Below are 144179 nucleotides of genomic sequence, written 5' to 3' on the forward strand. Positions count from 1 at the left end.
GAATTGTCTCTGACATGTATCCCTTGGACCTGAGTAGAGAAAATACCCGGAAAATGTTGAAACGACAGGCGTATTGTAAATCACTGCGTAGCCACTGCATAGTGACATTATTAATTTTGTTTTTATTGAGTCTTTTAATAATTATTACAAGTATGTTGTTGCACATATATTACCCTATTTCTAGACATGTTTATAATGTTGCTGCTGAACATTCTTTTAGTGACTTACCTCCACATGAATTGTCTTACAGACTTGCGCTGCGCAATAACACTTTCATTAGTATGTTACATCATTCCCATCAGACTAGTAATGCCACCAATTGTTGGGTGTGTGGCCGACTCCCTCCCTATCAGAATTATGAAGGAGTCCTGCCTTTCTTTCCACATCCATTTACACATAATGGCTCCTGTGGAGCATGGTTTAGTTTAATCAATTCCATAGACTCAGACACAGCAGTTTACCAAGATCATTGGGTATGGGGAAACCTGAACCTAGTTTTACTCAAGGTCTGCTACCCTGACAAGGAGGGTCGCCCCAAAAGAACAGGAACTGATCTAGAAAATGAAGTATATGGATTAGGAAATTTTACACCTAATCTCATGATTCTAAATGTCGTATCCGAAATTGAACTAGTCTTACCCACCATGTCAGTATTCCCAGCGAAGGGTGAATTGTGTGTAAGAAAGGTTGGTTCCATACATATGGGCCATAGTAAATGCACTACTATAGTAGAATTCAGTGATCAAGGCAAATCTTCATTTAGAGCTTCTCGCCATTCCTACTTTGTATGTGGTCAGACTGCATATATGCGTTTACCTCTAGATTGGGATGGTACCTGCTACATTGCATTCCTTTTGCCACCTGTTTTCCTAGCTCCTCCTGATTATTACAGAAATATTCATTTAGTACACAACAGAGAGCGGAGAGATCTCCCCATTGTCGATTACACTGAGACAGCATGGGACAAGTATGTAGATTTTAATAAAGGCATCTTTCCCTATATAGGTACCGTTACTAATAGTAAGCTGATACGTAGATTAACTAGAACCCTTGAAGCAGTAGTGAATGAGACCATTTCCGCCTTAGGCAATTTAACAGAAGAGCAGTCTGCTATGCGGATTGTTGTGCTTCAAAATCGTCTTGTCCTTGACGTCATCCTGGCTGATAGGGGCGGAGCTTGTAGGGTCATCGGATCAAGCTGCTGCGTATTCATACCAGAAAATTCGCCATCTGTATATAAAGCCATCACTCGCCTTCATAAGATTGTAAGCCAGATACACCAGAACCCAGGCACTTGGACTTGGTCCAGTTGGTTTTGGAATGTGATATCAGCCTGGGGATGGAGAGTTTTATCCTTCCTAGGTATTGGCCTTCTCATACTATTCAGTTGCTGTCTATGTCTACAATGTGGACCAGCGATCTGTGGTCTGTGTGCCACATCGTGTATTCCACCACCACGATTTCATTCGTCACGGAAGAAGAAAGAAGAACAAATGATGCTATATGAACAGATCAATGGATTGATGAAGATTGATATCTCTTGAAGGGCAAGTAGGGGACAAGGAGGGAATGTGGAAATATGGATTTTTCTGGTCAGTTATGTCCCCTATCTTGGACCCCAACGGTTCTATGTGCATGTCACAAGTACATGTATGTTCCCTCCAGTTCCAGTTATGAAGACGCAAATACATGTGCGTCCACCGTCAACATGTCCTCTGTCAGATCCGCCATGAACAGGCCGGATATTCCATTCCTAAATATGAAAGGCCACCGGCTTTATATGGTTCACTTATGCCATTTTACAGTCCAGGCAAGTAGGCCCTGATTCTGTCATCAAAACTCCTCTTGCCTTCTGCCTCTGAAAGCTCCAGTCTGAGCCTGCATCTGTGACCATGAACTTTGTTTCATTCTCTGCGCGACTCCCGAAGTCTGACATCAGCCTATTCTCTGCCAAGAACTGTATTTCACCTTCGAATTATCTGCTTCCCCCTCAGCCGATGCATTCCTGCCTAGTAGTTTAAGTAAACATTCTTCCAGTTACCGAGCAAAAGGCCCGGCTTCTCTGTCCTCATGCAAGTAATTCATAGCCCTGTTACCATGGAATATTCCTACCCCCTCGCATTCAGTGTAGACACTTAGACGCTTGTACACGCACGCACAGTCAGTATAGAATAGATTCTGTCCGAGAGTCCTTCTTTCTTGGATAACATAGTTCTTTAAACATAGGATGTTAGATATGATTTGGGATTAGGTTGACTTGACCCCCCAGACTTTTTGTCTCCACATGTAGAGCTAAATGTCAAAGTCCCCTTCACCCCCTAGTTACACGTCAATTACACGTCATACTGCTGCGCGCGCATCTAGGCCAAGTATTATCTTATAGATCCACCTATATATGACATCATAACCAATTATGTTCCTTTTTACTCTTTATTACACCCATTTTTGGTTACGCGGACAAATCGTCAATTTCCTTATCAAATGTTACGCCTACTGTATTCGCTTCATTGTAATGTATGTACTATAAAAGTTACTTCTTGTCAATAAAGTATGTACTTCACTTCCTGAACCCCCGTGGTGATGGAACTTGGAGCATCCGATTATAATCGATCACTGGAATAAAGCCCATTCCGAACCTCTAATATCACGGATTCTGCCTCTCATTTACTGAGCTATTTTATAATGTTTCTGTATCAAATTCAGTCCCGGTAAAGGAATTTTATTTACCACAGTGCCACCGTCGGAGCTGTTGTCGGAGCATCTCGTAAAGTGTGTCGCCGCTGCAGCATCGCATCGAGCAGAAGCGTCTCGCATCCTCCAAGAACTGTCTCGCAGCGCCGAAGAAGCGTGTCGCCATCGCAGCCTTCGTAGCTGACGCATCGCACCGCATCAAGAGAAGAGTCTCGCATCGAGGAAGAAGCGTGTCGCCATCGCAGCCATCGTAGCTGTCGCATTGCACCGCATCAAGAAAAGAGCCTCGCATCCACGGAGAAGCGTGCCGCCGTCGGAGCTGCTGTCGTCGCATCGCGTAAAGGGGTGTCGCCGCTGCAACATCGCATCGAGCAGAAGCGTCTCACAAACGTCGGAGAAGAGTGCCGCTGCCAAGGCCGCTGTTGTCGCATCGCGTAAAGGGTGACGCCGCTGTAGCTGATGCATCAAGTCGGGTCTTCTCGCAACATCGGAGAAGCGTAACACATCTGGAAGATCTTCACGTCTTTATTTCTTTGCACCAAAAACTTAATCGCATCAACAACGTTGCAACACTTTCGTTGCCCTGCGTGTCGCATCTAAAAGGTACATTGACTTAAAGTGTTGCATTTAAGAACTTAAGAGAGCTAAGCAAACTTCTACCATCTAAAGTAACAGTATTGTGTATTTTTGTCGTTTAATGGTCTTGTGGTAACTCTATATAAAGAATCCTTATTTTTAATATAAAACCTGTGTGGTGTCCATTTGTAGTGTTGTCACTTGGTTACTGTATGTGTTCCCAAATGCTTAACCTATCACGCTCTGAGATAAGCCTTGTCTGCTCGCGCCAAGCTACCTAGAGGGTGAGCAGGGGTTATTTTAGGAGTATACCCCCTTATCCTGACTAGAGGAAAGGTTCCCTGCTTGTCACAAGTACCTACCTGTGCCAACCAGAGAACCCGGATTCTAACACAAACTCTCTGATCACTCAACACAGAATTATTCATTACTTTAAAAATGTCCATGGGTTCATAGAACTGGCTTTCCGCTTTCAGGACCTTCCCATCATTTTTAACTCTAACCTGCTGGCTAACTCTGACAACCGAAGGCAGAGTACTATGTTTCTTATCATGGGAACGTTTATACTTGTCATGAGTTTGTTTGATGTTCCTTATGACAGTCACAGGCCAATGTATAACCTCCGCTCCACACATATATTCATAATTCCATTTGGTTCTGGGAATACTTTCCTTCATGATCTCAAACGGAAAGTACCACGCGATACAATGTTTTATAACTCTGTACTCCCACACTGTTTTAGCGAACTAGACCTTTCATTCACTGCTGTACACAACATCGGCATAAAAAAGTATTCTACAGATACACATACAGAAAAAAGAACTATTACATTTTTTAAATGACAAGTATTCAAACAGAATTAAAAATCATAGGCTAAAAGGAGAACATTTGCTCGTAAGTATACAGAAATATTGTACAACCCTATGCCTTAAATTGCATATTAAGTATCAAAATGACAATTTGATCTTCTTTTGCTCAAAGGAGAAAAGAGAAAAGAGGCCAAGGAAAAACAGTTAAAAGGTTCAGACAATAACTGTAAATAATATAAAGCCACACGACATTGTTTAAAATTCATTTTACGAATAAGGGGAACAGTGAATTTTACTTTCTTTACTATAACATTAACAAAGAATAAAACGTGGAGATCATTCTGGGGTGATCGCTTGTCGCAGGGGCAAAAAGGGAGTGCACTAATTGCATACGTTTTGGGCGAGAGGCCTAACATGAGAGGCATACAATTTAAACAAAATCTCATTAAAATGTATCCATGTTGAAGTTTGTGACGAAAGATAAATAAGTGAAGTCTGTATGAGTTAGACTTATGCTTGGAGCAGCACATTATAATTTAACTGTAGAAAGTTTTAAATTAATATCGTGTCTCTTCTCCTGTAGGTGAACCAGTAGATGAGTTTTCAGTTCCTTCTTGAATATTGACCTGCACATGTTTGGATCCTCATAGAGATAATGCAGACCGACCTCTCGCAGATTGGGTTCAACATAACTTAGCCATGGGGGGCGTGGCCGACTGCCGTACATGACGGCTGCTTGATAGCGGAGCTCCGGACCCGGGCTCTAAAGATCCTGGAAACCTCCTGCCACACGCTGTTTTTGGCAGATTTCAGCAATGCGCTGTGTCGGGGAAGGGCAGCGCCGTTGTCCGGCCCCATCCCTAGCCCAGCGGTAGGCTGCAACGGATGATTGCAGCGACTCGGACTCTGCCCGCTGTGTGAAGGGGCGAAGCGAGTCCCGGGCCGCGAACTTGCCGAGGTGGGCTGCGGACAGACGTGACCGGCGGGGACCTGTGTGGCATTGGAGCTCCTGCTGGTGGCGCATTAGGTGAGAGACGCGCGACCCCGCTGGCGAGGTTCACGACGGCCCGACCCGGGCAGTGTCGTCCTGCGGAGCTGCGTCTGGGGGTGATCTTCGGGGCCAGGGCAACGCGAACACCGGGGATGTGCTGCGGCCTATGGGTGCGGCCCGGACTCTGAAGATTGCTTGGAGGGACATGGTAGACGGGCTGTGCCTGCTTCTGCTCAGTGGACGCTGGCAGCGATCGAGGAGGGGCAGTGGGTCATCGCATTGGGCCCTGAATACACTGAAAATGCGACCTTGATGTGCTGAAGGACAGGCTCGTCACTTAAAGGAAGGCGCCATATTGAGAATCTTGGGAGCCCTCCCACACCCAGGGAGATAGGAGCCGATGTGTGAGACCCGGGTAGTGCGCTAGGGTCTGAAGTTGAGGGACGGACACAGATCCGACTAGGCCCACGGACCGGACACTAGGGGGCACAATAGCCTGTGCGGAAATACGGCCCTGGGCGTGATCCATGTGCTGCGGACGTCCTGTTTAGCTGGGTGCGACGCCGTGGCTGGCGGAGGGACCCCCGATGCTGGCTGGTGCGGCGAGTTGAGGCCAATGCTGCCCTAATGGTATTGGCAATCTCCATCTGGGGACTACGCCTCTACGACTGTGAGGCTATCGTTGGGGGATCCTGTTGTTAAATACAATCTGCTGGATGCACCGCGGTGCCACGTTACCCTGCCAGGCTCGCATCCACCGATTGGCGACGATGGGTCGCACCAAGGGAAAACACCAGGACACCGACCCCACTGTGCGCCCCATGACATCGCAGGCAGACCCTAGTGGTCAATCGCAACTGCCCAGCTGCATTCCGCCTACAGCTGAAACAGGCCCTGTGGATAAACTGGACCTTATACTACAGGAAGTGCGGGACTCTAGAGCGGCTATTGAACAACAAATAGGTGCCCTCACGTCTGGTTTTGCCCTGCTAAAGGCGGACCATGCCAAATTAGCTGACAAGGTCAAGGAGAACACAGTGGCCAGAGATATCCCCTCAACAAGCTCAGAATACAGCCCACATACAGCAACTCCAGAAGCAAGTCAGTACTCTGCTGGACCGGGTGGAAGATGCGGAAGGAAGGACACGGCGGAACAACGTACGCGTCATAGGGCTGCCAGAAAGAAGTGAGGGGATGGACCCAGCTACATACATGGAACAATGGTTCCGTGACCATGTGACCTCGGAGGGCCTCTCCGCTCAATACTGCATGGAAAGGGGACACAGAATACCTACTGGTCCGCCATGACCGGGTGCCCCGCCGCGGCCCCTCATTGTCCACCTGCTGAATTATAGGAACAGGGACGTACTGCTGCAGAAAGCGCGGACATTGGACTGCATAAACTTTGAGAACAGCAGGGTCTCCCTGTACCCGGACTACACGCTCATGGTGAGCGGCGGCGCTCCTCCTTTTTGGCCGTTAAACAAAAATTGAGGGCCTTGAACCTAAAATACGCACTACTCTTCCCAGCCCAACTAAAGGTTATCTATGAGCGCAAGACACATTTTTTTTAAAGCCCGGAAGACGCTGAGGAATGGCTGGAGGTGACGGACCCTAAAGAGAGTGGGGATAACGCCTCCCAGGGTACGCAAAATAGCTCTGGTAGACTGGAACAGAAGAGCGCCCGTCGAAGCAGACGCACACGTAGAACTTCTCGGAGAACAAACACAACGGCGTATCAACAGCAACAGAGCAAGGAGCAGGCACTCACCGCAGCTGCTGCTTTCCGTCAGGCCACGCTTATTGAGGACTCAGTATCCTCGGAAGACTTACACAGATCGGACTCGGAGGGCAGCATGGCTCTGTTTCCCACCGTGACCCCTCAGACGGCGGACGGACTGTTTGGATGACCGCCATCAGTGCATAAGGACTAGATCCTGTTACTCCTTTAATATCCTTTTTGCTTATGCTACACTTATGTTGCAGCGTTGTGGGTCTTTATTCACTTGAGCCCGGGGTTCCGTACAGACGGAGCTTGAATGTCAAATGAGGTGTGGCCCGAGCACAGAGTGCGGTGTTGGCGATGTCCCTCTATTTGCGAATGCTATGATAGCAAAAGGCACTGTTCTGTTTGCCATGTTTTATTTATGGTCCGGTGTAGTTGTTTGACCGGCCCGAGTATTGGGTATTTTGGGGTGGGATGTAGTCCCTTCTTATTTGTTAGGTATGCGGCAGCTTGTCCCTGCAGGGTACAAGATATGGCCTAACCAGGGGTCTGAACGGCTATCTCAATGCACGCACTCAGTCAGTATAACATTGTGACGTGGAATGTCCGGGGATTGGGCTCAGTGCAGAAACGTCATAGAATACACGCGCAATTACTCAGGAGGAAGGCGCAAATAGTGTTCCTACAGGAATCTCATATGCTGGATCAGGAAGCGGTGAGGCTCCGCAAGAAGTGGAGAGGGCAGGTCTTCACTACTAGCTATTCTGGGTATGCGCGCGGTGTAACTATATGGATACGACATGGGGTACCATTTACATTTATGGAACAGAGACTGGATAAACAAGGGCGATACATTTTTATACGAGGGTCCCTTGATGGCCAGCCAGTGGTCCTGGGTAGTATTTACGCACCGAATACTGAGCAGGAACGATTTTTCGCTGCTTTGAATCTAGCTTTAGCGGGCTGGGAGACACACCCTTGGATTATAGGGGGCGATTGCAACACGATTATGGACATTACATTAGAAAAGTCTCACCCCCCCTACACGGTGCGGGAGTGATCAAACAAGCAAAGGCGCTCTGTAATTGGGCGGATGGCTGGGAATTAAGTGACGCATGGAGAATGCGACACCCGACGCACAGGGAGTATTCGTTTTACTCCCCGGTGCACATGCTACACACTAGGATAGATAGGATTTATTGCTCGAAAAGGATTGTGATGCAGGTCACACACACTACATATCTTGCTAAGACCTTTTCAGATCACAACCCACTTGAGTTAACGATTACATGGGGTGGGATACCCACTCCGGTACCAACATGGAGACTATGGCCACAGTTGCTCGAAGACACAGTATTCCGTGCTGCTCTGGCTGACACCATTACACACTACTTCCCTGAAAATGCTCACACAGCTTCTACTGGTCTAATCGAATGGGATGCTTTTAAGGCGGTAATACGAGGGAGGGCTATTAGCGTGACGGTGGGAGCTAGACAGGAGATCCATAAGTCCCTCACAGATACGGAACGGAAAATGGATACACTAGAGCAGGAGGCAGCGCACGATAGGGGGAAGCAAGAGGAACTTCAAGAAATACATATCCACCACACGGTGCTTTTCGAATCCCTTCGCACCATAGATTATCAGCGATACACACAGATGTCACAGTGAAGCGGATAAATCAGGAGCGCTTTTGGCTAAATTGCTGCGAGATGACCCCCCCTGCCACTATGATTAGGGAAATTAACACACCGGAGGGCGATACAGTCTACACTCAAGATGACATTAACACAGCCTTTTGCAAATACTACACCACACTTTACAAAAAACCTGCACATAGCGCGGACGCTCGAGTAGATGATTTCCCCACGAGCTGCCGTACCCACGTACGACCCCAGCAGCTCTGAAGGACCTCTCAGGCCCAGTCACCAGGGCTGAAATCAAGGCAGCGATTAAAGGACTTCCCCGTAACAAAACCCCGGGGCTAGATTGGTTACCGGCGGAATTCTATGACACCTATATGGACTCCCTCCTGCCCCACCTAGAGCTTTTGTATAACACAGCGCTGGAAAAGGGAACACTACCACTCACGACGGCACAAGCACTGGTGGTCACCCTCCCGAAGCCAGGTAGGGACCCTACCGTCATGGCGAGCTACCGTCCTTTATCACTTTTAGCAACAGAATATAAAATCCTTAGCAAGATCCTAGCAAACAGACTCCTGCCTCTCCTGAATAAATTGATACACATGGACCAAACGGGCTTTCTGCCAGCCCGGAGCACGTCCTTGAATATCAGGAGACTGCACTACCTTATGTCAACCGCCCCAACACATCACACTCATGCTGGCTGCTTATCCCTAGATCTCCGCCAAGCGTTTGACACGCTGAATTGGGACTATATGTTTAAGGCACTTGAAAAATTTGGACTGCCGGAGGCTTATATTAAATGGCTCCGCCTGTTATATCATGCCCCTACTGCCCGTGTCCGTTCTGGAGGTCATATTTCAGCTGCATATCCGATATTTTGTGGGACGAGGCAGGGATGCCCGCTCTCGCCACTCTTGTTTATACTAGCGTTAGAACCTTTGGTGCTTAAAATACGCATGGCTGCACAGGCGATGGGCATTCCGATTGGGACTACCACCCACCTCTTCTCGGCATATGCAGACGACATTATTCTATACCTCAGGGACCTGAGGTCAGATATGGCGCCTCTGGCTGAGATATTTACTACATTTGAATGTATATCTGGTCTGGCCATTAACCTGATGAAATCTTATGCCTTTTTCTTTCAAGAACAGGCGCTACCTGAGCATATCTTATTCGGGCCCATGTCAATATCGGTCGCTCCACATACCTTCAAGTATCTGGGCATACAAGTCTGTCGGATGCCCACTGACCTGCTAGACGGCAACCTGCATAGAGCAATCAGAGCCCTTAGGTCTAGCATTGCCTTTTGAACTACATTGCCGCTGTCAGTAATGGGTAGAGTGGCTATAGCAAAAATGGTGGTTCTTCCGCGGCTGATTTACTATTTCACAAACTTGCCGGTGTTACTCCTGCAAAGTAGTTTTAGGCTCCTAAATACTATGTTGGTGGATCTCATCTGGGGCACTGGTATACATAGGATAAGTCTCCAAAAGCTTCAATTGGGCACGAACAAAGGGGGCCTAGGGGTACCAGACCTTAGGGCATATTACTACGCTTGCCAGCTGCAGTGGCTCTCCTATTGGACGGCCGGACGCAACCTCCAAGAAATAGGATACACGGACCGAGATGTTGCAGGAGGCGCCTTACACACACTCCTATTGCCACGATGCAAACTCCCACAGCAGCTTCCTACCCTGCTGCGCACGGCGTTACAATGCTGGAAAGCAGCCCTCCTTTACACGCGTACACATCCAGCTTATGCCGGCAACATCCCCCTAGTAGGTATACCACTAACAGCTGGGCGTATTACGAAACGCACTATTGCCCCATGGACTGAAGCCAGAGTCCACACGGTGTCTGACTTGTTTCACGACGGCCAGTTACTGGATTATGGTAACTTTGTTAGGGAGACGGGGGTGCCCGAGCATATGTACATACTACATGCAGCAGTAACACACTACGTTAAGACGAACTGGGCTCCACAACGGCAGGAGCCTGCCACAAACAAATTGGTTAAATTGCTACTACATGGGGAGGGGCAGGCACTTGGTAAGATGGCTATACGCTGGGATCCGTGCTCACACGGGGATGGCCCTCAATGCGCTACGAGTCATATGGTCGGAAGATGTAGGGCGGGCCCTTAACGATAAGGAATGGGAAAAAATTATAGCAGACCCTAGGAAATGCACGAGAAATGCGAAATTTAAATTTATTCAAACCATGATACTGCACAGGGCCTACCTTACCCCCCAAAGGCTTGACAAAATGTTCCCGCAAACGCAACACCACTGCCCCGATGCTATGTAGTGGGAGCCGATTTAGCTCACATGATATGGTCCTGTCCACACTTGGGGTGTTTTTGGGACTTGGTCCGACGACACGTAGCTGCTGCAACGCAAAGGGACGTGGCCAACACCATAGAGGACTGTATATTGGGTCTCCATAAGTCCCCCTCAAAACACAAAGTGCAATATAGGTTTATAAACCTGTCATTACTCCTCGCAATACAGGCCATCACCATGCAGTGGAAGTCCAAGAAACCTCCCACCACACATGTCTGGCATAGCGAAATGGTTAGGTGGGGATGCGCTGAAAGCACGGTCTTGAGACGAGAGGAGATCAGGGGAATAAGGAAAATCACGATAGCATTGGAATGGGATGTAATGCTCGAAACTTTTAAACTGCAGGAAGTGGAAGTCGTGACACCACGTAATAGCTCGCAATGATGACTACGGGCCCTGGAACCGGGCCTCGGACACAACACAACACAACACCGCACTTACAATGACAGGAATATGTATCAGTAGGCACTGACAGATAGTACTGTATTTCAGAATAAGACCGACCTTGATCTGATAGGGACAATGCCTGCCGGAATCTGAGGATTGAGATTCTCTTAGGGAGGAATGCAACAAGATGAAGGGCTAGAGGGAGGGGGTGGGAAAATAAGTTGGGGGATGTTGGGTACAGAATGATACTACCAAATTATTATGATGCGCAGTGGACTTTTTACTCTCTTTCTTGTTCTTTACCAATGTGGATGTCAATGCAGCACTGTAGCAGTATGTACCATGACAATGCTCAGAGTAACATATTTGTGATATGGAGTATGTTGAAAACCTACTAATAAAATTTGTTTAAAAAAAATAAAAAAACATAACTTAGCCATCTTATTTTACTTGCACCATCCAATTTGAGGAGGTTGTTTGCAAAATCTCTAGTCAGTGAGAGAGTTTCTTTACGCCAAACTGAGTGCCACATCATAATTGGTGCAATACAAATATCAATAATGTAAGAAACTTTCAGCTCCATGTGGCAGTTATAATTAGAACACGATTGGGGTAGGGAGACCAGATGTTTCAGAAAGGCATCTTCTATGTGCTGCAGTTAAGAGGCATCAGAGAGGCCCCAAACAGCTGCACCATAGGAGGCGACAGATAGACCTTTTTTATCACTTCAATTGGTTTGGGCCCAAGTTTTTTCACAAAGGGCCCAAATATTTCTTTCTATCAATACTCCCCTGTTAGAGACCATGTTTCTCGAATTAGTATCATGATCGAACACTATCTCTAAATTGTTAAAAGAATCTACAACTTCTAATTTCACCGCTTCAACATACATTCATGGTGGTTTCTGCTGCTTTGGGCCTGCCACAAGGACAAAGGACTTAGAATAGTTCATTTTCAGGTCCAGGGTGTTCGTGAATTTTGCGTACACCTCCATGAGTCGACGCAGCGCATTGTCTGTGCGTGCAAGGATCACCGCGTCATCGGCATAGAGGAGTATCAGGACCGGAAGAGAATTAATAAAAGGAACATCAGTGGTAGACCCATTGCAGATTCTACGGCGTTAGTATGTATAGAAAATAAAAAGGCGGCAAGGAAGCACGCCTGCGTCACAGCCCTGGCAATTTTAAAGTGTCTTGTGCGCTCTCCTCCCTTGCCAAACCGAACACAGGCTGTTGCTCCAGCATACAGGTCACGAATTACATTGATGATCTGAGTCTCAATTCCCATGATCTGCCAGAGCCTAGACTGTGCCACGCAGTCAAAAGCTGCCGACAGATCCATGAAGGCAAGGTATAAAAATGACCGCTCTTAGCCGCCGTGTATTTGGCTATTATTAGGTTTAAATTTAAACACTGTTCTACAGTACCCTTCCTTTTTCTGAAGCCGCATTGGCAAGGGATTATTACGTTCTTTTCCTCAGCCCATTTCTGCAACCTGTTAAAAAAGTAGCCTAGTTGAAGGGTATTTTTAGGTCGAGCCCACTAAACAAAGCGCTGCCTGTAGTGTGACAAATTATGACTTACCAAGAACATACAAGAGCTTGGAACACACCTATTGCTTACCATTGGTTGGTTTTTCTGTCACTCTCATTTGACTGTTTCTTATTTGTGTCCCTGCTAATCAATCTTCTATTTGTCCCACACACGGAGCATTGCCTCTGTACCACTCTTTTGATTGGCTGGCATATCTGCTTCCACTGTTTTTTTCTCTTTGTGTTAAGCATTCAATGAGAATGTATGCGTTTTCAAGCTGTCTCCATCATGTACTTTTCTGCCTCTGCACTCTGTCTTTGCACTCTGTGTTGCTCTGTCACCCGTGCGCTTCTTCCCTCTGTGTTATGCTCATCCTTGTGCTTCTCCCCCTATCTATCCCTCACCTGATAACGTTTAAGGCTTTTGTTTGTTTTTAACACTTAAGACATGCTGCCCAGAATTGGGTTGCTGTCCAGCATGGCTAAAATCCATTGGCAAAGTCAATATGTCCAAAAGGCAGGACCCATTGTCTTTGCCAAAGCCCATTTAAAATTGCAGCTAAGCGCAATCATGCCATTGCCACTTGGGTTTGTACACCAATGTTTTTAAAGCACTATACACAACCTCTCCAAATATTTCCTCTCTTTATTGGACAATAACTGCACCCCATTTTCATTAAGTAGCACTGAAGGCAAACACTTGTTTATAAACAGCTCATCTTACAAACCCAGTAGAGACTCAATGTCTGCTTTATCCACCACTCGAAACACTGGTCAACAGGAGAAAGAGTCTATGAAATAGTTTGTTCATAAAATCACCTCCCCTAACATTCAAGAAAAAATTCTACAAAATACTCATATTAAGAGAAACTCCAGATCTTTCTCCCTAGATGCACACTTTACTCTTCCTACTCACTTTTGCTAACTGTCTCCCCACACCACATATACTACATCTCTTTTTAATTGTGGGGTAGGCCTTGCTGTAAATGACTCATACTATCACAATGGTAGCACCTTGGGGAATCTTTATGTCCCCTGCTATCTTGTCTGCAACCACTTATGCCATCTTCTCTGCTTGTTCCATTAGTTTTACCCACTAAATTAATAATTCTGAGATTCATAAATAAACGCCTTTGCTCACCTTCCAGACATCTCCACCATAGGCATAATAGCTAAACTATCTTTCAAATCCAAATCGCCATTTATTCACAAACACCTTTGAAAGGCTGGGTGATAAGCAAGCATGACCATTTGGTCTCTGATCAATTCCTCTAGTAATGTTCCAAATCTATCCTCAAAAGTATGTTTGTTGAGAGTAGTAACATATTTATCAATAGTTTCAGGTTTTTCTTATTTTCGTGGGTAGAATTTAAACTGAGTGATCCCTTTGAACATCTGCATAGGAAAATAATAATCAACGTCACTTATATCCTAATCAAAAACATTAAAATCGACCACAACCCCATCATTAGGCATTTGATTATACACTTTAATCCCCTCGGGGCCCAAGGAGTATATAAAACGTCTATTTTTCTGTAGCATGAGCATACTGATACTGTCATCAATAGTTGACATGTAGTGTAGAAAATTAGCTTTCCACTCTGGCCCCTCATAGTAATGTACACCCCCAGAAAGCCTGCAGAGGGCTAATTGTGAAAGTTGTTTTTGTGCTCATATTTTCAGACATCAATCGTACTGTTCATTACCCACACTTCACTAGGAACCCGTGCCTAGTCCTCTGAACAGATTTCATCACAGACGAATGCACAACTAGACAGGAGCAAGACCTTCAACCAGCTATGAAAACTGTATAAACAGAAGGGGGGTATTGATTAACACAGGAAAGTACGGCACCTGCAGTGTGTCATTATTTGTCAATAAGTACATGGTTAAGCGGTGCAACAGGTGAGGAGAAACCCTTAAAAGCCTCCAATGAGGACCAACAGGTCCGAAATGTAAAGTTGTCAAATCCTGTGCACACGTGTTGGTGTGGTTTTGGAAAGTCAGAATTATAACTGGATACTAGGCATGGAACTGCACAACTTGAATAGCCATACAGCCCTGAAGAAGTGTGGGGTTCACACCCTAAAGACGAAACACGTGTTGGCTGGACTCTGTGATGTTTCTGGAATAAAAAGGGAACAAAAGAACATTTGTATTGCGACTTGACTTTTTGGCTTTCTACCTTGGATCAGACATTCCAAAATCACACGAACGCGTGTGCACAGGATTTGACTAGCTATGAAAACATAATGATCATCGAGAGATTACTAAGCAAGTAATGGTGTAAATCTTGAATAAAATATTAAATGGTAAAAGTTTCGGAATGTAAACCAACAACAGATGGTACACACCTCATCCCTTGTTAGACCTGGCATCTTTTGGCGTGGTTTCCCATGTCTTTTTGCTTTTGACATCCTCTTTTTGACTATTTGCTGAACTTAGCTTTTTCTGATTTTAGGACTCTGGGCACTTTACTACTTGCGATCAGTGCTCTGTGTCTAAAATCTAATGGCATTTGGTTTTTCCATGACCAGCACATACGATTTACTAATAAGTTCCTAGTACAGTTCCCTACATATGTCCTGAGCCTGCAAATCAAATGCTACTAGTGGGCCTGCAGCACTGATTGTGCCGCCGACACACAAGTAGACCTAAAAACATGTCTCAGGCCTACCAATGCAGAGCCTCTGTGTGCAGTTTTAAACTGCCATGTCGACCAGTCAAGTTCACCTATTTGCCAGGCCCAAACCTTTCTCATTACTAAATGTAAGGCACCTCTAAGATTGGCTCCAGGAAGCCCCATGTGCAGGGTGCAGTGTATTCAAAAGGTAGGACATGTACTTAGGAGTTTTATATGTCCTGGTAGTGAAAAACTGCAAAATTTGTTTTTCACTACAGCAAGGCCTGTCTCTCCTATAGGTTAGCATTGGAGCTACCTTGTAAGATTTTACAAGTGCATCTTCCAATTTGGAGCAGATAGGAAATTGGAGTTTGGTGTCTCTGGACTCACAATTTAAAACCACATCTTTTAGTGAGGTCGGTTTTTAAATTGCAAGTCTGAAAATGGCACTTTTAGAAAATTGGCATTTTCTTACTTCAGCCATTCTGTGCTTCTGCGTGTCATTAGGATACACAACTTGGTTGGATGACAGTTGGGCTTTGAGAATTCACTCTAGACCAGGGGTCTTAAAACTGGGGGGCGGGCCCCTCTAGGGGCACGCAATTAATCCCAGGGGCGGGGGGCAGACTCTGGACAAAAGAAGCTTTATGCTGATAGCAGTGCTTTGTTTTCAAAGGGTGAAAAAATACGAGGGGCAGTAAGCCTCTCTGTAATCGCCCATCATTAACACCTTTTGTCATTTATATCCTGGCTGGGAGAAGGCGTCGAGATGGAAGGGACTCCAAATATTGTTCAATACCCCTGCTTGTGGTGATGAGTCAATTTCACTCCCTCTATAACAGAAACCATTCAGTAAATTGGTAAATCCAGAGTATTGTTTATTCATAACAGAAATGAACAGCCGACACGTGTTTCGCCCCTTGGCACAGTTTAGGCCAGGGCTTTCTCAAGGCTGTACAAAGAAGAAGGGAGAAAAAAATGGGAATGAGTCCAAAGAGTAAGGGGTTCAATTTAAAACTACTAAGGGCACCCGTGATATATCAAAAATTAAGGAAAAAATTATAAGAATAAAAATAACTGTGTGATACGTGGGGACCCAATTCCATAGAGGAGTGCTCAAGAGACGCATTCAGAGAGAATTATTATTAGAAATTTGTATTATTTATCATCATTGATTGAGAGATGTTAATTTTGGTGATAATGAATAAGTGAGGTTAATTCCACAAGATTCTAGCAGGCTGACATAAACGGGGTGAGATGGCAACTTTAGGCAAGGAGAGAAATGTGTTACCATACCAGTATTAATTTATAAAAGTCGGTGAGATATATAATCAAGTTGGAGGTGCAAGTTAGGAAAAAGTTAGTAAAACCAAGTTGATACCTTAATATTTGGTACACGGAGAAATTACATATGCTTCAATTAGCATGATCCAAAATCACTGTACAATACAGGAGATCCAGCCTCTGCATATTCAGGAATGAATAACCAGAAAAGAAGAAAAAGGAGGAAAGAGGAAGTCAGAAAAATAAGCATAGAAGCAGAGTAACGAGAAAAAGGGCCATGAAGGATAGAGAAGAGAAAAGAAAAAAATGGAGAGAAAACCAATCAGTATAGTGGCCGACAGGTAAATGAAGAATAGTCATGTTGCTGTACATTCTTGTTTTAAGCAGTCGTGATATCCTGACTAATCAGTTATATTCAAGTTATACATGAGCTTGATCAGGGAGATTTGGGAAAATAGGCGATATGAAAAATATAGATAGTTATATTTGCTCTCCAGTCGTATAGGGTAAGCAATCTCAATAGAGGAACCCGAATTACAACCGTAGGGAAGTTTACGAAAAGAAAATTAAGGTCCCAAGAGTCTATAATGCTCTTATAATGGTCGACTCTGTATAGTCAGGTTACTTACTTTCGGCTTGAAGAAAGAGGTCTGGAAGAGATTCCCGTTACTGGTGTTCCTCAATGCGATATATTGGCGTTGTGGTCCGCGGCCATCTTTAAAGGGCTAACGCGGCCAAACACGTGTATTCGGCGCTAATGTTAATAGCTAAGAGCGCCATCTTGTAGTGTGGTCGTATTTTGTTTTTAACAGCGAGAAGTAATAAAAAAAGTCGAAATATATTAAAAGCAAACACAATAGCTACGGCTAATTATTTACACTGTTGTTCCTAAGCACAGTAACTTCGCTTTTAGAGCGCGGCCGATTGGAGAAAGCTTACGTGACCGTTCACGGCGCTAATGTTAATAGCTAAAAGCGCCATCTTGTAGTGTGGTCGTATTTTGTTTTTATCAGCGAAAAGTAATAAGAAGGTCGAAATATATTAGAAGCAAACACATAAGCTACGGCTAATTATTTACACTGTTGTTCCTCAACACAGTAACTTCGCTTTTAGAGTGCGGCCGATTGGAGAAAGCTTACGTGACCGTTCATGTGCATAACGCTAATGTAGACACCATCTTATAGTGTAGGAATACTAAATAAGAATGCCTAATTAAATCAGAACCGTATTATATTCAAATGTTAATCAAGTGAAAAGTTCTTATTCCAAGTAGGTTATTAGTATGAGGTCTCAATGGTACGCTAATGGTCATATACCTACAGTTCAGAAGAAAGTCCTAAAAGAACCAGGACCATTACTAAAAATACGTTCATGGGATCAGTTATTACATCTGCAGAGGACTTGTAGTACTCAGATTCATTAAGTGTATTATTGATGTATTGCATAGGTTTCCCTATTAAAACCTGTTTGTACATTCAACTTTCTTGGTGAGCATGCTCTTTAGTGAGAAGGAGCTCAAAAACATTAAGATAATACTGGCTGCTAGCTGGGTTACAGGACCTATGTTTTGTGCTTAATATATTGAAGGAATAGATGAAGGGCCAGTTAAAAAGTTTTTTTGCAAGTTGATGTAGCTTCTATATTTAAAAGAGAGAAAAAAAATTGTTGGAAGGAAAGGCTGCCTGACATTAGGCAGAGCTAAGTAAATACACATATATATGTCATAAACAATATATCACCCGATTTTAGCTTCATAGCGACATAGTATTGTGACAATATTAAATGATAATTCCCTTAGACATTTGAGGTTCATTATTGTTCTTATAGTGGCCAGACATGTAAGGTAGTGTGTTCTTTGATGAGTTCAGAGGCCTTATAACCAGTGGTGCCACTCTTGGACTTTGTTAAGGCCGGATTCAACGGTCCCATAGCGAATTATATAGGCACTTTCCTTCTTTCTTAAACGTTGTTCCAGGTTTCCACCTCTGTCATGTTGTTTGATTTTTTCTAAGCCACAAAAAACGAAACTCCGATTATGTTCATGATGCAGATTAAAATGTTCAACTAAGGGTTGTCTGTCATCTGTTTTGTGGATGTTTCGGTAGTGCTCCTGTACTCGTTTTTTGAGTTGGCGAGTTTTACTCCCTATATAATGTTTTCCGCATGGACATGTGATTAAGTAAATCACATTTGTGCTCTCAACTGTGAGAGCACAAATGTGATTTACTTAATCACATGTCCATGCGGAAAACATTATATAGGGAGTAAAACTCGCCAACTCAAAAAACGAGTACAGGAGCACTACCGAAACATCCACAAAACAGATGACAGACAACCCTTAGTTGAACATTTTAATCTGCATCATGAACATAATCGGAGTTTCGTTTTTTGTGGCTTAGAAAAAATCAAACAACATGACAGAGGTGGAAACCTGGAACAACGTTTAAGAAAGAAGGAAAGTGCCTATATAATTCGCTATGGGACCGTTGAATCCGGCCTTAACAAAGTCCAAGAGTGGCACCACTGGTTATAAGGCCTCTGAACTCATCAAAGAACACACTACCTTACATGTCTGGCCACTATAAGAACAATAATGAACCTCAAATGTCTAAGGGAATTATCATTTAATATTGTCACAATACTATGTCGCTATGAAGCTAAAATCGGGTGATATATTGTTTATGACATATATATGTGTATTTACTTAGCTCTGCCTAATGTCAGGCAGCCTTTCCTTCCAACAATTTTTTTTCTCTCTTTTAAATATAGAAGCTACATCAACTTGCAAAAAAACTTTTTAACTGGCCCTTCATCTATTCCTTCAATATATTAAGCACAAAACATAGGTCCTGTAACCCAGCTAGCAGCCAGTATTATCTTAATGTTTTTGAGCTCCTTCTCACTAAAGAGCATGCTCACCAAGAAAGTTGAATGTACAAACAGGTTTTAATAGGGAAACCTTTGCAATACATCAATAATACACTTAATGAATCTGAGTACTACAAGTCCTCTGCAGATGTAATAACTGATCCCATGAACGTATTTTTAGTAATGGTCCTGGTTCTTTTAGGACTTTCTTCTGAACTGTAGGTATATGACCATTAGCGTACCATTGAGACCTCATACTAATAACCTACTTGGAATAAGAACTTTTCACTTGATTAACATTTGAATATAATACGGTTCTGATTTAATTAGGCATTCTTATTTAGTATTCCTACACTATAAGATGGTGTCTACATTAGCGTTATGCACATGAACGATCACGTAAGCTTTCTCCAATGCTTTCTCCAATCGGCCGCACTCTAAAAGCGAAGTTACTGTGTTGAGGAACAACAGTGTAAATAATTAGCCGTAGCTTATGTGTTTGCTTCTAATATATTTCGACCTTCTTATTACTTTTCGCTGATAAAAACAAAATACGACCACACTACAAGATGGCGCTTTTAGCTATTAACATTAGCGCCGTGAACGGTCACGTAAGCTTTCTCCAATCGGCCGCGCTCTAAAAGCGAAGTTACTGTGCTTAGGAACAACAGTGTAAATAATTAGCCGTAGCTATTGTGTTTGCTTTTAATATATTTCGACTTTTTTTATTACTTCTCGCTGTTAAAAACAAAATACGACCACACTACAAGATGGCGCTCTTAGCTATTAACATTAGCGCCGAATACACGTGTTTGGCCGCGTTAGCCCTTTAAAGATGGCCGCGGACCACAACGCCAATATATCGCATTGAGGAACACCAGTAACGGGAATCTCTTCCAGACCTCTTTCTTCAAGCCGAAAGTAAGTAACCTGACTATACAGAGTCGACCATTATAAGAGCATTATAGACTCTTGGGACCTTAATTTTCTTTTCGTAAACTTCCCTACGGTTGTAATTCGGGTTCCTCTATTGAGATTGCTTACCCTATACGACTGGAGAGCAAATATAACTATCTATATTTTTCATATCGCCTATTTTCCCAAATCTCCCTGATCAAGCTCATGTATAACTTGAATATAACTGATTAGTCAGGATATCACGACTGCTTAAAACAAGAATGTACAGCAACATGACTATTCTTCATTTACCTGTCGGCCACTATACTGATTGGTTTTCTCTCCATTTTTTTCTTTTCTCTTCTCTATCCTTCATGGCCCTTTTTCTCGTTACTCTGCTTCTATGCTTATTTTTCTGACTTCCTCTTTCCTCCTTTTTCTTCTTTTCTGGTTATTCTTTCCTGAATATGCAGAGGCTGGATCACCTGTATTGTACAGTGACTTTGGATCATGCTAATTGAAGCATATGTAATTTCTCCGTGTACCAAATATTAAGGTATCAACTTGGTTTTACTAACTTTTTCCTAACTTGCATCTCCAACTTGATTATATATCTCACCGACTTTTATAAATTAATACTGGTATGGTAACACATTTCTCTCCTTGCCTAAAGTTGCCATCTCACCCCGTTTATGTCAGCCTGCTAGAATCTTGTGGAATTAACCTCACTTATTCATTATCACCAAAATTAACATCTCTCAATCAATGATGATAAATAATACACATTTCTAATAATAATTCTCTCTGAATGCGTCTCTTGAGCACTCCTCTATGGAATTGGGTCCCCACATATCACACAGTTATTTTTATTCTTATAATTTTTTCCTTAATTTTTGATATATCACGGGTGCCCTTAGTAGTTTTAAATTGAACCCCTTACTCTTTGGACTCATTCCCAGTTTTTTCTCCCTTCTTCTTTGTACAGCCTTGAGAAAGCCCTGGCCTAAACTGTGCCAAGGGGCGAAACACGTGTCGGCTGTTAATTTCTGTTATGAATAAACAATACTCTGGATTTACCAATTTACTGGATGGTTTCTGTTATAGAGGGAGTGAAATTGACTCATCACCACAAGCATCCATTAATCCTTTAAGGCCATAGAGGTCCAGTGCCTTGAGTCTTTCCTCCAAGAAAACAACATCTATTTCAATAAATTGAGCAATTCGTTCCAGGTTTTGGGATCCCTGGGCCTCAGAACTCTCACAATTGTTCAATACCCCTACCTCTATTTCTAATACTGGATACCTTTACATGTTAGTATGGCCTGCCTGGCCAGAATAGTGTGTTTGGCAATCATGTATTTGATTGCATTTTTAATACAGTACCTAACTTAACTGCAATATTTAAATATGTCTAGACATATTTAAACATTGCCAGTTTAATAGAAAAATTGTGAAACATTTGGAGGGGGCCCCCCCATTTTTTTTTTCCAATGGGGGGGAGGGGGCATTAAAATGTTTGAAGACCAATGCTCTAGAAAGTCACACATGGCTTGGCAGTTCGGGCTGGACTGTTCCCATGAGGCACAGGGTCGGACTGATTTGCATATGGCCATGTCCGAACTGGGGTGGCGGAGTGAGCTAAAAAATGATGATGGATTAAACCCAGATCAGTTGACTGGGGGTGAGTGCTTGCAATGTTCAACACTCCGTCCATCATCCCCTTTGGTTTTGCTTTGTCTGTAGCCACGGCCAAGAAGGCCAGTGTCTTGTGAAATACAAAGACCTTTCTTTGAAGGCTCCCTACTTCAAGGGCTAAAATGGGTACAAGTACTGGACCTCTGACTGCATATACTCATAACACTTCTGAACTGAGGACATTTTGAAAGGGAGAAGAGCTGTTGCACTGCTAGGAGGGACTGCCACTTTGCTGCTTGCTTTGCTATGCTGCCCTGCTGTCTGCTGCTTCTTGATTGGGAGTGAGAGGACTGGACAGTGCACTCTGCATCCTACTTTCTGAGGTTCTCCAAAGGCTTGACTGAGCTTGCCTCCTGTTGTTGAAGTCTCAGGGACATCAAAGACTTCTTTTGTATGTTGTAACCAGTGACTGGGCTCCTCTGCCATGAGTCCCAACCTGCCAAGTGGTGCCAAACTCAGTCCTGGGCCCCTTGGATGTGGATTTGGTGCTGCAACTCAGAAATTGACGCATCAATCCATAGTGTCCGTTCAAAATCAATGTATCGCCGCTACCAGCACAGAAGCTGGGGACACTGCTCGCTGAGTGCACAACTCAACGACCTCACCATCAATGCAACCCTGACTTTGCTGCATTGCCTCCAAAGATCCACAGCAGCGTGAGTCTTGACAACACAACACCCACATCTGAGGTGCACCGTCTCGACTCCAAAACATCGCGGGCCCTGCATGACTCTCGATCAATGCATTACCTTTGGTCAAGCGGTTTAACTTTGAAACCGAGGATTTACTAATCCATGCTCTTGACATTGATGCATCATCGACAACGCGTCGCCTTCAGGAACAGAGGTCTTGGACAAGCAACCAACACATCACCTCCTCTGCACAACAAATCATCCCGGAGTGACAAAGCTTCAACGACCCTGCATCGCCTTAAGGAACCAACACCTCATCCTGCATCTGTGACACCTCATCTCCTATGCGTGACACATTGTCTTTGGCATCCAAGGTACTGGAAGGGGGTCTGCGTGACTCCTGTATCCGCCCCCGCTCCATTGCGGTCGGGCTGAACGTTTGGATTTGTCCCGGTCAAGTGCGACCATATAGCCCCAGTTGGAGCTATAGACTTCTAAACACTACATTTTGATTTAATCTTTGAAATTTCAAATCTTGGCTTCTGTATGTTGAATTCTTGTCTTTTTGGTCTTGTTTTACTTGGGTAAATATTGCCTAGTTTTCTAAATTGGTGTGGAGTAATTTTGTGGTGTTTTCACTGTCTTACTGTGTGTGCGTGAACAAATACTTTACACATTGCCTCTGTAGTTTAGCCTGACCGTTCTGAGCTAAGCTGCCAAAGGGTAAGCACAGGTAAACTTAGATAATTATTTACAAGAAAGTGCCGCAAGGCTTCTTGCTGTGCTGCTCTACGCCAATTTGAAAGGGCAGGCATGCACCATATTTACAAGATGTGGTGCATTCCTGCCCTTTCAGCCGGCGCACATTTTGCAACCGTGTGTAGACACAGGCATCATTGCACCATGGAGCAAGGATGTCTGCGTTGTTGGCAGGATTGTTTTTGCTCAAAAACAATTCTAAGAGGCGATTTTTTTATGTGTACTGCAGAATGCCACAAACGTAGAAAATATTTGTCCTCGTTACACCTGCTCTTGGGAGGCGCACATGTTTGACGCATTCCCGGTTTTATGCCATGTTGTAAATCTGGCAATGTGTCCAAATCCATGGGCGTTGTGTTGAAAAGGCCACCGCAACGCCCATGGAATCTCTCCTTTGACTCAGAGTTAGGCAGGGCAGCCCTTACTCCATATCTACGAGGTCATGAAAAGCCAAGCAAAAGGGCTTTGCGTGCGCCTCTGGAGCATTTTCAAAAGTATGCAAATGTGCCGCAAGGGGTTTCTAAATAAGCCCACTAGTGTATACTACACTTACCCTGACTAGGATTGTGGGTCCCTACTTGGACAGGGTGCATACCCATGCCAACTAAAGACCCCATTTCTAACAACCCTCAATCTGCAAAATGTGGAATTTAAACCATTACTAAAAAGTATCCAATTGACTCAGCATGGTGGGCACTCTGAATATTGACCCCAGAATACTGATGGCACAGAATATTGAGGACACAATATAAAAAAAATAATATCGACAGGTAAGTAAGTTCAGATTTTTTATACCCAACTCCACATCCATGTACATACATGGTAAATATATTTTCATGCCACGTAGGTGTGGAATTAGGAATAGTACATCCATACTTTCCTCTAGGCCCTTACCTTTTGATATTTTGTCACTTGATATTCTGTCCTAAATATTCTTCTACTGAGAAATTCGGTGTGGATCGATTTTCAGTAGTACAATCAATCAGGATATCTCTGAACACCCATGACCCCATGAAAGAGCTCTATTGTTCCAAACATTGTAGAAACTACCTAATGTACTCTCACCTGCCAGGATTTTAAACATAAATCACTTGAAATGCTATTTTACATGAATTTGAAGATGCACTATGGATCCTGTTCTGCAGGTGCGGCATTTGGAATCCTATGGCATTGGTTCGTCGAATCTTGCACAGATGGTGGAATGCAGGGTTTGTTGCGTGACCTCTCTCAGCGTGGAGATGTCCTACATCACACAGCAAGTGGCACACAACACTAGGAGGGCTTCTCCAAAAGTAGGCTCTCAAAACTAAGAGCCTTATTTACAGGATTTTGCCGTAGGGCAGCCCAGCAGGCCATCCTGCTGCGCTGCCTTACAGCAAAAGAAAAGGGCAGTGCCATATCTATAAGATACAGCACATTACTGTTCTTTTCCCCTGCGCTGGTGCACAATGGGCTGCCATGCATCAACACATGCACCTTTGTGCAATGGTGCAAGGGTGCCTGCGTTGCAGGAATGATTGTTTTGATCGAACCTGAGAACTCATACGGACGTCACTATACGGAGTATTAAAGAAATATAGCATGATTCATGTTTTAGGGGTGGCATCCATTGTGGAGTCAAATTGTTTTGGAAGCAAGTACACTCAAGATTGATTGTCTTTTCAACGCTGAGTCCTGAGGGTGGTCTGGTGGACCTAGTTGGCCACCTGGGACCTAAACACCGACAACTCCTTAACATTAATAGTCACATTTTGAGTTATGTTCAGTTCCTTCTGGATTCTCAACATTTTCTTTTGTAAACTATTTTGATGGGACATTTGTTTCTGTGAAATCGATTTCGCTAAGAGGATCAATTATGTAGCCACAGTTCCCTAAATTGTATGGAAATTGTAAAGACTATGGGATTATATGGTGGCACCAGTGTTTACATTTAAACTTGTTCATGTACTGCTTGGAATTTTGGTATATACAATATGGCTTTTACTAATGACATGTACAACTTGTTTTTACTTCAATATATCTGTTTTGGTATAAATGAGTCATTATTTGTAGATAATTAATAGGATCCCTTTTTGTGACCAGTCAAAATCTTAAGCTTTGGGAGAAACGATTCCTCAGGGAACACTATCTGTGAATTAACTAGTTTACCCAGTTCCTTGAGGAAAATTGGATTGCCCGATTTTGTTACATAACTTTCTAGAAGTGGCATTTTTATATTGGTCATTTAAAATCCAACTTCACCATAAGTTGTGAGTCCAGAGACACCAAACTTGTAATGTACATCTTTTCCCAATTGGAAACTACACTTAGAAAATGTGATAAGGTAAACCCAATGTTAATCTATGGGAGAGATAGGCCTTGCAATAGTCAGAAAAAAACTTTAGGTGTTTTTCACTACTAGGATATGTAAAGCGTAAAAGTGCAGGTCCAACTGTTTAAATACACCACACCCTGACCTTAGGGCTGCCCAGGGCCTACTTTAGGGGTGACTTAACTGAATTAAAAAGGAAGATTTGGGTCTGGCAAGAGGATTAACTTGCCTGGTCAACATGGCAGTTTAAAACTGCACACAGGCTCTGTAATGGAAGGCCTGAGACATGTTTAAAGGGCTTCTAAAGTGGGTGGCACAATCAATGTTGCAGGCCAACTAGTAGCATTTAATTGACAGGCCCTGGGCACATGTAATGCACTTTACTAGGGACCAATACGTAAATTAATTATGCCAATTGTGGATAAGCCAGTGTTACCATGTTTCCAGCAGAGAGCACATGCACTTTATTTGATTTGATTTGAAATTTGTAAAGCGCGAGCAATCACCCAAAGGCATCAAGGTGCTGTAGACAACCGCCCGGAGGAGGCCTGCTATATATTTAGATGCAGAGAGATAGTCTAAAGAGGGTATAGCCATGTCTTGAGTGCCTTCCTAAAGGGCATCAGCTGAGAAATGGCCCTAAGGCTTTGTGGAAGGGAGTTCCAGAGTCTACTCACCACCATTGAGAATGCTTTATCACCCCATTTCTTTCTGTTAGTTCTCAACACCATGAGCTGATATTGATTCACTGATCACAGGTTTCTACCTGGTGTGTACCACCTTAATATAGCTTTTACTCTCATTGGACATGGGAGGTAAAGAGCCTTGTGCACAATGCAGTGAGATTTAAACATAATGCGCTTTCTAATTGGCAGCCAGTGTAAGGCCTCCAGTCCCATGACGGCAGACTGGCACCTAGGGATATCTAGTATTAATCTGGCCAGCACATTTTGTACCACCTGGAGTCTGTGCTGTATGTTCTTATTAGAGTTCAGGTATAGTGACTTGCAGTAATCCAGTCTGGACAGTATTAGGGTAAGAGCGACCTGCTTATGGGCTGACTGCTGCATAAGCGGAAAGATTCTCTTAAGCATCCTTATAATCCAGATGCAGGTTGCTACCGTACGATTTTCCTGGGCTTTGAGGGTAATTTCAGTATCTATCTGAACTCCAAGGTTCTTAGCCTTCTTTCCCGGGGTCGGGAAGGTTCCTAAGGATTCTGGCCAGCAGCTATTATTCCAGCTGGGCGATCCTGTGCCAAAAATCAGCACTTCGTTCATTTCCCTGTTAAATTTTAAGAAATTACGGGACATCCATTCTGCCACTGCAGACATGCATCGTGAAACATTATCTGCCAAGGAGCATGAATTCTGGGGAATTGACACAATAATTTGAGTGTCGTCAACATATGTCACTACTTTCATCCCGAATGCCTGAATTATTGCCGCCTGGGGGGCGGGGGGGGGGGGCACATAAAGATTAAAGAGTGTAGGGCTCAATGATGAGCCCTGCAGCACTCCACAAGGCAGGGAGAAGACCTGAACTTTCACCTTTTGAGATCCATCCCTATGGCATGAAGACAGAGGGCTAGGGCTTGGTGAGGAATACCCAGGCATTGAAGTCGATCCAATAGCAACAAAGGCAAGATAGTATCAAATGCTGCTTATAGAGCTACGAGTATCAGAGCCACACTTAGCACTGGTTAGCAGTGGTTAGAAGTCCCCAGAGTTCTAAAGCCAGCAAGAATAAGTCAGCAAAACAGGAGAAACCATGCCAAGGATGCCAGGTCTAACAGTACCTCAGTAGGCCTGCCAAGTACCTTGCATCAGGTGTTACACTAACACATTTCAATGTGATAATCCACATCACCGCATTAAAATGCAAGATCAAACATTTTTAGTGCCTGTTTTCCACCTGCACCACTGAGCCTGGTGAACTAAACAGGGTATGACAGCGACTGCCGGGTACAGCAGTGCAGCATCTGAGAGATGCTGGATGTCAGGACAGCGTTGGGGCAAAGCCAGGGCTTGCAGCCGGCTCTGAGTCCTGCGCGGCTAGGTGAAAGGACGGCTCAGACAGACAAGAGGAAGCATGCTGTGCAGTGAAGAGAGTCCTTGACCTGGAAGCTAAGTCCAGTCCTTTAAATTGCTCCGAGTGATGATCTCACAAGGGCGTATCTAGCCTCAAGTATGTTAAGATCGGGGGCGTGGCTTGCGCGCCGCTGCGAGATGGCGGATCGCGCTTGAGCTCTGTGACTAGCGAGGGCCGCCGGAGGCTTTTCTACTGCTTCGAAGTGCCCCATTACTGCCAAAAGGTGGCTTCATGCTTCTGAGGATGTCGTGTGCTGCCTGAGAGTCTTTCCTGCGCTCTGAAACTGCCGGTAACTGTATTTATGCCGTTTATGGTGGAGCTCGGTATTTTTATGAGCGGCCGCCATTTTGTTTTTCCTCACTGACGGAGATGTTTGTTTTCCACATCACGACGACGTTTTTTTCTTCCAACTGGTCAGGAATGGTGTCAAACAGGTGCTGGTGACTTTTTTCCTTACTTATAAAGTGTATATTGGATTTTTTTCTTTCCTCATTTACTTTGCTGCCTATGGTGAGAGCAGTTTGGATTTTATTTTACTATACCTCTCTTCAGAGCGCCTCCAATACCTTTGTATTGCGCTTCCATGATTTAGGATACCCTGCTTCCTGATTTTTTTAGTTTCGGATGACGTCTTTTTGCTACCTGCAGGGCATGGTATTTTTGTGATGTGAATTCTCTCCTCTGTCATGTAAGCCCACCATTATTATTATCCTGGATTGGTTGCTGAAAGTGCGCTCTCTACTTTTTGCGCATTTCTATTTTACATATTGTGTATACTAGTTTCCTCTGGCTTTTTCCTTCCCTTCATTTCTCTGAGGGGGGTATTTTGCTCCCGCTGTGACTGTGGGCTCTATGGCTGCGAATATGGGCTTGTCACCAAATGCTAAAGACGCCAAGGATTCTAAAGCCTCTCTTAAGAGGTCCAAACAAGTGTCTCCTACACCGGAGGCTGCTCAAAAAGACACAAATTCCACTCTTGAGACTATTCTGACGCCCCTTAATGATGTTCATGCAATTGCGCAGTCTACCAAGACTAACACAGATTTGTTGCAAGTGGAGGTGTCAGCCATCAGGACTGAACTCAAGGCTCTGTCCCTTCGTGTTTCAGCCACAGAAACACGTATTAGTGGTGCAGAAGATCCTATACAAAAACAATCTAGGACTCTTTGCCAGTTTGAGCGCTCAATGGCGGCATTGTGGAGGGATCTCACTGATCAAGAAGATCGTAATCGCAGATCTAATCTGCGCTGTTAGAAGGCGACCTCAGAGGGGCCCGGAGGGGGCCCTGACTGTCCTGAGACCCACCCTCAAAGTATCGTAGCCGGGCACTGGCGGGAGACTCCGCAGGGGAGGAATCTCGTATCTAGGATCGTACACTCGGCACCACACGACAAAGAGACACCACACCGAGGGTTCTTAGGATTCAAGCTTTATCAAATCGAAGTGGTAGGATCTTTATGATCAGCAAGGCAGATATTTACAAGCAGAGCGTGGGCTCACAGAGTCTTGGCGGGGGTAGGAGGTAGCGGGACAGTCTTTGGGGGGATATGGATCAAATGCAGGAGCGTACCCGGCGCACAGCTCACAATCCTCGAGCTGGGGGATACGCTTGTCGTCGTGGGGTCCGGCGGGACCAAAGAGAGTCTGGGGGAGCCGCGAGTCACTCAGCAGGCTCAAGCACAAGTTCGGAGGTCTTACGATCTTCAGGGAGCCGCGAGTCACTCAGCAGGGCTCAAGCACAAGTTCGGAGGTCTTACAATCTTCAGGGAGCCGCGAGTCACTCAGCAGGGCTCAAGCACAAGTTCGGAGGTCTTACGATCTTCAGGGAGCCGCGAGTCACTCAGCAGGCTCAGGTACCAGTTCGGAGGTCTTACGATCTTCGGGGAGCCGCGAGTCACTCAGCAGGGCTCAAGCACAAGTTCGGAGGTCTTACGATCTTCAGGGAGCCGCGAGTCACTCAGCAGGGCTCGGATGTTCCAAGGCGAATCTGCCGGACAGACCCAGAGCACCCCTTGTTATAGGTCGACCCCTCTTTGATGTCCGGAGTCCGTGCAGGCAGGGGTCTTGTCACCTGGGGGTCGCTTGTCGAGGTTTCCTGCCATTGTCTTTTGATCCTTTCAGGGCCGGGTCGGGAGGAGTCCCAGACACCCAGCAGGCGTGGAGCCAGCCCTCAGGGAGGCCGGAGGGCCGATCGAAACCCATCGTCCCAGGGGAGTTCAGAGGTGCGATAGAAACTGCTCCTCCCTCTCTCATCCCCTGGAAGCGTGATGTCCTCCAGCCGGAGTGGCGCCTCTAGGCCCGGGTTGTGCTGGGGCCGGGCAGCCATCTTGGTGCATGAAGTGGGCACGCGTGCCCGGGGTGGCCGAAAGGAGAGAGGCCATGGACGGGGATGCCCGGGTCGCGTGTGTGTGTTCTGGTGGGGAGGATCGGCTGGGCCGTGTGCTTGGGGTCCCAGGTACCAGGTTAGGTAGTGCGAGGACAGGAAGAGCCATGCTACAAGGCCGGGTCTAACACGCGTCCACCCCAGCTGAAAGCCGGAGAGAACTACCCATCATCTTGGGGGGTTCTCTTCGCTGAGGCGGAAGAACCGGGAGAGGCCGTCAGCGTTGGCGTGGTCCGTACCAGGGCGATGGTCTACGGTGAAATCCATCCCCTGGAGGGAGATTGACCACCGCAGTAGCTTGGGGTTTTCTCCTCGCATCTGCATGAGCCATTGCAAGGGCCGATGGTCGGTTTGGACTTTGAAATGGGTGCCAAACAGGTAAGGGCGCAGCTTCTTGAGGGCCCAGACTACGGCAAATGCTTCGCGCTCAATGGTGCTCCACCTCTGTTCTCTGGGCAACAGCCGCCGGCTGAGGAAGGCGATGGGCTGGTCTAGGCCTTGGTCATTCACCTGGGACAGGACGGCTCCAATGCCATGCTCGGAGGCATCGGTCTGGACTACAAACTCCTTGGAGTAGTCGGGAGCCCGGAGGACGGGGGCCGTGCACATGGCCTTCTTTAGGGCATCGAACGCTTCCTGGCAGGCAGTCGTCCACTGCACCCTCTTGGGCTGTTTTTTGGATGTGAGTTCGGTGAGGGGGCCAACCAGGCTGCCATACCCCCGGATGAATCTTCGGTAGTAGCCAGTGAGGCCCAGGAAGGCTCGGACCTCCGTTTGGGTGGTGGGTGGTTCCCAGGCTAGAATGGCGTCGATCTTTGGCTGTAGAGGGGCGACCTGACCGCTCCCGACCTGGTGCCCCAGGTAGACTACTGATCCCTGCCCAATCTGGCACTTGCTGGCTTTTACTGTGAGGCCTGCCTGGCGCAGGGCGGTTAGCACTCTCCGGAGGTGCTGGAGGTGCTCACTCCATCCGGAACTGAAAACGGCGATGTCGTCTAGATAGGCCACACTGAACTGTTCCATCCCGGCCAGGACCCTATTCACCAGTCGCTGGAAGGTGGCCGGGGCATTTTTCATTCCGAAGGGCATTACGCGGAAGCGATAATGCCCATCTGGGGTGGAGAAGGCGGACCGCTTCTTGGCTTCCTCTGTGAGCGCAATCTGCCAGTATCCGCAGGTGAGGTCGAATGTGCTGAGGAACCGGGCCGCCCCGAGTCGGTCAATGAGCTCGTCGGCTCGGGGGATGGGGTGGGCATCGGCCCGGGTGACGTCATTGAGCCCCCGGTAGACCACGCAGAATCGGAGCTCGGGGGCGACACCGGGGGCCGCTGCCTTCGGAACTAGGACCACAGGGCTGGCCCAGGGACTATCGGATGGCTCGATCACCCCCAGGGTCAACATCTTCGAGACTTCAGCTTGAATGCAGGACCGGACCCGGTCAGGGACTCGGTAGGCTCGGTGTCTTACTGGCGGGCTGTCCCCGGTGTCCACGTCATGGACACACCAGTCGGTGACTCGGGGGATCAGGGAGAAGAGGTCGGAGAATTGTCCTAGGAGCTGGCGACAGTCCGCTTGTTGCTGGTCAGTGAGGGATGGGGAGAGGTTCACTCCTTCCACGGAGCCATCCTTCTCCTTGACACACAGGAGGTCCGGGAGGGGATCGGACTCATCTTCGGCCCCGTCATCGGTGGCCAGCAGGAGGCTCAGTTCTGTCCGCACGAAGTGAGGCTTGAGGCGGTTCACGTGTAGGACCCGCAGGGGATCGCGGGGCGACTGGACGTCCACCAAGTACGTGACTGGACTCTTCCGCTCAATCACTTTGAAGGGCCCGGTCCACTTGTCCTGGAGGGCGCCAGGCTTCACGGGGGCCATGACCCATACCTGCTGGCCCGGCTGGAACTCGACCAGAGTGGCATTCTGGTCGTACCAGCGCTTCATCTCTTCTTGGCTTGCCTCCAGGTTGGCCTCGGCCAGCTCTCGGAACTTCCTGGTCTGGTTCCGGAGGGCCAGAACGTATTGGAACACATCTCGTGGGGTGGTCTGGGGTGCTGCCTCCCACCCTTCCTTAACCAAGCTGAGGGGACCTCGGACGGGGTGTCCATATACTAATTCAAACGGGCTGAACCCCAAGGACTTCTGTGGGACTTCCCGGTAAGCGAACAGGAGGCAGGGGAGCAGGACGTCCCACTTACGCCGGAGGGGTTCTTCTAGGCCGTGGATCATCCCTTTCAGAGTCCGGTTAAACCTTTCTACTAGGCCGTTCCCTTGGGGATGGTACGGGGTGGTGAACTTATAGGACACTCCACATTGTTGCCACAGGGACGTCATGTATTTTGAGATAAAATTAGTGCCGTGATCGCTCACGACCTCGCGGGGAAAACCCACCCGGGAAAAGATCCCCATCAGGGCTCGGCCCACCACGGGAGCCGTGACGGTGCGTAGGGGGATCGCCTCAGGGTATCGGGTGGCGTGATCCACTAGGACCAGGATGAAACGGTGACCTTGGGAGGTGGGGGGATCCAGGAGCCCCAAGATGTCGATTCCGACTCGTTCGAATGGGGTACTGACGACCGGGAAGGGTTGGAGGGGAGCCTTGCGCTTCCCCCCACTCTTCCCACTAGCCTGGCACGTGGGACAGGACTTGCAGTGGGCTTCTACAGCTGCTTTCATCCTAGGCCAGTAAAAGTGGGTCACGAGACGGCTGTAGGTTTTGTCTTGACCCAGGTGGCCGGCGAGGGGGACGTCGTGGGCCAAGCCCAGGAGGAAGTCTCGGAAGCGTAGGGGTACCACCAGCACCCGGCCGGATCCTAGCTCCACCGACTTCTGCTCACTGTACAAGAGGTTATTCTCCCAATAAACTCGGTGCGTTCCGGTTTGGTCGCCTGCGGCTTGGCCCTCGGCCTGGTGCCGCAGTCCGACCAGGGAAGGACAGGTGGCTTGCTCCCGGCAGAACTCCTCCCGGGTGGGCCCGCCCTCGTGGCGCCACGGGGCCAATTCGGCCAGATCGCCTAACTCGGGGACCGGGGTGGTGTCGGACGGTGAGGGTTCGTCGCTGGCGACTGACCCTCCCGATGGGGGGACGGGAGGACCCTCGGCGGGGACTGCTCTGACTCCCTCGGTCGGGGTGTCCTCGACTTCCCCCAGGGGGGTGAGTCGGGCGGACATAGATCGGGTGGTGGCGCACACCCACTCGGGGAGTCCCATCATTCCTAGGTGGGCCTTGCGCTCGACGTACTTCCAGGGAGAACTCTCCAGGTCGTTCCCTAAGAGGCAGTCGACCGGCTGGGAGGTTCTTACGGCAACCCTCAGTTTACCTATCACCCCTCCCCACTCAAACAGCACCAGGGCTACCTGACACATACTCTCTCTATTATCTGCGGAAATTACGGGGCAAAAGACGTTGGGTCGGATCTGCTCCTCGGGGACTAAGTGCCTGAGGACACCGGTGATGCTGGCCCCGGTGTCTCGCAGGGCTTCTATTTGGTGGCCATTGATCTTGACGAGCTGCCCGTACTTCTTCGTGTTGGAGGGCAGGAGGCTACCAGGGACCATCTCTCTATCTCCCAGGGATACTAGGGCCATAGCTGCGGGTTCCCACTCCCCGGTGTCCTCAACCTCCTCCCCCAGGGCTACGTTGGCTATCTGTCTAGCAGGGTTTGCAGCAGGGGGGACCTGGGGGGCCATGGGGCACTCCGGGTCATTGGCGTAGTGCCCGGGCCTCTGACAACGGAAACAAGTGATGGTTACCCGGTGCCCCCGTCTCCCGGGGGGTCCGGAGACTGGTGGGGGGGCGCCGGGAAAGGTGGAGGTTGGGCCTTCGGGGGACTCGACTGGGACTCTCTCTGCCCTTCCTGGTTCCCTCCCCCTCTCTGGCGGGGTGGTCCCTGACTGGCTCGGGGGTATTCTCCTACAATGCTCCGGGGGACCCGGGTGTTGGTCCAGCGGTCTGCTTCCACAGCCAGCTTCCGGGGATCGGTGAGTTTGCTGTCGAGCAGATGCTGGCGTAGTTCCACAAAGCAGTTCGCAGCCAGGTGTTCCCACAACATGAGGTCGGTGAGTTCCTCGAGGGTGGTGACCTTGCTGCCCTTGATCCACCCATCGAAGGCCCGACTGAAAAAGTTTACATACTCCACCCAGGTGGTGCCCGGGATCTTCCTGCAGTCCCGGAATCGCTGACGGTACATCTCTGGGGTGAGGCCGTACCTAGTGAGGAGAGCCTCTTTCATGTGGCTGTAGGAGGTCTGCAGGGAGAGGGGTAGGTCGAGCAGGGTGTCCCTTCCTTCGCTCAGAAACCGTCCCCACAGCCCTGCCCCCCAGTCCTTCTGCGGGACCCGATGAGAGGTCATGGCGACCTCGTAGGCCCTGAACCATTGTTGAATGTCATCATTTTTATAATATTCTTTGACCACGTCCTTGGGGATGTGGACCTTCTGTTCCGCCGGGGAGGCCGCCTCTCGGTTCCCCGGGGGCCTCCCTTCCTCGTTTCTGGCTTTGAGCTCGATCTCCTTCAAGCTGCGTTCGTGCTCTAGTTGGAGCTTCCTTCCTTCGTGCTCCCGTTGGAGCTTCTTCTCTTCCAATTCGCCTTGTACGCGCATTTGTTCTACTGCTAGCTTTTTTTCCGCTAATTTCAATTCGCCTTCGATTTTGAGTTTGGCCAACTCGAGTTCGTGATTGCGACTTCTCTCTCTGTCTGCGAGTTCTTCCGGGGAAAGGCCCCCGTCTGGCACGAAGCCTCGCACCTGATTGCTGCTGCTTTCGCCTTGGGGGGGTTCTGCTTCGTCGTGTCGCTCCCCCATGCCTTCTGGGCGGGAGGCCCCGGCATCCACCCAAGCTTTCAGTGCTTTCTGCAAATCTTCTTTGGTGTTGAGACCGGTGGTAGCGATTTTAAGTTCTTTGCAGAATTGCTTCAGTTCTTTGTGCGTGTATTCTTCTAGTTGTTCCACCTGGAACACCCTGTTGGTGTTGGTTTCTGCGGGGCTCATGGCGCTTCCTTCTGCCATCTTTGTCGGTAGTGCGTCAGTCGTTCACGGTACGATCTCTAGGTTATGGGCCCGAATCCCGTCGCTTGCCACCAATGTTAGAAGGCGACCTCAGAGGGGCCCGGAGGGGGCCCTGACTGTCCTGAGACCCACCCTCAAAGTATCGTAGCCGGGCACTGGCGGGAGACTCCGCAGGGGAGGAATCTCGTATCTAGGATCGTACACTCGGCACCACACGACAAAGAGACACCACACCGAGGGTTCTTAGGATTCAAGCTTTATCAAATCGAAGTGGTAGGATCTTTATGATCAGCAAGGCAGATATTTACAAGCAGAGCGTGGGCTCACAGAGTCTTGGCGGGGGTAGGAGGTAGCGGGACAGTCTTTGGGGGGATATGGATCAAATGCAGGAGCGTACCCGGCGCACAGCTCACAATCCTCGAGCTGGGGGATACGCTTGTCGTCGTGGGGTCCGGCGGGACCAAAGAGAGTCTGGGGGAGCCGCGAGTCACTCAGCAGGCTCAAGCACAAGTTCGGAGGTCTTACGATCTTCAGGGAGCCGCGAGTCACTCAGCAGGGCTCAAGCACAAGTTCGGAGGTCTTACGATCTTCAGGGAGCCGCGAGTCACTCAGCAGGGCTCAAGCACAAGTTCGGAGGTCTTACGATCTTCAGGGAGCCGCGAGTCACTCAGCAGGCTCAGGTACCAGTTCGGAGGTCTTACGATCTTCGGGGAGCCGCGAGTCACTCAGCAGGGCTCAAGCACAAGTTCGGAGGTCTTACGATCTTCAGGGAGCCGCGAGTCACTCAGCAGGGCTCGGATGTTCCAAGGCGAATCTGCCGGACAGTCCCAGAGCACCCCTTGTTATAGGTCGACCCCTCTTTGATGTCCGGAGTCCGTGCAGGCAGGGGTCCTGTCACCTGGGGGTCGCTTGTCGAGGTTTCCTGCCATTGTCTTTTGATCCTTTCAGGGCCGGGTCGGGAGGAGTCCCAGACACCCAGCAGGCGTGGAGCCAGCCCTCAGGGAGGCCGGAGGGCCGATCGAAACCCATCGTCCCAGGGGAGTTCAGAGGTGCGATAGAAACTGCTCCTCCCTCTCTCATCCCCTTGAAGCGTGATGTCCTCCAGCCAGAGTGGCGCCTCTAGGCCCGGGTTGTGCTGGGGCCGGGCGGCCATCTTGGTGCATGAAGTGGGCACGCGTGCCCGGGGTGGCCGAAAGGAGAGAGGCCATGAACGGGGATGCCCGGGTCGCGTGTGTGTGTTCTGGTGGGGAGGATCGGCTGGGCCGTGTGCTTGGGGTCCCAGGTACCAGGTTAGGTAGTGCGAGGACAGGAAGAGCCATGCTACGAGGCCGGGTCTAACATGCGCATTTTTGGTCTTCCAGACGAAGTTGAGAAGGATGCACCTTCTATGATTGATTTCTTATTTAAATGGGTTCCTTCTACGCTGCAAATTTCATTCCAAAGAGACTTTGAGTTGGAACGGGCACACCGAGTTCCCACCTTTCGCTCTAAATCAGCCACGCAACCAAGAGCGATAATTTTTAAGCCACTGCGCCATCAACATACGGAGCAAATTCTGGCTCATATGCGGAAGGTTAAAGTTGTCTCATGGAATGGTCATCGCATTTCAATTTCTCAGGACTTTGCCAGAGATACGGTAATAAGGAGGAAAGGCTTTCTTAATCTCCGGAAGCGTCTCTCTGAGATGAATATCCCCTTCTCTTTTTCTGGTCCTTCAAAATTCCGCATTACCTTCAAAGGTCGTTCCAGAATCTTCGATGAACCTGCTGATTTGGCTTTGTTTTTGGATAATCAGATGGAGTTGCAGATGGATCTTCAAATGGAAGCCTCACGGGATCCTGGTTCCTCTGGCACCTGATGTGGTTTCATATAACTGCATTGTGTTTTCTCTTTTCCAGATCTATTAAGTTTGTCTTTTTTAGATCTGCGTGGTGGTCTTATTGCCCACTGTTGTTGGTGTGCGTTTGTTGTTTTTTTTCGTGCGTGCCTTTGTAGGCTATGTGATGGGCTGTGTTTCTTTTCTCCTTTTCCTTATCTGTTCTACCTTCATATCTTTATGTTGTAGTGAACTACTATCTCTGATATATCTATTTTTTGTATTTTCTAATCTTTCTTGGTATTGTTTTCTTTATAGGGTGTCCTCTCTCTTGCTCGTTGTTTTTCTTTTTTGTGCTTATCAATCTTTTTCTTCCTTTCTTGCTTTTTGTCCATGGCAGGTTCCGGATCTTTTTTACCTCACTTTATGACTTCTTTTATTTCCTTAGAATTTTTGTGTGAGACTTGGTCTTGTCTCTTTTTTTGTTCTTCCTTTCTTACTGACCCCAATTAATGTTACTTCCATTGCCGTACTTTTATTTGGTCTTTTCGCGTGTTGTTTTTCTCTTGTTGTTTTGTCTCTATGGAGTATGCCTTTGTTTATTATCTGTATTATTTTCTGGATTGGTTACATAAATTGCTCATAGATATTTATTAATTGCTATATGCAGAGTTAATTTTAATTTCTGTACAGTTAATTTTTATATCTATTTTATTGTTATATCATTGATTGGTTTGTTTACTTATTATTCTTAACTGCCTCTCTTTACTAGCTCTAAATTACTATATTTATATTGCACTTTATATTCTCATGAGTTTTACTTCTATGGTTATATATTTACGATATTCTTACTTCTTTAAATTAAATTAGTATAACAAGTTTATATATTTGTGGACAGTTAACTAGATGCCTATCTTTTGATTTACATATTTAAAGACTTACTTGTTTCTTTTATTTATCTTCCATAGGGCTTCATTGATTGTTTTTTATGGATTGGTTACATAGATTGCCTCATAGACGCTTATTAATTGCTATATATAGAGTTAATTCTACTTTCTGTATAGTTAATTTTTATATCTATTTTATTGTTATATCATTGATTGATTTGTTTTCTTATTATTATTAACTGCCTTTCTCTACTAGGTCTAAGTTAATATATTTATATTGCACTTTTAGTCTCATGTTTTTAACTTCTATGGTTATATATTTACGATACTCTTGCCTCTTTGACTTGCATTAGTATAATAAGTTTATATATTTGTGGACAGTCAACTAGATGTCTATCTTTAGATTTTACATATTTAAATATATACTGGTTTCTTCTATTTATCTGCCATAGGGCTTTATTGAGTGTTATAACGGTTCAGCTATTTTATGCCTCGATCTATTATGTCTCATTTATTTTCTTCATATTGTATCTTATAGTCTTCTTTGGAAATATATTTCTTTCTCTTTTTTCTCTACGGCTCTTCATGGTGTCTGCTTTGGTTTCGCTCTACCTAATATTAGAGATAGTTATTGGCTTATTTTTCCTCATTTCTCCATTTGTAGCATTATCTATCTTTCTCTCTTCTACTCTCTCCATTCTTTTATGATATACTTTACATGTTACCTTTTTATCAATTTGGCATGTACATGTCGCCTTTATAGTCTTACATGATGAATTGTTTTTGAATACTATAATTAATTCTAGTTCATATTTCAGATATTTCTTTTTCTTAATTAAGTATAATAGGTTATGTTTTGTATTGGGGCCCTTTATGCTGATTGTATTTATTCCTCATGATGGTCCCCTTGCTCATCTTCCCATGTTCCCCCTGGTATGAATTTGGTCTTTTTCAGACCTTCCTTGTTGGTTCTTCTTTTTCTTCTTCTTTACACTTCCCTTCTTTCTTTTTCCTCTTCTTTCTCCCTTTCTCTTCGGATTTCCTCCTTGGGTTCTCCCTGTTTCGTGTTGTTGTCTAGTGTGTGGAGGTGCCTTTCTATGGTTGCTGTATATCCTATATTATATATGGTGCATCATTTTTCCCTATTATTGGTTCTATGACTGGATTGAATATACTTTCCCTTAATGTGAAAGGGTTAAATCACCCAGTAAAAAGGTCAAAGATATTAGACTACTGCAAATCTCTTTCTTCGGATCTAGTCCTTTTTCAAGAGACGAAGGTCTCCGCCAGAGAGGCGCTATTTTTGAAGAAAGAATGGGTTTCTGATGTTGCTTGTTCAGATGCTTGTGGCAAAAGAAACGGGGTAATTACTTTAGTTTCTAAACATTCTGGTTTGTCTATTGTTTCCTCTGAACAGGATACAGAGGGACGTTGGTTACTATTTAAGTTGTCTGATGGTAATGTTGATCTCTTTGTCATGAATATTTATGCCCCTAACAAGGATGATCCGTCTTTTTGGAAAGCAATCACCAAAAAGCTAAATGACACACCTCATTCTGGTAATCTTATTGTAGGTGGAGACTTTAATTTACCAATGGATCCCATCCTAGATAGGAATTCTGCCTTTAATTTTCGTCCCCCTAATTCACATAAACAAATGATTAATATGTGCTCTCTTATTCATCTTCAGGATGTCTGGCGTCTTCATAATCCCACTGGCAGTGATTTTTCCTTTTTTTCTTCCCCCCATTCGTCTTTTTCACGCATTGATTATCTTTTGGTTCACTCCTCTCTTGTTCAATCTTCCTCATCTCCGCTTATTCATCCTATTTTAATTTCAGATCATGCCGCGGTGACTTTCACACTTTTGTCTTTTGCCCCTAGAGCGAGATCTCGGTCTTGGAGACTAAACACAGAAATCTTACATGATGATTCCCAGGTTCGAGAGTTTTCCAATGATATTGAGACGTTTTTCCTTGAGAATGTTGGTTCAGTCGATTCCCCTGTTGTTCTCTGGGACTCTTCTAAATGCACTTTCCGTGGTCAGGTCATCAAATGTATGTCAAGGAGAAACGCTGCCATTAGAAAGGAACTCACGGACTTAGCAGCTGAGATTAAAAGTCAGGAATCACTTTTTCGACAATCTAAAGATAAATCTTGCCTACAGTCTATTAAGAATTTAAAATATACATACAATACTATAGTCACTAAGAGAGCTCATATAGGTCTTCAGGCTCAGAAATCTAAGAAGTTGTTGTTAAAAAATCGTGCTGGCAAGATGCTTGCGGCTACATTAAAGTTTCAGGAATCTTCTTATAAATCTTCCCAAATCTCTTCTATTAATGACCATCTTGGTAAGAAAAAATTTCAGTCTGAAGAAATTCTTGAGGTCTTTCGAGATTTTTATAATAATTTATATACCCCCTCTACTCAATCTTCTTTTGAACAATGCCAGGAGTTCTTAAGACAGTTCCTGTGAAAACTGTATCGGAGGAAGATAATAACTCTTTGAATGGCCTGATTACCTCTGAAGAAATTATTTCTGCGATTAAAGCTACTCGCTCCTGTAAAGCTCCAGGTCCTGATGGATATCCTATTTTGTTTTATAAAACCTTTCTATCTGTGATTGTGCCGCAACTTCAATCCGTCTTTGATGCGTTTATTAAAGATGGTTCCGTGTCTGGTTCTGCTGCTGATGCTACTATTGTAGTAATCCCCAAAGAAGGAAAAGATCATTCGGACCCCAAAAATTTTCGCCCTATTTCTCTTCTTAACATGGAAGCTAAGATTTTTGCTAAAATCTTGGCTAAATGCTTAGAATCCTTTATTCCTCATTTGGTTCATCCTTCCCAAACAGGTTTTGTTAAGGGTCGTCTTGCGCGTGATAATATCCGTACTTTTTGTCACATTCTCGGTTCAGCCAAGCGATCCAATCTTCCGGCGGCGGCCTTGGCCCTTGATGCTGAAAAGGCCTTTGATAAGGTTTCTTGGCCCTTTCTACGAGCTGTTTTATGTGCACATAATCTTGGGTGATTCTTTTATCCGTATGGTTGTCTCTTTATTCCCGACCCAGAGCTAACATACGAGTAAATGGAGCTACGTCGTCCTTTTTTAACCTTCGCCAGGGTACTAGGCAAGGATGTCCCTTGTCTCCTCTTTTATTTTTGTTATCCATTGATCCTCTTCTCAGAATGATTGACTTACATCCAGACATTAAGGGTTTCTCTTTTGGGTCTCATCAGATAAAAACAGCTGCTTATGCGGATGATGTTCTTATTTTTTCTGACGATATTGCACTGGCCATCCCTGCTATCTCCGATACGATTTCTCTTTTCTCAAAGGTTTCAGGATATACCCTGAACAAAGATAAATGCTTACTGTTTCTCTTCTCATATGGGTTCGGCGGGTTTTAAGTGGCAGTCTAAACAACTAAAATATCTGGGTATTTATTTTTGTTCCACCCTTTATGCTACGGCTACTTATAATGAATCTCAAACTATTCTTAAGGTGCGACGTCTTTTAGAAACTTGGTCTCCGAAGCATATTTCCTGGTGGGGTCAATTGCAGACTCTTAAAATGATGATGTCACCTATTATTAATTTTGTTTCCTCTATGCTGCCGGTAAAGCTCTCTGATTCCTTCTTTCACGAACTTGATTTACTCACCTCCAAATTTCTATGGAATGATAAAAGGGCTAGAATTGCTTATACATTTTTACGGAAATCTTACGATATGGGTGGCTGTAATCTTCCTGATTGGGAGAAATATCAAACTGCCTTTCTGGCGTCTCAGGGTGCTCTCTGGTTTTCTTCTCCCTCTACTCATGTTCCATCTTGGTTGCTAATAGAACAAGAATTGGCCTCCCCTCTGCCGACTGCCTCTTTTTTAACCACGAATACCCTTTCTATTCCATTCTCTCGATCTATTATTTTAGACACTATTGCTGCAGTTCGCAAGGTGGATAAGAAAGTGGCAATTCCACTGCATAAAACTAGGTGGTCGTCTATTTGGCGGAATTCTAAAATCAAAATTAATATTGATCCAGAGTTGATGTCTTATTGGGCTGGGAAAGGTATCTCACTTGTTAAACATCTCTATGACTCCAATAATGATCCTTTCCCTTTCTCCTCCCTAGCTCCACAATTTTCTCTCTCTAACTTAGACTTTTATACCTTTCTTAAGATAAAGGTAGCACTTGCTAAAGTGTACCTTCATCCTTCTTCCCCTACGATTACGCTGTTTCAATTATGGATCAGGACTGGTCATGTAGCGTCTAGGATTTACAAATTCTTATCGTCCACTACACTTCCTTCCCATACTGTCGCACAGCAAAAATGGCTACATCATTTTGATCATAGTGTTACCGATCATATCTCTTCAGACACATGGCAAGATATTGGTAAACTTTCTCTTCGTAATAAAATCGCCCCCTCATTAATGCAGTCTACGTTTTTCTCTATTAATCTTCTTCACTGGACTCCCATTCGTTTGTATTCGCTAAATCTCAAAGAAGACAATCTGTGTTGGAGTTGTGGTCTTGTACCAGGCGACTTTCAACATATGTTCTTTGAGTGTTCCCTTCTCCAACCCTTTTGGGATTTAATTCACAAACACCTTATGATTATCTTTAATATTGAGTTTCAACTTTCTTTTCCTTTAATTCTTTTAGGTCCGTTGGCGGCCCAGGTCCCTCTGCCTTTAGATTCCTTGGAATTACAGTTGCTGGATCTTTTATTGACTATTGCAGTCAAAGTAATTCTTATGGAGTGGAAATCGTTCTCTTCAGTTTCTTACCACACTTGGTGGGCTTGGGTTTCCTTTTTACGAAGTGCTCACACGTCACTGGATCATGCTCATCTCTCTCCTTCTATATCTGCTGGTGTTTGGAAAGCTTTAGATACGTATATGGACTTGGCCTCAGAGGGGTTGGTGGATCAATATCCTTTTGATTTGTCTGGTTAATGTTGTCTGGTTATTGTTGTCTTGTGTGTTGGATGAATCCTTTGGAAATCTTCTCCTCTTCCTTCACTCTTCCCTGTCTTTCTCTCTCTTTCTTCATCTCTTTCCTATTTTGTACGTCTTTTCTTCTTTCCTTTCTTTCTTCCTCTCATCCATATTTTGCTATCTGTTGGTGATACGTTTGATAATTACTTCTGCAGGATATCAATTTTTTCTTCCTTAATGAATTTATTTATATGATATCTGCAGATTAATGAATGTTAATGTTATATTTCTTCTTATTTAATTTCATTCTATCATATTATTTATCCTTGTCTGATATCAATTGTATCACTTTTGCCTGTATCTTATGTCCTTATTTGCTCCTTTAAAATAATAAAATTCTCTTGAAATGAAAAAAAAGTATGTTAAGATCTCCCTGGACTGTCTGCTACACCCACCCAACCCTCACCGCACTGAGTGAGTACAGCCGCACCCTGTCACTGAGTGTGCACAGTCCTCCTACTGTCATTGCCACTGCTGGTGCTGTGCTCTGCTCAGCTCTGTGTGCTCTTGAACGTGTGTGTGCAGACCGGCGCTCTAAAGTTAATAATATTGGCAGAGGAGCTCAGCTGCAGTCGGACTCTCCACTGCCTGCCAAAAAGAACTCTGCTGACTGTCAGTGTTTGTTTGAAGGTGGTGCTGCATCAATACTGGGTGCTTGTGGAGGGGTACAGCAGTGCAGGCACGACACAGGATGCTTTTTGGGGTGTGCTGCCCTTGCTCCGGGGCCCAAGAACACCCTCACCCCGACATTTCACATTTGTCGGCCCAACACTATCTATATAAATGAGGTTGTTGACAGAGGAATGTATCAATGCCTTTCGAGTAAGCCTGCCCTCACCTTGGACAATGTCTGGGCTGGTGCAGAGCAGCACACGCCTGCCAGTAGGGCTGCCACCTTTCCAAGAGGAAAAACGCTGGTCATTTGTTGTGGTTTCAATAGTCTGAAAAGGCTAGTTTGTGATACTAAATAGGACCATAAACAAAATCGTTTGTACTCCTTTGTAACATGACTTTTCATTCTTTGTTTACTAGAATTATTAGTTATGGATCATTACCCAGTTCTATGACACGTTTAAAATTGCTTCCTATTTCCAGTTGTTGTTCGAAGTATGTACAGCTAAAGGCTCAAAATACAGAATTTAGGTGATTTCATAAATGTTTGCACCAGCCAGGATATTAAAATACTGGTGGTGTCAGTAGAAATCCGGCCAGGTGGAAACTGTATCTGCCAGTGACGTCATTATTCGGAAAGACAACGTTGACCAGCAGCTGCTACCAGGGAGCCCTAGTGCGGCAACAGAGTTGAGCTGCAGTGAGTGTGCAGCAACCAGGCAAGAAAGTGTCAAGCCAGGCCTTAGTCAGCAGCAGGCAACCCCCTACAGAAGCTCAGCCTACAGCAGCACCGCCACAGTGAACTCACTTGCCCCCTAGCAGAACATGGGTCAAAGACACTCTCTGGCTCATCCTGGCACTGCAGGATTTACTTCTGGTCATGGCACCGCTGGGTGCACTGCAGCGCCTTAGTGCAATGAGGGTGATTACCTTGACGCACAACATTTTCTTTAACTTTTTTGTTCTCTTTCATCTTAAGCTAACTTCATAAAACAATCTGAAATATAATCTAAAAGATGCAGATTCAAGTTCTTTTTAGATCTTCTTGTTGCTCAAAAGAGTTTAATTTCTGGTACTGATGTTGTTCCATGAGCTTAATTGTTGGTTTTATTTGTGCAAAAGTGTCACTCTAAGGGGTATATGTACAAGAACTGCCGCTAACTAGCATTAGCGTTAGCGGCAGTTTTCTGAACGCGGCCTATCACCAAAAACTATCAACCTGTTAGTGATGTATTTACAATATGTCACTACATGGCAATTGTTTTAAGTAGCCGCGGTGATAACTGCTGCTGACACTAGCGTGAAGGTGAAAACTGACAAAAAGCTCATTAGCGGCATAAAAACTCAGATTAGTCAGTCCAACGTGACTTATTTTACCTCGAGGGGCAGAAAAAGCCTATAGGTCCACCTCCAATGAAAAATAGGAAACAAAACCAATGGAATGCAGAATGGTGCAGCCAAGGCCAAGTGCAGCACAGATCAACAACCCCCCAAGCCCCCCAACAGCCAGGATAACCAGCCAGAGTTCCAGGGGAAGAGGCTACAATCATGAAAAGAGGCACATCGCTGGGCAAAACCAGTGATGCATCACTTATCATTGCGCACTCCTTGTAACACCATGGCATCCAAAACCTTGAAAGCGTGGACAGTCCCGGGGCCCGGAGGCCTCGCTGGGTCTGCGTCTGGGACCCAGAGTGGGATGTGGAGGTGCTGGGCCGTGGCGGTAAACATTGAAGCAATGGCGATCACCCTTTCCTGGTGGTGAAGTCTGCCAGGTCGCATGGAGACACATTGCTGACCTGTGTGAGAAGCCCGCCTGGTGCCCCTTGGAGCTGTGAGTGCTAGAGGCGTTCAAGCGCACCAACATAGGGAGGACTGCATCGCATACCACAGGCCACCACTACACAGGGGTGCACAGAGGAGATTACCAGTGGTGGTCTGCAGCTCTCTGCATCACAGGCCGGAGGATGTTGCGCTGGTCAGATGCTGTGGAGAGTATGGCCCCTGAGCTGCGCCAAGCTTGTGTTGTGGGAGCGCTGCAACTTCACGCCTAAAGGGGCCCTGTTACATCACCTGCATCAGGAGGTTCCCCAGCAGACTTGGCAGTGACTGCTGTACTCAGGCGTGTGCAATCCCGCCTGGTTGAGGCTCCTCCTGGATGAGTCACAAATTTGGACAGAGTTCTGCGGATTGCGCCTCCGTGTCAATGTCCATGTGTGGCGATGGTGGAACGCGTAGCGGAGGAGGCCCGGGGGTCAAGTCAGGGCAAGGCCTAGCACCTGTGGGTGATGCACACCTAGTGGCAGCTCATCGGCTATGACGGAAGAGCGTTGCCCCACTGCTTTCAAGCTGTGCAAGAAGAGGAAACATGACATGATGATAACTTTCTGATGTACACATGCTATGTTTCCTTTGCAGGCCGTAGGGTAGTTGGGGCTGCTCAACTCACAGAGCAGGGCAGGGGCGGAGTGGTATGCCCACTCAAGTGTGCAATGACTGTTTGGTCGGACCTCTCAGGCCACCCAAAGCACTCATGCACAAATCCCTCTTCACAATACAGGCTGCATTACAGCCTGCATGGAGAACATACCCATTCCTCCAGCCCCTGGCCGAACACCTTGGCAAGGCGCTCAAGAACAATCACAACGCCGCATTGCAGCTTTGTGATTGACTTAGGGGAGGGAACCTGGCCCCCTGCTTCCTGTTCCTGGAAGCAGACTCATGAAAGCAGGAGCACAGAAGACGCAGGACCTGCCTCGAGGTAAGAATTATATAAAAAGATATTTACAACCTCCTCTTCCCCATGTCCCTGCCCCCTCCAGTGTCCTTTCCCGTGTTTCCTGCCTCCCAGCTGCCAGTCCCCCTTGCAGCACTACATAATGACAGCCCCGTGCGGCCATGCACAGCGGGCGTACCACTCGTGCACCAAAGGCAATCCCGTCTGCGTCTGCCCGCCCCTGGACCGTGCCCAGCACTCAGGAGCCTTCCTCTCGGACACTCCACTGCTACGATGCCAGCACTCTCCTCGCCCCAACCCTGGACGCCACACCGCCTGCCATCTAGCAACACTGTAGAATTCTCTTGCACCCTGTGCCTTTCGAAACTGCAAACACACCTTCTGCCACATCAGCACACCAGCGCCTCGTGCCACCCAGCCGACCAACAGCACAGCCGACCGGCTATCAGGAGCCAATCTGGGAAGACGAATGCTGGAACGCATTCTTCTCTCTGCTGGACACGCAGAGGCAGCTGGACCCCAACAATCCCCAGAAGTCATCCGACGAACACTGAACCAGAGACACCGTGCTCATCTGATAATCTCAAGGGAAGGGGGATTGGAAACAAACAAACTAAAATAATTAGTTAAAATAAAAAGCTAAAATAAAGAAAGAAACAACTGGTGCACGTTTGTGCCGCTGGAGAAGCAAACTCTGGGTCACAGAACAATCTGGGACATCTGTCCTAAAGCGAGGAATGAGTATGGAGACCAACACCTGCAGCAGTAGTAAAAAGACATCAATAAGAACACAAATAATCAATGACATATATCATGCATAAACTTCTGCATTGGGTCACGATAAAAGAGGTCTTTCAGAATGATTAGAATAAATCAAAACTGTACTCACACCATATGGCGCCAAAGATAAAGATAAATACACACTCACACAATATTAAGCCAAAGATAAATACACACTCACACAATATTGTGCCAACGAAGATTACACATAAGCACACCATACATTCTTACTTCAATGAGATAAGACATAATATGTATCCTTCAGCTGAAGTATGTCCAAGGCTTGAGAGCGTTACCAAGACCTTCTTTCAGCGAGAAAAAACAGAGACGTAATAGGATTACAATAAACACTGCAATAATAATATACACTTCTATCAACAAGGACTATGCATGAATTACATAAATGATATGAGGAGGAATTTACCAAAATCCAGACAAGTAGCGTAAAGTAAGCTGAGTGGGAACAGGAGGGAACTGTGATATAGGAAACGAAGTCTCTGACTGTAAAGAGTTGTGTGCGCAGTTACCCAAGATCTCCCCGATAACCAGAAATGAGCCGGGAGTCAAAACTATGGAATTCCACTGAGCACAAGAGTTAAATGTAGCCCAAAAAGGATTTAGACTCATCTGCGAGTAGCAGCAGCAAGGATGGAACAGGATTCGTCCGACCAGCACATGCAGAGAAGAGCCGTCACGCCGCAGGATCTTCAACAGGAAACTCAATGCGAAGCACTGAAGATGAGCCTGGGTGAAAGTTCAATACCTTTTGCCAAGCTGATGAGTCATGGAGGTTGCTGAGTTATGGAGGCTTGTTGAGTCACAGAGGCTGCTGATTCAGGGAGGCTTGGTGAGTCACAGAGGCTTGTTGAGTCACGGAGGCTTGTTGAGTCACAGAGGCTGCTGAATCATGGAGGTTGCTGAGTCGAGCTCTGGCGTGGTGTGGAAACAAAGATAAGGAAAATACCACCACATACCGGAGCAGAGAATGAAAGAAATATGTCAGCTTTTCTTCCTCAGGGAACACGGGGAGTAAAAGAGGTGACGAGCCGAGGGCGAGAGGCATGTGTTGAGAACCTGCTAGGAGCCCCCACCCGACAGGCAGTCTTCCTAGGTAGGATGTAAGTGAGTGAAATGCACCTAGCACCCTGGGGTTCACCCTGAATAGTTCCCCCACTACTGCTGGAGTGCGGAAGGTGGTGTGCAGTCCGATGGATCCTGACACCGTCTTGACTGTATCCTCCTCAATGTGCGGTCCCTCCACAAACACACAACAGAAATCTGGGACCTCCCCGATGCCACCTCTTCAGACATCACCTTCTTCACGGAAAACTGAACCAACCACTGCTCCGGACCGTACATCGCCATCACCATCCACGACGGCTACAAATTCACCGGCACGGACCACCCTGAGCAGCGAGGAAGCATTCCCATTGTCTAAAAAAGGCACACTCCGACTGACCACACACTCTAATGACCCGACGGTGACCATGGAACACATCCGCTTCCAGATGCGGACCATCTTTAACATCACCCTCCACGGCACCCTCATCTACAGGCCCCCCAGGCCATGAACCCCTAATCACCAATGCCATTGCAGACCTCATCGCACCCCACACTCTTCCATCCATCGACTACATCCTACTCGGAGACCCAAAATTCCACCCTAGACAATCCCAGTGACCAGAACACCACTCTCCTCCTGGGAAACCTCGCCAACATCGGACTCGAGTAGCTCGTCACCGCACCAACCCACATAGCCTGACACACGCTCGAGCCCGTCTTCTCCAGCAGCGGGAATTTCAACTACAGCCACAACACAGGACTCTCCTGTACCGACCATCATTGTTCACATCATGCCTTCACCACGCCCACTGTACACCATCGCCATCATTGCCCCCCTACCCCGGTCGCAGCTGGATCAAGGCCACCGAAGAACTTCCCATCAACTACCTAAGCACCACCACTCCGTCAATGCTTACAGACACCAACACCACAGCGCACAACCTCTACTGATGGATCTCCAACTGTGCCAACACCCTGGAACACCTCAAGAAAAGACCAGGTAAACAACACTCCAAGAAGGCCAACTGGTTCACTCCCGCCCTCCAGTAGTCCAACCCCACCTGCAGACATCTCAAGAAGAGATGGAGCCACAACATCAATCAACTACGGAACACAGTCACCCTTGTACCATGGCGCAAGGGTGCCTGCGTTGGCGCATGGCAGCCATTGTGCGCCAACGTAGGTGAAAAAGACAAGGGGACTTATTCATAAGCCCCTTCTGACAGTTTCACCCGGACGCATCATTTTCTTGACGTACTTGCAGCATGATTCATGCACCATGTTGCTCCATATTTGCAAAGTGACGCATCTAGGCATATGCGAGATCTTGTGAAGCCCTGTGCCACATTATATATGCATCAGGTGAGATGTATGCTGGGTGGGTGTTCCCACACAATGAAGCCTCATAGGAGTGGCACAGTGAAATCCATCAGATTTCATTGCAACAATTGTAGGATGCTACTGCATCAGTACCCTACACCTGCCTCATGGCAGGCGTAAGGTTGTCGCAGTGCCACAGGGATAGGCTGGCCCCATGCGTTGCTGGAGTTGCATCATGCTTGTGGCACAACTGCAGCAATGTATGACTTTAGCGCTGACAGATACATCAGGATTCCAGACGTATCTGTCATTAATTGTAACATGGATCGCTGTACAGTGAATACAGCACATCCATGGTGTCGCAAGAAGGGGGTAGTGAAAAGTGTTGCAACGCTGTTTTGTCGCAGCGATGCAACACTTTTCATGAATGAGGCCCAGGAATGCGCCGTATTTTTTTGATGGTGTACATTCCTTCCCTGTAGTTTTGTCGCAGCGCAGCAACATTCCTTGCAGCGCTGTCCAGCACCAACACCTTCTGAAATGAGACCCCAAGTGTTTGCACCATTTTTAAGACCAGGTATTTTCTGGTCTTAAAAAACTGCCTCTAACTGGAGTGAGAGGCAGCTTTTGGGGTTTTGCAACATACAAGGAATTTCTTGCAAATATGGCGAAGTGGGGTTAGCAGCAGTTTTTGTATGGGAATGCCTACCTTGCATCTCATTTTCGTTAAGTCCCGCTAACAGAAGTGGCTATCTTAAAAATTCACGTTTTCGCCGGAAAAATGCTGCTAACTGCAGTTAGAGGCAACTTGTAAATACGACGATAAAAAAAAAGCTGCCTTAACGTCAAAAATTTGACTCTACCGCGGCTTTAACTCCTTGTACATATGCCCCTAAGTGTCACACATTTAGTTGCTGAATGTCACTCATAACTACACTGAAACCATGGAAATGTCACAAATAAGCAGTTTGAAAACTTGGCCGCTAAGCCTCAGGAGTTTGTTTTCTTCTAACTGGTTGCAAATCTACATTTGCATAAATCCAAATCGCTGAATCATTTGCCACACATGGTATGCCTTTCAATTTCTCTGCATCAAACAAAGGTTTTGTGCCATAGTTTTGATGCTAGGTTAAAAAACTTGATTAATAATTGATTATTCTTGATTAATAAAGCATTGCAGTTCAAATTCCTATTGAAAGTAATGCACAGATATTGGAGGGCTTTGATTGCATCTAGTCAGACCACCCCCACAGATAGGATCTTAGCTTTAGATTTCTTTGGACTAAGAACCATTACATACAATTTAGACAAATCAGTACTTAAGTCTAAGTTATCCATACAGGATGCATAACTTGTGGTCAGAAACTGACGTCAAAGAGAGAAAGAATGCATCATCCATATATAGCAGCAGTGGTATGTGTTTGCTCCCAATTTTGGGAGTGTCTTAACCACCTGCCCTCACCAGTCCCTCCACGTGATTTCTGTACAAGATATAAAAAAGGATGAGGCTAGGATACAATCTTGTCAAACAACTCCCAAGGAGGGATGAGTGTCTGTGCTTTCCCCACTTGGGTCATAACACACCTTGACAAGAAAATGTTAATACATAATTTGCAGGAGAGATAGAATGACAAGATCTATGCCCACGACCTTCCATTATGCACCAGAGTTTTTCATGATTGACACGGTTAAACGCAGAGCTTAAGTACATAAGTGCAAGATGGATCGAGCCCTTCTGCACCTTAATATACTTAGATTAGGAAACATAGGTTAATGCACTATTTAATCTTACCCACTTCTTTTCCAGAAGGCAATCTGTGTGCCTGTAAGAATCCGTCTATCCTCAGCCCAGACTCTAAATCATGAGAGAAAAATTCTACCTATTACCTTTAATTTCTGATAGGGATGTTGATATCCTTAGATTTAATAACAGACCACTCAAATCTGCTTCTTTATAAATGGGAAAGATGAGGGCAGCACGTCCAAGATGGCACCCGAGTGAGAGTGTTCTCTCAGAGCTCCTCTCCCTGCTCTCTGCATCGGGGTGTATGCCGTCCTTCCCTGGGGCTTTTATCACATTGGACCGATTCCAGAATAGCACTTGATTGAAGCTTAGGGTGTGAGTGGTTCTGTCCGGGCGGTGCTTCCTTCAGTGGAGTGTTGGCCTAGGAGCGGCTCCCGAGACACGTTGCCAAGATGGCAGACACCGTGGGCCCCGGGGCCTGACTATCTCCTTCAGCAGCGTTTGGAGGTTTGCCGCGTCACACCACTCCCAGACCTGCAGAGATCGGAGCTCCTTCACCAACGACAGAAGTCCCCAGTGGTGCCCGCCTAATCACCTGCACTTTCCGCGCTGCAGTGGCTTGCCACCTGCACCGACCTGAGCTATCCGCCCGACCCAGACGTCTCCTGAGGTGAGCGGCCACACATTCCAGGATGGTGGCGCATACTTGGCAGCCTTCCCGTGGTCCGACGTGGATTGCTGGGTGACTTTGCACTGCTGCCACTGAACCCCTATCTGCTTGGAGTCACTGGAGCCTTGACTGGGGGCTGGAGCAGAGCCCCATGAATGATGTGATCGCTGCCTGTGAGGAGCGGAGTTGAGAGGCTTGATGAAGTCTTGTAGACCCCCTGACTGCCCGAGCACTCCCCTGCATGCTGACTTCCTGCGGGAGGCCAGTCTTGACTCAGTACCTCCCCTCATAAATAGGAGCCCCAGCAGTCTGGCACCCTGTGAGCAGGAGGAGTGCCTGGAAGAGCTGACCAATGTCAGGCCTGTCTGGATGGGCCTTCGAGTGCGGAGGGAGAGTTGGGTCCACCCTGAAGACTCTGCTTCCTCATTCAGGGGACACCGCTTCGTGAGGAAACCCTCCTCCTCCACTTTGCTACATACCATTGTGACCCTTTGGAAGCCCTTAAGGCCCCTGAGGGCAACACCTTACTGCCTGCACTCTGCCCATTGCCCTGACCGAGGAAAGTTGACATTTGTGGCCAAACTCCCCCCACAGAGAACGGGCTAATGCGAAGGGCGCCCCACTCATGCCACACCCTGCAGCAGATGATAACACATGCAGGGGACTCTAACACGCCTGAAGGGCTGCCCTCAGCCCTCCATTGATGGTATCTCAATCAATCAATTAGGGAATTGTAAGCACGATACTCACCCGTGAGGGTCTCAAGGTGCTGAGGGGGGTCCGCAGCTCTGTTTAGCCAAAGAGCCAGGTCTTGAGGGTCTTCCCGAAGGTGTTCAGGGAGGGGGCGCGAATGATGTCTGCCGGGAGCTCGTTCTAGGATCTCCCCTGGCTCATGAGACTCGAGTGAGGGCCCAGGTCTCCCGGTGTTCTATCTACCCGCCTGGTATTAGCGAACGCCCTCTACACTTCATTGTTCCTTTCTTCTGTTGGCATAGGAATCCATTTGTCGCACTACCATGACCTCCCAATGCAACGCAAAAAGGGACACAACCCTTAAGAATCTGTTTACTAAGACACCAGCGAAAAAGACAGATCAGGCTAGAGAAGCATCTCTGACCCGGCCTACCCCCGACGAGACAGTGACGGGAAGCTCCCATGGGGATGAACTCCTGTAACAAGTGCACTCTTTGGGACCCTCAGTTAGGACTTCACAACACTCAAGCAAGACATAGCGATGGAGGTGAAAGACCTCAGACGAGATCAAGGTGACCTGGGTCAGCGAGTGGATTCTATGGGGCAAACCTATGACTCTCATGAAGAAGTATTGGATGGACATAGAGGTACAGTATCACCTAGAGGATATTGAAAACTGATTTTGGTGCTCTATTATCCATATAAAAAGAGTGCCCTTACAGCCAATACCTGGGAAATTTGAGGACTATGTTACTCGCCTATTTCTCCATGTGGCCCCAGAACTTGCAGACCAAGAAATCATCCTCCATCAAACCCATGGATCAGGTCATCCAGCCCGTTCTCCAGGACAAGCGCAAGATATTTTCATGTGCTTACACTACTACAGACAAACAGAGGCCATTATGTCTGCGGTGCATGACAAGACTACTATTGACTTTGAAGGCATAAAAATATGGCTTTACCAGGATATGCCCCAATGGCACTGCAACGCCGGAGGGCCCTTAGGCCCTTGAGAGACTTTCTACGGAGAAAGAATTAGATACAAGTGGGGGCACCCTTCCGGCCCAAAATTGACTGGAACAACGAGACACAGAGTATTTAAACCTTAGAAGAAGCTCGATCCCTGCTGAACATGGCGGCATTCTCCAGGGAACGCCCGCCCAAACACCTTCGTGGGGCCCAGTCTTCCCTCCTGCAGACCTGCGCAGTTCTACCCGCCCAAGGAAGAAAAAGCTTTGTAAGTCCTCTGAAACTCAGTCACAGAGAAAAGGGCTGCGCTGCTGCGCCAGCTACAGCGCCAAGACAGTGCCTCTGATGCCCTAACAGATCAGCGTCTGTTCCAATGCTAATCAGCCGGTGAAAGTTAGTCCTCCCTCCTGGGGGCCCCAATGTCATCTTGTTTGTAAACCACCTGGGCCTAGGGAGCGGCTCCTCCCCTCACTGCAGCTGTTTCTTGGCAGCGAAGCTCCTTAGCCACAAGTTGGAGAATGAAGAGACTTGCTGCAAAGACATGGACCCTCAAACTTTGCACCCCCTTCCCACTTCTGACGACCTATGCACACTCATTCAAATCTCAAACACCATATAACAGCAATGCATGCAGGGGATTAATGTGTATTTCTGGCCTCATATTGCCTTTGCTGGACTCCACATACCCGCTTGCCGATGATTAATGTACTCAGCCTCAATGTCAGAGGTCTTAATGCTCCAGTGAAGTGGTTTGGGGTCCTTTTTTTCTAAATGATGCCTAATGTGACATCTGTCTCGTACAAGAGACTCACATGCTCAAAGCCGGCTGGAAGCGTTTACGCTCCCGATGGCTAAAGGTAAGCCCGTCTGCGCCCGTCCGCGACCGGATCGCGTCCAGCGCCAGGACCCCTGGCCCACGAAGACCCCGACCTACCCGCCTGACGTACTCCGCCGCCACCCTCATCGCTCTCAACACCGGCCGACTCCAAGATTGCCACCAAGCCACACCACGACACACCCACGGACCTTTCAGCTGCCACGCCTGCAAGTTCTCCTGCATCCAGACCAGCCCCGCACCAGCACCCGCCAAGTCGAACACCAGCAGCACCCACCTCAAGTGCATCCTGCTCAACACCCGCTCCGTCCACAGACACGCCATCGAACTCTGGAACCTCCTAGACGCCACAGCCCCTGACGTTGCCTTCCTCACGGAGACCTGGATGAACGCCTCCTCAGCTCCCGACATCGCCATCGCTATCCCAGAGGGCTACAAGATCGTCCGGAGGGACCGAAACGCCAACCAGATGGGAGGAGGCATCGCCATCATCCACAGGAACGCCATCCGTCTCACGACCAGCATCGACAACACCCTGACCAGCGCCGAACACCTGCACTTCCAGATCCACACCAACCCGAACACCACCCTCAGAGGCACCCTGATCTACCGACCCCCTGGACCACGCACGCAATTCAGCGAGGACATCGCCGACTTCGTCAGCCCGCACGCCCTCCCCTCCGCTGACTACATCCTCCTGGGAGACCTCAACTTCCATCTGGAGAACAACAACGACCACAACACCAGCACCCTGCTCGACAACCTCGCCAACCTGGGACTCAAGCAACTGGTGTCCACCCCCACCCACCTCGCCGGACACACACTCGACGCCGTCTTCTCATCCAGCAAAGACATCGCCTTCAGCCACGCCACTGAGCTTCAATGGACGGACCACAGCTGCGTCCACTTCACCTTTAAGAGAACGACGACTCACCATCACCAGCAACAGGCCGCCCGCAGAAGCTGGAACAAGATCACAGCAGACCAGCTCGCCGCCTCCCTGAGCCAGCACCCTCCTGCCAGCTCAGCGAACCCCAGCCAGGCCGCCGACAACCTCACGAAGTGGATCAGCAACTGCGCAGACGAACTCGCCCCGCTGAGGACCCCACCTAGCAGACCCGGCAGCAAGAAGGCCCCATGGTTCACCGACGAACTCAAGAGCTCCAAGAAGAACTGCCGAGCCCTCGAGAAAGTCTGGAAAAGGGAACCGACACCGGACAACAGAACCTCCTACAAACTTGCTACCCGGAAACACCACCAGCTGATCCGCGCCGCCAAGAAAACAGCATTCAAGGACCGGTTGGACAACAACGCACACAACGGCAAGGAACTCTTCAACATCGTGAAAGAGCTTTCCAACCCCAGCGCAGGAAACAACGATATCACCCCATCGCAAGACCTCTGCAACTCCCTTGCCTCATACTTCCACAACAAGATCACGGACATACACAGTAGCTTCAACAACCAACCAACGCACACCATGACCGTCCAACCACCCCCACCCACCACCACCCTCCACGCCTGGACCCCGATCAGCACCGAAGACACCATCCGCACGATGAACTCCATCCACTCCGGATCACCGACCGACCCCTGCCCTCACCACGTCTTCAACAAGGCCGACGCTGTCATCGCACCCCACCTGCGAGACATCATCAACACATCCTTCGACACCGCCACCTTCCCCGAGAGCTGGAAACACGCCGAACTCAGCGCTCTACTCAAGAAACCAACAGCGGACCCCACCGACCTCAAGAATTACCGCCCCATCTCGCTTCTCCCGTTTCCAGCCAAAGTCATCGAGAAGACAGTCAACAAGCAGATGGCGGCCTTCCTCGAGACGAACGGATCCCTCGACCCCTCACAGTCCGGCTTCCGAGCCAAACACAGCACCGAGACCGCCCTCATCGCCGCCACCGATGACATCCGAGCCCTGATGGACAATGGAGAAACAGCGGCCCTCATCCTCCTAGACCTCTCCGCGGCTTTCGACACGGTCTGCCACCGCACCCTAGTACGGCGCCTCAGCAACATCGGAATCAAGGACAAGGCGCTGGAATGGATCATCTCCTTCCTCGACGGAAGAACACAGAGAGTCCGCCTACCACCGTACAAGTCAGAGGCCTCCGAAGTCATCTGCGGCGTCCCCCAAGGATCATCTCTGAGCCCCACCCTCTTCAACGTCTACATGAGCCCCCTCGCGGCCATCGTACGCAAACACAACCTCAGCATAATCTCCTACGCCGACGACACCCAGCTGATCCTCTCCCTGACCAACGACCCCGCCGCCGCCAGAGTCAACCTGCACGAAGGGATGAAAGAGGTAGCCGAGTGGATGACGACCAGCCGCCTGAAACTGAACTCGGACAAGACGGAGGTCCTCATCCTGGGCTCCTCACCCTCCGCCTGGGACGACTCCTGGTGGCCTCTCGCCCTGGGCACCGCACCCAAACCGACAGACCATGCACGTAACCTGGGCTTCATCCTGGACTCCTCCCTCTCCATGACCAGGCAGGTCAACAACGTCTCCTCGGCGTGCTTCAACATCCTACGCATACTACGGAAGATCTTCTGGTGGATCCCCACAGAGACCAGGAAGACCGTCACCCAGGCCCTCGTCACCAGCCGTCTGGACTACGGTAACGCCCTCTACGCCGGTACCACCGCCAAGCTCCAGAAGAGACTCCAGCGGATCCAGAACGCCTCAGCCAGACTCATCCTCGACATCCCACGATCCAGCCACATCTCCGGACATCTGAGAGACCTTCACTGGCTCCCAGTCAACAAGAGAATCACCTTCCGCCTCCTCACCCACGCACACAAAGCCCTACACGACCAAGGCCCGAGCTACCTCAACAGCCGAGTCAACTTCTACGCTCCCACACGCCACCTCCGATCAGCCAACCACGCCCTCGCCGCCGTCCCCCGCATCCGAAGAGCGACTGCAGGAGGAAGGTCCTTCTCCTACCTGGCCGCCAAGACCTGGAACTCCCTCCCGACCGACCTGCGCCTGACCCAAGACCACCTCTCCTTCAGGAAGAAGCTGAAGACCTGGCTATTCGAGCAGTAACGGCACCCCCCCCCCCCAGCGCCTTGAGACCCTACGGGTATGTAGCGCGCTTTATAAGTGTCACTGATTGATTGACTACAAATACTTCTCCTTGGGTTAAGTGAAGAAAACAGGGGTGGCAATCCATTTGTCGACTCACATTGCAGGGTGGGTGACACACTGCGGTACCGGGCAAGCTCCTATTGCTGCGCATCAATCTGAAAGATCATAGGCTCATGCTGGCTAATCTCTAACCCCAATGACCACCAGGAAACTTTCCTTAAAGATGCAATGGGCACGTTCTAACCACCTCAGACACAGACATCATTATAGGGGGTGACTTCACCATAGTGGTTGATTCCCAGCTGAATAGATCTGTCCAACAACCAGGGCAGACTGGTGCTCTTACACATGTCTGTAGGCTGTGGCTGACAAATCCGAGGCTGAAAGTCATGTGGCGACAAACACATTTGACCGCGAAGGACTACACTTTCTTTTCTGCAGCAAACCAGACGTACGCCCGCATTGATTTCTTCCTCACCTCTCTACACACCACTGGTGCAGCTACGGCAGTGGATATTGGGGTGGCTGCCCTTCGGACCACTCCCCTGTCACCTGAAAAATATGCACCTCCTAGCTCTACACTGCCTCCCTATACTTGGTGACTTAATGCTAAGGCCATTACCTATAAACAAACACTTACTGAAGTCATGGCCACTATCAACTCATTCTTGGCTAGTAATAATACGCCAACCACACCTATCACACTACTGTGGGAAACAATAAAAGCCGCAGTGTGGTGTCAATTTATTGCTATAGCAGCCCACCTCGATAAAGATAGGCACAATCTGCGGGCCCAACTAGAAACTAAGGTCAGGGAGCAAGAGGAATCACATAGGCGCACTGGCTCGCTTGCGACTCAATGTCAACTTACGGCGGCCCGCAAGCAACTAAAAGCCCTAGATATGGACAGGGCAGAATACGCACTGTTACATATACAGCAAAAGTATTATGTAGGAGGGAGCAAAGCAAACACCTATTGGCCCAACGCCTCCTCTCCCAAGCTGTGCAACATAGGGTGAATGAACTGGTTGGTTCTGATGGCACCCCAAAATATCAGGAGGAGCTGATCATCTAGGAATTTTAATGTTTTTTTAAAACTCTCTAGTCGGCTGAGGATCTTGATGCTGAGAACATTGATGCCTATCTGGCGCCTTTCCCCTTAGCCTGCATCCCTCAGACAGATATCGCCACTCTGAATGGAGACATTGCTCCCAATTAAGTTCTCATGGCTATACTACGTCTACAACTTGGTAAGGGCCCTGGACACAATAGGTATAGCGCAGACTTTTATAAAACATTTGGCACATTGCTGGCCCCCATACTGGCAAGGCTATACAAAGCCTTTACCACTACTGGTACCCTGACAGACACAATGCAAATTGCCACGATCACAGAAATTCTCAAACCTGGTAAAGGCCCTAAAAACTGCTCCTCCTACCACCCTATTGCGTTACTAAATGTGGATGCTAATATCTGTACGGGTATTTTGGCTAACAAACTGGCTCTCTACATGAAAGGCCTGGTGGATCCCGATCAGATTGGGTTTATACCCAAGAGGGGCTGCAGCGACAACACAAAACGTATTTGTCACCTTTTAGTCAATATGCAGTAATCCAGCACACCGGCTCTTCTCCTCTCTTTCGATGCAGAGAAGGCCTTTGGTCAGGTACAGTGGCCATATCTTTGCTGGGTGTTGACACAGTTTTGTCAGTGGAGCCAGTGGAGCTATACTTACCCAAGGGCAATGGTGAGGGTTAATGGAATCTTGTCCCAGTTCTTTCAAATCTCCAGATGCAGTTCACAGTGTTCCCCCATGTAACCCTTACTCTTTGCCTTATATACGAAGCCCTTTGCTGAGAGGATATGTAATAACCCACACATTAAGGTATAAGTATGGGGGGCAGAGAACACAAGGTAGTGCACTATGCCGATTATGTTGTACTAGTTTTATTGAACCTTTACGATTCTATGCCAGCGGTGTTGGGAGAACTGGCTGTCTTTGGAGAGGCTTCTATCTTCAAGACTAACCTCCAGAAATTCTCTATACTGAACCACAACATCCCAAAGGCTGATCAAGTTCAGCTTGAGAATGGATTGTCATTCACTTGGGTCCCACAGGGGGTAGCATACCTTGGTCACTAGATACACCCTACAACTGGCTTGCTCAGATCTATCCAAGGGGAAGGGCTATGGCCTCTCTTGGCTTGGCCGTTTAGCAGCCGTCAAGATGATGCTCCAATCAAACATTTTATACGTCATGTAAACCGTGCCACTCCTACCTCCTCTCCCTTGACAGATTGGGAATACATATGGACAGTAAGAAGGCATGGATAGCAAAGGCACAGGCATACCTGCCTCAATCGGATGGAGGACTTGGGGTTCCCAATCTATTGTACTATTATAAGGCAGCACAGATGCATCATATGGTGGAGTGGTGTTGGCCTAGCACTGAAAAACATTGGAGTTTTATCGATCAAGCAGTGGCAGGCTTCCATATTTGGAAGGTTCAGTGGCTATGGAAGATAATTGCCCAGATGGGGTCTATATCACACCGGTACTCCAATGCACCATGGGAGCTTGGGACAGAGTGCTGCTCCAACGGGCACTATTCACCTCCATTTCACATCAGACACTGATTATAGGGAATCCAGATTTCTCGCCGTGCTCCAGGGCTCAGCATTTACTGCATGGAAGGAGGCAAACTTCAAAAGGATATGTGACCTATTCGATTTTAATGGCCTTATGAACTTTTCCCACATCTAGTCTGCCTATGGACTCCCATCCACAACGCGTTGGCAATACATGGCTATCCACCACTGGTTGTTACAGCCCCATGCTTCGTCCTCATGCCAGTAGACCCCTCACCCCATTTGAGAAATGTCTCCTTACCCGTTCTTCTGATAAATGCCTCCTCTTCATTATCTATGCCGTTCTCACAACACCACTGAAATCATCAGAAACATTCACGCAGCGAAGGTGGGAGGTGAAATACGAAAGCACCTTTACTGATAAAGATTGGCGCTATATTCTCCACAGCACCCGCTCCTCAGCCCGCAGTACCTCCAGCAAAGAAATGTTCCTTAAAATTGCACTTTATTGATACTTCTCCCCTGCCAGGGTTACCCAGTGCAAAGCAGACGGGGAAATGCATGCTGGCGGCACTGTGGACAGGTGGGCACTCTCACTCATATTCTTTGGCAATGCCCCAAGATACGTTCTTTTTGGTGCAAGGTAATGGCTGTCGTGGACGAAATGTATGACACAGACATACCTAGGCTTCTCAGCTACACTTTGCTAGGACTCTCGAACACTGTGATGTACTCCCGAACCGCTTGACATATCCCCTAAAATCTGCAAACAGGCAAACCATTACTTTCATGCTGGAAGCTGCCAAACAGCTCTTGCTTTCCAGCTTTCCAGCGATCCCAACGCAACCAGACTGACTGCACAAACAATGGGAATTGCTGGGCTTGGAGAAGTTGACGGTGTGTCCGACGCACATGTTACCCTGGTTTGATAAGACATGGGGGCCATGCATTCAGTACCTGTGGGATGAATTTAGAGAATTGACCTGCCCGATATACTTAAGAGTTCTATGCCTGACCCACCCTAACTGAAAGTCCAACTAATTTGGTAGATTGTGTTCAATCATCCTCTCTTACATTTCCCGCCATTCCTATAATATCCCCTTAGGTTGTCAGTACACACACCCTACACTTTCTTGTATGCTCTCCTGACTGTTCTCCCCTTTGTTTCTGCACACCTCCCCATCTAATGTTACAGGTTTACTGGATGCTTCCCCACCAGCCAATGGTTGCAGGTGGGTTGATTGTTGTACCTTGTTGCCTATAGTAATAAAAGAGAACTTGAACCTAAAATAGGGCAAGGTGATTGATTGGCTCTAGGTATCTTGTAGAGAATGTTGTATACTGCAATATAATACTAGAGTTAATAGAGGACCCAAGAAATCCACATTATGCTTGAATAGATCCAGGGGTACTCCATCCTAATCAAGAGCTTTATTGCTTGAACTAGATATTACCGCTTTGGCAAGAGGTCCAGTATGATAAACACAGTGCACCCCTGTGAATGGATGTAACTTATACAGTTGCGAGAAAAAATAACACGTGCCAGCCTGCATTCTCTCAATAAGTGCTCTGTCTTCCTGAGGGACAAGAGGACAAATTGAGATTTATTTAAAATGTTCCATAATCTAAAGGTTTCTTAGCACTCCGAACCCTCAATTAACTTCGCCTAAGTGTCTTCTTGTATCAGCCTTTGTCTTATGTCGTGAGACATTCCTTCTAGTGACTTCTATCACTGCAGACCTCATCCTCATCGGGAACTCTCAAAAATTATTACAGAGGATGATACATTTCATACCATCGTTATATTTATTTTGTAAGCCATTTAGATGTACAGAGGTTAGTTCTTTTATTACAGGGAGCTGCAAGTACAGTTTGCACAGTTCAAACCAATTTTAGAAAAGAAGAGAGAATTTAAGTCTCAATTCAATTGATATCAAGATCAATCATAGTTCTCTATCAAAGAATTAGCAAGCAATTTAATGCACAATTGTCAACCTACTCTCATTTTCATCAGTGGCCTTGTGAGGTCACTGAGATTCCTGAGCACTTCAAAGGGAGGAGTGATTTGAACGTGGTGAATAATACTAAACTTTATTGCATGATTTGTTAAAACCCTTGCAACGCTCTACAAAATTGAAAATCATTAGGAATATATAAAATTGATAATTTGATCTACATTTTTTACAGTATTATTATAAGACATCCATCATCATGTCATTCTAAAACTCTGTTATGAATGCACTATTCGTAGATCTTCTAATTGTGTTGCAGTAAGGAGACCGCAGTCCTAATTAAAATAGACGTCTAAGTCCAAGGCCGACTGCCTGTGCGCCTCTCCCCTTCCACTGGTATTTTTGTTATCCAAAGCTGTCTGAAAGTATAGCCAAATCGCAGGTGAAGATGGTTCGGAGCAGGCTGGTGCAAATAGGCAGGAGGTCTAGGTCTCAGGCCGAGTATCCAATAAGCATCTCGCCTCCTCTATCTTTTTTACAAAGCAATCCGTGAACCTGACCAAGGTGGAATTTAAGATGGTATTCCGGGGTCAAAACAGGCCAGCACTGCGCCTCTGCAAGATCTGACATCTTTGTCGATCCATCCCCTTCGTAGTAGAGCCTTTCTATCTTCTAGGAGGTTGGGCAAACATAGCACGTGCAATATATCTTCCCTATGTTGGCCACAGAGCCGGCACGTTTCTTGTGCACAATCTCTTTTCCATTTAGGGAGATGGCAATTCATTGGCATCACCCCCATTCGCAGTTTTAAAAAACAGAGCTTAGTGCGTGCGTTGAAGGTAACTGTTAGGTACCTCTGGGATTTCAACTGTGCATAGGTGCCAAGGGTCATCCAACCGTGACTCCGTGCCGAGAGGCTGGCCCTGTCTTCTTCTGCAGAGAGTCATTTCGTTCTCAGTTTTACTATCCTCTTGAATTCCTGTTGGCTTGCATGTAAGTCCCAGAGCTTGCTCAGGCCAAGAGTGTTAAGGCCGCAGGACAGGTAGCGATGCCCCGCTGGCCATCGACTTGTATTCAGCTGTACCCACAAATGATGAGCCAGGCTGCCCCCCTTTGACACCCATAGCTTGTGGCAGCTTATTAAAAAAGTCGCCATTCGGCCCAGATCTGAATTCCAGCCTGATTTGTGCTGGTGAAGTGTGTGGGGGTAGCTGGAAAATCGTTATAAAACGTTTTGCGACTATTTTATCTAATTGGCCGCTGTCCAGCCATTTTAGCATCTCACTCCCATAGGTTAGAGTTGGAATAACCTTTGCCTGGGCCACCTGGAGAGAATGTTGGGCCGTTTAGTTTCTTGTGAATGGAGCTGAGTGCATAGGACAGCGCAATTCCTTTCTTTTTCTGTTCACCCAGTTGATTTGTGTATCTGCCGTTGTTATTCAAAAAAACTCCTAGGTACTTGTGGCATCCGGTTGCTTCTATTCTTTCCTGATTTAAAAACCATACCAGATCCTTGGGCCCTGGTGAACGAATCGCCAGAATTTTGGTTTTGTTATTGTTGATCTGAAGCCCATTCCTGATTGAATAGGTGGTGGTTGCATCCAGTAGACGTTGTAGTCCTATCTTGGTATGGCCAAGAAGAAGCAGGTCATCGGCATACAATAGGTTGGACAGATGAAGACTACCTATTTTAGATGGATGCGAGTTGACTAAATTAAGGGCTTCCGGAAGATCAGACAGGAATAAATTGAAAAGTGTGGGGGGCCAGAACACACCCTTGCTTAAGGCCTTGTGTTGTTGAAATTGGTCATTACAGTCGTGAGCTATCTCCGTCCTTAATCCTGACCCACGTGTACTGATGCAAGAGCTGCAAAGCCCTAAGCAAGCTGTTTGGAATTTTCAATAGAGAGAGTTTCTGCCACAGCTTCGACCTATTGACCTTATCGAATGCCGATTTGTCAATAAATTCCATGTAGATGGGGCTGTTGCTGGCTTCCTCCTGGTCTATCAAAAAAGAGAGTGCCATAAGATTGACCATTGTTGCTTGTAAATCCGATTTGGTTTGGTGGAATTATTGAGCTTGCATCGGCCCATGCCCGAAGAGAATTCAACAGTATGCCTGCGAAGTACTTTGCATCCTTATCGATTTGAACGAGGTGAATAAAGGTTAGTGGTTGCTCCAAATACAAATAGTAATTCTAAAATCTGCAATTTTACTAAGGAGATCCAGGTAAACAAAACATGATCAATGATGGAAGCTGGTAAAACAGCTAATAACATACTGTTTGGTCAACATTATATGTATCTATGACATCTTTGGGATTGCAAGATTGATTAAAATATTTATCACACAGATCTTCCTCTAAGTTATCCCCTCCTCCTTCCCAATTTCATCTTAAAATCACCACTCATTAAAATCCATGGATGAAATGTCACACATAGACCAGGATTCACAAACTCAGATAACGCCAAATGTGACGTCTCACGATGTCGAGAGGGTGTACTAAAAAGTGATTATTATAAAAGTGAACTAGAATGATCTTGAGATGAAGGTTCATATCCAGTTCCATGGCTAAAATATTGAGTGAGGAAGTATCTAAGCCCTTTATATAACAAATCCAGTTCACATTTATCCAGATCATAAACTTCCCCCATAACCTTACATGAAGCAGATGATGCAGCTGGTGTTTGATATAGGAAACCTACTTGTCATGGACCATTTTAGCATCCAGGATACAACACAAATTAAATGCCCGAGGATATTTGAAGCAGTATATACCTCCCTTGAGGTTACAGCAGGGCCAAATTTTCCTGTACTGATGAATCATCTATATGAAAATTGAATTGGGGTGTAGCTAAAATTCCTGTATTTATTTGTAGTACAGCACATTTTTGAAATTGTTACACTCAAAAAATTAAAACATCTAAACATTTTTCATCTTCAGGATGCAAGTAGCTACTGACACAAGGGTTGCAGCCATGAAAAGTCTTGACTGTGCGAGAAAAAAACATATATTCTGTAAACGGGTGCACAGCAAGAGTACAACGGTGCACGTTTTATTGAGTGATCTCACAACAAAGAGCACGGCGGAGCAGAGAAAGGTTTAAAGACCCTTTGGCTGCCACAGTGTAGTATGCTGCCTTTGATGTTATTCATGTCATCTCATGCTCTGCCAGTGAAATGTTCCATGTATGATGTGTTGCAGAATGTTGGGAGTCAGAAGTGTCATTTGAGAAGGGCTGAGCAGCATGCTGGCTGCTCCTAGTGGGGTTTTGTACTGGACTTAGCTGCATGACCTGTAACTATCTACAAATAAACATCTGAAGATCCTCAACACGTCTGGACTCAGTCACTACACACTGGTTGGTGACAATTTGAGATTGGGTTTTGTGAATATTTGGTTATAAACATTCCCCTTCTCTGGCAATTTATGCCCTGATAGACATAAATAATTATTTAACTACTTTTCTGTAGCAACGTAGTTAGAGAACTCAGAATCAAAAGTTTAAGATACAATTATCAACATGTATATTGTCAAGATAACAGGAGACCTTATAGACATTCACTTAAATGCTGATCAGAGGAAAACAGGCAAGGTTGCACGTTATTCTCCAAGTCTGCAAAAAAGATAGTTAAAATCCTGGACTCTTAAGGGCAAGCTAGTGGGCTTTTCAGACTCTCCCAGCATGCAGTGTATGGAGCCTCGCAAGAAACAGCCAGTATGTTCAGCATCCTTCCTGCATGCCTGTCTGCTGCTTGAATGCCCCCATTGTGGGCCTCAGACAGATGGCTTTGCATAATCAAGACAGACCCAGCTATGGAGACAGCAGCACAGAGATGTTATTGTAAGATATTCAGTTCCAAAGTGGATTGCTGGCTCAACTGCTGCCATTGTGTGAAAGGAAATAATTACAAGGCAAAAACACTGTAAATGTGTAAGACAACAATTTTGTTTATGAGCTTTCACTGATTTCAGTAGAAATACTTAAAAAGTGTTAATTGCTTTTCTGTTTTCACGGAGTTAGAAAGACTAGGGATGGTTGTCAATATGTGTTCAGAAGATAGTCAGGGTCACATTTTATCCCAGCGCTGCATGCGCCTACTTTAAAATAAATATGACAGGTGGGGCCAAGAGGCGCAGTTTACTTATGTTTGGCTAAATGTCCAACTTTTCAAGGATTCACAACGAACCCCAGGTGTACTTCAGGAAATCTACAACAGTAGGCGAGCTTCTGGAATACTCACACCAGTCTGTATATTTACATATGCACATTTTTTTTAAAAGTGGAAACACCAATGATGTACAAAGGTGCCTTAACCATATACCTTTTTTGCTCTCTCTTTGTGTAGAAGCCCCTTCTCTGACAACCCCGTTTATTAAGAGGATGCTGCCACCTCTTCCCCACCTGGCAAGGTGCTTCATTATTCCTTCCATCGAAGCAGATTTCTGTGCTTTCATGTGGGAGACCATTTCACAAGGTTTGTGAATATAAACCCTAGTTACCCACTAGATATTCCACGTCTGTGAACATGGTCCGTGACTGGCTACCCTCCCCTCCCAGCTTTCCACACCACCTTGACGAATAGACATAAGCAAATTATCTTTGGAAGGCGGGGGTCAGGGAACCCCCGGCCGTATTTATTATATAAAACAATAAAAGATGAATATCAGCATTACTTCAATTATGCAAGAATAAGCAAAATTCATGACATTAGATTTACAGTATCGTAGACAAATATCAAAGGCTAACCTTAACAAACGTCTAATACAGCGTGTTTCCTATCCGAATCTAACATCCTGCCTGAATTTTGCATTCTAACATATCTGGCCGGACGGCAAGGTCGCTAACCGGTGTCAAGTCCTACTAACCACGCCCTTACCTAGAGGTGCGCATGCGCGACAGTGGACCGCCTACCCCGTCTGCATCGTGAACTCCATTTAACCAACAAGGAGGGCCCTTACACTTTGCGTCGTATGCTGACGTCATGGTGTATGTGCGGGGTGGCTACCAGCCTAAGGAAAGCGTGACTCCCTCCCCCGCATTTTTAGCAGCTAGCGGATATTCCTGCCCCTGAAGTTCTAGGAGGGACCAGTGGCCCCTCCCCCTGGGCCGCCCCCTCCGTGGATGGTGACGCCCCCCTTAGGACCTTAAATTGCTGCTCACCGATCATGACCTTACCGCCTGACCAACCCTAATAAATACGACGATGAACCTAGAAAAAGAACTCGCTAAAGGACAACTACACTACACTAAAACCACCAATGCAGATACAAAGGATGCTGTACTAATGGGAAAAAAGGCCTAAGTACACACAACATTACATTTTTAATGACAACATAATCACAGCTATATAACGGGAAAAAGGCCTAGGTAGCCACAACCTTGTTTAATAACACAATCACACCTGTATAACGGGAAAAAAGGCCTAATTGCAGACAACATTCCTAACTAACCACAACCAATCCTGCCCTTCAACGGGAAAAAGGCCTATGTAAAACTTACTAGCACCCCTGACTAACATTGTTTAATAGCTTGTTTTTTTTTTTTTGGGCTGGTGGGTGGGAAATAATTAATCCGCCCCGAGCGTGGGGCACACGGCAGGCGCGGGGAGCGAGCCAGGAGCAAGAGGGCGCCCCCCCGCTCCCCGCGCCTTATAAGGAGGCTGCCGTCGCACTGGAGGCCCGCACCCCGAACGTCCCGCCCCCCTGCCCCGGAAGCCGAATGTCCGCTTCCGGGTCAGTCCCTGGCGATACATCAACCTATCGGTGTTGAGGGCGCGTCGCGCGCGTCATCGCCCCGCGACACACCCCCAAAACCGAAAGGCTGGGGGAGGGGGGGCGCCGCACCGCCATGTGGGCGTGGGGGCCGAGTGGCCCCCACTTTATACATGGTCCGTGACTGGCTACCCTCCCCTCCCAGCTTTCCACACCACCTTGACGAATAGACATAAGCAAATTATCTTTGGAAGGCGGGGGGTCAGGGACCCCCCGGCCGTATTTATTATATAAAACAATAAAAGATGAATATCAGCATTACTTCAATTATGCAAGAATAAGCAAAATTCATGACATTAGATTTACAGTATCGTAGACAAATATCAAAGGCTAACCTTAACAAACGTCTAATACAGCGTGTTTCCTATCCGAATCTAACATCCTGCCTGAATTTTGCATTCTAACATATCTGGCCGGACGGCAAGGTCGCTAACCGGTGTCAAGTCCTACTAACCACGCCCTTACCTAGAGGTGCGCATGCGCGACAGTGGACCGCCTACCCCGTCTGCATCGTGAACTCCATTTAACCAACAAGGAGGGCCCTTACACTTTGCGTCGTATGCTGACGTCATGGTGTATGTGCGGGGTGGCTACCAGCCTAAGGAAAGCGTGACTCCCTCCCCCGCATTTTTAGCAGCTAGCGGATATTCCTGCCCCTGAAGTTCTAGGAGGGACCAGTGGCCCCTCCCCCTGGGCCGCCCCCTCCGTGGATGGTGACGCCCCCCTTAGGACCTTAAATTGCTGCTCACCGATCATGACCTTACCGCCACAGGCCAGCATTGTTTCCCGACGATCTGGCCCCCCCACAACTCCTGCCTAAAGGTCATCCTTACCTCAGAGAGCCCTTCAACCAAGCTAGGATATTATCACACCATATTCTATTCCCAGCCTCCGTCAAATGGACCCCATCCTGTAAGTACAAATCTTCCCCCCAAATAGCGCCATGTGGGATGGTCTGTAAGTGCGAGTTTCGGAAAAGTTTTTCTAACTTGGTATTGATCCTCTTTACCGAGTGATTCAATGCCCTGACAGACTCGCCACTGCAGCCGCGGTATCAGCTGAGACCAGACTACCGTGCAATCAGGGCACACCCTCCTTACCCAACCCGCTGCTGAAATGATCTCTTCCAGGAGGACCCTCCTACCCAGTCTAGCAAGGTCATTCCCCCCCAAATGAAGAATCACCACCGCCGGTGGGGCTGTGTGTTGGGCGACCAACTCAGCAAAGAATCCCCTAAACTGACTGAGGCAGAGACCCCCCCTCCCAAAGAAAGAGATGGACCAACCTTCGTGCTCTAGCTCCCTTCTACCCTTGCCTGCAAAAAAGACAGTTTTAGCACGATTGACACAAGAATGACCAACAATCCAAACCCTGCCTGACCGCGTCCTGTGTTCCTGACTGTTGCCACCTCGATGAGTTGCCGCTGAATCCTGATGACGACCCGAAGCAAGCTCTCCGCCTGCGTCACAGAGCGAAGGAACTGCAAAACCAGAAAAGAAAACCTGATGTCAGTAATACCCTAGGTACTTTACAACATGTGTACCCGCACATACCGTTTATAGCAATTGGAATTGGGAGACCATCTCCCAATTCTTCTAACACTGTTCACATGTAACCCCCTTGCGATTGCCTCAGTGGCTGCACCTATCCTAAAGGAGTGTGTGCCAAATTCCTTCGGGTCAAGGCCCACCCTGGCAATAGTCAACTCCATGACTCTTCTGAACTGATATTTGGTTAAAGGGGTGCCGTCCGCATGTAATAGAAGCGGCCCACCCAACAGTGCACCTCGTTGCTTGATGAAAGTCTCCACGTGGTGAACCGGGCAGCAAGGATTGGCCCTTGCCCTGTGCAGTACCACAGTCTCCCCCCGGGACTCCTGATCAGTTTTCGATCTCCTAATCGTCACCCACAATGTGTCTCCCTGAATCGCTGTGTTCAGGAATTGGATACCCCCCTGCCTATCTGCCTTAGAGGCTGCCACCAACTCACTCAGCCTCAACGCCCCATAAAAGGCTAATGTAAACGCTGCTTTAAACAATTGTATCTCCCAGCCCGAGCTACAGACGTCATGCAATGCAGGCAGTAATGCCGTCATCCTTTCCAAACCTATTGGTTTCCTAGTGTCAGCCGTGCTGCCCTGTAAGCGGCGCCAGCCCCTCAGACCTTTCCGCACAGCAAAGTTGTTAGTCGGATCTTTCACCCCCTTTGCTTGTGCGTAGAAGGAGACAGCTGCCCTATGCCTGTTAGCTGTGGCCACTGAGCAACCCTCGTGATGCAGACTACCCAGATAATCTGTGAAGCTATTTTCCAAAGCCCATCTGGATTCCCAGTCACGCCCCAAGAACGTGCAATATGAACCAAACGCCCCTTCATAAGCTGTCCTTGTCTTGGGAGCTAAGCTAGCAGCCACGAGGTCCGGTAATTTGGGGCACCAATCTGCCAGAGTGCTGACGGGAAGTGAGTCGGTGTAGGCTCTGCTGTTGGAAGATGTTCCCTGAATACCTGCATTTTTTGGCGAGAGAGTGCATCAGCTGCATTATTAAGGACACCTGGAACATGTTTTGCCCTAAATACAACATTCAATCGCAAGCATCTCAACACAATCTCCTTCAAGAGGCGGAGTATGAACCTACAGCGTGCCGCTTGGTGATTGATGCACTCCACCACCGTCATGTTGTCTGACCAGAATATTACCGATTTGTTACGCAGGAGGTCAGGCCAGACCATTAATGCAACCCAAATGGGGAACAGCTCCAGAAAACCAATGTTGGTTGTCAACTCACTGCACACTCATTCGTCCGGCCACCTGTGGGTGACCCACTTGTTCCCAAGGATGGCACCAAACCCAACACTCCCGGCAGCGTCAGTCCATAAACCTAACTCTGCTGAAGTAATGGGGGGGCCGGACCACACAACCCTGCCGTTGAAGTCCTCCAGGAATGCCATCCATATCCGCATGTCCTGGCGTACCTCAAGCGATAGTCTAGTGCGGTGGTGTTTCTCGCGCAGGCCCCTCATAGCCTGCGCAATTGAGCGAGAAAAGGGGCGAGCCATTGGTATCACCCTCAACGCGAAATTCAACTGGCCCACCGTTTCCTGAAGCTGTTGTAACGAGACCTTCTCTTTGGCCAGGCATGCGCGTAATGCCGCCTTGAATTTACATACCTTCTCCTTTGGGAGCCTGAAACAACCCTCCACAGTGTCTATTTCAATGCCCAGAAATTCTAAGCAAGTAGCTGGCCCTACTGTCTTCCCCGGCGCCAGCGGGACCCCAAAAGCCCGCATGAGCACACAAAATTCCACTAATGCCCGTGCACACTTCTGCGACCCAGCCGCACCCAGGAAGAGAAAGTCATCCAGGTAGTGCATGACCTGCTGGTGCCCGGTTGCCTGCCTCATTACCCATTCCAAGAAGGAACTGAACGTCTCAAAATAGGCACATGAGATCGAACAACCCATGGGCATGCATTTGTCCATGTAGTACTTCCCAGCAAACTTGAACCCCAAAAGGTGGTGATCCTCCTGATGCACAGGGAGAAGACGAAATGCAGACTCTATGTCAGACTTGGCCATCAATGCCCCTGGACCCAGGCCCCTAAGCAAGACTACCGCGTGATCAAAAGAGGCATATTTTACGCTGCAGACATTCTCATCTATGGCATCATTCAAGGATGCCCCCCTTGGGGCCGAGAGATTATGAATGAGTCTATATTCGCCTTTCTCTTTCTTAGGGACCACACCAAGTGGGGAACAGACAAAGTTGGGCACTGGCACCACGTCAAAAGGTCCTGCTAGCCTACCCAGGTGTAATTCTTTTTCAATTTTTGCAGCCACTACCCCTGGGTTATGCTTTACAGACAGTTGGTTCCTGCACTCAGTCTTACCTGTGTACCCTCCCGCCGGTATCCTGAAACCCCAGGAAAATCCCTCCTGAAGCAATTTAGCCGCTGCGTGATCCGGGTATCTGTTCAGCCAGGGAATCATTGCCATGACGTCAATGGGAGTGTGAGATACTAAACCCTCCTCTTGTCTATTCAGGTTTCCTTCTCCCCCTGGAGCCCTGGTTGCCACCCTTAAATCTGCAGGAAGTCTCTGGGTGTGAGGGGTCAACGTTTGTTGAAATCCCAACATACGCCCTTTTTCTCCCCCCAACCCTTGCCCTTTCCGGGAACCTCACCTCCCTGCGCATGCCGAAAGGGCTGTTGCGGCTTGGTCGGGTATATTTTCTGAGAAGTGGTTGCCCCCATCGCCGCTGCCCCCCCAGATATCTGGTTGTACCATGACAGGGAATCCACCACATCCCACGCTAGAGAAGGATTGAATTCCTTAGCCTTCCTGAATGAAATGTCATACTCTTTCCACCCATTCCCCACTTGTGTCTCGCTCCACATGGCAATCCTGCTCTGGTAGCAGGCCATTTCGGCTTGTAAATTGGGCGACCTTTCAGCTGTAATGGCACTAAACACGGAAAAGGCCCTCATCCAGTTAACAAATGTCTCCTCAACCCTGAACTTAACCAACTCCGTTCTCCATTCACTGGGCAACAACCATTCCTTTTGTGACTTAGCGTATTCCAGTTCCCTGTTATCGAGCAGCAAGGAGAAAATGTTGACATATTTGCCTGCCCAGATCATCTCTTTCACAGCCTGAGACACATGTTGCCCCAAATTCTCCTTCCTTGACGGTATAGCACCATCTTTAAGTAATGGCAAAGCCACCTCCTTACCATTGTCAATACCTTGCGACGTCGCCCCATCCTTCTTCGCCGTTTGCCCGCTGGTGGAACCTGTTGGGGGAGTAAGTAGTGCCAATGGTGCCCTTTCCCCCGCCCTGGCCAACTTAATCATCTCAACCAGTTTCAATGCTTCGGCTGAATGATCCTGAGAGGATGGCAATACCCCCCCCAACTGCAACCAGGGCAAAACAGCGGCTATCTGGGATGCCAATTCCACCGGGACAACATTGTTCGGGGCTGTTGGGACCCCAACGGGAGCAATGCTCACAGGGGTGGCAGGAGGGATGACCACGACAGGGGCGACCGGCAAAGCTGGAATAACCGGGGCTGGCCCCGCCGGTGCCAACAGGGGCATAACGGGAGCATCCTTAGGTACTCCCCCTGGCAAACCCTCCCCGACAGTTGTATGTTTGGGCGTCACGCGCCCAGATTTCTTAGACTTGCCCCTCTTAGGCGGGGTGACAAACTCCCCTCTAGGCAGTGGTGGCTTGACTATCCTTTTTGGCCTGCCTTGTGGACCCGGCGGCCCGTCCAACCTCTGATTAATCTCTGCCACATTCCTGCCCAACGCATCCACCTTACCCAAACGCCTATCAATCGCCGTCATCCTGCGCATCATAGCCTGCATCATTTGCTCCATGCGGGAACTCCTATTAACTCGTGCCCCCGGCATATTTCGACAATCGTAATGCAGCTAGACCTAGCCAAACACCGGCGATTGTACCTGTTTTAGATGTAGGATGTGAAGGGGGCCGTAAGCACCAAGCAACTGTGACCGCAAAACACACCAAGCTAGTCTTAGCGTGTGGGCGAGCGCCAACCCCTTGTAGGAAGGTCTCAAGCCCCGCGGCCCTCCAGAAGCAATGAAATGCAGGCCCGCCTCACTCCTTACCACCGACGACCCGCGTGTCCTCAGCCCGTTGCTGCGCTCTGCCGTGTTCTGTTGTCCGCCACCGGAAAGAGCCCCAGAGTCAAGATTCCTATGACAAAACACAATTTACTAGCCTGGACAAACACTTTCAATTCACAGCAATATTCATTAATTACTCCCAAACTGAAGTTAATTGTTCAAATACCAGCAGCCTATGAGCACTGGTCAGGAGAAAACACCTCAAAAACACTTCAAACCAATTATAAATCCACCATCCCGAGAAAACAGCACTTCAAACACATGAAAAATCAAGCTTTTCCTATTTGGTCTCCCCTCCAGTGGCTGCCCTGCTGTAACCTGCTTCGCACAATTCGAGCAAAACCTGTTCAATAACTCTCCGTGTAGCTCAATTGCCTGCAGCTCCTCTCCCCGCTGGACCGGCTCCCGCTCCCACACCTTACCGGGTTTTTCAGCACTTCACGCTTGCCCAGTCCTCATTGGCACCTGCAGCGCTCCCCTCGGTGACTTTTATCAGGCTCGATCTAAAAACGCCCGCAGCCGGATTCCTGCTAGTCTGCCAGCACCGATCTCGATCCTCCCTGCTTCCTCCGTGCACACCCGACGCGATGGCTGCTGTATCCTGCACGCACCAAACCCACGATCTGGAAAAGCAAAGGAAATAATTAATCCGCCCGAGCGTGGGGCACACGGCAGACGCGGGGAGCGAGCCAGGAGCAAGAGGGCGCCCCCCCGCTCCCCGCGCCTTATAAGGAGGCTGCCGTCGCACTGGAGGCCCGCACCCCGAACGTCCCGCCCCCCTGCCCCGGAAGCCGAATGTCCGCTTCCGGGTCAGTCCCTGGCGATACATCAACCTATCGGTGTTGAGGGCGCGTCGCGCGCGTCATCGCCCCGCGACACACCCCCAAAACCGAAAGGCTGGGGGAGGGGGGGCGCCGCACCGCCATGTGGGCGTGGGGGCCGAGTGGCCCCCACTTTATATACAGCACCTCAGGCTTAACAAATACTGCTTTATGTCTGGTTATGGAACGGCCAATGTTCCAACAGGTCACCTTACCCATCCCCAGCAGCACTTCCTGTGGCACTTGCCTATGCCTTTGTTGGTAGTTTACAAATCTGTGTTTTAGCAGCATCAGCGGAAAAAGCAACAATTCTTTTTAAATAAGCTGATTAACAATCATAACATTTGGAGCGGGGAAAAGTCTGAGAAAAGACAAAACATACTTGCTTATGTCGAGGACCCTGAGGCACAGTTAAGCTCAGACTGCCTTGAAATGTATTTTTATTTTTGAGACTATGGTCCTGCTTCTGAGTTGCACAGGACTTGTGGGGCTGTAAATTAGAATGCACATTTACTGTTCCTGTGCGGTAAATCCACACCAGCACTGTGTAATTACAAGCTCCTTCCTCCAAGAAAAAAACAAGTATTGGCAATGTTAATCGGTCTGGCTTATAAATGAAAGTGCCTTTTGTGTTACTGATGGGTTCAGGCACTTAGGGTCAGATTTATCATTATTTGACGCCACGTAACACAGCAAGACAACTTGCTGTATTGTGCTGCATCAAATGAAGAGAGCAGGAATTTTCCACGCTGTTTGCAAATCCCCAGTCAACCTCACACTACTGCTGTGCAGGTTAGCAGACGATTCGGGGAAAGGGGAATGGGGCAAGAGAGAAAACTGAGACACAGGATATCGTCACTCAGCCTGGTTGCACAGCCGGTCTTAGCCTGCACTGCACAGCATTGACATTTAAACACAAGAGGCGGCTCTCAATATGGCAATAGTGTCGGCCTTAAAGGCTATCGTCTGATACTGTATATGATACACCTGATGACAGTCTCTGTTTTTGCCACATTCGATATTCAAATGTACCTTGATATTGCTTCTGAGTAGTTAAAATGCAATTAAAGTATCTGTGAATAATACTTTGATTTATTATTATAAGCTGTTTGGTAAAGAGAGCTACCGTCAAAGTTATTAAATGAATTTCTGAGTTTCTGCTTACATTTAATGTAACACTTTCACAACTGTAATATGAAAAGCATTCATTAATATCATATCACACGTCTACCCCTAGGTTATTACATACTGGCAATTATCAGTATCTGCATAGTGCATACCATACTTGTCTAATAGTCACCCCCAATAATAACATTGAAAGTATTTAATAACCAACTTGATCTGTTTCTTATGGTAGCTAACACATTAAATAGATTATCAGTCTGAATACCCTTCTTCTGTATTGATTTATAAACATTTATGAGAAAGAAGTTGAACGTATTCAAAAGTACAACCTATAAAATTTAGATTGCAGGAGGACTGCAAGCAATGGTAATAACCTTAAATAACTTGGAAATACAAATCATCATAACCATGCCCATGTGCTCTGGCCCCAACAGAGGGAATAGCTGGTACAGAAAAGCTTTCAAACCCGTCACGAACAAAGACCACCTGGTACCAAGTTTCTTGAATCATTAGAATGTCAAATTTTAAGAATACAATCAGGTCAGTTGGGATTCAGTTGTGCTGGGTCGATGCCAGTGATGTTCCAACAGAATAGATTTGTCCATAAATCATTTGAACAATCCACTCTGTGGTGCCCTGCCTCCACATGGTTACTATCCCTGGTTGAACAAGGCTCTCCCCTAGGCACCATAGGATACGTTTGCAGTCAATCTAAGACCTCCAAATCCGATGGGGGGGGGGGGGGAGAATCTTTTTACAGCAGAGGTAGACGGGTGGACCTTTGAGTGAGGTTTCAGAGGGGGCAGCGAAGGCAAAGGTTCCAATCTGCCTATGAGATGCCTATAAAAATAACCCAGCGGTAACATGGTGATGTGCTTCTTCAGAGCTCCTATGGGGATATGGGGCATTTTGTGAAATTAAGTGACAAGCTAAGTTCAGGTTCTTACAGTTGATGACTACACAATCCCCCATGGGACCAAATCAACCAAAATGAATATCCTTATATATATATAGTCTGAGTTTCTGGTTAGCCAATAACACACCTTGTTTTTAAAATGTGAAGCTGATTCCACCACTGATGCAGGCAAGGAAGGAACACTGGATATAACTGCTATGTAGAGGGGGAAGCGGCGTTTACTTAGCATGCGTTACTTCGCATGCCGTTACTACGCGGTCGTTAGTACGACCGCGTTGTTAGTTAGCATACCTTTACTTCGCAATTCGGAACTACGAATTGCAGTAAGGGGGGGAAGGTGTTGGATTTAAAATCCAACACCTTCCCTAGTGTCCGCATAGACTGGAGTTGGAATAGTAAATTATACTATTCCAACATCCAGCACCCCCTTACTGCAATTCGCAGTTCCGAATTGCGAAGTAAAGGTATGCTAAGTAACAACGCGGTCGTACTAACGACCGCGTAGTAACGACATGCGAAGTAAACGCACGCGAAGAAAAGTTATATATTCATGTAGAGGCAGCATTCGGGAGGGATGGTAAGGTGTAACATCTTCTGCAAGTCACTCCTTTCTGAGCTACACTCAGGAGGGTACCCCTGTACTCTATGTTCCGGCACTTGTGTCCACCAAATTCCCCAAGGGTTTGAACTGTCAATCTGATGAGGTAGGTGGGCTTAACCCCAAATCTTGGACAAGATTTGGGGTTAAGCCCACCTAACTAATCAGATTAGTTAAGCCCACCTAACTAATCAGATTGCCAATTGACAATTAAGGATGCATATAACCATTATAATGCTTTGATATGGATATAAAGAAAAACAACAGTCAATGAAGTAATTGACAGAATTAAGAAGTGGGGGAAGGCAGAGGAAACGCTACTTAGAACGGAGGAAGCCCGGGGACACCGCAAACACCTGATCTCCCTGCCCTGGGCGATGCTAATGCACTCCTTCGCACAGGAAACATTACCGGCGGCGGGCCCGCGAACGGTTGGCTCTCCGGGGGCCTCCGCGACTCAGGAGCCCGCTCAGGGCGGCACGCAGGAGTCCCGGGCACCCGGCGGATCCTAAACTACGGACTGCAACTGTTCCCTCATTAAGCTCACGCACAGAAAAGGATCATTATGCCCGCCTCCAACCCCCCCCTCTCCCGACCCTTCTCCGCGCCTGCGAAAACCCTAACATTATGATAGGCAATGGCACTGCTCTCCGACGCTAGACTCACACTGCTTATATCCCAAGGTATGGTGCACTCCCCAGTTTACATACCCCCAGTTCGTTAATAGTAACCAGGTGGCTGTACTTTCATGACCTATGTGATACTCCACACAGGGGATATAGATATAATTAGTAGCCCCCATATGGTGCGGCGTCCACAGTGCACACTAGTGGGCTGGGCCCAGGCACAGGCTTGGATAGCCTGTTTATTGCTCAGAGATAATGTGGGGACCATAACACCCTAGGCCTGCAAGGTCTGCTGACCGCAAAAGCAGCGTCTGTATATTTCTGTTCCTGGGCTCATACTTACTGCATTTCCAGATGTGAAAATGTATGCAATGCAATGTTTTTATTACAAATGCCAATAAAAAGAGTTTAAAAAAATAAATTTAAAAAAAGTAATTGACAGAAATAAACAATACTAAACCTCTAAACAAGGGTTATGTAATGATAACGACTAGATAAGAAACACACTTGTTTCAAAGTAAAGTGCGACCGGAGTCAATCGTTTTTGACAAATTGTTTTTTCATTTAATGCTACAGTGCAACTCCAGACATTGCACTCTTTTACTGGGACGCACCCTGAAGAATTTTGGTTCACCGAACATTTCTAATCAACAAACCTGAGTGCACTGCAGTAACATTGTGAAGGCATATTTTCATCAAGGGGGTGCTTCTCTATCGTCCGCCTGGCCCTAGGTTTTTGGAATCGATAGGCACCCTGCTTGAAGATGGTATGAGCCTAAATTCTTTCACGGTACTCGGTGATTTCAATTTCTATCTTGAGGATCCCAATGATTCGGACACCATCTGCCTGAATAGAGTTATGGAAGCTGGGGAGTTCAAGCAGCTTGTTGTGGGTCCCACACATCTCAAAGGACATACTCTAGATGTGATATTTTCTAATAATCCTTATATATCTTTTTCTGAGGTATTCCCTCTGGCCTGGTCTGACCACAGTGCTATAATTTTTGAGTTGAGGGAGCCATTAGACTCCATCTCGAATAGGGCCCAGTTGAGATGCTGGAAAAAAGGGCATGGAAAAACTTAGAGGGTTCACAAGTAGAGGAGGAATTGGTGAGTACCTTACCTCTTCCCACTTCCGAGATTGATAAAGCCGCTAAGGCCTATACAAATTGGATAGACTCAGCTTGTAAAAAGTTGGTTCCAATCACAAAATGGACTCCTAAGCGAGCTCATCCTTCGGCTCCATGGTACTCTGATCAGCTCAAGCAGCAGAAGCTGGCCTGCAAAAAACTAGAGCGAATCTGGAGAAGCAGATACAACATCACTGATAAAATGAACTATAAGCATAGTCTTACATTTTATAAAGAGATGCTGCTGGATTAAAAAAAGAGCTTCTTTTCCAGTAAAATTCTTTTTGCAAGATCAAACCACAAAGAGCTTTTTAAAACAGTGAAAAAATTAGCCGCGCCTAACGTTACTAAAATGGATAGCATCTCAGATTTGTGTGAAACTGTGGCCACCTTTTTTCTGCAAAAAGTTGAAGGTATCTCCTCTACTTTTTCCCCGGAATCGTATGAAGTACGTTTACTTACAGGGAATCTTATTCAAAATAAACCCGATTCCGGACTAGTTTTTGACCAGTTTTTAGCTCTTAGGCTGGAAGAAACTGTTAAACTTCTTAGTTCTGTTCGGTCAGGCTCCCCCATTGATCCCTGCCCAGTCCCAACACTTAAATTGCTTCCAGAAATCATTTGTTCCGTTTTAAGCCCACTGATTAACAACATTTTCTCAACTGGGCTTTTCCCAATAGATTGGAAAAAGGCGTCTATTCTTCCTCTTTTAAAAACACCCACTTTAGACCCTCTTGATCCTGGCGGCTATCGGCCTATTTCTCGGCTTCCGTTGCCCGCGAAGGTTATAGAGAAAGCCATGAACATTTAACTTAGCTCCTATTGTAATAGCAATAATGTTTTTGACAAGACTCAATATGGCTTTAGAGCAAATCACAGTACGGAACTTGCTTAAAATAAATTATGCGAAGAGATAAGGGAGGCTCTTGATTGTGGTGGGAAGGCTGTTTCATTAATGTTTGATTTGTCGGCAGCTTTCGACACGGTCCATCACAGGGTGTTGATGGATCGGTTGTCCGGGGTTGGGGTTGGGGTTTGTGGGGTTGCCTGGAAACTCCTTCAATCCTTTCTATCCCATAGATCCCAAACTGTCGACCTGGATAACCATAAATCAAAGCCGTTTAGCCTTCCGTGTGGGGTCCCTCAGGGGTCCTCGCTGAGCCCCACCCTTTTTAATATTCATGTGATACCATTAGCTGCACTGATTAGATCCTTTGCTTTCCAATTAACCTCATACGCTGAAGATACACAGATCATTCTATCCATCAAAACGGTCATGAAAAGGAAGCTGGAGCTCGCTTCCATGACTGTATTCAAGCCATAGTAGGTTGGATGGCCTTAAATTGTCTGAAGCTGAATTTAAGCAAGACTGAGGTGATTGTTTTCAGTAACAACCCTCATATTTGGACCCTGGATTGGTGACCCTCAGAGGTGGGAAATCAGCCCATCCCAACTCTGAAAGTAAAAAACCTGGCAGTCATTGTTGACAATAGATTGACCTTCAACGATCACATAAGTTCAGTAGTTTCTCCTGCTTTCTGATCTTGCGAATTCTGAGGATAATTAAACCCTTTCTCTCTCAAACAGACTTTAGGACAGTAGTTACAGACCTTGTTATGTCACGCCTGGATTAGGACAGTAGTTACAGGCCTTGTTATGTCACGCCTGGACTACTGTAATGGCATTTATCTGAATGCCCAGAATCAACATCTAAATAGGCTTCAGATAGCTCAGAATGCAGCCGCCAGGCTTCTGACAGGCATACCGAAATTTGTTTCGGTAAAAAGAGTTAACTCGGCTACATTGGCTTCCGGTGAAGCAAAGGGTCCGTTTTAAGGCCTTATGCGTAGCATTTAAGGCTCTCAACGGTATTGGCCCTGACCATTTGAGGCAAAAACTCAAATGGTATGCCCCAACTTGGACCCTGCGGTCTAAAGGAGCAAAAAATTTCCAGATCCCCACTGCTAGGAAAGCCATCTGGGGAGGCAAGAGCTTTATTACCTGCGCGTCCAAGGCTTGGAATGAGCTTCCGCTATTTCTGAAAAATGCTGGAGACCTTCTCTCTTTTAGAAAGGGTCTGAAAACCTGTCTCTTTACTCACTGAACCCTCTCCGACTATCACCTAAGCAGAACCCAGCGCCAGGACACCCTAGGGTAATCGTGCGCTTTTATAAATCTAATTAACATAACATAACATAACATAACATTGATCAGATGTAAGACGTTCAGGATCGGACTAACCTATAGGGCAATTATGCAGTGCACGATGGGCTGGTCTGACAGGTCAGTGTGTGGCCTGTGTTTTCTGGGTGTTTGTGGGCCTGTTTTATGGTCTCCTGGGTCGGTTGTTACTGTTGATTTCAATGATATTTGCCTGCAGCTAGCTTAAATGAATGCAGTCTTCCATACTGTTGGACCGAAATGCATTGGGTGGATTTTAATGTGATGGAGGAATCCAGTTTCAGTAAATGCCTACGAATAGGCCCGGATGGGCAATTCTGGAGCCGAAAAACGCACAAAATAATGGAACTATATACCTTTGACGTGATGAATAAGGACTGTTATACTATGGGAATAAATTGGATGAACTGCAAAACACAAATGATTACTTGAACATAAATGTGAATAAGGCTGTGCAACTCTTTTTGACTCGCAAACCGCTTGTCATACTTTCTTGTTGATTTCTTGACATCCGCATTCGGGACAGAGCGCATTTTGAGTGAATGCACGCCAAATGAGAGAAATATGGATAAAAAAGGACTGAATTTATAAGAAGGGTGTGCTTCAGGTTTATTACAATGTATATTTACCTGCCGTTTCAACCCTGTTTAGCACCCCGCAGATATAAGTACACAGGAACGATAAAAAAATGATATGATCACGTCAAAGTTTTCCATGAACTGTCACTGTTAAAGTATGGATTAATCACATGCTAGCAGATTATGTTTGAGTTTAAATTAATTTTGATTGTCGTTGCATGGAAGTTTTTTTTGTATATATAAATCACGCAAAGTTAGTTTAGCACGGGATGACGTAATGGGAGGGCTTAGGGAGGTGCACTGGCTGTTTGGAGGGTGGGGTAAAATGTCACGTGTTACCAAAGGTTTACAGGTGGGGAAATAGACACGTAGGTAAAAGCAGTGGCGCGGGGTGATTCAGATTAGACTGACCCTGAAGCAGGAGTGAAGCGGTCACGCTGTTAAAAGATTCGACTTGTTAAATACAGGTAGGAAGAAGGGAGCGAAAGGGTTATTGGAAAGTGGGACAAGAAAGAGGGGTTTGAGTATTGCCACTGATGTAGGTGTTTATACAAGGGTGTTATAGATTTCTTCGAGCAGAGGTCGTATGAAATAGGGTACATTCAAAGAGGCACAGATTTGTTTAAATCAAGGGTGTGTTATTTAATTTTTTGTCATAATTTTTTGCTATATCTTTTTATTGCATGTAGTTGATGCATATTTTTAAATTACCATAGATAACCTTGACGAAGGTCCAGGAGGACCGAAATGCATTGGGTGGATTTTAATGTGATGGAGGAATCAAGTTTCAGTATATGCCTACGAATAGGCCCGGATGGGCAATTCTGGAGCAGGAAAACGCACAAAATAATGGAACTATGTACCTTTGGCGTGATGAATAAGGACTGTTATACTTTGGGAATAAATTGGTTGAACTGCAAAACACAACTGATTACGTGGATTACTTGAACATAAATGTGAATAAGGCTGTGCAACTCTTTTTGACTCGCAAACCGCTTGTCATACTTTCTCTTCTTGTAGTGTGCCTGGTGTGTTGCTTGTGTGTGCTGCGCGGATGCTTTACACATTTCCTCCGAAGTTTGGCCCACCCGCTCTGCACCACGCTACCCAGTGTCTAACACACATCTTGCAAAACACTTATTTAGTGTATCTTTAGAAGTTCAAGACTCCATCAACTTGCAAACATGGGCCACTTTTTTAGCTATCTAGTTCACTAATGGGGAACACTTCTATTTTGGTGCCCCGCCTAACTTCTGTCCCAGTCCAACCCTGACGATGGTGTAGATAGCCTGATGATATCTCTCTGCATCATTTCTTGATTAAGCGTGAAATCTCTCACTCTATGCTCCAGCACACACAAACATGTTCAGTAATTAAAGGGAATTCATGAACGCGTTCCTGTAGCTCATTTTCCAAAGCCTAACCACAATAGAACATTTTGTGAATTATTGATGCGTAAACATTTTGCTGGGCTGACAAAGTGCATTATTTATTTGCTCAAAGGTCTCTATGAGTTTCTGCAGGATGCGAAGGTTTGTAGCTGATGTAATAGAGCACTTCTTCACCTACGTCATTTATCTACACAACAAATGCCACCATACATCTCAATCAAAATGATTGGTGTCACTTATAACTTCAAAACACAAGTCACAAATTAAAGATACAGGTGCGTGCAGATACCACAGCATGTGTACGTGGTTAATCATTAAGTGGAGGTCTGTGATGGTGGAGAGTTACGCAAAAAAGGTTAAAAAAAGTAGTTTCAGTGGAGGTAGTTGACTGTTTAGTTGGATCTGAAGGGCGTCTGGGAAGAGAAGAGGATTGGAGGGGCTTAATTTGGGCAGCTATGACTAGTCTGAGGACAAGATGAGTGTAACAACATGCCTAGTAGGGGTGAAGAAGTCAAAGGAGCCACCATTAGCGGCTTTCAAAAAGGTGTTGATTAAAAAGAGGCAAGGTTTTGGGAAAGCTTCATATTTGATGTCGTTGATTGAAACTTTTTGGACACATTCTGTGGAATTATTTTTTATCATGGCCATAGAAAGTACTGTAACTTTCAGGTTCAAAGTTGGTGGGAGGAATAGTGTTGAAAGCAACAAAGATCTAGCGGGGAACGTGCTCCTATATTCTCTGGGTTACAGATGTCAACTGTTCACTCAGGATTGCAAGAGTTGTGATAATGTAGACGCTGGTTTCTCCGGCCAATAGAATATTTTGGAGGTGGTGCTGTTAAATGTACTAGTGTGTCTACCTTCGCAGGCATCTGTCTAACGTAGGTTGGACACTGACTGAAATCTCATCAAGCACATGATTCAAAAATTTACTTTTTGAAGACTGTGGGTGACAATTAGAGTATTTCAGTTGGGATGTGAGCCTTCCCGATTAGAATGATGAATTAGGGAATTAATTTGAACGGCAAGCATGTAGAGCACTAGGATGGAACCTTCTGCTTTTGTACTCAGGTATGCGAAGGGTCAAGAGCACAGAGCATGGTTTGCATTGTGATGATCTGCATCAAAATTCATTCAAGTGTGAAATGGAAAATAGGGGCATGTGGGAGCAAGGATGAGCTGAGGGGTAGATGATGAAATGGCCTGGAAGTGACCGGAGAGTCAGCAGCCATCACCTGGTCTGAACAGACTCGAAGAAATCCTTTGGCCCCTAGCACTTACCACAACGTTCTGGAGCTAGCCTGCATTGTCTCTGGACCCTGTGAAGACACACCTTTCCTTAGAATGAGGAGCATAGATGCTCCCCTTCATTTGAATGGCTATCACTGGACACATAAGTTGTTAGTTTGAGGTAGGGGAACCCTGCAAAGACGTATGGGACCATATTAGATTATCTTACCATGTGAGTGCGGGGACAGAGGTCCAGCTGAACGTTAAATATAAATACCTCTTGTCATGCCCACGTTTCCAAGTCCACAGTGAGAATACATCTTGATGGGTTCCTCGAGAGGTTTGTTGAATATAATTACCCCAATTTCCCACTTCCCTATAAGACGCTTGCTTTGGAAAGGTTATGTCAAGTCAGCCTGGGATCCAGAAGAGCTTGGTGGTCCTTTTAGGACTACTAAAGACTTCATGCACGGCCGCTTAAGGGCATGCACAAATCACTATGTTATTCCTGGGCCAACACTGAAGGGACAGCCAGAATACCTCTGCTTCACTTGAGGCAGAAGGACCAGAGCTCTGCCTTCTCACAACACTTGGGGAGAAGGTAAAGGTGCCACCAGGTTGTGAGCCATGGGCAATGTGGAGGGACCATCTCCACAAGTAGCCCAACTTCTAAATTAAACTACACATGAGCGATGCAAAGAAAACCTTTGGCAAACTCATACACTCCATCACCTCTTTGCTCAAGGCGAGAGGGGAAGTTTGGGTATTAGAGGCTGATGGTTTTCTAAGAACCCATCATACTTGACAGTCTAAGCAGCAGCATAGACTGACCAGTGAAAGAAACCATCCAGCAGTGTAAACCTTCAGTGCATCACAGACTTCATTCATTCAGCAATTGCACCTCTTGATGGCAGAGATGGGTTGTGTGGCTTGCAGAAGGCATCATCTGATCCTGTGATGTGCCCTGTGTGCAAAGCAGAGACAGGCAATGCCTTCACGAGCTATGGCGTGGGTTCCAAGCCTCTGCTACAAGAATGCCATTGGGAAAGCCAGCCACCAGGCATCCAGCTCAAGCTTCCCAGATTGCTGTGTTATGTTATATATGGCTTGTAGAGCTCGCTAATGCTTAAAGGTGTCTTGGCGCTAGTGTCTGTGAAACGTTACATGGCAGCGACAAAACTATATCCCTGGAGAGTTGGACAACGAAGGGTGCCCAAAAGGAATACTGATGATTTGAGAAAAGCCAGGTTTTAAGATGTTTCCAAAATTTTAACAGATTGAGTTGGTCTCTCAAATGAAAAGGTAACATATGCCACCACTTGGAGGTGGAAAGAAGTAAATTTCTTCACCAATTAGATTTTTTTATTCTGGAAACTAGTAATTTTTTGGGTGTACTGGACCGTAAGGCGCGAGAGGGGAGTACCATTTAAAGGTTTCTTGAAAGAAACTAGGGCCCTCTTGATATAGCCCTTTGTGCGCCCAACAGAGTGCTTTTAACTGTATCGGGGCTCTGATTGGAAGCCAGTGGAGATTTCTAATAGTGGTGGAAACTGAGCAGAACTTGGGAAGGTTTAGGATCACCCTTGCTTCAGCATTTAGTAGCGCCTGATGCTTGTTAAGCAGTCATTCTTGAGCACCCATAAGCAGAGAATTGTAAAAGTAAATTTTAGTAATGACCAATGTTAGTAACAGATTTTTTTAGTTGTGTGAAACTGTGCTGTGGATGAAAGGGAAACACTGTGACTACACAGTGCTATAGAGCTACAAACTAACAAACATTGGCAAACGCATCAAGGATATCAGAGCAACAATGTTGCTAGCCTTTTAGATTTGAAGTATTTTAGCAAATCCCCTCCAGCGGGCTCGAAATGCTTGTTACAGGAGAGGAGCTGTGGTCAAGATGTGGATGAAGGCAAGGAGTAAAGCCCTCCGTTCTCAGGTATTTCTATCTAGCAGCTCTGCTGACAAAATAAAATGGCTGCAAATAAACCTGTTTTGCAGAGGCCTCTAATTGACTGTAGTTTTACTTTCAGTGCTTAAAATGGAAGAGTAACATCCCACATAATTCCGCCTGGAAACCTGCACTATGGGTGTAACTGAGTGAGCGCGGACAGATCTCTAATCAGACTGAATAATTTACATTAAAAGACATAAATGTTTAGTCACACAAGATATTAAGCAAACCTCTGTGCCCAAAGTGATTTGTTAGAAACCGGGCAAACAATAAAAGTATTTTTAGCTGGATGCTATTTAACAAACTTAAACACAATAGGAAGATGGGCGGAGCGCTGAAACTGTTCAGACACTCACCCCCAGTCACTATTAGATCTGGGTTGAATCCATCATCATTCTTCTGCTCACCAGTTTCAGGGTAACACCCTCATCAGCCAGGCTAGCTTGAATCCAGTAGCACAATGAGCAAGGGACCCACGCCTGAGCACACCCTGCCAACTTAGGGCAAACAAAGTAAACACAATAAGATGATGGACGGAGCGCTGACATTTTTCAGACACTCACTCCCAGTCACTATTAGATCTGGGTTGAATCCATCATCGTTCTTCTGCTCACATCACCACCCCAGCTCAGACCTAGCAAAATGCTAATCAGTTTTGACCCTGTTTCTCATGGGAACAGTCCAGCCTGGGAACAGTCCAGCTCGAACTGCTAGGCCAGGTCTTCCCTGGAAAAAAAACAAGCATCCTGGGACCGATTTCAGCGCTCCATCCATCATCTTATTGTGTTTGCATTGTTTACCCTAAGTTGGCATAGTATGCCCAGAGAGGGGTCCCTTGCTCACTTTGCCACTGGATTCAAGATAGCCTGGTTGATGAGGGGTGTTACCACAAAACCCATCCCAGGATGCTTGTTTCCTGCCCAGGCATGGCTTGGCTTGGCAGTTTGGGCTGGACTGTTCCCATGAGGAGCAGGGTCAAGCATGATTTGCATATGGCTGTGTCTGAATTGGGGTGGCGAAGTGAGCTAAGTAACAAGTTAGCTGATTAACAATGATGGATTTAACCTAGATTTAATAGTTCGTGTCTAAAAGGTTTCAGCACTTCGTTCATCATCTTATTGTGTTTGCATTTAACAAACTTTGTTTGCTGTTTCTGTAGCCCCTGCACAAATTACTGTTATCTAATGAAAGTGGGGGAATAAAGTGTTTTTTGGGTGGCATATACATAGAAGACCTGGAAGTAAACCGATGCCAAAGCTATCCTAACTAAATAACTATCCCCCACAAGTCAAGGAGAACGAAATGACATGATGATGCCGGCAGTAACTAGGCAATTGCAGAAGTTCCACGGCCCACTGTGCGCTGATAAGCCCTTAGATAACTGTGCTAGCCAGACTGACAGGGCAAGAACTGCAAGCAATGTTATTCAATCGGATAAAACTGAAAGAAAGAACATAGGGCCTGATTTAGAGTTTGGCAGACAGATTAACGTCCGTCAGGGCTAACCCAGACAGACATCTTATCCACTAAATTGTGAGATGCCTGCGGGCCCAATAGACATCTCTCTACATTGACAGGAACCACTGTCATGGCAATTTCTGTCTGTGTAGGAATGTACCAACGGCCATGACTGCTGGCCCACAGTCATAAAAAATGAACTCTACAATAGTCTCTGGAATGAACAGACAATCAGTATGTTAAGGACTTCAGAGCAGGCCTATATGCCTCAAGATTGTCACTTTACTTCATTTTCCCTTATTTTGGTTAATAAAAAAAATATAAAAGGAAACAATGTACAATCATGCTTCAATACAAAAAACTAAATGCATATATGTAATATAAAAGCAATACAAATTGATAAGAGTGCTAACAACGGATTACAACCCTCTCAGCAGAAATGTATGAAGTTTTTAAAATATTCCTAGAAACCTGTCTCAGACATGGATTTTCTTGGACCTCAGATACCATATTGATATTAAAAATGTGCCAATTGAAATGACGACAGGGCCACTAGCATTAGTTCTACATACTCTCAATGCTGCGATGCGGTCCTTGAAGCCCATCCAGTTGCACATTGGTCTAATCCAACGTGCACTTTGCTTTGCATAGGCTGTGCAAAAGAATAAGACATGTTCAATGGACTCTGGATCCTCACAACCCATGGGGCACATGTTCGATCTATCTGGCCCGTTCTTCCAAAGGCACGTAAAAGAGGCTATCGGTAATGTGCCCAATATAAACTTGACAAAAAGTGCCCTTGCAAAAGGTTTGGTGAACATGTCTAAATACATATCAAACTCAGAGCCACATTTAAGTGAAAGAAAGACACCAGTCAGGCTACCTGAAGATTATCAAGATTGTCAAACTGCACATCACTCAATAGATAACAACCTAAACAACCCCACTGACCAACTCAAATACTCAAAGCAGACCTAGCTGTATTGAGACAGCATGCCTAACACCTCGGAAATATACCTCAGCATCCCAATCAATGGTTTCCATAAGGAATCATGGTGCCACTACCAACTCTTAAACAGGAAAACACAATCATCCAGAAGCAATAAAATAATCTATCTTATCTGATTCATACCCTCTGTTTGTGAATAGGAGCTATAGCCTTCCAATGGATTTGAGAGCAATGCCTAAATGGACTATTATTCCTAATATTTTGATTTAACTAAAAGAAAAGGGCTAAAGGAGGTGGGAGGCAGTCAAAATCCCTGTGCTGGTCCTAGAAGCTAGGCCAGGAGTGGTACCCAGCACTAAGTCAGGGTAACAAATCAGAGTGAAAGTCCATGAGACTGCTATTAATGATCAAGTTACAATGAGAACTTTAAAGTAAGAAAGACTGAAATCGTGCCACTTTTTAACATCAGAACTGATCCCAGAGAATTAGAGAACAACACCACTTGTGATATACTTATGCCTGAGCTCATCTTTGATCATCAATAAATACCTCTGACATTAATTCAGATCCTGCACAGGCATCCTACCTCAGTCAACAGTCAGCACTGAAAGAGATACAGGGGCCTATGCATCAACAATGCCATTTGCGATTCCTTATTAGCGAAAAATAAGGAATCGCTAATAAGGAATAGCAAAAGGCTATGCATGTAGGAATCGCTATTCAAATAGCGATTCCTTAATATTCCTTATTACCGAATCGGTAATACCGATTCGGTAATAAGGAATACCTACCCATTCATTCCTATGGGCTTGGAGGCCCATAGGAATGAATGTAAAGCCAGTCTGTATTAGCGATTCGGTATTACCGAATCGCTAATAGCGGGAGCACTTTCAAGGGTGCCAGGGTGTCAAAAGGACACCCTGTTGCACCCCTGAAAATGATATGTGCACATATGTTGCACACACACATGCTCTAAGGGCATGTGTGTGCGCAACATGAAACTTTGAAAAATGCACAAAAGTGCATTTTTCAAAGTTTTTGCAAATTACCATGCAGTTCATCTTCATGGTAATTTGCTCCCCCTATTAGCGAAATCGCTAATTTTTTAACTTTGATGCATTGCATTTAAGGAATCTCACTTTGGGATTCCTTAAATGCAATCGCTATTTAAGGAATCGGTATTTAAGGAATCCCTATTTAAAGAATCGCTATTTAAGGATTCCTTAAATAGCGATTTCTGCTTTTGGGTTGATGCATTGGGATTGGGTATTTTTTCCTTAATACCGGGAGCTATTACCGAATCGGTATTTTACCGACTGGATTTTGGGTTGATGCATAAGGCTGACAAACTGTTAAAAGTATTACATCAAATCTTAAAGGTAAACACACTGTCTCAAATTCATCACCATTAAAGACTTCAGAAAACGAGTCTTTGCTGAACTTCAGCTCCCTTGATTCAGAGGGAATATTTCAAATGTTGACTCTCCTCTTAAGAGAAGTCAAATATATTACATTGACACATGCAGAGACTGTAGCACTGTTAAAATACAGAAAAAGAACAGATGTTTGGTAAGCTTGGCCTGGTTCAGAATAGGCTGAGTGAACTAGAACAGAGGGATTTAGATTCATAGGATCAACAAGAAAGTATCTCAGCAGAGGTTATAACCTTTCCAGGGAAGTAAGATTGCTCCAGAGTGAATACAAAGAGCTAGAAAATTGATCCAGGAGGTCAAACCTCAGTTTAATAAGAGTCGCAGAGATTTGCAAATCGGGAACAAATAAAGTAGACTTGATGACAAAGCTGGTCAAAGATCATTTATCACTGGGATAGCAGGTGATTTGACAATAACCAGAGCACATTGCGTTCTCATTTCAAGACTGTCTCACCTTATTTACCTACAAACTATTCTGACCGACTTCTCCGACTACCATATTAAGGAAATAATATTGCAGGAAGTCATTCAGAAGAAACTTTCAAAGTGGAGAATGAATTAATTTTCAACTGTTGTCCGATACACTCAGAGAAACAGGCAAAAGGCAATGCAAGATGAGACCGATGATATCCAAATTACAAAAAATTGTTATACAGGCAACCCTTGTTCTAGCAAGCCAATATCAATCTTTATACCAGCAGTTGAATAACTATTCTCCCTCAAATTTAAGCGGCAACTCAGTTTCTCATCGCCAGTCCTCAAGAAGCCTCAAAATGTTGCAGAGAGTAAGCAATTAATGTGGAGAAGTGTGGCTCAATGATTAGAGCGGCAGACCCTGATGCAGAGGTCTAGCCCGGGACCAGGGTTCAATTCCCCGCCTCGGCGGGTCTTGGGCTCAAAAATTCCACGGACCTGATAATTCTCGCCTCGGTGCCTATTCCAATCATGGAGTGCAACTCTGGGCAATAGCTTGCTTAATCTCCACAACGGCCCCCACAACACTAAGGATGCCTGGCCTCCACCTTGGGGGTGCCCAGGAGTGGACGCCTCACAGGGAAAGCCAGGATGGGTTTCACAGCGGTATTCGTACAAGCGCCTTGAGACCCTTGCGGGTGAGTAGTGCGCTATACAAGTATCAAATTTACATTTACAATCTATCTGCTTAAATATAGTCTTGCTTAAATCTCTTCTGTGTGTGGGATTAGTCCAGGATCTAGGGTGCAAGACATGGCAGCAAAGAGGGAAAAAGAAGTGCAAAAGAAGCGACATCAACGAGTGATATTGCTGCACCAGGTGAAGGGGGGAGATAAAAAGGGAGCAAAAGGGTGGGCTAATGACGAGTATTGGCCATTATGTCCATCAAAATATTCAATTCATGGTGCTGAGCCAAAAGTTAAAAAAGGATGAATTACCATACTATTTAGCAGAAAAAGTGATCAAGAAATATAGAATTGCCAACAACATTGGTTTAAAATTTGCCGTGGTGCCTTTTCTTTTTGACAATTTAGACAGCTTAACAACATCAAAATACTGTCATTTAATCACAATGGTCTCAACAACTAGCAGAAAACAAAAGCTAAAGAATCATGGCTTTTGAGTCATACTCCATTCATTGTGCTATTTCAAGGAACCCATTAAATTAAATCCAAGTTAAAGGAAAAGCATATGTATCAAAGCTGAGTTGAAAATAGATTCTAATTTTTGCTGGAGGTTGCCATTAGAAGTCTAGCAATAATGATTTCGAAGAAATTAGATATTTAAGTCATTTTTAAGGGGTTTAATAATAAAGGTAAATGAGTTTGAGTCAGCTGCCAGATAGAGTTACATACCTGTACTATCAACCTATAGAAGAAAATCCTTATCCTTTTAGTGACTTCCTGATAGCTATATCCCATTAATAGGTGATTTAATTATAGGGGGAGAATTTAATTTTATCCAAAAACCTAAATCTATTCCTCTAACAGAAATAGTAAAAATAATAAGCCCAAAACAGCGTCAGTTCTTAAAAACATTAAAGCAAAAATGAATTTGCTAGATCGGTGAAGAAACAATGACTCTTAATGAGTAGAGTACACCTGTATATAACAAAGAGGTTTAACACCGCTGTCAGGATAGAGTATTTTCTTATTTCATCTGCAAAAACAGATATCTGTCCCAGATCAATTGAAAATGGTTTTCCTGATCTTAATGCCTTAGAGCTTCTGATTTCTTTTACATAAATTAAAAACAATTCACGAGGGTGGCAACTGAATAATGCAATACTCAATGATGATAACTTTGTTTCAGAGACACACTCCTTTACAAAATAATTATTTGAAATGAACTGAGGTACAGCTAAATTAGGAATAGGTAGTGGTGCATTTGAAACAACCATGTGGTGCAAGATTATCTCTAAAATCACTACAATCAATAATGAAAAAAGAATGCTTAGAGTAAACTAGAGTCAAGGATACAAAAACACAAAAAGAAAAATTCCCACCAAATCCGAAGCAAATTTCCCCCAAAAATGGCAAGAGGAAAAGAAAGTCATATAAAGCTGCAGCTATAAAATAGAACAGTCATGCTACCAAATGGTAAAACTTGTGGTGATGACATTTCCTCCAAATTTTACAACAAATTATCAAAATAAATGAGTTGATTGATCTGACACAACTCCATTATCCTTTGTTAAACCGGTGAAGAAACTGGAAGACGTAAACTCTTATCAGTGTATCACACTGTTAAATGCTGACTATAAAACAATTCCAAAGGCGCTCGCCAACAAGATCTCCATCGACAGCATACTCATTGACACATCCTGATCAAAGTAATATTATTCTTGGTAGACAACTTTATAATAATGCACATTTTTTTTTATCAAAGCAATATATCTGTTTTATATGTTTAAGTATATCCCACCAGCAGTTATTCTGCTTTACGCCAAAATCGCTTTTGACCTTGTGAACTGGGAAACATTGTTCACCATACCGAAAGCATTTCAAAGGGTTTAATCGTAAACCTATATAAAAATTCAGGAGCCTCATTTTAATTAACTCCTTTGAAGCTGGCACTATTTCTATTTAAAGAGGTACAAGACAGGGCTGTCCAAAGTTCCAAGTACTTTTTGCTTTATTTATTGAACCCCTGGCTATCATAATACACACAGATGAGAGGATTTAGCCTCCTTTAGGTCAAGCCTGGGCAGCGTATGCACTGCTGCGAAGCATGCAGTATTGGAGTATGGCTTTGAAGCCCCACCCATTCTCCGCCCATATTTTTAATTGGCTTCTGTCATTGTCCTTCGTAAACGCTGGCTTCCGAGTCATTATTAGGCTTGTTAGTCCCTCCTTGGTACCACTTTGTCTGCATTTGTTAACTCCAATAACGACTGGACCTTTTACTTGTCTTGTTACACGGTCTGCTTTATCTTGGCTGTGAGCACTATTTTGTTTAAGGATTTGCCCCATACCACCCACTACATTGCAGCACTCTCCACAATTCTATTTTATAAAATTACTAATGGCGGTCCGCTTTCACTATAGCAGCCGTGTTTATTTATTTATTTTAGCCGCGCGGTCCGCTTCAAGTATAGCGGCCGCGCGTACTTTTTTTTTTGTTTACTAGCGCCCATGCGGCACTTTCACATTCACGGAGGCCGTGCCCCTTACCTCAGAAAAACCACGTCTAAAGAAAGGTGTGTGGCTGCTAAAAATGTGAAAGAGCGGCATGGACGCTTTTACAAAAAATCCATCTGTTTGTCAAGTTGACAAACAGAAGCTGTTTTTTATCAAAGCGCCCATGCCGCGGTTTTACTTTAATGTCGTCCACGCCCCTTTCTTTAGACCCGGCTTGTCTTAAGAAAGGGGCGTGGTCTTCATGAATGTGTAAGCGCCGAATGGGCGCTAGTAATTTGCAATGGGATAGGTCTCGCATTTGTGAGCGTTTAAGCTATTGCATTGCCAATAGCTCAAACTCTCGTAAATACGAGACCTATTGCATTGCAAATGCTTGTTATACTTTTGCTGTAGCATTTACTTGGCCCCTTTTACCTTATCTCTTAACCATCAATTGGTCCTCCGATGGATCTTATTCAGTGCTGAAAGGGGTTGCATATTCGGGGAATTGGCAGTTACTCAATGAGGACCCGGAATAGGACAACTGTATCTACAAAAATCGAAATTAAACTCATATAGATAAATCTTAAACAAATACCGAAGATATAAAATATGATCACTGCAAATCCAAATCTCTTAAAGAAACGTAGACGGGCAAGAATCATACAAACCAGGAATTCTGTTAATGCTAAGGGAAATAACAGCATCAGAATTTGATGATCAGAAACTTCCCTCTTGCATTTCTGTTTAGTCATAGGGTGACCCAGAAATAGTGCTCGCTCACAAGTAATGACGAGTCAGAACAGCAGAGTCAAATGAAGTAGTTAATTTGGTTTATCAGATTAAGATGGAAACGCTTAACATTTAAATGAATTTAGCATTCAGATTAGAATTCAAATAAAATAGATTTAATGAAATATACCAAAGATCTGGATTCAGGGAAAAATAGGTGAATACGAGGGACAGTCTCCCTCAGTAGAGGTGGACCCCCACGCACCTACAGGGTATGCGTCGGTATGAATAGGTAGCCAGGTTTGTTTTCCACAAAGGACACTCAGGAGAGATTAGCAAAGTTCCAAGAAGCACGTCCAGTCCGTTAAAACAGTATTCTGTCTTAGTCTGCCAACGTAATAGCCAGAGTCACAGCAGCACAACAGGGACCCTTCATTCTGCACCTGATCTATCTGCTTCAGGTCAGAGTAGAGCAAAAAAGCAGGGCTAGGGCAGAGCTGAGCTGAGCTCCCAAAATCTCTTAAAATAGGCAATTATACTCGGTCAGTTCCGCGGTGACACCTTCTGGCATCACTTCAGTTTGTCAGACCACTCAGTCCATTGGTCAGTTCGTATAGGAAGAGAGGGATGTGGCAGTAAAGAAGACACAAATCCAGAAAAATAGGTGGTTCGATTATGCAGTTCCTCAAGTTATTCAATCAAGCAACACATAGAACAATGGCACATTTGAGAGAAAAACACAACAGTTCGAAAGTGCACTTTCCCAGGCAGCTGTTCCAGAAAGTAGCAAAAATTGTAACAAGTGTACTGCTTAGCACAGGAGATATCAAAGGAAACAATTTTTATTTCAATACTACTGGCAATACAATGGAATGTTCCCATATGCTTTGGTATTACCAGTCTATGATTTCACTGAAAGAATAAGGCCTACATGAATTTAAGGTAATATACGACAAGATCATGTTACTTATGAATCACACATTAAAAGGGTAATTAAGCATATATGTTCAAATATATATCACTGAAGCATTAGTAATCATTTTAATATGGTTGAAATTAATACATGCAAGTATAAGGTACCCATGAAATTTTGTAAGTACCAACGCGCACATATAACTGAAAATGTGTCTAATCATTTTCGTTTATGGGTTACTCTACTAACACGTACGTAGAATACATCCTAGAGACGTTTTTATGAAGGCACGGTTAGGTATGATTGTGTAACACTTACTTTTCTTTTGTCATTTTTGGTGTACACATTATTACATGAAATGACATTTCATTAATTTTCGCATAAAAAAACAAGTTAATTCATATGATTCCAATTTTAGTCTTATTAATGTTCACTCATATATGAATATCAAATTAATTAGCAATGAACTCCATAACGTGAGAGTCTATCATTCTGCAGAATTCTAACACATGTTAATATATATGATATATTTTCATTAATGCAATCACAACTATATTATTCAAATGATTAACATATATCTATTCTGCCTTTCTTAGGCATGCTTTTTTTTTTTTTTTTTTTTTTTAAAGAAACCTTTATTTGACTTCAAGGAGTTACAGACATGGGCCCACAACCCCTCAGGCCAGCCGCTAATTAGCATGAGACGTATCATTTCACCGTTATACAGATTGGTCAATCCGAGGATCTCGTCAGTCCATCCGCACTCCCAGTGAAGGCAGAAGCAGTAGTTGAGTGACAATATTAAATACGGTTTCAGTTTTCAATTTAAAATTAAGAAACATTACACACAAACAAGGCAATAGGCATTGTAAATATCAGGACGCGCTCCCCGGGGTAGGAAATCAATGACCTGCGGCAGAGAAGGGAGGGGGGCCCGGGAACAGAGGAAAAATCAAACTGTAACCTACTCATAACCTAACAGATGAGGAATGTTCAGCTAGGGGGACAAAGGGACATCCAATACAATAGCCAGAGGAAGGGCACAGATGTCTCCGCGATAAGAGTTCCACGGACCCCACACCCCGGTCCATTTCCTAGGCTTGCCTCTCGCTACATACACTGTCTTTTCTCTAAACATGCACCAATCCATATTCTCCTTCCACACCGAGACCGTGGGAGGCCTCTGGGAACCCCATAACTGTGCGATGTTGCGTTTAGCCACCATATTTCCCAAAGTCGCCCACTGCGTCTGTGCCACATTATAATCGTTTGGCCACGTTCAGCAGACATCTCCTAGCTTCTGGAAGCAGAGCAACATGAGTGACCTCTTCCATTACAGCATGCACCCGACGCCAAAAGCGAGCCACCTCAGGGCATTCCCATATAACGTGTTGGAAAGTACCCAGCGAACCACAGCCACGCTGACACATCCCATCCACGGAGAAACCCATGCGCATCAGGCGGGGACCAGTGACATACACTCTATGGAGTATCTTTAGTTGTACGAACCGAAGGCGGGCCGGAATTGCCACCTCCCTCGGGGAGGCAATTGCCAAGACCCAGTCCTCATCATCTAATTCCAAACCGTCAGCCACCCAGATCTCCCTCAAGTGGGTCAACAGGTATGCCCGGTCGTTGATAAGCTTTTTATAGAGCAAGGAGATTGTGCTGTCAGGCACGTAGCCATCTAGCACCCTGTCCTCCAGTGGGGAATTTTCCGGGATAGCAGTAGCATCAGGGTAAACCGAGCACAACGCATGACGGACCTGAGCATACCGGAAGTACTCCCTATCGTTGAGCTTATATTCCGCTTTCAGCATTTCAAACGTTTTAAACTCCCCTTTCACCCAGAGATCACCCACCTTACATATGCCAATCATATCCCATTTCTCAAAACCTTTAGTTTTACACAAACAGCCCAGCCTTTCTGACGCATACAGTGGAGTCGCTCGAGTCAGGCGGTCCTTCCAACCCATCGCGGCATTAGCAGCAGGCCACACACGTACCGCTAGCTTTGTTGGGCCTGTCAACTGCACACCAGGAGACTTTGAATAGAGTGCTCTATTATAATCCCCCCCGGGCAATAGCATTTTATCCATCTCGAACGCCGGGTTCAGGGCCGGTCCGTACATCCCGTGGTTCACCGCCGCCAATTGGGACGCCCAATAGTATCGCTTGATATCGGGGAGTGCGATACCCCCATCATACCAAGGGAGTGTCAATTTTGTGAGAGCGATTCGCGCTCGCCCGTCCCAAAACAACTGCCTCTGCAAGCTCTCCACGTCACGGAAATAGCGGGCCGGTATGACGTCGAGTGTATTTTGCAGTGCATACAGGAATCGTGGTAGCGACATCATTTTAAACAACGCCGCGTGTCCGAGCGGCGAAAGCGGGAGTCGTCACCACCCCGAGACGTCGACCCTCAGTCGTTGGAGTGGGGGGAGTAAGTTCCGCTCATAACGGGCCACAGGGTCTAATGTTATGAATACTCCCAGGTATTTAAACCCTGACAGCGAAATCTGGATAGGGCAGCCACGCGGAAGGAGAGGAGCATCCCCAGAGAGAACATAGACGCATGACTTGGCCCAGTTAATGACCAAGCCGGAGTTGCGACCGAATGAGTTCAGAACATTGACTAGTACAATCAAAGACTGCTGGGGAGATGTGAGGTACAGGAGAATGTCGTCCGCATAAAGAGAGATGCGGTCCTCAAATTCAGGCGTCTACCTAATGCCGCGCAATGAGGGCTCCCATCGTAACCAGGCAGCCAGAGGTTCCAAGGCAAGTGCGAAGAGGAGGGGCGACAACGGACAACCCTGCCGCGTGCCTCTTCCCAACTCGAAGGGTGCCGACACTCTGCCATTCACCACTACCTGAGCCAACGGTTCCTCATACAGCAACTTCACCCAAACGATAAACCCGGGGCCGAAACCAAATTTCGCGAGCGCCGCCCAAAGATACGGCCATTCTAGGGTATCAAACGCCATTGTGGCATCCAAGGACGCCAAAACGGCCGGTTCACGTATGTACGCCGCTCTGGCGAGCACTCCATGAAGATGCCTCAGGTTCAGAGCCGTATTACGATGAGGTATGAAACCGGACTGGTCCGGATGGATCAAGTCGCCGACGACCCTAACCAGACGATTAGCCAAAACCTTAGCCAGAATTTTAGGCTCAGCATTTAACAATGAGAAGGGCCTGTAAGAGATACACCGATCCCGCGGCTTCCCCTCCTTGTGAATCACGACTATTGTAGCGAGACGCTGATCATAGGGGAGGGAGCCCACGTCACGTGCCTCAAGACACATGTCACAGAGATGAGGCGCCATCTTGTCTGGGCGCAGCTTATACAGTTCGATGGGAAGGCCATTGGGACCAATGGCCTTGCCAGAAGCGACCGAGCGAATAGCCAAAGCAATCTCATCAGGCGACAACGTCGCATCCATCAGTACCCTATCCGCCTCTGACAAAGACGGCAACGCAATATCTCTCAGCAACAGATGAGAGTCATCCTCAAGGTCATTCGAGACTGGAGAATATACTTCGCGGAAATAAGTCGCGAAACATTCAACAATTTCCACAGGGTCAGTCACACGCACGCCATCCGCTCTCTCAATAACCGGCACCACTCGACTCGCTCTCTCCTTCCTGTCCAACCATGCAATCAATTTTCCAGCCTTATCCCCCACATCGTATAGGCGCCCTTGTTGCTCTCTACTCATCACTTTGGCAGCATCAGTAACCAACGCTCTATAGTCAAGCTGCTTGAGACTGAGAACATGCAACTTATCATTCGTAACACCCAGCTCCAGGTCCCCTTCCAACTTGGCTATTTCATTTTCAAGGCGACCCACCTCTTTAGTCTTGCTTTTCTTGGAGTGGGAAATTAGAGAAAGCGCTTGCCCACGGATCACTGTTTTGAAGGCTTCCCATAACGAGACAGCAGATGACACTGACCCCACATTTTCATTGAAATAGCGCTCAAGGGACTTGACCAGGTCCGCCCGGATTTTAGGATTACGCAGGTACCAGGGGTTAATCGGTGCTACCCTCCCCTCAGCCCCGGGGATGACCTCAATGTGCAACAGTAGTGGGGAGTGATCGGAAATACCCCGGGCCAGATGTCTTACTTCCCTAATCATCACAGCCTGGGCCGCCGGCATAAGGACATAATCAAGTCTCGATAAACTTCCATGAGCCCCTGAGTGGAAAGTGTATTGCGCCTGCCCCGGGTGCATTAGTCTCCAGCAGTCTATCAGTCCGAGGGTATCTATAAACCCACTCAGCCAGGCCTGTGCCCCCGGGAGATCCCTGGGAGGGTGACGATCCGCTCTACCAGATACGACAGAATTAAAGTCGCCCCCATCACCAGAACCCCCCCCGGGAGTCCCAAGACCATTCGCCCCAAATCAGCGAAAGTTACGGTCTGCAATCCTGGTGGGACATAAACAGAAACGAGCGAGACGGTTCTGCCCTCCCAACGGCCTACAAGTGCAGCATACCGCCCTCTATCATCATGAATCATATCGTCTACCTCCAACGGGAGAGAGGCTCTAATCAAGATGCCCACCCCCCGCGAGCCAGAAGTGAAACCAGAATGAACAACGAGACGATATCCCCGCCTATTCATAGCATGGCAAGAATTCCCAATTAGATGCGTTTCCTGCAGAAAGACAATATCGGGCGACAGCCGTTTCAGAAACTGCAGCACTACTCCACGTTTAATCCTATCCCCCAAGCCATTCACATTCCACGAGAGTACTCTCAATCCCCTACCCCCCATCCCAACCCCGCGCACAACTCTCCCCCCCCAGGGAACACGAACCCAACCACCAGTCGTATAGCGTTACGTTGCCTTGTAGAACATTCAAACAGTCCCCAACTCCCCCCCTCCCCACCAACATTCCCGTTACAACTCCCCCCTCCCTGCACCCCTGCGTGAGCCCATGTAGCCCCCCCAACTTGCAGTGTGCCTGTCGCCCTAGCATTAACTAATCTACAAAAAGGAAACCCCAGAGGAGGAAAGAGTCTCACTGAGCACCCCACAACCCCTGGGCATTTAAGGATAAGGCACTGAATAGAAACATCGAACCAATATATGGAAGTGTCATCGCAATGTTCGGTCACCGGGAACCAAAAGTCTATTCCTGTCCAGCCAGGCCCATTCCGTTCTCCTCGGTCTGTCCCTCTCGACTTCATCGCTGGGGCAGGGTATCAAGCCAATCTCCAACCTCCTCCAGCCGATCGAAAAAGTGTGTCCGATCCTCAAACTCAACTCGCAACCTGGCCAGAAAGAGCATCGCATATTTCAGGTCCATGTCTCTCAGTCGCCGCTTAGCGCCCATGAACCCCTGTCGCTGCTTTTGGACCGATTGTGTAAAGTCCGGGTAGAAACTTATATTAGTGTTCTCAAACTTCGTCGGCCCACTCACCCTCGAGGCCTGCAGTAAGGCGTCTCTGTCCCTGAAATGAAAAATTCTGGCAATGAGGGGCCGTGGGGGAGCGCCCGGTTTCGGCTTGCCACCCGGAACTCTATGGGCCCGCTCAACCGCAAAGAATTTACTCAATCCCTTGGGTGCGAGATGGTTGATCACGAGGTCTTCCACGAAGAGGTCAGCCGCAGGGACCTCCGATTTCTCCGGTACCCCTATTATGCGCACATTATTCCGCCGAGCCCTACTTACAAAATCCTCCAGCCGACGGACAGACAAATCAGTGGACGTCCGCAGATTACGGACCTCGGTTTGCAGGTCAGATACGTCCGTTGCCAGATTCGACGTCGTCAGACCCAAGGATGTGACCTTTTCATTCGTTTGTGAAAGGTCCGCTCAGACTAGTTTAATGTCGATCAAAACCGTGTCCAATTTATGGGCCAAGGTGTCGAATTGCTGGCCGACTGCTGCTTTCATCTCATCGATGGCGCCCATGACGTCCTGCAATGTTAACTCCGTAGACGATCCCGGGCCATCCTTGGATCTCTCCGGTGACTTATGCAGGCCACCAGGGGATCCTTTTGGCTGGGTATAGCGGTCCATGTTATTAGCTTGGGTATGAGCTCACCGCCTAGTCGTCTTGGATTTTTGTTTGTCGCCGTCCAATCTAGCCGTCATTGTCTGATGGTCGCCAAGGTTGTCGTCCACCAACACGAGTAGCAATCCTCGGAAAGCCGATCTAGGGAGCCTCGGCGATCACGAAAGGTAGTCCAGACTAGTGTCCAAGATCCAGGCAGGATACCCGATCTTCCCACTATCAATGTATGCTAACAATCCAGGGCCCCTCCGTCAGTTTCAGCGAGGAGACCCGAAACCGAAAGTGAAAGTAGGGGGTGCGCACCGGCCCGGGTCCTGCAGGCCGTTGTTGTTCACTTTCTGCCCGGGCACCATGCCAACTCGAATCCGGGGCAAGGTCAGGAGTAGACCGTCGACTTGAAATCAATGCTATCCCGGTTCCTGAAGTCCGATTTGAATTTGGACAACAGGTATCACCTCCGCATAGGTTCGCCTGTAGAAGCCCGTCGATAGAATCAGGATATATTCAGGATAGACGTGGGAAGTTGTGGAGGCCCTCGGGAGCCCTGTGCCTACGCGGCCATCTTGGTTGCGCGCTAGGCTCCTCCCCTCCTTAGGCATGCTTTTAAGATGCATTAACTATATTGTGTATACTAGTGTCATTTCTCATATTGTGTGACCTACAGTTTTGCCATTTTTCTCACAAAAAGGTGTCATAAATCATGTCTTTGTCATAAAATCCTTTTGATGTAATCTCTGCTCTATCACCTTTTTCCAAAAATGCTACTCTAGGATTATGATATTATCTTGTATCTCAGAGCAGACCAAGATAATATTAATTCAGTATTGGAATCAATGCCAAACGTCTCCAATAAAGGGAGATATACAATTGACCACTTCAAACAGAAAGTCTTTTATTTAATTGTGAGACTCAAACTCAACCTGATCATCTTAATTATACGCACACTAATTATCCAGAAGATAACTTGGTATATTCATTAATAAGAATTAAGGAAATCTTTGTAATCTTTATTACAAATCACTCCTCAAAAAAGTCCCTTTGCTGCTCAGTAGATGGAACTTACTCCAAATATCGAAAATGAGATGGATTTCGCGATCCTCCCACTGTTTATCTTTACATTTTCTTGCCTTCCAATGGCCCTGAATTTTTTTTTTACTCAAGGGAACTCTACCCTTAGCATTTTTATCTGGAATAATAAGTGCCCTCTGCTGCCTTTGAACTGCTTTAGTATTCCAAAACAATACAGTGGTTTGTATTTTCATAATAGCAGATTTTACTACTGCACAACTTTAGAAAATAATTGTAGATGACTAACATTAACCCAAAGTTTCCATTTATATGTTATGAAATGTCATGCCATGTCACATCATTTCATGTCACATTACATTATGTTATAGGATTTTATGGAGCATGCAAATACCAGAAAAGTGTCCTGGCATTAGAGAACTCAGTACAGAAATCCTTCTGCCAAGCAGAGAGAACCGTCAAACCGGAAAACCAAAAGAGACCAAGTCAGTATGAATTTAGCCAGGTCTTTGAGGATTTCCTGAATGTAATCAGGACCAACGTCCTAGGCAAAGAATGAAGCATAGAATTCCACAATTTGGCAGCCACCCCAGAGAAGGCCCTACCAGCAGAGCAAACTTGGCTAACTCTAGAAATACAAAGAAGGAAAGAAACCTGAGAACGTAGATGGCGACTGGGAACATGAAACTTAAATGTATTTTTCAAATAAGTCGGGCAAGATTGGCAAAGAATCTTGTGGACTATGCACAGAGATTAAAAAAAGAATTTTAAGTGCTGGAAACTAGTGCAGAAAGTCAAGGGCAGAAGAAGCGCTTGGTAAACCAAGAAATACATTGACCACCATATTTTGGATTTGTGGACACTTATTCAGAGGTTATCGCTACTTTGCTTGTCGCTCTGCAGGTTAGCGTGCCCATTGATAATTAGCTACATTTCTCCAGTTATGTCAGGGCAGGAACGTCCACTTTGCATCTCATTAGAGATGAGATGCAAAGATGGGCGTTGGGGGAAAGGGCGATAATGCAAGGATTCATGCGATAGCGTGACCTTGCTGATTAGGCGATAAAATTATCGCCGCTTTTCGGCCGAAAACGCCCGCAAAAGCGGTGATAATTTTTTTATCGCCGCCTTGTTAATATGCCCCTAAGTTTCAATGAGAAGCAACAGAGGACATACACTGATGCAAGTTGTCCAAGGAGGCAGACCCCATTTTGTTTAGAGTTATAAAAATCTGTGTGTCATGTGCACAGTTCATGCAGGTGGCACCAAATGAATTTACCAATCAGGACGAAGGACAGATATAGCTATTAAACAGGGTCAGACTGATAGAAGACCATGTGGATCACCCTGTCCACTAGGTTTATAATCCTACACATAAGGAGGGAGGTGCACAGCTTGATGTCGATCCTCAAGATAGGTTTTACACCCCTGTAAGGCAGATCCTCCAATCCCAACCTCTGCCAGTCTGGTTAAGAGGATGGAATGTGATATAGTGTCATAAACTGTGGGCAAATCAAGAAGGATTAAGGCAGCTGGATTAGCCTTGTCAGCTACCATTTTTAAGGCATCCAAAACTGAACCAGTGCTATATCCCAGTCAAAACCCAGATTGTATGTATTTTGTTTCAAATCTTTTATTAAATTTTTTGAAGAAAACTGAGTTCCTCACAAACAGCATAAAACACCGAACAAGCCTTATGTCATTATGAGGGTCCTACGATAGCAAGAGAGTTGGAATGTGAGTAGCAGTAATAATTCAACAGGTACCTCTAAGCCAGAAGCAAGCAATATGCAGTAGCTATAACATATGCAAGACTCGGCTATCGTCAAACATAAGGCGTGTTTGGATAGAAGGCTCAGCATTTCACCAGTGGAGCAAGCATAACATTCGCAGCAAATAATGGAAGTTCATTAGTGATGGCCAAGTAGGAAAACATTTGGGTTAGCCAGGTAATCAGAGGGGTATCAAAAACAAGGTCAGAAGGGGGCGTAGAGTTCAGTCAAGGGGGTCAGGTGCAAAGTTTAAGGAGAAGGAGGGTTCCCGTCCGGTTCATTTGCCGGGGAATCTGGTTGGGGGGCTTCCCTAGTGTACGCCAGGAGAGAGTCATCGAACAGCTGCAGTGCCCACAGCTGAGGGAGGGGGGGCGTAGCGAGAGTTCTCCAGTCGGGAGAAGTGTTGAATAAGCGGCTACGAGGTGTTGGAGAATTTAGTGTCTGTGCGAATAAGGCGGGCAGTTAATAGTTCCAGAGCCATAACATGCCAGAGGCGCAGAAACCATGCCGAAATGGGTGGGGGAAGAGAGTTTTTTTCCAGTTAAGGGCTATAGATTGTCTTGCTAACCCCAGCATCTGTGTTATGAGACGCCAGTCAGAGTGGGTCATGGCAACAAGCCGAGAAGGTCTAATGCCTAGTAGGGTCACCATGGGAGAGCTGGGTATGGGGAAGCCCACTGTGTCCTTACTGTGGCTGAGGACCTCTTTCCAAAATATCAACAGGCTGGGGCAGGTCCACCAGATATGCAGAAAATCGCCTTCTGCAGCTTGGCACCTCCAACAGATCGGGGAAAGGGTTGGGCATATCTTCTGGAGGCGCACAGCGGCATAGTACCATCACTTCATTAAGCTATAGGCTGACTCGTGTTGGGGAATGCTTCTGTAAATTTTGGGAATATCGCGCCAGAGCTGTTCCCAGCTTTCTGGTGTCACCTCCTCCCCAGTGTCCATCCTCCACTGTTTCTGATATGTGTTGGGTTGGATCTGGTATGAGTGTTGTAGTACCTTGTATGTGCGGGAGATGATTAAGCCCTGGGAGCCTTCAAAGGCCCGGACCAAGGCGGTAAGTGATCTAGTTTAACCCTGCGTGTAGTTGGGGGTGAGCAGCCAGTGACTAAGTTGATAGTACTGTGACCTCGAGGATTCTGCAATGTGAAAGGAATTTTTGCATTGCTCAAAAGCTTTGAAAGTGTTTACTTCAAAGAGGTACTGAATTGTGCGGCATTCGCCCTCTGACCATGAGAGGAAGGCATGAGGTTGCAAGACTGATGGGAATATGGCATTGCAAGTTATAGGGGTATTGGGAGGTGGAATGATGTAAGGCCTCTAGAGACTGCGACTTTGTCCCAGATGTCAAGTACTGTTTTTGTAGGGGAGGCTATATACGCATTGCGGGGGCGCACCAATCTGGGGAGCTAGGCAAGGTCCCACAGGGGCCTGCAGGAGACCTCACGGTCCATGTGGAGCCAGTGTTTTTTGCTTTCGCGAACAACACACTCCGATATGTAGCGGAGGTGACATGACCAGTAATATTCAAGAAGGCTGGGGCAGGCCAGGCCCCCACAGTCTCGGGGGAAGCATAAGTAATTTATTTGAGAAGCGCAGGTGACCTTTGTCCCATATAAAGGCATTTAGGTCTCATTGGAGGGCCTGAATGTCTACCTGTGGTATCGGGGTGGGAAGAGTTTGAAATAGGTAGAGTACTTTTGATCGCATTGAGGCGACGAAACCAGGAGAGAGGGTCTTTCTTCCAAAGGCGTATGTCTTCTGGATGTCGTGTCTGCAGGACGGCCAGTTGGCCTGGGTCCAGAAGGACAGTGAGGGGGTCAGGTTGAGGCCAAAGTATCGTATCAAGTGGTCGGCCGAGTGCAAAGGAACCTGGGCTTGTAGTTGATGCACCTCTGGGGCTGAAAGGGTAAGGTTTAGGGCATGGGATTTGGCTATATTAATTTTGAAGCCAGAGGCTTTTTCAAAAGAGCAGAGAAGCAAAGCAAGTGCCGGTAGGGAGGAGCCAGTGGCTGTTAATGAGAGAAGAAGGTCATCGGCAAAGAGAGACACCTTGTGCTCATAGCCTCCAAAGAGAATACCAGATATGTCTGGCGATTGGCATGTTGCAATTGCCAGGGGTTCTACTGCCAAGGCAAAGAGAAGGGGAGAGAGCAGACAGCCCTGCCGGGTACTCCTGTGCACAGAGATGGGGGGGTGAGCCGGCCATTGATAAGGATCTGCATGGTCGGGAGGACATAAGGTGCCATTAATTTAGAGGTCATGGCCTGGCCAAGGCCTATTTTATATAGCACCGCGAGTAGAAAGTGCCAATCCACCCAATCAGATGCTTTCTCTGCGTCCAAGGACACCAGGCAGGCCGGAATATTTCTGCGTTGGACCTTCTCAATTAGATGGGCAATGCAACGCATGTTGTCCATTCCCTGGCGATGTCGGATGAATCCAACTTCATCTGGGTCTATTATTCCAGGGAGATAGGATTCAAGGAGATTTGCCAGAATCTTGGTATAGATCTTCGCGTCCGTGTTCAGGAGAGCAATAGGCCGGTATGATGTGCAAAGCAAGGGGTCCTTCCTGGGCTTAGGGATGAGAACCACCTCTGCCTCCGACATTGTAGGAGTGAGTCCCGAGATTTCAGAGAAGCTGTTAAAAAGGTGCAAAAGGTGGTATTGGAGCTGGAGGAGAAAAATTCGACCGAAAGCCGTCCAGTCCAGGAGTTTTGCCCGTTGGAAGCTGATTTAGTGCCTGCCTCAATTAGTCTAAAGTGATTGGTTCTTCTAAGAGTTGTGCGTGTTGAGAGCTAATGGGCTCCAAAGGACAAGAGTCGAGGAAAGAGACACTCTCCTCTGGCACATGGGGGTTGTCGGCGTAGAGATCCTTGTAGAAATCATAAAATGCTAGCTCTTTGTCACACTCACACGTGGCCCAGGAAGTGTCAAACCGTTTAATTTTGGAGATATGTGCTTTTGTTGCCTGAGCACGCAGACGGTGTGCCAAGCATGAACGCACTTTATCTCCTCCAGTGTAGCATTTCTGTTTAAGAGACAAAAGGGAGCATTCTGCTTTGTTAGTGCAGTGGAGAGGCAGCTGCCCCCAGAGTACGGCAAGTTGCTTCTTGTTTTGAGCCGAGGGCAGTCTATGGTCTCTGTGTTCTAGGGCCTGAATATCTTTGGCCAGGTTTGTTTCAACAAGGCGAGCTTCTTGGGACCGGGCAAAGGCAATAGAGGAGATAACTCCTCGAATGGTCGCTTTGAAGGCGTCCCATCTAATGAGTTCAGGCAGTTCCGTGGAGTCGTTCGCATTGAAAAAGGCCTCAATCTCCAAACGGATGTCTGCTAAATCTGCTGGGTCGCGCTAAACGTGGGGCGGGAGCCGCCAGCGGATGGAACTGTCATGATGTCTGCCTGGGACAGGAAAGGTTACAGCAACATGGGCGTGGTCCTCTATGGAAATGTCAGATATCTCAGCTGATTCCAAGGAGTGGATCAAGGAAAGGGAGAGAAAACAATAATGAATCCCTGAATAAGAGCAGTGGACGTGGGAGAAGAAGGAATAGTCTCTGGTGTCAAGGAAAAGATATCTCCAAGCGTCAGAGAGGCCCGATTCAGTGAGGACTCCCTTGAGGGCAGCCAACATAGCCCTGGAGCCCTGAAATGAGGGGGCGCTGCGGGCCAGGTCCGGATCGCAAACCAAGTTAAAATCACCTCCAAGAATGACTTCCGGAGTGCGCAGCAGCTCTCCGCGAAAAGTCCTCAAGAACGTGTCCTGCACTTGATTGGGTGCGTAAATATTGAGAAGGGTCAGGGGTTGTGTGCCAAGATGTGCTTGGACCTTTAGGTAGCAACCTTCAAAGGGGCCACCTTTGCCAGCATAGCTTTTGTTAGTATTGCAACCCCCACAGATTTAGAGGAAGAGCAAGCCCAGAAGTAATATGGGTATTTGAAGTACATCATGAGGCGTGTGTTGGAGGATGTCAAATGTGTTTCTTACAGGAATATAATGTTGGGGTCACGTTTGATTAAGTAACTCCAGACCTGTCGCCTCTTGTTGGGGGGAGTTAAGCCCCTATACATTAAGAGAGAGAAGCTTAATGGGTGGAGCCGTGGTCATCGTGGTGTGGGCTGTGTTAGAAAGCGTCATTAGGGCTAGAGGTGAGGGGGCTGTACCGCACTGAGAAGAGAGAGTAGAGCGTAGATGCTAGGGCCAGGATTGTCGGAACATGCCGCGTATATGTCTGGCTGGGTGAGGCGCCACCAAGATGTATAGTGGGTCGAGTGAATTGCAGGAGGACCCCCTGGCCAAGTGTGAGGGAGGGGGTAGGGAGAGGGGACAACAGTAATACCAACAAAGAGCGGCCAACAGGGCCTGTATAGTTCAATGTCATCTTGGAATAGCTCATAAGTCGAAACAAGAGCCTTTCTGAAGCAGTCACTCTTCTAGAAGACACTGCGGTTGTGAGGGGCGCAGTAGTCAAAAGCGGCTATCAGTTGGTCCCTGCATCCAGCGGCCAATCTCTAGGGATGCGGTGGAAATCACCAGCTGTCAGTCTGCCTGCGTTCAGTAAAGGAGGCAACTTAATGTGTTCTGGGTTGCAAGGTAGAGCCGCAACATCAGAAGAAGCCACCTGGCGGGTAAGAACAGGCAAGGCGAATAGGACACAGTAGGTCGATATTTCCTGGGGTGGGGTGCATGCGTATGCCCTATAGGGTTCCAGGGGCAAGAAACCGTGTGCAGGGGGATCGAGGCAGGGACAGCGCTAAAACAGGTGTAGTTCATTCTGAGGCTGCGGGAGAGCAGGCCGGTGAATGAGGGTCACTCTTGGTGCGGAGATGTTTGATGATGTCTTGCTTCACCTGGGAAGAATCCTGTTCTTTAGCTTGTGATCTGTTCTGGGGAGGGGGGCGGTGGACCACTCTAGCCGGAATGCCTCTCTACGCTGGACCCATGGGGAAGAAGGGTCAGTATCCCCGGTTTCCATTGAGATTTGGAGAAGTTGCTTCGCATCTCTCAACGAGCAGAGAACATGGCTCTTGCCCTTCAAGGAAAAGATTAGCGCGAAGGGGTGGCTTCATTGGCATTTAATTTTAAGCTCACGCAACATGTCAGTGACCAGTTTGAAGTCTTTTCACCTTCGAAGAGTAACTGGAGCGATGTCTTGAAAGACCTGGATCGGGTAGCCGTTGTATACTAGGTCTGAGACGCCACTCACCTTCTGTAGAATGGCTTTTTTCTCCACAAAAAAGTGGACTCTTGTGAGGATATCCAGAGTAAAGTCTGGGCGGCCCTGGGGCCCAGGGACTCGGTGGGCTCTGTCTAGAGCCGGAGGGGAGGCATTATCTACTCTGATCGTCTGCAGAAGGTCTGCTGTAAAGGCCATAATGTCTTGTCCCTCCGCTCCGCGAGGGACCCCCCTTGATGCGAATGTTACTACGTCGGCTTCTATTTTCCACATCCTCCTGCTTCAGTTGGAGGTTGATATGTTGGTCCTCGAGCATATCCTGCACCAGAGGCTCTCGTGGTCCTCCGCTCATGCATCCATTGTGCGCTCGAGGTCATCCACATGGCCCCCGATCTCCGTAACATCTCGACGGATCTCCAGAAGGCAGGTTTTAAACTTGTTTTTAAAAGATCTGATTTCTGCCTTGATTTCCTGCAAGAAAGAGCTCATGAAGGCCTGTGTGATCGGGTAGATGACAGTTCCTCAGCAGCCATAGCTCCGGGGGGGTCAGAGGCAGGCGGTGTTGGAGGGCTGGATTTCAGTCATAGGGAGGCCACAGGGTTGTCCTCAGCCGGGGTGGGCACAATATCTATACCAGGCTTGTAACGTGGCATAGCCAAGGGTACGACCTCGGCAGTGCAAGAGGCGGACAGGAGAGGCTCCATGAGGTTGAAGACCTATGCGGCTAGACAGAGAGAGACAAGATGGTGCCTGCAGTTCCAGCGCTGGCTAGAGATGAAGGGACAGCAGCGCTACGGGGGAGGTGACACAAGGCAGGTGGGCTCGAGGGCCAGGGACGTCTGGTGGGGTCCTGCCAGTCACTGTAAGGGCAGAACCACCCAGAAGAAGAAAGCGCCGGAGTAAGGGAGTGTCCACCAGACCCCAGTGGACAGCGTCAGGTGGCAGCAGACGAGGCGGAGACTGCGGGATGACTGGGAGGAGGGCTTCCAGCTGTGTCCAGTAAGCTGATGCGGTAAATAGTCCCAGGCCAAGTACCCACCCCGGCCTGTTGATGACTTAGAGTCCAGGCATCCAGAGAGAGCGGGAGGGCCAAGTGCAGGATCCAGAGGCACAGCCAGTCCCAGTGTCTCACCTCCAGTCAAGTTCTCCCCAGATCCGGGGCCAGAGACTCGCGCCTCAACCCCGTAGCGCGGGTCTGCCTGGCGCAGCAGCAGTGTACTCCAGGCCAGGTGGACCTGTGGGATCCTGTCAATGCCGCGGGAGGCGGCACACATCAGATACACAGTGCTTCACAGTGATAGATCAAGCCCCCATTTCCCTCCAGGTGAACCACACAGGTGGCCCAACGCGGCGCCGATCGCGGTGGATGTCCCCGCAGCAGTAGGGAGGCCAGACCCCCGATACCCAGGAGAGGCCCAGCAGGGGAAGGGGAGGAGTGCATGACTCGCTGCGTGACCCCAGCAGCCGGTCCCCCAGGTCTGTGGATCCCTGATAGGTTCCAGGGGCCGCATCCCAGGTCCTGTGCCCGCAGTCGAGCTCACGGTGGAGCGGAGACTCAACAAGACATGTTTCACTCCATTTGTGGCTTGGCTACGCACCCCCGACTATATGTATTTTAATAGATAGTTCTGCTGCAAAAAAATTGAAAAGTTGTTGATTAACATATTTCTTTGAGATTTTAACTGCAAATGGTAGTAATGAAAATTCGAATGGACGGATTGGTCAGTATAAACATCTGTTATTTAGCGCCAAGTTACCTGCGGGTGAACGTACACTTTACAACAAATACCCATGTTATGTTATTTGTGTTTTTTCAACAGTGGAACAAGGAGTGCCCTTTTCCATAAACAGGGAACCCAGGCATTAATAAGCGAGCAGTTACACACCTTGAACAAAGGTTGGAGCACAGCAGATTTGGCCTCATTCCAATGCTAAGGAGGGATTGGTTCCAGTGCAGAGTCAGGTTTAATAGACCCAGTGATAGAATAAAATTGTTCCACAGACAGACACAAGAAGTGATATAAGCCAGGGAGGACTCGGCTACAGCTTCTGGTAGAACTGGAAGATGGTCAAAAGAAGAAAGACCAGACAGAAAGATAGAAAGTGGTGATTAGCTTCCCACTTATGAGTCAGCCTCTAAGTTAGAAAGACACAAAAAGTCACAGATGGAATTAATCTTCTCCTCAAAATAACTGGAGTGTGTCGGCAAGGGCGTGAGAGTAAACGCAAACAGAAGCTGCACAACTGGGAGAGGCTACGGACCTCACTATTGTGAAGAATTCCTTCATAGTATTTTCAGAAGCTAAGATGTAGTTAGAGTAAAATTCAGATGTAGCGGCATGACTACTTTTTTGTGATTAGAAAGACCCGTTTTAGTTCAGCTCTAGCTTTGGGAGACTAATGACTGCACTAGGCATACAAGACAATACTGTCTTTGACAAAATGTTAAAAGAAGTAGTTGACTCCTACAGTTGATATAAAACGCTGATAATATTATTTTGCACAAAGAGAGCAGCTTCCTAACTTTTAAAGATTTCACTCAAACTCTGAGACCAAACCCCATTCATTGCACTGTAAGATTTCCATTCTTGACCTCATCTGTGATAAAATGCTGGCAAGATAATAGATTTGTCCTACAATGGCTTATTGATCAAGGGCTGGCTCGCAATATTTGGTTCTGGATGTCATATACCCTAACAGTTAGCGTCAAAGATTGGTCCATGATCAGCAAGTTGCAAGATTCAGTAGAAATCTTTCAAACATAATTTAATGAAAAGAACTATGGCATGGACTTTTGGTATACATTCTTGCAGCACACGATGTGTTTTAAAACAACCCGAAAAATTAATAAATGGGTCAAAGTGATGGAAATAGCAGTGTAAATGGATGGTGCACGCAACACCCAAGTTTCTGTAAAATGTGGGGGCTGTCAAAGATCCTGATTGCCTAAGATGTCAGTATGGGGTCCTTGGAGACTGGTTACATTTGTTTTTGAATTGTTCCAAGTTGAATGAATATTGGAAAGAGATTTTTAGAATACTTAGTCAACAATTGCAGGTTGTAATTCTTCCAAATCAAGCAACAGCTCTTCAAGGGTATCCACTCTCAAAAGACATTCTCATCAACATTCTTCTCAGCAAATCTTTATTGCTAGATCACTGATTACAACTAACTAGAAGTCTTCCAGACCTCCTAGACAGGCTGGAGAAAATGGTTAAAGCCAACTTTGATTGAATGTCTATTTGTAGGGGGTGTTAATAAAGTTTAACCATACCTGGGACTCCTTTTTGGACTGATTTAAGCTGTATAAGACACTGTTGGTAATAGACAATTTAATATTCTTTTTTCTCTTTTTTTCTTTTCCTACCATACACATAATGTATGTCCAAAGGGGATATCTAATGTATACACATCAATAAACCAAAGAAAAGCAATTGCACCTCTCGGACAATGTCCTTATACTGCTTAGGCTAGTGCAGATGTAGCAATTTAGCACGTCATTTTCTTTACCTGATCAGCCAATGCATTCTCAAGGAGACTTCATTTAGAGTCAATGCCACACAGCTCCTCTTTGCCTATCTCTGGAGAATAGGTTTGAAAATATCTTTGTTCAGCAATTTTTGGGCCAATTACATTTGTGTTCTTTGAGGTCGGCTACCCTTTTATGTTCTTCAACTACATTTGAACATTTCTACTCTTTTTATGTATCCATATATTTATTCAGGCCCCTGGGCCAGCTAGTGTATTTTTGCTTTTCAGGTCTTTGACCATTACATTTTCACACATTTTTTACATTTACAATTGGTTTCCAAACTGCTTTTAATTGGTTTTATTTTGGTCCTTATTCTGTTCTTAGAAAGTTTGTGCCAAACCTGTTTCCAAACATTATCTGCGTGGGAACTTTAGGGAGCTCTTGTATTGCATCCAATTAATTGAATTTGGATTTTTAAAGAACAAATGTAAATTTCAAAGGAACTGGCCTTTGGGGAATCTTGGGTAGTAAGTGTGTCTGGGGATCTGTAGAAGGTTGTGGTGTGGTTGACAGTGTTATCTAATATCATTGACCAAAAGAAATGCTAAAGACAGTCAGAGGGAAATGAGGAATAGCGTAGAGAGAGAAGTTGGCTCAGTAAATGGAGAACTCCTGTGAAGTTTCTCTGGTTCTCTTGGAGGTCTGTCATTTCCTATGGTTGTTTCTGTGTTTGGGATTTCATAGGGCTGTTCCACCTTCAGGACCCTTAGATAACAACACGGGAGAAGGTTAGTGGTCTCCACCATCCCTCATACAACCACAACCTTTAGTATCCTTTGGTTGTCTGGTAACTTAACTGCGCTACCATTGTCTCAGCTTCTCTGCCTCTTGAGTGTGAAGTTTTGTGAGCACAGGGATGAAGAAAGGGTAAATAACAGTCACAGGCATGTAGAATGAAATCCCTTATCCTCTCTGATTTCTAACACCATGTCCCACTCCTGCACAAGTGCTGTGCACTGATACATTTACACTGAAATAATGAGACGGATTAGATCGGTTGTGTTACTGTGGTTTATTGGTAGCTCTGGCTGGGAAACCAATACATAGCAAATTTCACAACACATCTCAGAAAAAGTTTGTTTAAAGCATTTTTGTGGTCACAATAGGACCAATTCAATTGAATCGGGCAATTTTTCATTACAGAAAATGTATTTTCTGATGCCGTAACGTATCAGTGGGCTCTCCCGGACGGTTCAAAATTGATAACCTGTGATGTAAACTAATAGTATCACGATGACCAGAATACATTGTTTTCTGTCTATCTAAGATAACTGAGACATGATATAAGGAGGATTAACAATTCCTTCAGAGCTTGATAAATCAAGAAAACATATTGACCAGTGAGGATGAGCGGTTAAAGCAAATTTCAAAACAAAAGAAAGAGACCTTGTAATTTGACAACAATAAACTCTGGACGGCGATAATGATTACATCATAGACATTAATTAATTTGATAGCAAGTACTCCCTGGGCATTACTAATTCTGATTATTTATTGGGTCCTGATGAAGGTGGCTATTGCTTTCCTGTGCCATCGAAATGCGTCGACCACTGACCACTGACATCTATATCCTGCTTCCTGCAGCTGTCTTGTTGGTCAAAGGAGATTATTGCCATTCTCATATCTCCGTTTTCTTTTAAAAATTATTTTTTTCTTGAATTGTTTGTTTATGATTATGAAAGTGGTATGAATGTGGATTGAGTTGGTGTGTTTGTATAGGAGATTGTAAAAAAAAGACTTTGTGTGTCTTGCTTTTCCTAGGGATTATATTTTGATAAAAAGTGATATGATATACTATAAGTAAATGTGATGAGTACATTCATTGATTGTCTATGATAAAGAAATTACGAATTGATAAAGTGTTGATAATCAAAAGAAAGGTATTGTATTTTCTAAAAAATGAGTAAATAAAAACATAAAAAAATAAGGCTGTTTTTGTAGTATATCACAATTTATATGGCCCTTTGTCTGAATTCAATTTAATCTCACGAAAAAGAAATAGAGGTCATGCGGGAGTCTTTCTAATATGATTGTTTCCTTTGCCCCTCTTCTCCCTGACCTTAATTAAGTTTTTGAGGGGGTCCAATCCTTTTGCAATGTATTTTCTTATGTACAGACCACAAATTGCGATTCGGTAACAAGTTATCAAATCACAGTTTGGATTTGTGACCCAATACCGATTTGATATTTGGAAGATGCTTGTTTAGAGCATCCCTTCCAAATACCAAATCCTCCTGGTATGTATTAATGTTTTGCAACCAAATTCAGGTCACAAAACATTTACCTTTTACCACCTCCCAGAAAGAGGTGGTAAGCCACTCAGAAACGTGAAGAGGTCCCCAAGGGACCCATTCCCCTTTAGCAATGTTGACAAAAATATTTTTTAAGAGTTGGCAGTGGGCCTATGGACCACTGCCAACTCTTAAAACACGAAAGTTACACTCATTTTTTTTAAATACATCTCATTTTCCTTTAAGGAAAAGGGGTTGCATTTCAAAAACAAAATTGCTTTATTTAAAAGGAATCACAGACATGGCGATCTGCTTACCTCAGCAGGCCACTATCCCTGTGCTCGCTACGATTGCAATTTGTGACCTACTTCATTAATATTCATGAGGTAGGTTGCAAAGCGACCCACAAGGAATCTGTAGTTTGCAAACTGACCTATTAGTACACAGGCCTGTACACAAATTACAACACTGGTCGCAAAAATACTGGTGTATTAGCGGCCAGCATTTTGCGGACAGTTCTAGTACATCTGGCTCATAGTGACTTGCCCTTGTTATTTCTGCAGGAGTCAGCCATTGGGATTACAAACTCTATTTGCACTATGTATTTTCATCAGGAGCCATCTGTTCGGATTACAAACTTATTGTTCTATAATATTTTCACAAGGAGTCATCCAACGGGATCTAGAATTCAATTATTAATGCAATGTTCTTTCATAAGAGAACTCATTAGAAACTCAACACCATATAATTGCTGTTGTGATACAAGAATGGTGTGTAGATATTGTTAACAGTAATTGTATGAGCACCCAGGTCATAATTAAAGTATATGAGATTACTAAATGCTGTTCATATTACAACTATCAATCTGTTATAATATAGGAAATCACCAGAACTACAGAAAGCTATTGCAAAGCTCCGAGGGCAGTTCTCTATAGCAAATAACATATAATAAGTCAGAGTGTTTGTTATCATATCCACTTTAATTCCATTACTGCTCAGAAGAAATATTGAGATCTGTTTCATAATAGCGAGTCAAAAATACAGACAGTCAAGCAGGTATATGATATAAGATATTGGGGGTTAACTTCCAATATCTGCACTACAGCCATTCTAAAAATCTTCTCTTGTATTTAAATGTCATTGCTCCCGCATTACAGCTCGAGCCCAGCACCGAGGCGTGTCTTTGCTTTTCTCTCTTTTCCAAATTCCATTTCCTCAGGTCTACTGGGAATCGACGTGTAATAGTGTAAGATTAGTAGTGAGTTTGGTAAAGTGTAGAAATTACCACCATTCCAGTTGGAGCGGGATTATAAACATAATGCATCTTGAGGCTTATGGGTTTAAGTCATGTAAATTAAAGAAATAAAAACTAGCAACCGTGACCTTCCAGGTGTAACACGGAATCAACACGATCACTGATCTCCCTTGTCTACGGTTGTCTTGTTGTATAAACCTGAAAATAAATGTAAAGTGGAACTGAATACCAATGGCTCTCATTTGGGAATTGGCCAATGAGTGTATCCTTACCTCAACCCAAAAAAGCCCAATTTTTGCACTATTCCCTGATTGCAAATGAATCTGCTGAAGGAAAATTATGGGATCAGGTTCGGCCGTAGTAAATAAACAGCCACCCAACTTAGCCTAAAGTTGTTAAAAATCCACAATTGTCTATGAATTAGCCATTAGACCCTGCCAGGTTATAACCAAAATATAGTGCTAACATATACGGCCTTCTTCACTACTTTTGAATCAACACCTCCTGATTATGCCCATCAAGCACCTGGACTACCAACCTGCACCAGGATATTTTAAATACTTTGCCCCAGTCCCACACTCTGGCAGGGCTGCCATACTCCGGAGAGCACTGAACACCGTTCTTGCTGCATTCCAACCACGACCTATCTCACTACTAGATTTAGGGAAAGTTCTCATGTCCCCACTCACGTGCTATAGTAAACAGTCATGAGCATTCTATACACCTACAGAAGTGCTCTGATGAATCAGCCGATCAGCCCCTCGAGTACCAGCTATATATAAAGGACACATCCTTCCTCATGCACTTCAAAAATGGGAACGGCATGACTTGCTGCCATTTTTGGCCTATGTGTTTTAGCGGCATCCGTGAACCGTTCTTCTGTGTTTCAGCAAACATGGTATGCACAAGGCTCTTATTCTTAGGAGGTGCTATGCACTGTCTGATGTCAACTAAAAGATTATATCAATATAAATATTTGTTATTTAACTTAAAATTAGCACAACATTTTTTAATCATATACAATGGTCAACAGGATGTAAACAAAAATATTTAGGGCCCGATTCAGCATTTGACAAAGTCCTCTGTCCGTTAGTGAGGAGGAGAATATTACCTCCGTCACCCTGACGGACTAGTGTCGGTCAAATATAAAGATGGCGTCTGGCCCAGCGATCATCTCTGAGCATTGAAAGAAATCGCCGGCACAGTGGTTCCTTTCAATGTCCAAAACATTTTGTGGATGGCCACTGTCAGTTTGAGGGTCGTTCACCGAACCTTTAGCTTTGTTTGTTTTTCAGCAACAAACACCCAAAGAAGGAGTTTGCTTCTGAAACGTAAAAAAAAACAATGACCTCACACATTGGCAGATTTGTCCCAGGGTGTGGGGGTTAATTTTTATTTCTGTGGCTCACCTTCAGGTTTTTCTTATCAGTGATTGAAAGGAAAACAATACATCACACTGTCCCCCCTAAATAGGGCAAGCAGTGTAATTCCCCTCCTCCGATGGACCCTAATCTGCCGGGTAATCGAAGGAAGTTTTCCATTGATAGAGTCAATGGGGCGCTCTGCTGACAGAAAACTTAAGGTTCCCCTGTCTCTAAATGAGGTGGGTGGACCAAGGGTTTGGCAAACAAGGTCCTCCGTCATGTTTGCGATGGACTACTCTATTTGGCAAACCCTAATTAGGGTCCTTAGTGACTTTGAGGGCTCAATAGGAATGGGATTCCAGGGTGACATGCCTCACATGCTTCTCCGCTGCTTGCACTTTCCCACCAGGTATTCCTTTGCCCAGGTCTCCCTCATTAACAGCCCCTTCACCTAACTCCTTAATCCTCTGAATCTTAACACAACAAATTCTACGTTCGTAGCAATCCCCCACATTTCATCCTTCCTTCTCTCTCAAGGTAATGCAAAGACTGTCCCTTTCATCCCCTACCCTTTAACTTTCCCTCGTTCCCCTTCTCCCACATTCTCCTCTGTGACCCATCTAACCTATCTTTTACAAATGTTATATTGCTAGTTATGTTATGTTATAGGGGTATTTGTTAAGCGCGCGGCTACTCCATGGAGTGTCCCGGCGCTATCCCGACCCCATGACAGAAAAGATGAAGAGCAGCCGCCAACAGCCAACAAGACTGCATTATTGTTGGAAAAGCCATGTCTTTAAGCTTCACCTAAAGCTGAGGAGATCACATTCTTGTCTGAGGGAAAAAGGGAGACTATTCCATAACTTTGCTGCTACCACTTGAAAGGAGCGGCCTCCTTTGTAAGAGTGGCAAAATTTAGGCACAATTGTCAGCTGCTGAGATGATGAACGCAGTGTTCTGAGTGGTTTGTAGGGCTGAATTTTATTCCTAACATACGGGGCTCCGATATTGTTGAGGGTCTTGAAAGTTAAGACCAAAGATTTAAAACAGATCCTTTGTCTTACTGGTAACCAGTGCAAGGTACTAAGATGAGGAGACATGTGTGACCTGGGTCCAACCAAAAGCACGGACCTTGCTGCCGCATTTTGTACTACCTGCAAGCAGTTCAGTAGGTAGTTCGGAAGACCCAGGTACAACACATTTACGTAGTCCAACCTTGATATACTCAAGGCCTGGACCACTGTTTTCCTATGCGGAATAGGGAGCAGAGGGAGGAAATTCCTCATCATTTTTAAAAGCCCAATACAGGTGCCAGCAGTCGATAGAACCTGGGACTTCATGGTCATGTCAGAGTCCATCTTTACTCCTAGATTTTTTACGGTGGAGACTGGTTTCTCTGATGGAGATACATTTTTAGGCCACCATTGGCGCCACTCGTCATCAGGAGTCTGACCAAAACCGATCATTTCCGACTTGTCAAACACCTTGGTTAAGCAGACATTAACTTCATTACCATTAAACACCTCATCCATCTCACAGGTGAATAGTAATTGTGTATCGTCTGCGTATGATATAATTTTTGCCCCGTATTGTTCAGCTAAAGGAGCAAGAGGGGCCATATATATATTAAACAGGGTCGGACTTAAAACAGAACCCTGTGGGACCCCTACATTCAGTGGTTGAATGGGGCTTGAGAAAGGAGGAGCCCAAACTGTTTGCTGGTGGTTGTCCAAAAAGGAAGTAAACCATCTGAGCACCGTGCCCTCAATGCCGCTCTCCCTCAATCTATGAAGGAGGCGTTCGTATGGCACAGTGTCAAAGGCCGCAGACAGATCTAATAATATCAGCACCGCCTTTCCTCCTCTGTCTAGAGTGATTTTGACCATCTCTGAAATTTCTAATAGACCAGTTTCTGTACTGTAGTTTGCTTTAAAACCAGACTGACTTGAAGTACCTGGTTGACCTCAATAACATCAGTGATGATAGTATTCATATATTTCTCCATAACCTTGGAGAAAAAAGGTAGAAGCGATATGGGTCGGTAATTGCTAGCTACCAAGGGATCTGCTAGTGGGGTTTTTAAAAGTGGAAGAATTTTCCCATGCTTCCAAATTATTGGCATCCTTCCTTTGGACAGAGAGAGATTCAGTGTCCGATTTACAGCTGGATTTATAACTTCGGCAATTGATACCAACGTCTTTCAAGTTGGTCTCCAACCACTTAGGGCCTGATTTACATTTTGGCAGATGGATTACTCTGTCACAAAATTGAGAGATATCTCATCCGCCTTATTGCAGGTGCCCAGGATATAATGTACATGTAATAAGGCAGACGGGATAGCCGTTAGGTTTGTGATGCAGTAATCTGTCGTCCATCAGGCCCTAGCTTACTTGACCACAATAAATTTGCATTTATTACTTTCCTCACATTTCCTCTTTTCAGGTTTCATCTGCACAGCGCTTGCACTGTGCTTGTGAAATCTATTGTTTTTAATATAAACTTAAAAGGAGCTTACATCCCGCCCCTTCTCTTTCCTAGCTTTTCATTGGTTCTTACGCTTGCCACTTTCCTTTAGATTATTTCTATTGGCTGTTGCATATTTTCCTGCATTTCCCAATGCTTGTTCCTCGTCTGCTTCTCTTATCAGTTTCCTGTAGCCGAAATACTGTTAAAATTCACTTTGGTGGAACTATTTTTTTATAAAGTGTTCTCGCTTTCTGCTTTTTTATCTTGCAGCAGTTTTATATATCACAATGAGAGAGATTGCAGGAAGAGCGCTGCTCAGGGAGCCAGATTTATGAATCGGCGGCTGTAGATTTATCATCCATCCTGGCGATGGGTTCGCTCAGAAAAAGTACCTCTCCTCACCTCCAGCCCCCTCACCTCCATACTTACGGGGATGATGCACTGGCTAATGAGGACAGCTGGTCGGTGCTGCAGACAGGGTCATTCTGCTGGCTGGAGGCGTCAATGGGATGCCTCCATTGTGAGCTCTGTGGCCACTGGCATAACAAAAGTTCCTGCAGCCCCCGCGTGCAGCTGAGCCCCGAGCTTTGGGGGGTCCCCTCCGGCACTGACAGGCTCCTGGCCTGAGCATTTTGGACTGGGTCCGGAGGGTGGACCCCTGCAGGTACTTTCCAGGGGGAGGCCTCAAGTTTTGTTACACCACTGTCCATGGCATAATCACCTGCCAGGAGTTTTCCTTAAAAGATTTCATATTTGCAGGTAGCGCATTAGGTCTACTTGTGTGCACTTGCGTGGCAATCCAATTTACATTCTCCCAGCTATTTTTTGCGGTATTTGGGCTTCTTCTTCAAAGAGAACAATTTCGACCCTCACTTCCACTGCCCCATTTACAGACGTTGGGCTGACACCACCTACATGATACTTTCATAGTATCCTGCAAATTATGAGTAGTTTTCGAAATCGTGGGAGAGCGACTCCCGAGAGAGAAGAACCCGCGCCCCTGACAAGCAGCACCATGCTGCACTACACACAGTGATCGAAGGGGTCGGGACCGGCAGGGCACGGCGTGCCCCCACTTCTTAAATTCAATCGATTCCGTACCCCTACTTCTTTTTTTAAAACATGTGTCCCAGGATGGCTGAAACAGCCTACGGTTAAGGCTCGGCGTGCGGGGACGGGTGAGCAGAGAAGGAAAAGGACTCGGGCTTTTCCTTCATGCCCAGAGAAGAAGACGACAGTGTCCACTTCTGCTTTGCTGCTGTCGGCTGCTTCTTATTCCCTCTCTTTCTGTCTCACTCCTCCTCACTTACTGAAAACTGTGACTTCAAGATAGTTCTCACCCTCTCTTTCCTCTGCTCGTTTATTTGTTCCCCTTAGGAAATGGATCCCAAAAAGAAAAGAAAATTGCTGGAAAGGTAATCTTTTTCTGACTTTTTTCTATTCCAAAGTGCAGCCTCTGGATGGAGAGAAATAAAAGGGTAAAAATCTGAAAAATAAATAAAGCAAGACGAAGTTGTCGCAAAATAGCCAGACTGGTTTTCTTCTTCACACCTAAACACATTAGCGCCAGTTTAAAGAGTTTGCCAGTGAAGGGCTACTTTTGTTTTCTCATCTTTCTTTGAACAACATTGTTTTCCACAGGTGGGGAAGTCAAAGTCAGAGGAATTTATTGAGCGCACATATCACCGGAAAGGTCTCATGGCGCTTGCGGAGACTCCAGTGGACGGGTGGTCATATCCTGACAACGGTATTTCTGATCAAATAGCCACGTTTTTAATCCCTTCCGAAAGCGCTTGTTATCCACAATTGAGGGAAGATGAGATGGAAGCTTATTCCAGAGGTAGGGGGCAAGAAAAGAAAAAGATCTTCTCCTGTTTCGTACAGTGCAGACTCGCAGTGGGATAAGAAGAGATTTTGAACTGGATCTTAACATTCTTTCTGGCTGGTATCTTTTAAGCTTTTTCGCTAAATAACCGGGCCCAGTACCATATATGATCTTATGGGTGAGGCATAAGATTTTAAAATGGCCTCTCTTTCTTACCGGAAGCCAGTGGAGGGACCTCAGACTGGGGGCTGAGGGGGATCTAGGTGGAAGATTTAGGATAAGTCTGGCAGCAGTGTTCTGCAGTGTTCTGCAATTTGGATAGGAGATCTTCATTTAGGGAAGTTAATAAGGTGTTCCCATAGTCCAGACAACTCACAATTAGACCCTGTACCAGAGGTTTCCTGGCTTCAATAGGTAACCATTTGAAGATTTTACTCAATTTCCGAAGGATTCCATAGCAAGTGCCCAGCACAAGATTAACATGATTTTTCATGGACAGCTTGTTGTCAATAGTTGTTCCAAGGTTACGGACAGCTGGTTTAGGGGATGGGCATGGGCCCAATGCCTGGGGCCACCAATTGATGGACCAATACTCTTTGGCCTTGCCAAACAGAATGATCTCGGTCTTGCCACCATTGAGCTGTAGTTTGGTATTGCCCATCCAGTTGTTAATATGGATCATACAGTTTTTAAACCAGATCATAGTGTCTGTAAGGTCAGGACCGAACGTGATCAACAGCTGAGTGTCATCAGCGTATGACACGACCTCAAAACCAGAGGACCTGATTATCCTGGCCGAAGGTGTTAAATAGAGGTTAAAAAGCATAGGGCTCAGGATTGATCCCTGGGCAACTCCTATGGTGACTGGCCTACTGCATGAGGCCAGGGTATCTATGTGTACAGTGGTTGAGCGGTCCTTTAGGTAGTTTTTGAACCAGTCCAGGGCTTCGCCCCGGACTTCCACTTCCCATAGCCGGTGTTCTAAAATGCAGTGGGAGATGGTGTCGAAAGCGGCTGACAGGTCCAAAAGAACCAGCATAGCTGATTCTCTTTTATCCAGGGCCAGCCTGATGTTATCAACCATCTCTACTACTGCCGTTTCGGTACTATGTGCCAAACGAAACCCTGATTGCGATGAATCAAGAAGACTGTTGATTTCCAGATGGAAAGAAGTGCACCATTCCTGGAGGTACTACAATTCCTGGTTAATGTGTTCAGGTATGTGGTCTTTTAAAGCCATACTGCTCACTTCTCTAAGGATAGAAGCAATGGACATTGAAACGGGTCCCTTCCGGGCCCTGTAGTCATGTCCTTAACTTTTCAGACAAAATCACTAATTGATTTCTGAATAATGAGTATATAAAAGCATTAAGGTAACCATGTTGTTCCTGCTTACATTTCACATGCTTTACTTAATTTTGCATTCCCTGTGAGTGTTTGCTGTTTCCAGGATGTTACTTTTTTTTCAGGCAGCATATTGCTCTTGTCCAGTGCGTAATTTGAATTGAGTTGCATCCAGGTGTTTATATCGGGGCACAACTGGGATGTAGTTGAAGGCATTGCGAGTTTCTCTCAGTGGGGCATTATGGTATTCAGTGGGGGAGAGGATGTGCCACTATGGTCAGAGCTGCTGAATTTGGAACTGGGGAACAAGGTTCAGCCTTAATAACCAGTCCACCAGACGACTCTCCTGAGGGAGCTCATTCCCATGTTAGACCTTAGAAGGCCCGCAAGACCTTAGAAGCACTGGTGTCTTAGCACCAGCAGGTGGACCCTAACAGTGGCAAGTGTGGGTTATCCTTGAAGGGCTGTCCACCATGATCCATACTGAAGTTCACCTCCAGTCTTGCGGGCAGGCCTACGAAGTAGCACATCCTAGAGCAACAGTGACTCTGTCAGTGAGGTCACAGGACCTTTGATCATGGCGGCTCTAGGGCAGTGCGATCGCACCGGGCGCTGACTTCAGATGGGTCCATCATGTTTGCAAGTATATTATGGTTGTAAATGCACTGCCTGCCTCCTTCCTTGCCACCAGCAATTTTCCGCAACAATAGAAATGCCATGATAACTCCGGTGATTAATGTTCTTCTAGAGAGAGGTCAGAGTTATGTCTAGTGGAAGTTTTGACTCATCGAAAGGTACCGCAGAGGGTTAATGTCCCTGCTGCAAAGGACATGTAACATTCAGATCGCAAAGTGCACACAATGTAAATAGGTCAGTAGGCTACTGCTTTTGTCAGAGAGATCTTTTTGTTACTTGCAGTTTATAAGTTAAAATACTAGCATTGAACAGTGAGCTATTAACTGTCATCTAAGATCCGCATACAAAGTACAAGGTATAAATCAGAGTGTTATGTTTTTCCCCCCCAAGTGTTTGATTATCCTAATGCTGGAAAAAGTGTTCATTTAGCTATAAATCAATTCTTATTATTAAAGAGAACCCCCAACCTTGGTATTACATTTTAAATAAAGTTGTTCTTCTCCACACCAATCACTATTAAACTATACTCCCTATTAGTATGGTTGTCATGTGAATCCTACACCATGTAGTCCTTTGTCTTATGTAAACTTTCCTATACAGTGATTTACACACATATGATTGATTGTCTCTGTGTAATGTGTGTGATGTAAAGTGCTCCGACACTCTACACTGATTTTAGTGGCGCTGTAAACCAAACTAAATGCATGTGACAGAGTGTGTGGTTATGGAGACTTGAAGGGCAGTGTTAGAGGGTAGTAGGGAATCCGTGGCATAGGTGGTCATTGAGGGGCACCAATAAACATTGTTGCACAGGGCACCACCAGCGCTAAAGCTGGTCCTGCCCTTGAGGCCAGTCTGCCTCACCCATTGGTACCTCCATTGGCCTGGTCTCAGCAGTAGTAGCTGCAACTTACCAGGGATCGACAATGCAGGATTTGCATGCACACCAAACTAAGGGGCATATGTACAAGCCCCTATGGCCACCACAACGTCACCTTTTCCGATGTTGTGGTGGGGATAGGGGCTTCTCCTTATTTTCAAGGCAGCGTTAAGCCGCATAATGTGGCTTAACGCTGCCTTGTGAATAAGGCCCCCTTTCACACAATGGTTAACGTGAAAGGGGTGGGCAGTGGGTGTTGCGGTGGGCGTTCCACTGCAACACCCATTGATTTTGACTCTGCCCCCTATGTACAAAGGCAGCGTGCATAGGAGGCAGCACCAAAATTAAGACCAGGGAAAACCTGGTCTTAACTTGGCGAAACAAGGAGCAATGCTTTATTCTTCCTCGTTTTTGTTTTTTCCATGTGTGCTGCCTTATGCAGCACACATGGTAAAACACAAAATGCCATGGATTGTTTATGTACAGGAAGGTTCCCCCTTCCTGTACATAAAGAATCTGTTTAAAAAAATGCAATTTTGTAACTTTCATGAGCGCTGCATGAAGCAGCACACAAAAAAGTGACAAAATGGCATTTTAGGATTGTTTAAGTGCAGGGAGGGAACCCTTCCTACACATAAACAATCCTCCCCTGCATGCAGACACCCTTGCAATATGGTACAAGGGTGCTTGCGCTGGTGCTACACTGCTAAGTGTAGCACCAGCGCAGGGGGAAACGCAAGGCTGCACCATATTGTTGTAAATATGGTGCAGCCTTGTGTTTCTGAAGTGGCGGAGTGAGGTGCTAAGCCATTACGGCTAACACCTCACTCCGCCACTTCACTTGTACATATCCCCCCAAGTTTGCAAACTTCACAGTCTCTCTGCTGCATGCACAAGCACTTTTAATATGCGCTGCCTGCTTTGGGGCCATTGGAATTCTGCAGCAATGGAGGACAAAATTATGCCGCAGCGTTGACTAAATTATGCAGGGAAAAAAATGCTGCAGCGTAATGCAATAAATTTTCTGATAGTTTATTATTTTGACATTTTTACACATGCTAACAGTCTCTGGGAAAATGTTGCCTCATTAGTACCGGTGTAACATACAAATGCAGCAGTGAGAGAGGGGATCAGTCAACCTTTGCAAAGGGCCGTCCACTTTGCCGCAATATGTCACATTTTTAAATAACTTTTGATCCGTTTCAGCTACAAACAAATTATTAGTTAAAATTGTCAGATTATGCAGCAGATGATGTATTATGTGTCAAATATTGCAGAGCTATAATTATATAGAAAACATTTGCAAACTAGGATATTTTGCCATTTATGTTTGAACTGCTCTTGTGGAAAAAAAGGGAGGAGAAGTGCTGATGACAGAAACGCCATGGCTCGGAGACCAATAGTTTGTGCTTTCACTTTTAAGCGCATGTGGGACATTCTGTGATTGAAAACATATCCCACTTTGTGAATGTATTTTAATATGAATAACTAATATTAAGCTTTAAATAATCATGTGTATCCATTGGTTGAATTGAATAACATAATAAACTGTAACTGGTCAGTGAAATGTCAAACAAATACAAAAAATTGGGATGTTTCGCGCATTCTGGCCACACCTCTGACTTCTCCCACCGATCCAGTCCTCGGGTTATTCCCGCCCTCTGATTCCCCTACTTTTTTTTCCCCCACTTCGACCACTGGTGTGCCCCTGAGTACGTAAACAACCTTTGGTCCGCAGGCTTGCTTCTTTACTGAATGTTACCGTGTGAAAGTATATTGGGGGTCTCCAGTCCATGGTCATCCAGGAATCCTTAGTAGGATTCATGCTAACTCTTTTTAGTGAGTTCTCCCCTCAACTAGGGCTGAGGTCGGTTCCCCCCAAGGGGCTCTGGTGCTCGCAACACTTCCCTCACACCTCAAGCGACACCATTAATCAAGGGTGGGGGGCTCACTGCCAGTCACTGGGATTGTATTTAGAACTTAGTTCGCTTATAGCGTCCCATGTTGTTCTTGGGAACCTATAGATAGGTGAGGCACACTCTATAAGTTCACTTTATGACCAATCCCCTCTCAAGAGGCCACTAAGACGTTACATATGAGTGATGATAAATCAACAGGAATGTTGGAAATTCTCAGGGACCTTACACAAACCCACATACGGGCATGCCCACCAATCCCTAAAAACATTCCCTGGAATACCTGCAAGTCAATGTTACCTGTTGTGAATGTATAGGAGTGACTCAAACCCACAACCAACAAACCATTGTGTGTTCGTCTTCAACAATTGAACTTCGACTTTCCGAGCAAGCTCCACCGGTTCAATCAATGTATCACTTTCTTATGCACGTTGGCACAGTACTGACCACGGCATAGGATACAAAATGTCCTGTTTAAAAAACACGCATCCTGAAATTCCAAGTAAGGTGTCCCGACCACACCATTTTCTGTATGTTTCTGTTTGTCTTCTTTCTCCCGCCCGGGCCCGGGCTTGGAGAGTGAGTCAGCCTCCCCTCTAGAGGTGAATGCTTGAGTGAATATGGCGCGCGCCGGGCACGCATGACCTACAGACAAATATAGACATTCCTTTACCTGCTGCCAGCAGCATAACCTTCACGAGCTGACACCATTAAGACACACAGGCCAGGGCTTGAATAATTCAGCACCTCTATAATTATGAGATGAAAAGAAAACTGGCAGAGAAATTGGCGGCATTCAGAGGCGTAGGGCAGATGAACCCCCGCCTCGCGCCCCGAATCATTTCACCTCCGCTGGACCCACTGGTCATTTAAAAAAATGTTGTTGCCATGAGAGGCGGTAACTGATTTAATTACCTTCTTAATGGAATATCCATGGAACAATTCACTCAGTTAATGTACCGGCTGCAGGAAGGTGCTCCTTATTTACATTCACAGCAAGCTCGACTTAGTCTCCACCAATTAGGCACAGAAAGCTCTCCACAATTCTACCAGGTGCGGCAAAACGTTATCACGTGCACCCTGTGGCGAGCGTGCGTTCCAGTCGAGGCGGACGCACGTAGAGGCCAGGGGAGACGTTGTTTGCAGTTCAATTCACATCAGCCTGATTGGTTCCTTCAGACAACTCGCGTCTTCTGCTCAGGCCGCAGCGAGAGTCCTGTGCTGTTTTAATGACTGAGCCGTAATACCAACCTTGCATAACCGTTACCCAGAAGACATCCTGTACTGTCTCGTGAGCCCTGTACTGTCCCGTGAGCCCCGATAGGTGAGACAGCAACCAACCAGGAGGGAGGAAAGTGAAGATTGGAGGGATGAAGACACAGAGTAATGGAATTACTGCTAAGTAATTCAAACAACGGGGCATATTTACAAGCCCCTATTGCCAAGGGAACGTCACTTTTTACGATGTTCCTGTGGCGATAGGTGGTTTACCTTATTTACAAGGCAGCGTTGATCCACTTAACGTGGCATAACGCTGCCTTGTAAATAAGGCACCCTTTCACGCTATGCCTAGCGTGAAAGGGTAGGGCAATGGGTGTTGCTGTGGGCATTCCACTGCAACACCCATTGGTTCTGACGCTGCCTCCTATTTACAAGGGAGGTGTCAATAGGAGGCTGCACGAGAATTAAATCCAGGGAAAACCTGGTCTTACCCTGACGCAACAAGGAAAAATGTTTAATTTCTCCTCGTTTTTGCTGTTTTCTTGTGTGCTGGGTTGGTCAGCAGTGCAGAGATTGAGTGATGTAGATCTGCTAGGATTACAAGGACGTCATCGCCCTTTAGGACTAATTTATTCCAGTGGCTACCTATTTGTACCCCAGGATCTTTGGACTGGATCTAATTTTGTCAGCTCGGGACTCTATTCAGATTGCAAAGAGGAGAGGTAACGGGGCAGCCATGTCTCATGCTTCTATGCAGCTCAAAGAGTTCCAATAACACACCTTTCACTCTCACCTTGGCTTGGGGATGGGAGCATCCGCTCAAGACCATGTCACAAAATTTTGGCCTAGGTTCAGCATGCCTAGGATGCTTAGCTCAAAGGGCTAGTGGATGCTATTAAATGTCTTCTGAGCATTAATAGATAACACAAGAGCTATCTTCTTAGTACAAATAATGATGTTGAGTATGTGAAAAATTTGTTTATTGTTAAACCCTTTCTCCGGTATAAAGCTGGGTTCGTCAGGATCTATCAGTGCTTGCATGAACTGATTAAGTCATCGTGATGGGATGCCTGTAAAGATTTTGGTATCAAAGTTTATCAGGGAAATCAAACTATATGAGGTGCAAGAATATGGGCCTTTCCTGGGCTTGGGGATTACTGCTCTGACGGCCTCCTTCATATTGTTAGTTAATGCACCTGATGTCATGAAAGAACTGTAGAGGCGTGTTACTATTGAGGCTGTAAGGGGGAAGAAGGTCATGAGAAATGCTGGTGAGCAGCCATCAGAGCCAGGAGCTTTAGAGAGTTGGAGCTTGGCAATCCCAGAGATCATTTCTTCTAGAGACTGTCTGCTGTTGGGTCAATGTCACTATTGTGGATGTGGATATATAGGACTCTATATCTGCCCCTGGAGATCTGCTGCTGGGTAGAGGTCTTCATAAAAGTGCCCGAAGGGCCAAGCAATGTCTTAGTCAGGTTTAATGTCTCACCTGTGAGATGGTGATTTCTGAAACCCTCTACTTATGTATCTTGGCCCTTAACTTACAAGTGAGCATTTTGCATGCTTTGTTGCCCCCCTATAATAATGCTGGGGCAGACGGAGAAGGGAGTATTCTCCTTTGTCTGTATCTAGAGTCTTCAGTTGCTGCGTGCTCAGTGAGCTGACGCCATATTATGTAGACCCCTGGGCGCTTGTGGTTGGTCCCTAAAATCTTTACTTTTCCCTCTAGCTTCACTGTCTTTTCTTTTATTTCCATGTTAAGTCTTGGAGCAATAGTGTTGAATTTGTCCCTGATCATAGCCTTAAGCAAGTCTCATACTGTGGCTATGCATGTCTCTGATGAATTGTTTACACGGAAAAAGCACTGGCTCACCCCTTGTATTTTGGTTTGATGAGGTAGTCATTTAATATCTAATCTCCTGGGTGCTTCTCAGGGTTATGAATATTGGGAAGTGATCCGACAAAGCGAAAACCCTGAACTTAACTTGTTCAGTTTTAGCTAGAATGTGGGAAGTGCCTAGAAAGTAATCTAATCTGGTGTGTGGCTATCTGGATGCTAAATAAAAAGTGAAATCTTTGGAAGTGGGGTTAAGGAAGTATATCAAACAAACCCAAATCCTTTTGCCACTCCAGCCCACTGCAGGCTGATGCACCTGCCTTACACATACAGTGCATCGAGCTGGCCAGCTCTGGGTCCAGGATTATGATGAGGTCTCCCCCAATTAATAGTTTGTTGTAGGGCGAAGTCATGACTTTTAATAGGGCCTCTCTAATAAACTTTTCCTGGTTCTGATTGGAAGTGGGAGAGGATGTAGCCTTACGGCTAGAGCGGTCGACCTCGAAGCTGGGGAACCGGGTTCGAGTCTCGGCAACGACGCTCAACATCCTGTGATTCTGGGAAAATCACTTAATCTCCCTGTGCCTAACAGAAATGAATGTGTCCATATGTAACGAAACTGGTGCTCATGTAAAGCGCTCTGATACTCGATGTCTCGGGTCTAGTTCGCGCTATATAAAACTCTACAAAAAAAGTGTATATCACTGCTATGGTGAGTGGGCTATTCAGAGACATCCATAGCACTAGAGGCCTCCCACCCACTTCTCATAATGTGGTTTTAACTGTCCCAATAAACATAATAGGAAGCAAGAATAGGGCTGGAGGAGAAATACTATCCTGGGAACTATCAAAATCATAGGCGACTGCAGTCACGTGTCAGAAGGTGGGTCTCCTATAGGAGTCAGATGTCGCACTTCGAATCTTTAAGCATATTAAAACGTGATAGGCGCAAAATAGGAAAAAGTTGTGGCCACGCACAAGTCTGGCCATTCCAACTGTATGTGTCAGCAGGTATCAATCTCTAGCAGGCATGCTTGAAGCAGTGGTCTCTCGGAGGGGCTCAAAGGAACTAGTGCAACTTCCCCACAAGAGGAAACTAAACAGACAAATGTTTGTCTTCCTAGGTAGTCTAAAATGGCTGGGTAGATTCCCTTCTGATCAAGCTAAACATGGGATCCCCTTCTTCAACCCAACTCCAGGATGCTAGGCACTTGCAAATTTGCCAGCCCCCCACTCGACTCTCAAGCTAACTACATCTCTTCTCATTGTGTTGCCAGGGCTAATCACATCCAGTCTACCATATTCTCATGGCAAAAGCCAGATATCAGCTATTTTTGTTGAAGGATTTACCCACCTGCTGGTGCATCTTCTTGCAACTTATTAATGATTGCTTGTCATTCATGGAGGATTTCTTCTGTTAAAGGTCTGTGAGTGTTCCTTTTTGAAGGTATCTTGCCCCATCGCTTTTGCTTTCGAGTTACAAGCTCTCATGTTTACGCTGTAAGCCATCCAGTGCCCTCCAGGGCCTCTATGATGCCAAGAACACAGTGGTACCTCAAACAGAGTTGGCTCCTGTTGTGTTTCGTTGTACCAAAAGAAGACCAGGGAGAACAAATGTCTCCACCTATATTTTATTCTTTTGTTTCTCAGTAAATTGGTTGCTTCTCAGGAGTAGACGCCTTAGGAGCATGGTGGGAGACAGGTCCTGATGCACTCAAAGCTTTGGGCCTTTGAAGAAGATGGCGACCATTGTCGGGGCTGTTTTCATTATGTTCTCTTCCTGCTTTAAGTGGTGGATGCATGTCAGGATATCGCGGGGGCTTTCTGGAGATCTGAAAGGTCACCCTGTTGGGTGTGTTCTGTTGAGTTGGATGTTGGATTCCGACAGCTTTGGTAGGACATGCTTTTTTAGGTTTTCATGGTCCTCAAGATGACATTGTTGGCCAATGTTTTGATCCTACAGCTCTAGCACCTCCTGTCTGAGAGCCTCCAATTCCTCCAGCTGACATCCCCCGAGTACCCATGGATGGGCACCCACTCTCCCAGATCTTTCACATCCTGTCTCATCTCTCAAGTCTTTCTAGATATCCTCACATAAGGCAGTGAAGTTGCCCCTAAGTCTGCGAAACAGATCTCCCATGAAGGAGCGAGTAAGCAGGGCATTGGAAGATCTATGAGGCTCTCTCTGCAGAGAGAGATCAAGGCTTTTGTTGAAGTCCAAGGCTGGGTTTTGAGGGAGTCCCGTCTCTCTGCTGTAGATTCGGAAAACATATCCTTTAGGGTGGTGCCCCTTTTGTTTTTGTGTGCAGCAATGTTTGTTTCAGAGTCTTAATGGCATGCCTCTTGAGAGCTAGACATTGCTATAAGCTTTATACCCCTCTAATCTACACATCGACTGTCTCATCAACACTGAGATAGCCCAAGGATCCCAAGTGTAGGCTGACCCTCAGGGGCTTAGTGGCCTAGGGCTTAAGGGTCACAGTAGGAATTGCTCCCTAGGCCTGTTGGTTTATTTAGAAGGAATTTGGTGCGGGGTGGGCCACTGATGGTTTGCCCCCCAGTCAGCATCAACCTCTTTTATAAAGCACCTTATAGGGGGTTAGACCTTTTGGGGGAGCAACCCAGATCAATCCTCTTTGTATGTGGGTGTGGGTGCCCCCTGTTAGCTTGCTTAGTATCTGTGCTCATTTCCATCAGGGGGATAGTTCCCACTTGGGAAATGGCACAAAGAAAGATTATGAGCCTCTATTGCAGAGCTTATCTGTTCTAAGGAGTTGATTCCTACTTGTTTACCAGCAGTTATCTCCTCTGGCGCTAGCCACACAGAGCGCTGAAGTGCAGGGCTGTCATCTTGGTTCTCTGGTCAGGCCTGTCTACCCAATACCGTAGTTTCCAGGAGTTCTGGAGAGGCTGGGGACAACCCAGGACTGTGCTCCAAGATCATTATAAGCAACGCCCAATCAGGTCACTGTGTAGCTGGTTTTGGACATGCAGAGGAGGTATGTTTGGGGAGTTAGATGCCGAACTGCAGGGAGAGCCCTCTCTGCTTCCATCTTAGCCACTCTCCAAGAGTTCCTCTTTAGGTCTCACCTACAGACAGCTTTGTGCTGTCTGTTCTCAAAAGACCATCTTGTGAACCATACAAAAACCTAAAGCAGGCTCAGAGCCAGCTCATTGCTTGCCATTGGTTTTCTTTCTTGCCACTCTCATTTGCTTGCTTCTTATTCAATGGCTTTACTTATCCTGGTTGTGTTTGTCTCTTCCCTGGAGCATAGCTTCTTTACCATCCGTTTTATTTGTATGACTTGTATTCTTTCACAACTTTGGGCTGTCTGTTGTCGTAAGACCTCTTTTGGACCATACCAATATGTGCAGTTTGCTTAGAAGTGCTTAATTTGTAAACCAAAGGGAGTCAATGCAACTTGCACCACCCATTGCACCTACCAGCTCTTCCAATGTCAGTGCCAACACAACTACTAACCATCGCACTCCTACTAGTGAGACAATTCACACTATTCCAGGCCACCCAAGCTAAAGTAATGGTTTGGACTGCAGGTATTAGTGTTTTTTTATTGAATTTTGAATTAATAAACAACTGTTGTTGTGCTCATCTCTACATTAGACAAACAACGCCACCATGTGGCAGACTGTCATAAGTACGGCAACACAAAAGACACCCCTGGATCAAGAGTGAAAAAGGAGTGCGGGGAGATCCCTTTTAAAGGACGGTTTCCCTCACCCACCCGTGGGTGGTATGCTTCATCATAGGGGAACCTCCTCACACTGTCATAGTGCAGTCTACAAACCCCTCTCTGAGAGGAAAGAGCTCAGGGATGTTTTACGATATGGCCGAGAGGTATTCTAAAATCTTCAGATGAGCCGGGTGTGGAGGGAGTGTAAAAAGAAAGTGAAGGTGAGGTTAAAACCTACTCCCTGGTATGTCAGGACAAGCTTTATTGAGACATCCAGGGGTCAGGGCTAAAAAAGTGTGGGCTATGGCTGGAAGATTCAACCTGTCATAGTCTCTAAATGGTCGACATGTTTCAGCCGTAATGCCCTCCGTAGTAGTTACATGGCTTTCTTCAGGGCCAAAGAAGTGCAAAATAAGGTGAGTCAGCCACGCATAGCAAATTTGGTTGTGGTAAAAAAGCATACAACCAGCTAGTAGGTTTTTAAACCAATCACGAGTTCTGCTGGTCAGCGGCTTCCCTGAAAAGAGACAAGTGTTACAAGAAAATGTTGACACACACATACACAAGCACTCTTTAATGCAGTGCCCCATACAAACATTGTCAGTGCAAATGTGGCAACACAAAATATCAGGATTTTCCAATTATGATGCTTACCCACATAGTCAGGTAGGCTAGTGGCGGCTTTAGATGCACACAAGCCCAAGTAATTACTGCAGTGGTGGATGCCAGCAGTCCCTGGAACCTCAACCAATCCCTGGCCGGAGCAGCCTGCCGGAACAAGAAAACCCTCAGGTGCCTTTGCAGAGCCTGTATTTGTGAAGAAAACCACCCGTCATTGTGTTTCAAAAATCGCCCCCATATACTGCAACCATTGGACTGGGGACAGGTGTGACTTCGCAAAATACAGTCTGAATCCCAATTGTTGCAGTAGCCCAATTGTTGCCTCCATCGCCATCAGAGCCTGTGGAAGAGAAGAAGCACAAATGAAACAATTGTCAAAGTAAGGAAATACTGAGAACCCCTCAAGCTGTGAAAAACACCCACAGCCATAGTCAATACCTTGGTGAAGGTTCGTTGAACAGTCAACAGACTGATGGACAATACTTGGAATTGGAAATGAACACCATTTTCAGCACATCATAGAACCTTCTGCCTTGCTGCATGGATCTGTATGTGGAAATATGCGTCCTTTAAATCCAAGGTTGCCAGAAAATCGCCCTTCTGGATAAGAGGAATGATGGACTGCAAAGTATTCATGCAAAACAGCTCGACCTGCACCAACTTGTTAGGATCTTTTAAATCCAAGATTGGCTGAAAGGAGCTATCTGGCTTGCGAACCAAGAAAAGAATGGAGTAAAACCCCAGAGCATCTCCAGTAGACGGCACTCGGACAATCACCTTCTTGATAAAACTTTCTCCACTCCTGACAACATTGCATCTCGTTTCTGAGGGTTTCTTGACAATGGAGTAGCACAAAACTGACAATCTAGAGGAAGGCTCACAAAGGGAATCCGATAACCTTTGCAGATGATTGAAAGAACCCACTAGTCCAAAACCAGCTGAAGCCACTGATCCCGAAAACTGCAGCCCAACCCCAACTTCATGATAGTCACTTCTGATCAGCTCCCTGGAGCTATTGACTCGGAGGTCAGGGTTTATTGGCAAACGGGACTCCTCAACCACGAGCAGGCCATGAAAGGGATGTGAAGATGCCAGTGTATTCCAGAAATTCTGATTGTGAAAGAAAGTCTTCTTATTTTTGACTGATTGGAAAGGTTTTCGAAACTTCTTCTCCTCAACTGACCTCTGAAACAAGGGGCATAGTTACAAGTGGATTGTGCCACTGGAACGTCCCTTTTTGCAACGTTCAGGTTGCGCAATGTACTGCACCATATTTACAGAGTGTCATTAAGCCACTCTGAGTGGCTTAACACCGCTTTGTAAATATGGTACCCTTTCACGCAGTTTTCTGTGTAAAAGGGGCATACAGTGGGTGTTTCTGGGGGCTTTCCACCGCAACACCCATTGCTTTTTGACGCTGTCCCAGATGTAATAGGTTCTGTAAATCTGAGGCAGCGCCAAAAACAGCAGGAGTTTCTTGTTGGAAAATAAAACATAAATGATTGTGAATTTAAATGAGTTTTCTCCCTGAATATGGGGCTATTCATTGATTTTCTAGCCTGGGACTGCCATGCGTTTATCAATGGATGCTAGAAAATTGTCTCAAACTTAAACTCCTCTATAACCGAAAGCTCACCTCTGGATTCTGGCATAATCATAAGCCTCTGTCTACCTGGCCTCTTGAACTGGGTCAATTGCCTCAGGTATCAAGTGAAGCCAAAATCTTGGCGTGATCATCGACTCGAAGGTGTCACTCGAATCTCAGGTCAACAAAGTGACAAGAAACTGCTGCTCTACGATCAGAATACTTCAATTTATTTTTCAGGCATTCCACACAGGGTACTGGCATCCAAACTTCCTCAAATCCCAAATCACTTCTAACATCCAAAGAAGAAACCTTGGATAAGATTAAATCCACACCTAGGGGCCTATTACGATGTCCGCCCGCCAGCGTAGGGGTGAACGGGACCGTCCGCCAGAGGTGCAGCGGTCCCGCCGTGGCCATCAAGATGCCACCGTGGTGGTGGCATCCCCCATTAACAACATTGTGGTGGGCGGTGCTCACAGCACCGCCCGCCACAATGCTGTGAATGCATGTTGTGCATTGGCATGCACAAGGTGACAGGCACCACGCGGTGCCTGCCACCTTGTCCATGCCAATGTAGAGGGGTACCATAGGTACCCCCCATGTGCACCCCCCACCCCCCAAACTCCCTGGGGGTCCGCTAAGGCCCCCCAACGGCAAAGACCGCAAGCCATCCATGGCGGCAATGCCACCATGGAAAGGGGAGTCACCGCCTGCATGTTAATATGGATGGCGGTGTCCCACCATATGATGTCCTTTTTCCGCCCGGTTGACGAGTCGATCGGCGGAAAAGCAGCAGACGGTCTTCCCATCCGTACTAATATGGCGGGGGGTCACTCATGCAAGGATGGCGGGCGGATCGCCCCTGCCGGGCCATCGTTGGCAACCGCCCGCCATCCTAATAGACCCCTAATATTCTCTCATTAAACATATTATCTAGGTGGGCGCCACTTTCAGTACAGACTTCTAAGCTCATGAATATAAACTCAGAGGATAAGAAAGATCAAAAATAGCGAGAATTTAGAAGAGAGATAAAGACGTGGCTGTTCCCAAAATCTAAACCAAACTGAGCTGCAACAGTGAGTGGATTGTAGAAGCTGCTTGGGTCCTGTCCCTCACAATTCTTCCCTAAAAACCACAAACGTGAGCCACACGTGCATGCCACTATGCCAAGTCTGGTGTTTATAGGGCCTCACGCACAACACTAAAACTCATCCTGATTACAACCAACACCCTTCTCCCAACCCTTACCTGAATACAGCCAACACCCTTCTCCCTACCATTACCTGAGTACAGCCAACACCCTTCTCCCACCATTACCTGAATATAACCAACACCCTTCTCCCTACCATTACATGAATACAGCCAACACCCTTCTCTCAACCATTACCTGAATACAGCCGACACCCTTCTCCCTACCATTACCTGAATACAACCAACATCCTTCTCCCAACCATTACCTGAATACAACCAACACCCTTCTCCCTACCATTACCTGAATACAACCAACACCCTTCTCCCAACCATTACCGGAATACAGCCAACACTCTTCTCCCACCCATTACCAGAATATTACCAACACCCTTCTCCCAACCATTACCTGAATACAGCCAACACCCTTCTCCCAACCATTACCTGAATACAGCCAACACCCTTCTCTCAACCATTACCTGAATACGACCAACACCCTTCTCCCAACCATTACCTGAATACAGCCAACACCCTTCTTTCAACCATTACCTGAATACAACCAACACCCTTCTCCCAACCATTACCAGAATATTACCAACACCCTTCTCCCAACCATTACCTGAATACAGCCAACACCCTTCTCTCAACCATTACCTGAATACAACCAACACCCTTCTCCCAACCATTACCGGAATATTACCAACACCCTTCTCCCAACCATTACCTGAATACAGCCAACACCCTTCTCCCAACCATTACCTGAATACAGCCAACACCCTTCTCCCAACCATTACCTGAATACAGCCAACACCCTTCTCCCAACCATTACAGGAATATTGCCAACACCCTTCTCCGAACAATTACCTGAATACAGGCAACACACCCTTCTCCCAACCATTACCGGAATATTACCAACAAACTTCTCGCCTACATTACCTGGTACCAGGCGCGCAACACCCATTGGACTCAAAGGGCTTCAGCCCCCCCCCGTCGTGTGTGGCATCCCGGGATGAGACAGCTTCCTGGGCGCTCACACAGCCGCACCCGAGCACTTCACAGGTCTTTAAAAGACCATTTGCATGTTAAGGAGGCCTCGCTGTTGTTTCACCCCTTCTAAGAGCCCCTGCAGCTCCACTCTGCCTATTGCTCAAAGATTCAGCCCCCCCCCAACATTTTTTCTTAGCCCCCCCCCCGAAATTTGGCTCTAGTTGCGCCTCTGCCTGGTACACCCTTCTCCCGTCCATTACCTGAATACAGCCAACACCCTTCTCCCAACCATTACCTGAATACAGCCAACACCCTTCTCTCAACCATTACCTGAATACAACCAACACCCTTCTCCCAACCATTACCTGAATACAGCCAACACCCTTCTCCCTACCATTACCTGAGTACAGCCAACACCCTTCTCCCACCATTACCTGAATATAACCAACACCCTTCTCCCAACCATTACCTGAATACAGCCAACACCCTTCTCCCAACCATTACCTGAATACAGCCAACACCCTTCTCTCAACCATTACCTGAATACAACCAACACCCTTCTCCCACCATTACCTGAATACAGCCAACACCCTTCTCCCAACCATTACCTGAATACAGCCAACACCCTTCTCTCAACCATTACCTGAATACAACCAACACCCTTCTCCCACCATTACCTGAATACAGCCAACACCCTTCTCCCAACCATTACCTGAATACAGCCAACACCCTTCTCTCAACCATTACCTGAATACAACCAACACCCTTCTCCCACCATTACCTGAATACAGCCAACACCCTTCTCCCAACCATTACCTGAATACAGCCAACACCCTTCTCTCAACCATTACCTGAATACAACCAACACCCTTCTCCCACCATTACCTGAATACAACCAACACCCTTCTCCCAACCATTACCTGAATACAGCCAACACCCTTCTCTCAACCATTACCTGAATACAACAACACCCTTCTCCCAACCATTACCTGAATACAGCCAACACCCTTCTCTCAACCATTACCTGAATACAACCAACACCCTTCTCCCTACCATTACAGGGATATTACCAACAAACTTCTCGCATACATTACCTGGTACACCCTTCTCCCGTCCATTACCTGAATACTACCAGCAAACGCCCTTGTCCTATCCATGCAGAGTTGCAATACTCACCTGACAGCGTAGAAAGCGCTTTGGAGGATTGACAAGATGCAGGAAAGCACTATAGAAAAGCTACAGTACAATACATTGCATGGCGCTCACCGGCAAGGAAATCTAGTGACAGCCGCTCCGCCTTGAATGGCGTGCGGAGACCATCCCTGTGAGCTGGGAGCCATTAGGTTAAAGGTTTCCAATGTCAGCGAGCGGAATAAAGTGTCTGAAACCCTGCAGCCCCTCTACCTCTCAGTGGGGCGGGCACCGCCATTTTAGTGGATGCGGCATTTGCCATTTCTAGGCGGCTATTTCACTCTCAGCCCGACAGATGACTTGCTTCTGCCCAGGGGCTCACAAAATGTGCCCACTTTGCTATGATTCCGAAAACGGCTCTTTCTGGCGGTATAACAAATGAATGAACTATTAAGAGATGTGTGCACGGCTGCACGCAGCATACACAAAAGTCACAAGGCAGACATCAAATGGAATAATATTTTAAAAATAATAGAGCCGATGCTGTCTCCGCCTTAGGCCTCGGGCGGCCTTGTGAGTGTTGTGGAGGAGGTGTGACCGAGTTAAACATAGCAACGACCTATAATTAGAGAAGAACCTTCTGTGCAATACGCACTGCGATTTAATTTGTTGCTATTTCATTTTCGTCATGCCGTGTGAAGGGCAGTCCTGGAGGCCCACACTGGCATGAGTTGCTTCCATTACGAGGCGCGCCGCCTGCCCGCCCCTGCAGCTTGCTCCACCGCTGTCTCCTGGAGGTAAAATCTCCTCATCTCTTCTTACTCTTACAAATACTGCAGCATAAAAACACGCACTTTCTCAGAAAAGCAGAATATCAACTTCACTAAACAGCTACTCGGCGTCAAAAAAGCAACAACTGCATGTTTTTAGGGGGAGGCATGACTCACAAATCCGGGTCATGTCACACTGGTGAGCATTTGCCTCGTTTGGGCCTGAGAGTGAGACTTGTCTACCGAATGACCCTCAGATGACAGTGACCCACTCGCGACATACGTATGGCGTTCAGCAAAGGCTTTCGTCAAATGAATATATTAAGCAGTATTTCTGCTTTGTCATTCTGTATGACTGTAGCATTGCTAAAACTAGCTAGGGTTAATACTGCCACCCAGTGGTAAAAGTAATTATGACATGCATACACTTTATTGCATCTTGCATGTTACAAGGCTAATTTATTAGCCTTAAAGCAATTACCTTTGTACTACGATTTAAATATCTATGTGATAGCGAATTAATCGAATGACGGCATCTGAATCCAACAGCAATCAAATATAGCTAGACCATTTTTACCACATCACTCTTTATGGAACCTATTCACGAACTGCTTACTAAAAATGCAATTCACAAACCTAACGTTTGAGATCTACACCTGCCCCTTTTACATTTTCAATAGAGAATTCTGAGCACATGTAAGTTTACTAAGCAGCAATAAATGTGAGAGGGGCTAGGGCTGGAAAATGGGTCATACTTACAACACAATAGAAGGGGGTTAGGGATCTTTAAGGACTGTCTGCTACATATACTCATAGGCAAAAGAGTAAGCACATTGCTATTCACAAACTACATTTCTACTACAGCCCTAAAAGTGACACAATAGTAGCAAGGGTACTGGATATGCCAAGAATCACACATGCCCACACACAGGTACTGTAATACACTGCGATAGAAAATATCAGAGCAGGGACTTAAAAAACCAACCCACATGAAAAATATGTTAAATAAATAAAATAAACACTTTTAAAATAAATATATTTGTTGTTCATGTTAATTTTTTTTACATGTTTCTTAAAATTGAAACATTCTATAAATTTTATTATGTACCTAACTTTTGACAAAAATTATTCCATATTAAATAAAAAGAAAATACGATTGCTGTATAGACTTTGACCCTGAGGCAGCCATACCTTGTAGCAGAATATATGCCTTGACAGAATCGGGGACACACCGGGGCAGATCTACAAGGAAGTGCCGCAGCGTGGCTCCGCAAGCCCTTTGGCTGCGCCACGCTGCGGCACTTCCGAAGCACAGGGATGCAACATATTTACAAGAATATGTCGCATCTCTGTGCTTCCCCCTGCGCTGGCGCACAAACTGCAGCTATACGCTGGCACAGGCAGCCTTGCACCATGGAGCAAGGATGCCTGCGTCGTCAGGCGAATATTTTTGTGCATGAAGGGGCACCTTCCTGCACAAAAACAATCACTACAGGCATTTTCCTCTTTCAATGCATGCTGTAGAATGCAGCATGCATTGAAAGAGGAAACAAGCATTGGCATAGCCAATAGGTCTCGCCTATGCAGCACATACATACACAGGAGGATGGACACTGAAAAAAAAACATGCAAATATGTTAAAAAAAAAAAAAAAGAAAAAAACACACAGACATCTCTACTCGCAAAGACCAACAGACCTGCAGCCAAGAATACTAAACGTAACACCTAATATGCAGGAACTTTGTGAGCTTGTCGCTCCCGGCACCCAGCACTGCAAGTGTGCTCTAGAGGCTTCAATTATAGAAATGAATCACACAGTTCTGGAGACAATGAACAGGCTCCCTCCTTACCATAACCAGAGGGCTGGCGATCATCCATAAAGCATCTCCGGACAACATAAAAACATGTGCAGACGCATCTGAAGTACCTGCAGCAATGTGATGCTGAAGACATAGCAGCCTGTCCTGTGGTGCTGCCCTGGAACCAGACATGAGCTGAGCCAAGCTGAGGGCTGTCCCGTGTGCGAGTAGCGGGAAAGGGTCACCTTAGAAGCCATGAGCACCAGCGCTTTAACTAGTGAAGTCAGAGAGCTGTGCGGCAGGCCATCCCAGCCACCTAAGGGCCCTGGCCATAACTGGAAGCAGGGTTGAGTCAGGGTGGGGCTGCAGACGATGACAACCGGACGCTTTGAAGACCCCCCACACCCAGAATGTCCTGTGGCCTTTAACATTGGTGTGTTATTACCAGATTATACAACAATGACTGGGAAGAGCCACCGTAAACACAATTAGATTTATATTTCTGTGCAATTTCACACAAACTTCAGTTTGGCCCAAAAATAGATCAACTGTTGCGCAGAATACTTAAAATAAACAAACATTATGCAGATGCCAAAACAAGCAATGACTGGGGAGGGAAGGTTAGGAGGGGTGGACACGGGGAGGATGGGTGAAGCGAGGGCACAGTGATGAAAACAGCATTGGGAAAGCTAAATGGATGGGGCGGAGCAGCCATGGTATTGGACTACAGTTAAAGTCCCTGAAATTAGTTGGGTGAAAAGAACGCGTGTTGCAGCCCTGAGCCAGCAGGGTACAAGACAAACCACACTACGGCTTGTGTACTTGGGGGTCAGTTTGGGGCATTATGTGCCCCTGGCCCTCGCCACTGTGGAGGAAGTCAGAGAATTAAAGTCATTAACGGGCGGGAGGTAGTGTAGGACGGTGCGCGAGCTGAGAAAGAAAACAAATATGAAAGACAACAATGGGCAAGAGGTGGTTTAGGGACGGCGAGCGAGCTGAGGCTAAACAAAAAAAAAACAAGCATCAAAGAAAGCAATGGGCGGGAGGTGGTGTAAGGACGGCAAGTGAGCTGAGGCTAAACAAAAACAAGCCTGAAAGACAGCAATGGGTGGGAGGTGGTGTAGGGGCGGCGAGCAAGCTGAGGCTGAACAAAAACGAGTTTTAAGCACTGGCCCTCACAACTGCGGAGGGAGTCAGAGAATTAAAGTCATCAACAGGCGTGAGGTGGTGTAGGACAGCGCGCAAGTTGAGAAAAAAAACAAGCATGAAAAACAACACTGGGTGGGAGGTGGTTTAGGGTCGGCGAGTAAGCTGAGGCTCAACAAAAAAAAAAGCATCAAAGAAAGGAATGGGCGGGAGGTGGTGTAAGAACGGCAAGTGAGCTGAGGCTAAACAAAAACAAGCCTGAAAGACAGCAATGGGTGGGAGGTGGTGTAGGGGCGGCGAGCAAGCTGAGGCTAAACAAAAAAAAAATAAACACTCGTGCTAAACAGTCATGCTTGTGCTAGCATACCCCTTGCAAGAGCCAGCAGCGGCGCGCGGACCATTTCAATTAGCGCACGCGCCGCTGCTCGCTCCTGTAAGGTGGATGCCAGAACAAGCACGAGCGCTGAAAAAGAGCTGACCAATTTCTAAAGGTCATCTCCTAGGAAGCGTATGCGCGCTACCTAGGGAGACCTAAAAAGGAGGAGAAATGAAAACATTTCTCCTCGTTGCGCCTCGCTACGCCACCTCTAGGGTGGCGTGCCATTCAGACGCATCTCCAGATTTTCGATTTCTTGTATATCTGGAAATGTGTCTTAGTCCATGGGTGTTGCGTGTGAACACCCACAGCAACACCCATGGAACGCCCCTTCAACGTAAAGTGCTGATTTTGAAGGGGCTGTATTTACAAGGGTGGCTTTTCCTGTCCTTGTAAATATGGAGGATCACCCTGCACCACCAGTACGTTACGAAAAGTGACGTACTGGTGGCACAGGGGGCTTGTAAATCTGCCCCATCATTTTTGAGAGTACCTAGATGAGTATTTGGTGTCTGGATTTATTCAACCATCTTTGTAGCCAGCATTCTTGCCCCTCTTCTTCATTCCTGGGCAGGAGGCAAGTTACGCACCTGCATTGATTACCAGATCATCAATTGAATTACAGTCAATTATAAATACCCACTACCATTAATACCAGTCTTGCTTGACCAACTCACAGAGGCATCAGTCTTCTCAAAATTGGACATCTGGAGTGCTTACCATCTTGTGCGAGTCCAACAGGGAGATGAGTGGAAAACCGCATTCAGAGCAAAATTTGTTCTGTACAAATATCAGGGCATGCCCTTCGGTATTCTCATTTATTCTGAATCAGAGCAGCAGCACATTAAACATGTCAATTACACTGTTCAGTAAACAACATGCCTGGAATTTGCTTTCCTTAAGATGTTCCAGACTCATTAAGCTCCTCGATGTAATTATGCACATTTCCCAGATTGTGAATGGGGAAGGGTTCTAATTTTTTATGAAATTAATATATTACCTAAAAACGGAACTTTTACGATGTCATCATATGCGATAAAAAACAAACCTCTCATTTGGGCCGCCCGCCAGTAAGCTTGGAGATCGGGGACCCCCAGTCCTCCCTCAGCAGGGTCGCTGTAGGTAAGCTCCCGACGTAACCGAGTTCTTTGGTCTCGCTAGACAAAATGTTCTATGTCACGTTGCAATGAGCGGATGACCCCTGTCGGAGGTACGAGTGGCAGTGTATGGAACATAAAAAGAATCTGGGACAGTATCACCATTTACACAGCTGCTATACGGC

The sequence above is a fragment of the Triturus cristatus genome, chromosome 2_1 (assembly GCF_964204655.1).
Source record: "Triturus cristatus chromosome 2_1, aTriCri1.1, whole genome shotgun sequence".
NCBI classification, from domain to species: domain Eukaryota; kingdom Metazoa; phylum Chordata; class Amphibia; order Caudata; family Salamandridae; genus Triturus; species Triturus cristatus.